Source organism: Mustela putorius, unplaced genomic scaffold (genome assembly GCF_011764305.1).
Source record: "Mustela putorius furo isolate JIRA1106 unplaced genomic scaffold, ASM1176430v1.1 tig00000421_pilon_pilon_pilon, whole genome shotgun sequence".
Taxonomy (NCBI): Eukaryota; Metazoa; Chordata; class Mammalia; order Carnivora; family Mustelidae; genus Mustela; species Mustela putorius.
The window spans coordinates 18,236,207-18,380,385 of NW_025421375.1; the positions used below are offsets into that span (position 1 = coordinate 18,236,207).

Consider the following 144,179-nt stretch of genomic DNA (forward strand, 5'->3'; position numbering starts at 1 on the left):
TTTCACCCCTTGATTTTTAGGTAACAAAAGTATTTTCAGGAAAGAGTAACTTTTTGAGCTACTGTCTTTTATAAACATTTTGACTTAAATTAATTTTTCACATCAACAAATAAGAAACCCAGAATGACCCTGAAGGATTAGGGTTCTAGCTGGATCAGGTTTGAAGAGGCAGATGATTGGGGATTAGTTAAAGAAGGTGCAAAGGGCTGGGTACAAAACACTACTTCCTCCCCACAGCTCTCAGGAGGGTCAGCCTTATAGCCAATAAGCTGAGCATCAGATCCTCAAATAAGAAACAAAATCCCACAGTAAATAACTGAGGGAAAACATTTGATTAGGGCTTTATCTTTAATAAATGAAATTATTATTATGTGAAATTATTATTATGTGAGAAAATAAGTTTACCTTACTTTTTAACTTAGATTCTATTTGGCACAACTATGTACTAAGTTTGAAGAACTCAAATATTTGAGTGAACAACTAAAATATTTACATTAGGAGACATAACTTTTTTAAAAAAAGATTTTATTTATTTATTTGACAGAGAGAGATCACAAATAGGTAGAGACGCAGGCAGAGAGAGGGGAAGCAGGCTCGCTGCCGAGCAGAGAACCCAATGCAGGGCTCGATTCCAGGACATTGAGATCATGACCTGAGCTGAAGGCAGAAGCTTAACCCACTGAGCCACCCAGACACCCCCAAAACATAACTTTTTTAACAAAAAGAGTATAATAGCATTATATAATATCCTTCACTTATGGTTAATTTGTGTTGTATGATCACACAGAGAGTAACTTCTCAAAATACTGAAGGACTTATTAATTTACCATTACCAATACCTACCTTTGCTATTCATATCATTTGCTTTGAAGATATATAATGTCATAACCCTTACTGGTTTTCTCTTCAGTTGTTAACCTACCTGACTATCCCCAACCCCATTTGTATGTGATCTGAGCAACATCATTTTCTTCATCCTCATGAAATCCTTAAATGTTTAAGAGTAGCAGTTGCACTTCACCATCTATTTATATTGAGTTTGCATTTTCACTGTCAACGTTTACAATATTCATCTGTAAAAATGACTGGAAAAATACGTTGTGGGATAAGAAAAGTCAGGCTGGTATTAAGCAGGATAGATACTTGACAATATTTAATATTTTCATGTGATAATAAATTATTGCTTCACCATGAAATCATGTAACTGTTATGACTGGAATCCTAAACACTCACCCATTCTAGATGCCTATAACTACATCACCTTCCTCCCTGGCCCATAGAGGATTGGATCAGAGATGGACATGTGACCCAATTAAACCAATCATCTCTTTCCTGGGAAACTGGGATTGAGACTCAGTTATATGTATAGAACTGTGATCACTCAACTTTTTTAAGGTATATCCCTAACAGTAAAAAGATTTAACTGTATATTTCCAACTTATTATACTTTAACTTACTTTCCATAGATATCTTATTTATAAATTATATTGGTAATTGTATTTATTTGTAAATTACAGGAATTTAACTTTTAAATCTTTCAAAAAAATTTTTATATGAATTTAAATATTTTACTAGTTTAAATTTATGACTAATTTTTAAAACTTTTTGTTCATTAAAAAATATTAATAAAATATTTAAATTTTTAATGATATTCACTTATTAATCATTGTTTTAAGAGACTTTTTCAATTCTATGACCTAAAAATTCATGTTAGATACTATGTTCACATATTATTATATAGTTATTATCACATATTATTATATTGGTTTCAATGGCTGCATAACTGAAAACCTAACTCAAATGAACAACAGGTCCAGATGGAAAAAAAGATACTTTCAACATTATGATTTTTTTAATCCCAACTACCAATTATGCAAAGGCCTTTGTTGAAATTAGGCTCAAAAATTCCCAGTATCTTGAGATTTGATCCTACAAACTAATCAAACCCAGTGACCTTCTCTTCTGGAAACTTTTATACCAGTTAGAAAATTCTGGTTTTTAAAGTACAGAACTACCAAGGTTTTGTGCTTGAGATACATTGTTTTCAACCACAAAATCATATAATGATAGAAACATTTCCAAATAAACATTTTGAAGATGTTTCTCCATAGCAAGAGTTCTTTTGAAAAGCAGATATTTTCTCTCATTGATAAAAATATCACCCTTGCCTTGAAGAAGCAGAATAAACCTTTTTTTTTTAAGTAGATATTACTGTCACAGAAAAGGTCAGTGAATTTGCAATAGTTATTGAAAAATAAAAATGTATAACACATCTTTAAAAAGGACCATTCTTTTGTCACAAGATGACCAGAAAACATCTTGTGATATAAAAGATTTTCATGGCCATACTCTTTTTTTTTTAACAAAGTTTGGGATGATTCCACTATGAAAGCCCTTGTTTTTATCAAGTTAACCACTTAAATGACCTCCTGTGGCACTTTGTACCCTCTGGCTTCAACTCTTTCCTACATGAAATTGAATATGAATAATGGTGAATGAATTTCACATGTGGAGCTAATTAGCTCATCTCACCCAGAACTATTTTTTATTCTAATCAAAGAAACTGCTCTGTTAGTGGTTACACATAGGTATAAAACACTATTTTATTAAAGAACTCATTTCCCATGTGACTATGGCTGACAGCTGCACATCCTGTGCAGCGTGTTCAAACACCAATACCTCATACCTTGGATGTCCAGTTTTGCTGGGTTATTTTGCCAACAGTAGACAGTGTGAATATTTGTCCATCATCAGGAATGCAAAGGCCACATATCCGACCTTTCGCCTTCACCAAAAGAAAGAAGCTGTTTTATTAACAATAGATACAGACAAGAAAGCATCAATTATAATGACAAGAAAGGGCCCAGCAAAAAGCAAGTGAGAAAAAGGATGATCAATGATGGGATTATTTAAACCCTTTCTCCTGATCAGAGATTCTCTGCAGCAAACGGGCAGAACAGAACGTAATCATTCTGAAGAGCCCTGAAAGTGGGTTATTTGAGCTCCCTAGTCAGGAACTAATGCACCTGAATGAAATGTACCTTTAAAAAAAAAATCCCTTTTCTGTGTCTTTTGTTCTCAAGGAATATCACAGTAATGAGCTGGTACCGAAAGTACAGTTATTATTTCTACATGCTCAAATGGCTTGGCCTACATATGCTCTCAAAATATTTGAGTCACTGGAGGAAATTAAGAAAACATACTAGCAGATTAGAAGGGATTTCCAAAGAAATCATATTTTTACCTCAAATCAAAACCTCTTAGCCTGCCATGACTACAAGCTTTCACTCTTATTCTCATCATATGCGCAATATTTTGGGTGCTTCTTACTGATATAAAGATCTGTAATTTAATTTCAAACAACTGAGTAGAAATGACATCTACCAAATTAAAAGTAAGCACAATCACCACGGCACTCTTTATACAAATACCTTTCAGTCTTAAAATTTAACAAGCTTCTCTAATTGCAAATGCCATTTAAATGAGAACCTAGCATGACATCTCTAGTAAGTTGGTCTTTCCTTGCCATCACTGAGTGAGCGGAGTCTTTGGTAAAGGTTATCAATCCTTTTTTATATACTTATTAGCAGTATTGCTTTCTGTTCCTTAGGATAGTGTGCATAGACATCTTTACCTCTCAAGCCTATTTGGAGGTGAGAGTATTCAATTCAGCAGACAAGTATTGGTTCCTGCTCTGTACAAAGACTCAGTCTCAGTTCTCAGAGGGCTTCAAAGATGAAGAGATCCCTAACTTCAAGAGCTTACTCAGAGAAGATGAGGTAAGTTCATTTTTAAAAAAAAAAATGCTGCGAAAATCAATGATTTAAGAGTCACTAAGTATTCGGGGCACCTGGGTGGCTCAGTCAGTTAAGCAGCTGCCTTTGGCTCAGCTCATGATCCCAAGATTCTGGGGATCAAGCTCCACAGCTCTGCAGCCCCGCACTGGGCTCCTTGCTCAGGGAGAACCTGCTTCTCTCTCTGCCTGCCACTGTTCCTGCTTGTTCTCTCTCTCTCGCTCTCTGACAAATAAAGAAGTAAAAAAATCTTTAGAAAAAAAAAAAGAAAAGAAAAAAAGAATTACTAAGTATTCAAAGGGCTCAGGTCCAAAATTCTAAATTATTAAATTATAACATTTAATTAGCTGAATAATCCAGGCTAATAGCTAATAGGTAAATCCTTACTTCTCCTTAGATCAAAACTAAAGTTTCTATATGTTTCAAGTACAGAAGTAAAAAGTATAAAGAGGCAGAAAAGACAAAAAGGGATAACTATACATATGTAACTGGGCTATTAACCCCTGAATAAATATTACCTAACTCTGCTTGGCATTGTGAAAAGGTTCAAAATGGAGAAAAGGGATTCAAAGGGGCTGGATTTTTTAATGACAGGACCTAAAAGATAGCACTGAGTTTGTGTCATCAGTATCCATGGCCCAGATACTGGACCAATTCCTAAACCCCAAAAGCTAATCCCTCAATCTTCATTTAAAACACAACTTATTCTAAAAAAAAATTTAAGGCCACTTAGAAATATGTAAACAGGTTACAAGAGAAAATGAATCCAAAATAAAAAGATAAAGCAAAGAGCAAATAAAAGTAGGAAAGCAAGATGGCATTGGGAATGATGTCAGCCCACAAAGTAAAGCAATATATTCTTCCTTGAGTAGCCTCCTCATTGCTGGAATAAAGAGGCAACCACAGTGAGTTGCACGATGCACTGCCACCATCCTGGTATTAAGAAAATGAAGAAGTCAAACAACAGTCAGAAGATTGTCCAGAACAAAGGAAATATAATGGGCAGGAAGAAGCATTCCCCCTAACTCTAGAAAAACTGGGTATCTTGTTCCCCAGGCAAGACCCACAGCCCAGTGGCAAAGTCCTTGAGTCTACACACTCAACGGTCTCCTCCATGGTTAGTGCAACGGAGCTGCTTCTCTATGTCTGCTTTCCTGAGCTCTCACTCTCCCTCACTGATACATGAAGTGCACTCAACATATAATGCAGACTTCCATCAATTCTTCATGTGAGTCTTAGATGTGCACTCTGAACCCATTTTTATCTTGAATTTCACCCTGCAAACTTATCAAGCAAAATACACTAACTACGAACTAGATAGACGATTCCCCAAAAGGCAGTGGCAGTACTCCCAAGCCATTGGAGATCTTGACATAAGTTAAAATGAGAAGCATGGCCTCTATACAAATTCTCTATGGCAGATCTTAACAACAATAGGACATTCTCAAAGCTGTTGCACAAAAATAAGTCTGCCCTTTCACATAGTAATTCAGACAATGGGAATGTATTCCAAGACAGACACACAAAACAGGGAAGAAAAAAAAAAGTTTGTTCAAACACATCCATTGTCAAAGACATCCATCTTATTTATTTTTAAAGAATTTGAAACAACCTAAATGTCCAAGAATTGAGAAACTGATAAGTAAACTATTATGTCAGCTCAATGCTATATTATATGTCACCAAAATTATGTTAATTCTGTTGTACCATTGACAAGACTCATGATACAATATTAAGTTGTGTGTTTTGTTTTGTTTTTTTAAGGAGTATAGAAGCTTGTGTATACATTAGAATTACAACTTTTGGAGAAAATATCTTACGCAATGTGTGAAAAGGCTGAAAGGAAAGCAATCAAATGTTAGCAATTGCCTTAGAATAGTGATATAGGTGATTTTTTTCCTCTCTTATCTCTTTTCCAAATTTTCTTTTATTGTGATTATATTAGTTTTACTATGAAATATATGTAAATAAACTTAAACATCCAAATTACCTTAAAACTTATGAAGCATATTAAATAGGTCTTTAAACTGTTAGCAAAAATAGACAATTAGACAGACAGTGATAGAGATCATGAGAGGCCTCTGTTTATGGAAGAATCTCTCCCTAAGAATCACTTGAAACAAAGAGGCAGGGTAAAGAGACCAACAGCGGGTAAGAAGTCTTACAGTAATGGGTGGGGGCAAAAACAGATACATACTGAGTGCTCTAGTATTATAACCTTATTTTTCCCTGACATTTAATAAGACTGAGGTACAGTTATAGACTGTTATTTAAAGTCACTGCTTTTAGACTAGACAATAGTGGATACTGATCATTTCCAAATCTCTCTCCAAAGTCATTTCTCAACATAATCTCTACTAAACCCTCCATGGTATTAAAGTGTTCTAGAGGTCCCTCCTCCCCGCCCCTTACTTCCCACCAAAGACACTTTTGAGGGAGTTGAGATATCTTCATATGTAAGATTAAAAAATAATAAATTTATGATCCTGTCTGACCATGCCTGATTCAATTCATGACCTTTAAATGTCATACCTGCCGCTAAAGAGGAAAAAAAAAAGTTCTGTCCATCTGTTGCATTTCTGCCTGCCCCTCCAAAGGCATATATTTTACATATAGTCTTGAGACCTGACACTATTCATAGAAATATAAATAGCTCAGCTCTTGCATTCATTTTCTAGGGCTGTTATAACAAATACCACAGACTGGGGGGCTTAAACAACAGAAATCTATTTCTTCACAGTTCTAGAAGCTAAAAGTTCAAGATCAACATGTCAGCTGGGTTAGTTTTATTCTGAGGCCTCTCTCCTTGGCTTGCAGATGGCCATCTTTTTCTGGTGTTTTCACATGATCTTCCTCCATGCATGTCCTAATCTCTTCTTATAAGAATACCAGTCATATTTGGATTAGAGCCCACCCATATGACTTCATTTTTCCTTAAGTACATCTTTAAAAGACCCTATATCCAAATACACTTGCATTCTGAGGTTCTAGGGGGTTAGGATTCCAACATGAATTTTGGGGTTCATAGTTCAGCCTGTAACATTTCATCCTGAACATAAACTAGCATCAATGAACAAAAACCAAATTAAGTAAGCACTGAGCTGTGCTGTTTGGGGTGGAATTAGTACCAGTATCACATATTTTACCTTATGCTATCTGAATCATCTAATGAACCATGTCACAAAGGAGTTCCTAGAGTCATGCTTTTCTGTTTCTAAATCTGACCTCATGACATGGTGCCATGAGCTCAGATCCTTCTTGCTGGGCCCTGAACTGATCTTGTTACAGATCTTTGATTCTCCCAGAGTGGATCTTACAAACTGATAAAGAAGGCATGATTTAATCATTCCATAAACACTTCTAGATACCTATTGTGTGCACAGGCCCCTTCTCTGCTAAGGGCTGGAGGAAATAATGATGAGACTACCCGAAGGATTTGGTCCCTACCTTCAAACAGCCTTTAGGCTGCTCAGAAATAATAGCAGAAGTAAAAAGGCTACCCTCACTACATAACACACTGTATTCATAGTTATCATAGATGAGACAAAATGATAAGGAAAATAGCCCAAATTTTCAAGTAGGAGGACTTGACAGCTTGGCCACAAGCATATCTCCAAAAGAAATTCCCATGAGCTTTTATGCTTTTCCCCTTGAGAGGACAAATTACAATACCTTCTCCCAAGTCTCATAGCCTAACCCTTTTATATGCTAATCCTTTGTTTTTGACTGCAAAAGCTTTTTACTAATAGATAGTTATCACATATGAAGCAAATATATAAAATATGGCCTTAAACAAAAGATATTTTTGCCTGTAAACCACTCATTTCCAACAGCATCATCAAAAAAATGTCTGAATTGATCACTGCTAAGAGGATCAACCTTAATAATGTCAAAGTTTTCTTCTCTGTCTGCCAATCCAGCATCATGTCTCCCTCCCCATCCTCAAAAAAAAAAATAATTTTCAGAAATAAATTTATGTGTGGAGTGCCAGGGTGGCTCAGTCAGTTAAGTGGCTGCCTTCCACTCAGTTCCAGGGTCCTGGGACTGAGCCCCTCATCAGGCTCCCTGCTTGGCAAGAAGCCTGCTTCTCTCTCTTCCACTCCCCCTGCTTGTGTTCCCTCTCTCACTGGGTCTCTCTGTCAAATAAATAAATAAAATATTTAAAAAAAAAAAAAAGGAAAGGAAGAAAGAGAGAGAGAAAGAAATTAATTTATGTGCAAATCAAAGTATGCCTGTAGCTTGTCATTTTAATTAACAAAGTGACAAATGTTTGTTAAATGCTTCCTCTATGCCTAGCCATGTTCTAAATAGTCAGAGACACAAAAGAACCACAAGGAATCTCTCTGGATCCATTTAAAATGTATTGTCACATTGAAAATGCCTCAAAGGTTCCAAAGAAAAAAGAGACAGAACCTCTTCAGGAACCCTTTTTTTTTCCCCCCCTTTGTGAGCCTTTGAAGTCCATGTTAAATACTAAAGAAGAGTTTTTGAAACTTAGATTCTTTAAGGGGAAAATAAAAGGTTGGTCTGAGGTTTGAAAGAGAGGATGTAATGGCCACTATGAGGCATTCTTCAGAGAAAATAGTGCTTCCAGTGTTTATGAGTTATTCATTAGAGAGGCAGGTCTAGCTGGCTGACACTATGGGTGCCAAGGCAAAACTTTCATCCTGGCTGGAAGGTAAGAGCTATAAAGCCAAGTAAGGGCTGCCATGTGTTTCTAGAGGGCAGTTCTAAATCACAAAATCATAGAGAAAGAGAGAACAGGAGACATCAGACATAGAGAAGCCTTTGCTGTTTTGTCCACAAAGGGAAATAATATGTATCAGAAGCAAAGCTGCTCAAGGCCTCATTAGTGGAGGTAGGAGACAAGGAGGAGACCACGTTTTGAGAAGATAATCACAGGGATCAGAGCAGCTACCATAAACTCAAAGGCTAGAATGGTAGCCTTAAGTCTGCCTCAAATAAAATATTCAGAGTTAGTTTAAGACCCAACTTTACTAGCAGATGAGGCTGAAAGATATACGATTAATTGAAATATATTAGGATCCTTCACTTTGCACTGTTTCAACACATACAAATTTCAGCTATCATGTTTTAGTTAAATTAACTCCATTCAACAAAATGGTTACCACCATTCAAATTTCAGTTACCACCATATATTAATTATGAGTCATCACATAAAGTACAAACTTTGCTGCTAACCTTCAACCACAAATCACTGTATAGCTGATGAACAGCATGATCAAGGGCCAATGACGTTACTTCTTCCAAAGTCTGTCGGTGATTGAGCACTGAGCATTTGTTAATTGATCTCTTGCACAGACAGAAAAGAGTACAGTTATGTTGCCTCCTTGTCCCCCGTGATAAATACATGTAATATTTTACAACAAGGATTAAAGTGCAACAAAGAGACAAAAAGTGATAATGCTGGAAGTAAAACCGGATGCAATTAGATTTGAAAAATGGCAACAGAAAAGCAAAGACAGGATGAGATCTAGGCTTTCATGAAACTATGCTATAAACTATGCTGATAAAATGTGATGAATATAAAAAACAAGGTAGGGGCATCTGGGTGGCTCAGTCGGTTAAGTAGCCAACTCTTGATTTCAGCTCAGGTCATGATTTCAGGGTTGTTAGGATCAAGCCCCACGTCAGCCTCCATGCTAGGCATAGCGCCTGCTTAAGATTCTCTCTCTCCTTTTCCCTCTAACCCTGCCCCTTCACTAAAAAAAAATTAACAAAAATTTAAAAAGTTAAAAAAAAAAAAAAAGGTAAAGCTGTGCTAATATATTATATATTTTAGTTCAAATTGTTGTAGAAACAGATGGTTGAAATGGAGCACATCTCCTTTGGACTGAAGGCAGCAATAAAAGATAATTCAAATCAGTTCAATTAGCATTCAAGCCAAAGTGTGAATATTAGCTGCCATATTGAAAGAAAATTGTAATTACAGGGAGACTGAAAAAGAACCTTTTACTGCCAGTAAAGACTGGTTCCATGGTTTCAGATGTTGGCATAAACTGATTAATGTTAAACTGTCTAATTAAGTGGCTAGCACAAACAAGGATACTGCTGTGAAATTTGAATCCAGATTGCAAGGATTAGTTAAGGCAGGTAGTTATGATGCTCTCCAATATGAAAGTGGCTATGACAAAAACATGAGGACATACCAGAAGATATGAGGATATACTGGCTAAAAAAACAAAACAAAACAAAACAAAAAAACAAGCAAACAAAAAAACAAGTTAAAGGAACTCTCAAAGATATTTCACAACATTGGAAACACAAAGAATAGAATATTGAAAGCTGATTCAAACTTAGAAAGGATTATGACCATTTGCCAAGGCATAATATACTGATACATGCGACAGCATTTGTATACCTTGAAATATTATACTAAGTATAAGAAGCCAGTCACAGAAGACTACATATTATATGATTCCACAGATATGGAATGTCAAGAAAAAACAAATCTATAGACACAGAAGTAATGACTGCCTACTGATTGGGAGGGTGAGGTATGGAATTGGAGGGCGATAGCTATAGAGTATGAAGTTATAGGTACGAAGTTTAAGACATTCGTTTAAATATATCAGAGACAGACTTGTCAAAATATCCAGGATCTGAAAGGCCAAGATTCTGAAGAAAAGGGACACTTACTGATGTGAGTCCAGTATTCTTTATTTCTTTTCCACTCAAGGAAATGATGATTCTTAGCATGGCAAGGGTTGTGGTGGGTCGGGGATGGGGGTAATGCTGAAAAGCCAGGCAGAGAACACATGCCAGAGGCAGAGAAGCCTATAATCTCATGGAGATGGGAGAGAAAACACAGAAGTCGGGACCTACAGAAGCAGCCTGGCCTTAAATAGCTGAGACCCTGAAGAGGGGAGGCCTAGGAAAGACAGACTGACTTCGAGAGATTTCCCTTCAAGAGTAATAAAATTGATGATCCTTTATTTAGCCAAGACTAATCAAGAAAAGTGAGAAAAGGCACAGATTACCAATAACAAAAATTAAAATGAAGACCGACTCACTATAAGGCCTGCAGACATCAAAGAGATACTAAAGGAATATGAGAACAATTCCAACAATAAATTGGAAAGTTTAGATGAAACAGGCAGGGGCACCTTGGTGATTCAGTCGGTTAAGCATCTGCTTTTGGCTCAGGTCATGGTCCCAGGGTCCTGGGATCTAGCAGAGCAGTGCCAGGCTCCCTCTCAGTGGGAAGTCTGCTTCTCCCTCTGCTTCTCTCCCAACCCCAACTCATGCTCTTTCTTTCTCTCTTGCTCACTCTCTCAAATAAATAAAATCTTAAAAAAATAAAATAAAATGGGCAAAGCCCCCCCAAAATAAGGCTTACCACAAATGATACAGGAAGAAACCAAATAAAATAAAATCCAAATAAAGCTATAGCTATTAAAGACACTCTATCATTTAAAAATCTTTCCACAGAAGAATCTCCAGATAGTTAGTTTCATTGATGAATTCTTCTATTTAAGGAAAAACAAACACCAGTACTAAGAGAACCTATCTCAGAAAACATAATCTATAAATAAGTGAATGTATCAAATTTACCAGTAAACAGGGTTAATATACAACAAAAATAAAACACCAAATATAAACTATTAGAAAATGAGACTTGAAAAATGACACAATAGTAACTCTCACCTCTCCCTCCCCCAGTGGAACACAGATTCTTTTTTTTTTTTTAACCTAATCATCCGATGCTGGATTTAACACTTTAAAAGAAGTCATAAGAGAAAGTCTATACTTAAAAGGCTGGACTCCAGGATGCCTGAGTGGCTTAGCCAGCAAAGTGTCTGCCTTTGGCTCAAGTCATGATCCCAGGGTCTGGGATCAAGTCCCACATCATGCTCTTTGCTCACTGAGGAGTCTGCTTCTCCCTTTGCCCCTCCCCCTGCTTCTTTGCGCGTGCTCTCTCTCTCTCTGGCAAATGCTCTTAATATATAAGGAACATACAATAATAAGTCCAAAAGACCTTTAAGACCTAAAATACAAATGGACAAAAATCCTTAAGAGAATTTACAGGAAAAAAATATTAATACAGATGTCCAATAATTAATACAAATGACAAATGTCCAAATCTCAATTTGGCTGAGGTAGAAATCAAAATTAAAATTGAGTCACCTGTCTTTGCCAAACTTACTGAAAGAGTTTTTTTTTAACGATCTTTTTTTTTTTTTTAAAGTAAGATGGGTACAGTCATATCTACTGAGGGTATACTAATATAGCTTCAAAATCTGTAGAAACTTAACAGATAGGAGAGAGGTAATTCTAAAACAAGGCTAATTATAACCAAATGCTATAAAGAAATAAATGATGTAGGGATAGGGATTAATATGTCTTAGCCCACCTCATGTTGAAATAAGTTAAAATAGCTTTTACTTGAAATAAGTACTGTCCCCAGTACTACAAACAGAAAGACTACTATTTTCTTTATGCTGTTGATCTGTCTGAGCCTTTCTATCATAATTCAAGAATGACCTTGTAAGAGAGAGCTAAATCTGGCAAACTACAGTTAATCCTTGTACAACACAGGTTTAAACTGAGGTCCACTTATAAGGGATTTTTTTTTTCAATAAATACCATACAGACTATAAATATATTTTGCCTTCCTTAGGACTTCCTTAATGACAAGTTCTTTTCTCTAGCTTATTTTACTGTAAGACATCAGAATACATATAACATACAAAATGTGTATTAGTAGACTATGTTATCAATAAGGCTTCTAATCAACAATAGGCAATTAGTAGTTAAGTTTTGGCGGGAGTCAAAATTTATAGGCAGATTTTCGACTCCACAGGTTTTTAGTGCCACGGCCCCTGCACTGTTCAAGGGTCAATTGTATCTTAGAGCAGATTTTTAGTAGAACATATTTCAGCATTCAGACTGACAACACAGTCCCAATATGTCCCTCCAACACACACACACACATACATACACACACACTCCCTCACATTCACATTTGCACACACACATTCACACACACACATTCATACATGCATACATAATTCCTACAACATTTCCCTTATTTTCAGAACTTTTCAAAACATACCTCCTGTGAATCCTGTAACTTCTTTTCAGCTACTTTCTCTGCCAACTAGTTTTCCTTTGTCCTTTAAACACACCAAAAGGGAGCACCTGTATGGCTCAGTTAGTTAAGTGTCACGTTCTGCTCAGGTAATGATCTCAGGGTTCCTGGATCAACCCCTCCACCACAGGTCCAGCTCCCTGTTGAGTGAGGAGTCTGCTTCTCTCTCTGCCCCAACCCCGACTTGTGTTCTCTCTCTCTCTCTCTCTCTCTGTCAGTAAAATTAAATTAACTCAAATCAAATTAAATTAAAAATAAAATAAACACACCAAAAGGTTTGCAGGGTTGGCTTTCTTCTCTTTAAGGTTTGTATCTTCTTGATAAGTAGTCTCAGATTCTACTATTGCTATATTGCTCTACTATTGCTATAACTATCTCTACGTTAACTTCCAAATCCATATCTCCAAACCTGCCTGAGTTTTCCTCACCAATACTAGATCAATATTTCTTGTATTTACTTCAAATATAACCTCAAAAATGGAATTTTCCTTTCTTACTCCATCTCACCTACTTTTTGTCCTATATTTATTCTCCCACACATTCAGCAAATAGTTACCAAGCACCATTAACCACTCATTCTTCCAAACTATACAGTTGAGAGCCAACCTTCATTCTTCTCAGCCCTTCTTCTGCTTGGGTCAACTGTGTATCCTAACTCAGGTCTCTGAGATTGAGCCCATGTCTTTATACCCACTAACACATTAGTCCCATTCATTATAATCTCTCACTGCAATGCCTGCTGCTGCAACTGCTTAGACATTTTCCCTGCTAGTGAAGTCAGCCCATTTTCCACACAGTTGGCAGAATTATCCTTCCTAAAAATAAATCAGGTCATGTCACTCCCTCTTCTGAGAAGCCTTCATAGCACATAGTGCTGGTGGGGTCTGTGAACCAACTGCACTGGAATTAGCTAGGGAACTCATTAAGCTGTCACTTCTTGAGCCCCAGACCTACTGTATCTATCTCCTTAGAGAGGAGGCCTAGGAATTCCCACCTTTAATAAGTTCCCCAGATGATTCTTATGCCCACTCAAGGTGGAGACACGCTAGCCTGCAAGAAAGAATCCAAACTCCTTAGGCAGAAATACAAGGTCCTTCACCCTCTGGGCCCGGCTGGTCTCAGTTCCCTCCACTCAGTACTGTGCACCCGACACATCAGTCACACTGAACTTCTCACTCCTGTCTAGATTATGCCCTCCCATACCTCCATGCCTTTCTCTATGCACAGTTCCTCTGCCTCCTTCTTCACCTAGCAAAATCTTGGTCTATCTTCTTCAGTGAATCCTTTCCTGACCACCACCCCTTTCTCCATCAGAATTGTCTCTTCCTTCTTTGCTTTTCTGAAGCCCTTTCCTCATACTTTCATCATGGCCAGGCACTAGCCCTGAAATACAATTTACCTGTTCATGTGGTGGTCTCCCAAAAAGACTTTGATCTAATGGTATTATCTGGCAAATTTTAAAAACTTCATAAATGTCTAATGCATTGGTGAATTACTTGATTCACTAGGTCAACTAATTTGTTTATCTAGTGTTCATTTTGGCAGACTCACTGGATTCAGCTCTTCTTAAAATCTAAAGTTTTATAGGAAGAAACTAAAATTCTCTCACAATCAGGAAAAACAACCATTGTCATTCAAGCCAGGCCTGCCTCTGGAATTTACAGGTACTAACATTAAAACAGGTTAGATTGCAAAAGAACTCCCTGTTTCAGCTGCACACATTCCTCACAGAACTATAATGTGATGTAATGCTCTGTTGTCACTGTAAGGACTAATTTTATGTGTCAATTTAACTGGGGCCTGGGGTGCCCAGACCTTTGGACAGACACTATTTTGGGTGTATCTTTGAGAGTATTTCTCGAAGAGATTAACATTTGAAGTAGAAGACCGAGTAAAGAGGCACCTCAGCCCTTCAAGCATCTACCTTCAGCTCAGGTCATGACCCCAGGGCCCTGGGATCCAGTCCCACATCAGGCTCCTTGCTCAGCGGGCTCCCTTCCCCTGCTCTTGCATTCTTGCTCACTCTCTCTCAATCTCTCTCTCTCTCTGAAATAAATAAAATCTTAAAGAAAAAAGAAGAAGAAGAAGAAAATGACGATGACTGAGTAAAGCAGATGGCGCTCCTCCATCTGGCTAGGTCACATTCAATCAACTAAAGAACTAAGTAGAACAAGAAGGCTGAATAAGAGGGAACTGCTGCTTCTTTGAGCTGGGACACTGGTCTTTTCCGGTCTTTGGACTCAGACCAAAACACTGGCTCCTTTTGGGTCTCAAGCCTGCCTGATTTCAGACTGGAATTTACACCATCAGCTTCCCTGGTTCTCTGGCTTTTGGACTCAGACTGGAACTACATATGTATCAGCTCTCCTGGGTCTCCAGTTTGCCAACTACAGATTTTGGGACCACATGACCCAATTCTATATAATAAACCTTATTTGTTTGTTTGTTTATTTATATACACATCCTATTAGTTCTGTTTCTCTGGAGAACCATGGCCAAAACAGTCACAAGGTGGCCATTTGAAAATCGTTTCTATGTTACTCTCTGTTGAAAACCTTGTCCATTGGGGCGCCTGGGGTGGCTCAGTGGGTTAAAGCCTCTGCCTTTGGCTCAGGTCATGATCACAAGGTCCTGGGGTCGAGCCCAGCACTGGGCTCTCTGCTCAGCAGGGAGCCTGCTTCCTCTCTTTCTCTCTCTCTCTCTGCCTGCCTCTCTGCCTATTTGTGATCTCTGTCAAATAAATAAATAAAACCTTAAAAAAAAAAAAAGAAAAGAAAACCTTGTCCATTAATTTAAGTCCTCCACTGAAACGGTGACAGACATAACTTGAGATTGCTGCTGATGCCCAAATGCTTATCACATCCCTGAGTTCCATACTCTGGGATCCAAATGTCGACTATCTCAAAAGTAACTCAAACTGAACATGTCCACAACAGAACTCCTGATTTTGGTCTCCAAAACAGCTTATGCTCAGTCTTCACTGTCTCAAAAAATGGATCATCATTCATCCATATGCTTAAGCTGAAAACCTAGAACAATCTAAATTTCTCTCTTTTTCTTATTTCCATCATTGCAGCTAATCAGCAAGTCATGGTGATTCTCCTTCAATCAGAACATTTAATAGCACCTCTACCAGCTTTATCCTGAACCAAGCCACCCTCTTCCCTCACTCAGACTTTTGCGGTGGTACTAAGAGGGACTCCAATAGGAGACCCAAATATTCTCCCTGCTTCTACTCTTGCCGCCTGCAGGCTTTTCTCCATATGGAAGTTGCCAGGGGAAATCAGAATTAGACATTAAAAAAGGTAACAAAATTTTGAAAGTTCAGTTTCCAAAAGTTCCCCAATCACAGTTGGGAAAAAAAATCCAAATCTCTACAAAGCTTTGTACAAGTTTCCTCCAGTATTACTGGTTGTTTCTCCAAGATATCAAGTTTTTTCCTACCTACTTTATTTACTGACTTGTTTGTTGACCCTCTCTTAACTAAAAACCTCATGAAGACAGAATTTGTTTTTCTTGTATACTTCATATCCACGGTGTCTGGAATACAGCATATGTACAATGAGTAAATGAATGGACAGATTCTTCTTAGTAGGTCATACTTTAAAAAATTCGGTGTTTGCAAAATTATACCTATCATTTTGATATGTCTCTAAAGAGACAAGATAAGGGAAAAGAGAGAGCTAAGTTCTGATAGAAACCTGGCAGGACTGTCCCCCCACATAAATGATACATATCAGTTATATCTTATCATATATATGATTAGACATATATATGAGAAATTATATAATTCATTGTGTTTCTCTTTTTCCTTAATTTCCAGGAATCCCAGTTCTAAATTTTGTACTCAATCCCAACAACTTAAATTGGGTTCACTTTCAATTACCTATTACATGCTTTTGATCACTTACCACTATTGCAACATCCCATAGAGCTAGCTATCTTTTATTATAAACCAGTTTAATTCCTTGGTATAGGCAGACTATAAAAATTAATGCATACATACTCATTTATTGATACACAGATATTAATAGTTTCTCAAAAAAAAATTGTTTCTCCAACATGACCAAGCTTCTTAAAAACAAGCCTATATATAATAGCCTTTCCTATGTCCTCAAGCACAATCAAAAGGCAGAGTTTATTATATTTGCTTGATAACATTCTTAATGTATATTGATTTCTTTATTGATTGACCAAGACCAAAATCACATTTTGGTTACAAGTGAGTAAACTAAGTTGCACAGGAAATTGTTATCTCCCTTTCAAAAAGTGGACAAAGATTTGTTAGAAGTGAGAGAGCAGGAGCTATCTGCACAAAAAAGAGAACTTGACTTGGTGAGCTAGATAGGGAGGGTCCACAGGCACAGCTAAGCCTGACACAAAGTTTAGTAGGAGACAATCTAGAAAGGTTGAAAGTTCTCCAAGAAAATTCCCCCGGAAAAAACTAGTGGAGAGAGTGAATTATGGGGGAGAAAAAAATTTGAGGATGTCTCAGGACTGCCTTAAAGAAAGGTGAAGGTATTGATCCAAATCTTGCTGGAGAGATAATGAAGAACCCTTGGCAGGGTGGATGGGGTTGAGGGGAGTTGGGATAAATTAGGATTAAAGGGATGGGTGCAGTAGATGACTGTCACTAACACTGATTGAAGACTACAGGTGGAGACACTAAAGACATCCCTTTCATCTACTTGTGGGCCCCAGACTAAGGTTAGAGAGACAAGATAAGGCAAAAGAAAGGGAGAGCTAAGTTCTGACAGAAACCTGGCAGGACTGCCCCTCACTGTTAATTCTTGACATTCAGCCCAAAGTCCAGCAGAAATGTTAAAGACCAGCACTAACCACAAAGTCCAGCAGCAGGAGTAGATGTTGGCATGATAGATAGAGCAGTTGTCCCCGCTGGCATCTTTCCAGCTGGCTAGGCCCTTCTCCACAAAACTCTTTGGCAGTGGCCACAGTACTAGACAAGAACAAGGTTTTGGATTTCTGTAGGTATTTCCCCACCACTCCCCATATGCCCCAATTCTACAATTTGCATTCCTCATACCAAGAGAGGGCCTTGAGATCCTCCTCAATAAATAAGACAGACAAGCACAATCAAACAAAAACGGTAGACACCCCGCATCCACAGCCTGTTTCAGCACCTAGAGCCCTCTAATGGACACTTTGCTCAGACATTAACATCTTCGTAGGAGCCCAGAAATAGCCAGGACAAAATGTAAAGTTTCCTCTGAAAATTGTGCTAAAATGACTGCATGTTAGTCAGAGGGACTTATATAATACATCAGGGTCTTTGGACAGTTTTTTTATGCTCTTGGAGTACAGTTCTCCATTGCTGAGACATTTACCTATTTCAGAACAGGGAACAGATGGGAGGGGCAGTTTCAACACAGAAGGGAGAGAACTCTTGCTCAAAGGACATTTGCCCTAACATTGGACCAGACCTAGAACCAATAACATCTTTAAAACCCCTTGTGATTATTACTCATTAAGAGAGGCACTATTAACGCCACAAAGAAATCAAGCTACACTGATGCGAGAACTGAGAGGTCATTCATAAATCTAATAGGTATAGGCAGACCAAATGGAATACATTCACAATAATCTTGGAAGAAGTCACCCACTATCAGCTTCCACTCCTCTCCATATGGCACAGCCATATCCATACAAGATCACCTCCATCGTCAACACACATCTTCATGCATACTTACCCATGTTCTATGCATGATGTTACAGCATCATCTCATATATGCCTCTCAACAGCCCTGAGAGGTAAATACAACTATTATCCCATTTCACAGATGAGGAAACTCATCAAGTAAGCCCTCACCTCATTGACAGAGCCAGTATTTAGACCCGAGTGTTCTGATTCAAGAGCTCCCATTCTCAGTCTCGACTACGCAGTCTCCCACAGGATGCCACAGGGCCATTGACAGAAATGTCAAAATGAAGCACATCATCCCATGCAATGGCCTCTGAAGACAAAGATGGTTGCAACTGACCAGGACAGATTTACATGTCAGAGGCAGAGGAGATGCGTCCTCCTGAAGCTATGAGGACAATAACTCTGAATACAATTGGTTTTGTTTGCTAAATTAAACCATATTGTCAGCTAAAATTATAACAATGCAGCAATCACTTTAACTTTCATCTAGTTTATATTTGAAGTTTCCTCCTAAAAAACAAACACTTTAAGCTTAAGAAAATACCTATAAATGATTTCTGAAGAGATGAAATAATTGTAAGGACTCTGCCAATTGGTCTCAATGCAGGAATACACTTACACTAAAATTTTTAAGCTCTGGGCCTCAAATCCCTGCAGAATACCACTACACACACACACATACACACACAAACACACACACACATTTATCACATAAACATCAAATACATACACAAACTATACAAACACACCACAAGCAAACATATACACACCACATATAGTACACACTACAGACACACACAAAATCCACACACCACACACATACCACACACTCCACTCACACACCATGGCACACACTTATTCAACACAAAAAAAACACCAATAAATAACACACATACACCACACACTCATATATAACACATATATGCGCAACACACAAACCACACGCTCATCACATATGTACACATATACCACAAGCTACCCATGCCATACAAACCACACACTCAACATATACACACAGAACACATACCAACCGTAAAGTTGCATGTGCTTGTGATACTTATTTGTGGTGTGATATTTATTTATGATGAAATTCATTTTCAATTTGAAGAGTACAGCTCTGTAGGGGCAACTGTTTTAAACTTGAGGATAACTTGATTAAATGACAAGTTTAGTTAATTGTTATAGACCAAAATGTAGTTTATATTAGCAAAAAAGAAGTATGGGGCTTCAAAAAAAACATACTCTTAAGCCTACTAAATCACTGCAATTTTAAAATCTTGAATCTGCCATTAGTGGGGGAAAGGAAATCTATTTTGCAATCTGGCACATTCTTATGATGAGTTTCTTACTGTGACTCATGCCATAGATGCCTTGTGCAAATGTATAAGAAAATAACCAGACTGATATGTGAGGAGAATTTCAATGATGGGAGAAAAGCTGTTTGAGCAAACCAAGCCCTTCCCAGTCTTCCCAGTCTTCCCAGCCGTGGGGCTATTCTGGCTATATACATCATGCTAAAAAAAGGAAAGTATTCTCAGAAGGTAGGAAAGAACTTCACAGGACACCAGTAGAGGGAGGAAAAAAAGAGAGAGAGAAGGAGAGAATTTCTAAGTTTGCCCTATGTCCACTGAAAAACACTCTTTTTTTTAAAGAATTTTATTTATTTATTTGACAGAGATCACAAGTAGGCAGAGAGGCAGGCAGAGAGGTGGGGGAGCAGGCTCCCCGCTGAGCAGAGAGCCCAATGCAGGGCTAGATCCCAGGACCCTGGGATCATGACCTGAGCCGAAAGCAGAGGCTCTAACCCACTGAGCCACCCAGGCGCCCCTGAAAAACACTCTTAAACCTAATAGCCTGCATTCTCTTTTCTTCCCCTAATTCAAAATCTTATAGCTAAAAGCGAGCAGCCTCAACTGCCTTCAAGCTTAAAGCTGGGGAGAGCGAATGAAGGTGAAGCAAAAGAAGGAAGTTGAGGAAATTAGTTAATGGGAGATTAGGCTGAATGGCTTCCTCCCTGAGTGGGTTTCTCAATGGGGGGGGGAGGGTGGCAGAGAAGAGGGGGAGAAGAACATATGGCTGAGGAAAGTACGAGATGCACATAACTAAGAAGTTCTTGCCTCATTTTTTTTAACTTTATTATATTTAAATTGAGTTGATTGGGGAGCCTGGGTGGCTCGGTGGGTTAAGCCCCTGCCTTTGGCTCAGGGCATGATCTCAGGGTCCTGGGATCAAGTCCCACATCTGGCTCTCTGCTCAGCGCTGAGCCTGCTTCCCCCTCTCTCTCTGCATTCCTCTCTGCCTGCTTGTCATCTCTGTCCGTCAAATAAATAAATAAAATCTTCTAAAAAACTGAGTTGATTAATGTATAGTATATATTTAGTTTCAGAGGTAGAGTTCAGTTATTCAGCCATTGCATATAGTTCTTGCCTAATTCTTGACATAATATGTGCCAAATAACTTTATTAAGTCCATTTTGCACATTGCTTGAGTGAGTTTGGTTTCCATTACAATTTGGGTTATCCAGGACCATGTAATTATCTCGCCCCATTACTTACCACATTGTGTTAAAGTTGACAGGGGGCAAAACTGTCAAGAACGTTTTTATCTTTTTTTATCTACTAACATAGAAGAAATCAGATTTATGTTTTTATATAAATGTTGATTAAGATCAGCCTTTAGGGACGCCTGGGTGGCTCAGTTGGTTAAGCAGCTGCCTTCGGCTCAGGTCATGATCCCAGCGTCCTGGGATCGAGTCCCGCATCGGGCTCCTTGCTCGGCAGGGAGCCTGCTTCTCCCTCTGCCTCTGCCTGCCACTCTGTCTGCCTGTGCTTGCTCTCGCTCTCTCTCTGATAAATAAATAAAATCTTAAAAAAAAAAAAAAGATCAGCCTTTAAGGAAGGTCTTAGAAGTTTACAACAAACAATGTTTGAGCCATTCATTAATCTTCTTAACAAAAACCATTATTAAAATAATATAAAATTTGTTTAAATAATATTTCATAAGTGTTAGAGACAGAAAATTAAATAAAGGGATTATTGTGTGCTACAAGAAAGGAAGAAATTTTTTATTACTAGAAAAATTCTTATCTTCTCCTTGGGTGTCTGAAGCTGCAGAACAGTTAGTTCATCAAAGCAAACGCATTTGTCTTAGAGACTTTTCCTGAATGTTCAAAATCTAGCTAACAATTACTTTACTGAAGTCAACTTATTTATTTATTTGACAGAGAGAGAGACAGTGAGAGCAGGAACACAAGCAGGGGGGAGTGGGAGAAGGAAAAGCAGGCTTCCCACCAGCCAGGAGCCCGATGTGGGGCCCAATCCCAGGACCCCGTGATCACGACCCGAGCTGAAGGCATACACCTAATGACTGAGCCACCCAGGTGCCCCTGACTTCTGTTCTTAAAGTAAAAATTTATATTTCTGTTATTATTAATTTGTTTTCTTTCTAAAGAAGGATTTATGTGATTTTCTTACATACCCCAGTTGACATAATTTGAAAATAACACATTTTCATGGTACAATTTCCATCCTCTAGTAATCCATTACAAAGCATTAAACTTAGGGAGCAATTTCCCTCATTTAACTAAATATACATATGCCTGGGGTACCTGGCTGGCTCAGTCAGTGGAGCATGTGAGTCTTGATCTTGGGGCTGTGAGTTCAAGCCCCATGTTGGTTGTAGAGATTACTTAAATATAAAATATTTAAAATAGGAGCACTTGGGTAGCTCAGTCTTTAAGCATCTGCCTTTGGCTCAGGTCATGATCCCAGAGTCCTGGGATCAAGCCCCACATCATGCTCCCTGCTCAGTGGGGAGCCTGCTTCCCTCTCTCCCTCTGCCTGCCACCCCCCTTCTTGTACCTTCTCTCTCTATCAAATAAATAAATCCAATCTTTAATACATGTGCACACATGCACATGCGCGGGCGCTCACACATACATACACACACATACACACACGCTTGAACAGAAAATAAGAAATCAAGCCCCCGGGGCACTTGGGTGGCTCAGTGGGTTAAAGCCTCTGCCTTTGGCTCAGGTCATGATCTCAGGGTCCTGGGATCGAGCCCCACATTGGGCTCTCTGCTCAGTGGGGAGCCTGCTTCCTCCTCTCTCTCTCTCTCTCTCTCTGCCTGCCTCTCTGCCTACTTGTGATCTCTGTCTGTTAAAGAAATAAATAAAATCTTTTAAAAAAATCAAGCCCCTTATAAATACAGATTAAAGTTGTAAGATCAAGACAGATCAAGATCAGACAATATTACAGCTATTACTTAACAGTTCCTTAAATATTCTGGCAAATGGGAAGAGTGAGAAGGCAATAAAAAGAAACAAGTATAACTATCAAAAACGAGAAAGAATTTTCACATGAGAATCTATCTAAAAACTTCAGGAAAGCAACAAATCAGAACTCATCAGAATATTCACTGAGGAGCTAGTTATGAAACAAATTACACAAATTACTAACTTTCCTATGTATTAACAAAAAGTCAAAAATGTGATGAAAAATTTAAATCCCACTCCAACAACAAAAGGATGTCTTTACATATAAAGAATCATGGGGTGCCTGGGTGGCTCAGTCATTAGGCGTCTGCCTTTGGCTCTGGTCATGATCCCAGTGTCCTGGGATCCAGCACCGCATCAGGCTCCCTTCTCAGCAGGAGGCCTGCTTCTCTCTCTCCCACTCCCCCTCCCTCTCTCGCTGTGTCTCTCTCTGTCAAGTAAATAAATAAAATCTTAAAAAAAAAAAAAAGAATCATCACAGGAAACCTAGGAGGCTCAGTCAGTTAAGTGTCTGCCTTCGGCGCAGGTCATGCTCCCAGGGTCCTGGGATTGAGTCCCACATTGGGCTCCCTGATCAGCCAGCAGGGGTCTGCTTCTCTTTCTCCCTCCACCTCATCCCCCCTGCTCAGGCTCTGCCTCTGTCTCTCACTCTCTTTGTAAAATAATAAATAAATCTTTAAAAATAAAAATAAAATAAAGAATAATCACTCTGAATAAACTTAAGAAATGTGGAAGATATACATTGAGAGAAAATTACAAAATTATGCTTAAGACACAAAGGAAGATTTCAATCAATTTCCAGGAAAGTTCAAGAGTTGTACAACTGAACTCCATCCAAGCCCACTGAGACCCCACCTAAGGCCAAAACCAGTGAATTTGGGATATGCAAGCCTAGAGAACTGGGCTTCTTTCAGGACCCTAGTTATCTGGACAATAAGGACTATCCCAAAAGGCATTACCTGGTCAATTTGTCCATGTTTTAGTGATAAAGAGACTTCACACACACATACACACAACCAGCGGAGGTGAACTTTTTCCATAGGCTGCCTTCCTGAACTAGGACTATGGTACTCTATATTAGTTGACAGCAGTGCTTGCCACTATAAAGATTAGCCACATTTTTTCAATAGCGGAAGAAATGAAAATAACTTTCTTGTTTATTAAAAAGTCTAATCAACCTGGGATAAGGAGAAAGGACAGGAACCAGGTTGGTGGGGACACTGCTATCATCAATACAAATAAGAGGACTCCTATTTAATATTAATATGAGTAAATCAAACAAGCACTGATTTTTTTTTATAGACAAAAAAAAAAAAAATCCAAAAAAACAGAAGTAGAGTTTTGACCTCAGAGTCAATCTGTTAGAGAGAGCAACTTCCAGGAAAGTGTTGATAACTTTCCCCTTGGTAAACTTCTGCCTAGAAATCTGCTGGATACCATATTTTTTAGATACCACATTAAAGAGTTTCAAGAGCCCATAAAAGCCCTAGCAAGCTTATAATAAGCTAGTCACTCTCTAATCTATACTAGAATTACAATGAAAATGTACTTAGTTGGGAAATAATTCTGGATAACTATACTGTTATAAAGGCTTTTCAGAATCTACTTCACTTTTCTTACAAAAACAATGATCATTAAGTGTGCAAAACCAATATACATTTAATAGGGTTTTGCCTCCTCTTATATTCTAAGGGGATCCCACAAGATACCTTCTGCCTAGCATTTTCTCCCTACCATGCATGAATCTCTATAGTCATGCACATGGATGAAGGCATGAACTCCAGAGGACTCTTGTTTAAATGAAAACACATTCACTGGATAAGTAATGTATCAGTTAACTCTACCACAAAAATGCTGCTGCTTTTCAGAGTCCATAGTCTCTCATGGTTCACCTCTCCTTCCAATTTCCCTCAATTCCCTTCTGTTCTCCATCCAGGTGGTGGGTATTGGAGAGGGCACAGATTGCATGGAGCACTGGGTGTGGTGCAAAATTAATGAATACTGTTAGCTGAAAAAATAAAAAATTAAAAAAAAAATGCTGCTGCTGATTTACCCAAAACCAAAAAGAATGCAACAGGAATTATTTATTCTTATGTTCATAAATCTGCATATCTGCTGGGACAGCTCAGCCTTATACTGTGGATGTGTGAATTGATTGGGGCAGCTCTGCTCCACATGTCATCATTCTTCTGGGACTACAGAAGAACCCAGGATATGTTTATGGCAATGCAGAAGCACAGGAGGGCAACCAAACATGTCAGCATATTTGAAGCCTTTGTTGTCATCATGTTCACTAACATCTCATTGGCCAAAGCAAATTACATGGCCTATCCCAACACCAGTAGGACAGAAAAATATATTCCATCTCTAGCAAGAGGAACCACCACAAAGCCATCTGACAAAAGGGCTGACACCCACGGAGGGTTGAAGAATTGGGAACAACAATGCAATCTTCCAAATGTAACATGAATTCACTCTTAACCAATAATACAGTAACATTTCAGGGCGCTTGGCTGGCTCAGCCAGTAGAGCATGAGACTCTTGACCTTGGAGTTGTGGGTTCAAGCCCCACACTGGGTACAGAGATTACTTTAAAATCTAATAAGAAATAATTACTCAGTAACATTTGTTTTCATACTTATCTAGTCATAAATGCAGGACACTAAAGAAATAGAAGGAAGGGAGGAAGTAGGATCTAAAAATGTGTCACAATTCTAGAAGGGAGGTAAAGGTAGGGGAGGTGCCACAGTGGAGGTCCTTGGTAGAGAAAATAATAAAGCAGAACACCCTCATGAATGAAATTCACTGATAAAAATTTAAAAATGAAGAAAAATAAGATATGACAGTAGAAAGACAGGTACATGGAGGGTAAAAAAAAAATTCTAAAGAATGACAAGTTTAAAAAAAAACTGCACAGAGAAATGAAAGTGTTCAAGCCTAATTTTTTCTCCTTTTGAACCTGGAATTCCTTTTATGGACATCCCTAATCTATTATCTATGGCTTGTGATTTATAATCTGAAAGAGTTTGCAATGTAAGAATCTCTCTGCAACAATCCTTTCTACAAGAAAATAAAAAATTCTGTTTGTGTGCGTACACAGAATTTTCTTTCAAACCAGGCAGATCAGAAACTTCCTAGAATTTAAACCTTGAACGTAGGGACACAAAACTGAAAATGATAAGAGTTCACTTATTCTTCCTGAAGACGCTGTCTTGTGATTACTGCTTCCCAGGTTCTCAGAGTTGCTCTATATTCCAGACTCCACCCCCAAAACTTCCTGTTCACATTTCCTTCAACTCTGTGAACCATGCTTTCATCCTACCAATAAATATATTTTTTGCTTCAATGAGTAAAAATTTATTTCTGTTGCTTTCAGTCAAAGAATTGTGCAGGTATAGGTCCCTTTCCCATTTTCTGTCCTCCAAGGAAATGAAAAAGAGAGAGAGAGAACACTAAAGATGCCTTAAAGCAAATAACAAGGCATGCCATCATTCAAGAATCCAGTATCTAAAATCATTTCATGAAAATGACTGTTACCATGGCAACCTTTCAGTGTGCATTCAGCGATTTTATGTGCATTCATTAACATTCTAATGTAAACCAAACCGTATTGGCTTATTTGGCCTTGATTCCTTTTTAAATATAGATTGCTTTGTCTCATAAAAGGTATCAAGAGTTTCTATTCAAGAGGGCTGGCTGTCCATCAGTAAGGATGAATACCCAACTTTTGTATCAAATGGATGGGACTGGAGGAGATTACGCTGAGTGAAAGAAGTCAAGCAGAGAGAGTCAGTTATCATATGGTTTCACTTACTTGAGGAGCATAAGGAATAACACAGAGGACACTGGGAGAAGGAGAGGAGAAGGGAGCTGGGGGGAATCAGAGTGGGGGGACAAACCATGAGAGACTTTGGTCTCTGAGAAATAAACTGAGGGTTTTGGAGGGGAGGGAGGCAGGGGGTTGGGTGAGCCTGGTGGTGGGTATTAAGGAGGGCACGTATTGCATGGAGCACTGGGTGTGATGCATGAACAATGAATCTTTGAACACAGAAAAAATAAAATAAAGTTAAAAAAAAAAAAGAAAAAAAGAAAAGATGGTTATCTGACTAAACAAGTAAATTTACTTAACCCCTAAAATTCTACTGAGATGACGCTGTAAAGAAAAGCCCTCCATGTTTACCTCCCACCACCACCACCCCACACACACACACACGTACACACACATACTCATAAAAACCAATACAGTCCCAACTCCTGTCATTGGAATCTGTTCTGCTTATCCAACATGGTCAAAAAGGTTAATATCCCTCCATTAGTTGATAAATTAAATACGATCAAAGTCAAAATCCTGAGCTGTTTTTTTTTATTAGACTCTGACAAGTTGAATAGAATGATCATCTAGAAAAGTGACTATAGACAAGCCAATAAAATGTTGAAGAACAATGATCAGAGAGGCCATAACAATACAAAAAGTCAAAGTAGCCCAAAGAGCCTGGAGAGATAGAGCCATAGGGAGAGGTGTGCCCATTTCTCAACCTGCAGAACCACACCCCAGCATTTCCTCATTATCTGCATGCAGGACAAGTTCAGCCAAAACTTGAGGCAGCAAATGGTTTCCACAGCCATATGAAACCAGTGAGCATCACAGAACACTCATGTGCTACCTGGTTTTGAGATTCGGCAGCTCACTGAGTCAGAGAACAGCTTCATCCTTCCTGAAGAAAACAGTCAGGCAATCAAAAAAAAATAAACAAAAGGAAATAAAGAGGTGACTCCGCATATACTGAGATTAACAATCGTTTTTACATCTTCAGAGAGCTTAGGGAAAATTTTAGAATATAGTGATAAAGAGAAACAGATTTTATACACACACGGTATCCAAAGGATTGAAAGGAGGAAGCACAAAGAACAAGTCAACTAAAAGCAGCAATCCTTCCAATGCCAGCCTCCCACACAATGCAAGACCTGGAAGGGGTGACACCGGGCAGCAAAGAAATGGGAGGCTGCTGAGTATGAAAAGGATGAAAATTCTACAGTGAAGGAAACAGAGATGGAAGCCTATGTCCATTTGTCTCGTCTTCATAGGAGCATCCAACAAGCCTGGCTAGGTGAAACAGAAGTAGAGAGGAGAAAGGAGGAGGAACGGGGAGAAAAAGAAAAAGAGTGAAGAATAAAGAAACTCTGCAAAACTATGGTAATGAAAACTGAGGTGTGAGTTTAGTAATAGCTCAATGGAAATGGAATAGGAAGCCCATAACAGACTTGTGTACATAGCAAAATTTAGTTCACCGTACATATGGTACTTCAAATGAATGAGAATGAAGACTAGTTTAAAATGAGTTGGGAGTTCATTAAATAAAAATTTAAAAAATAGATAGATCCCTATGTCACACTAGATCAAAATTTATAAATACCAGATATAATGAAGACCTAAAGTTTAAAAAAAAAAAAAGGCATAAATGTACCAAAAGAAAATATGTAAACTGATGTCTGGGTGGTTCAGTTGGTTAAGCAACTGTCTTTGACTCAGGTCATGATCCCAGAGTCCTGGGTTCGAGTCCCACATTGGGCTCCCAGCTCAGCAGGGAGTCTGCTTCTCCCTCTCATCCTCTCCCCTCTCATGCTCTCTCTCTCTTTCTCAAATAAATAAAATGTTTTTTTAAAAAGTAAAAGAAAATATGAGAGCATATGGATAAGGAAGGACTATTTAAGCAAAATATGAATTCCAGAAACAATGAATTTTTTTTAAAAAAAAGGAATGCATGTTTCAGTGACATAACAATTTTAAACCTCTGTATCATGAGATAGCATACACTAAATTAAAAGATTAAAAGATCTAAATTTGTAAAACATTTGCAATATAAGTAAAAAATAAGAAAGAGAAAGGCAACTCAATTTTTTTCATGTGCAAAAGAACACTGGCAGAGACTGCAGAGACTGTTCGCTATCTCCGATTTTCATTCTGTGCTGCTTCTGTACTAATAGAATTTTTAGTTGGATATAGATTTGCCCAAAATAAAGGTTATATTTCACAACCTCCCTTAAAGCTTGGTCACCTGTGGCTTGTGGCTGAATTCTGGCCATGGTAATACAAAAAGAAGAGTCATGAAGGAGATTCCAGGAAACTTCTTCAGAGCGTATTTGTGAGTCCTTAATCCCCTTCTTCCTCTTTTCCTCCATCCTCCTGCCCAGAACACAAATGCTTCCTTCTTGGACTTGAGGTAAAGGTGAGGAGTTGGATTTGAACAGGAAGGAATCCCCTTTATCCTGTGGAAGAAAGTCAAGAATGGTAGGTATGTAGGTAAGTCGCAGTAAGGGGATGGAAAGTTGAACAAGATAATGCTTCACAGCCTCGATTTGTTTGAAGAAGCAGGAGAAAACCTAGTTAAGAGTAAGAGAAGGAGAACTTAAGGAAAGTGGTATTGGCACGGCACTGTTGTTGAAGACAATGAAGAAAGGACCTGAAAACAGCAATGCCACAGAATGGAAGGAGAGCCTGGCAAGAGTTTAAAGCCATAAACGTGTAGTGGTAGCCATCTGTGAGGTTTATTATAAAGTCTACTGATTTTTTTCCCCTAACCTTGATTAGCTAATCTTTTTTTTTTAAAGATTTTATTTTTTATTTGAGAGAAGGCATGCACATGTGCAAGCAATGTGAGAAGTAGAGGCAGAGGGACAAGCAAACTCCCTGCTAAGCGTGGAGCCCAACACGGGGCTTGATCTCACGACTCTTAAGATCACGACCTGAGCAGAAATCAAGAGTTGAAGGTTTAACCGACAAAGCCTCCCAGGTGCCCCCGATCAGTTAATGTTAAGATAGGAGCAAAGAAAGCAAACTGAGGCATCAATTCAGTGTTAGGATATAGGACAGTGGGTTTAGCATAGAAGTAAAAGGGGTGGTTGTGGGAAAATTATTTTAGAGAATCAAATATGAGGTTCATGGAGAAGAAAGCAAACCTAAGATGGGGATACTAAATTGGGAGGAAGTGAAAGGACCAAGGAACTGAAAATCTAGACAATGGTGAAAAACTGATATAGTGGAAATGAAGCTATGAAAAAGCAGCAGGCTGGAGTCAGGGATCAGGATACCTGAATTTTACCTGAATATTCTATAATGGAGATGTTCTATAAGAAGGCAAGTTTCAGAATATGACCATGCAAAAGATGGGAAAAACATAACGCAGTGGTAAAAAGCATGGACTTTGAGCCAGGAAGAATTTCTGTTACTAGTTTTATTATTTACCTTCATTTAGCTTTGGTTTCTTCACCACACCTGTTCATTAGATTGTTGTGAGAATTAAAGGAAATTTTAATTTCTTTGAATTAAAGAGCTCTGTTCAGTGCCCAGCACATACTAAGCTCTCAATAACTGATAGTTTAAAAAAAAAAAAAAAAGGAGAAAAAAACACATACATCCCCTATTATTCTGTCTACCATTAATTAAGATGCACAACCCAGGGGCACCTGGGTGGCTCAGTCAGTTAAGCGTCCAACTCTTGGTTTTAGCTCAGGTCATGATCTCAGAGTCCTTAGGTCAAGTCCAGCATGTGCTCTGCACTCAGCATGGATTCTGCTTGACATTCTTTCCCCCTCGTTCTCCCTCCCTGCCACCTGCTTGTACACTCATATGCACACTTTCTCTCTCTAGAGCAAACAAACAAAACCTTTTCTTTAAAAAGATGCACAAGGGCGCCTGAGTGGCTCAGTGGGTTGAGGCCTCTGCCTTCGGCTCTGGTCGTGATCCTGGGATCAGGTCCGGCCTCAGGCTCTCTGCTCGGTGGAGAGCCTGCTTCCCCCCTCTCTCTCTGCCTGCTTCTCTGCCTACTTGTGATCTCTGTCTGTCAAATAAATAAATAAATAAAATCTTTAAAAAAAAAAAGATGCACATCATTTGGGTGGAAAAATGTAATACCTATAATACCGATGCTGATATTGCCTATGGGCAACAAACATTTCCAAATTTTATGCAAATGCCTAACAAGAAAGAAATGAAAAGCCTAATCCAGTTATAAGCTCTTCCTTTCCCTTGATTATAAATGTCTAAGAAAATGAGTACACACAATAGTGATTAGTATTCCAGCAATTAACAAGTCAGCTATTACAGCAAAAACTCAATCCCATCAACTAAGCCAACATTTTGAAGAGGAAAGAAATATTTTTAAATGAAATATATTTTAAATGAAAAAGAACCTATTTCCAGATAACAAGTAAAAAATAATGGTTAAGGGGCGCCTGGGTGGCTCAGTGGGTTAAGCCTCTGCCTTCATCTCAGGTCATGATCTCAGGGTCCTGGGATCGAGGCCCGCATCAAGCTCTCTGCTTAGTTGGGAGCCTGCTTCCCCCTCTCTCTCTGCCTGCCTCTCTGCCTACCTGTGACCAATCTCTCTCTCAAATAAACAAATAAAATCTTTCAAAAAAAAAAATGTTAAGGAAAACAAACCAAAGAGCCAGTGTGCTTAGGGATAGCAGAATTTTTCCTGGTAAAGCTGAAAAGGAATGTCAGATTTACCTAGTGCAATCAGCATGTTCAACGTCAGAAAGCTTTCCCTACTCCATATGTCCTTATCACTCCTCCCCCACTCTTTATCATATGAAGTGTGGGAAATGTATACCTATACATTAAAAATATTAAATAAGGGCACCTGGGTGGCTCAGTGGGTTAAAGCCTCTGCCTTCGGCTCAGGTCATGATCCCAGGGTCCTGGGATCGAGGCCCGCATCAGGCTCTCTGCTCAGCTGGGAGCCTGCTTCCTCCTCTCTCTCTGCCTGCTTCTCTGCCTACTTGTGATCTCTGTCTGTTAAATAAATAAATAAAAATCTTAAAAAAAAAAAATTAAATAAATCAATTCACCAGAAGCCCTTACAGTGCAGCTGGAGACCAAGTATAACTGGGTCATGGGCTAAAGGAATGACTGCAGACTTGTTGTCTGTTACTTATGTGTGAGGGCACATGGTTTGATCTGTGACATAACAAACTCCATTTAACTCAAATGGCTTTAAACCACACAGCTGGAAGGCACTACCTGCTGTTCTCTGCCTGGCACATAGTAGGTACTCAACAAATGTTAAAATCCATTGGTTCGTTTATGTAGCCAACATCTTTTGAGTTCCTAATATGTCTCAAACATTACTCTAGACATCAGAAATAAAGCAAACACATTTTTAAATTTTTTATTTATTTTGCTATTTGCATATGAAAATAATATATGATTACTGCAAAAAGTAAAACAATAAAAAGACATGTCAAATTTTCTTTGTGGTAAAATATGGAATCAACTATTTTAAATGTCCCATGAACATATGGGGAATAAAGTGTTTCTTCTCTATTCAAAGGAAGTATGGTCTTTCTCCTGTATTCAAGAGTGTATATGCACACTCAGGTGTATGCACACACACGCACAAAGTTAACTTGTTACATTGTTCAATTCCTATATGTCCTTATTTTTTTAACTACTGGAGATGTCCAATTTTCATATGCACATACTAAAATCTCTTACTAGAATTATTTTATCTCACTAGTCAATGAAAATTAAGATTAAAGAATCATAAAACAATGAATTGAGATGCAAGAGCTAAAGTAACCCCTTTATTAAGCACCACATGAATCAGAAAAACATCAAATGAATCTATCTATATTAGTAGAATGTCTGTAGCTAAATACATTGTGGATTAAATGATAAGATTTTTTTTCTTCAGAAAAATCCTTTTTCTGTTAACGTCAAATTAAATCCCTCAAGCACAAGAACTATGTATCAGATCATTTACCTCTTCTGTGACTCATAATTATTCCCACTGGCTCATTTTTAATGCTGGCTTTTGTATGGTTGAAAATGACTGTGCAATTAGGTTAATTCTATTTCTGTTAAAAGGACAAAAATTAGGTTTCTCTCAAGAAACAGAAGCCATATGAATACAGTGATGATAAAGTAAAAAACAGTTCAGAAACACTTTTAACTGTAATACAAAGTCCTATTAGGCTAGCCAACAAACGCGATTGTGAGAGAAGAGCCTGCCTACATTGTTCATCTTTAAAGGTCCCTCACTTTTCTTTTGGACAACTCCTCTTCAGATCTTAAATAAGGAGAAGATAATGTGCAAAATAAAATTATTTTATGTAGTCCCATCTAGAAAGCAATGAGCCAAAGAAGGAGAAGCCCAGCTGACCATCTATGCTATTAGTCACATTGGTTTAAAACCTCACAGGTTTTGTGAGGATAAAACAAAAAGAAAACCTTCCCATAAGAAAGAATCCAGAGGGTGGATACTATAATGAATGACAAGTGTGTATAATCATACAAAATGTTCACTTTTCATACAGGCACAACAAATTTCATCTGCACCAGGCCAAATGGCAGCAAGTTTAATCTTGAAGTTGACTATAGCTCCAAACGCCAGTGAAGTGAATTCACCTAAAATCTTCAGATTACTGTCCCATTTAAACACTTAATAGTTTAGGCAATGAATACTGTTAAGCTGAAAAGAAATTAAAAAAAGAAAAAAAACTTAATAGTTTAGAGGTACCTGGATGGCTCAGTCATTGAGTGGCTGCCTTCAGCTCAGGTCGCTGTCCTAGGGTTCCGGGATCGAGCCCTGTGTTGGGCTCCCTGCTCAGCAAGAAGCCTGCTTCTCCCTCTCCCACTCCCCCTGCTTGTGTTCCCTCTCTCGCTGTGTCTCTCTCTGTCAATAAATAAAGTCTTTAAAAAAAAAAAACCTTAATAGTTTATTAATTAATGTGGAAACTATTGCTGTAAGCTCTTATCTTTAGAAGAGGGACTAAGTTATTTTTCTTGAAATTCTTCTGCATTAAAAATAACTTGTTTTGTCAAGGATGCCTTATTTGGTCCTAGGGTATATATATATGTTTGGCATCTACTAAAATAAGTATTTTAAGACTGTTCACTGTTGTACATAGTTCCTTTTGTCAGCAAGCAAACAAGAATCTCTATAAAGAGACTGAACCAATTCCACCAAGTTTCCTTCAAAAACAACTCTTAGCCATAATCATCATAGTTATTTAGTGACCATCTACCAAGCGCTCTATCTGCATTACTTCATGTAACCCTGCAAGGTAGACGGTATCTCAGCTCTTTTATGAAGGGGACTAAGGCAAGAATAACATAACATGCCATAGGCATCTGAGTTACCGCCTTCTCCTCAACCAGGCTTGGTCATTCTCAACTTGCCTGCTAACATACCTTGACTGAAATTCAAGGCTCAAGAACCAGTTTAAGGGAGATGTTATATGTGGATACAGGAAGGGCACCTGGACATGAGGGAAGAGCTCTGTCTTCAGATTATCCAATCCCTCACCCCAACTTAATCTGTATCAGAACCATGCTAAGTTGTAGATTCCTCAGCAAAGTGAAACTAAAGCCACCTACCCAATGGCCTTATTGCCAAGGCTGGTGGCTGGCAAAAATGGAGCCTCGGTACCGTTTAGTTAGTGCCTCTATGTCCAGTGGACCATATTACTTAGGATCCAGCAGAAGTTGGGGGGGGGGGATCTCTTCTTGAAGGGACCAGTTTCTATTTCTCATGGCAAACCTAGCATGGGAACTCCTTTTGTCCCCAAAGACCTCCGTGTCCTCACTGCTTACCCACATGCCTGGGCAGCCTGAGGCTTCTCTGTGCCCACCTCCTTCTTATGAATGAGTTCCCATCTCTTTCTCAAAAAGTAGATGCCACTCCGGTGTTCCTGCCACCACCAGTAACTGAAAAACAAACTCTTCCATTAGAGAACACTGTGCTCAGCAGGTCAGCCAGGCTCCTGGAAATGCAAACTGGAGTTTCAAAAGATGAAAAGATTCCTGGAGGATTTTGTGGTGTTTTGGAGAGTGCCTCTGGGCAGATCGCCCAGTGACAAGTTCTTTCCAAATTGTGACAATTCAATCACACCTTCTACAAAGAACTGACTTTTCACACTTAACCATCGGTGGTAGCTGCCCTTGTTCATTTTCCCCCAAGTCTTGAAGAGAGTTTGGGATTATGATACCAAGACAAATGCATGGTTTTCTGGCCATTCCTCCCATTCCATGGTGCCTGTGAACTGACAAGCAGGCACAGACAGGAGGTAAGGGAACTCTACTGATGGTTACACTGGAGTTGGAAAGTTGGCACATAGAGCCCAGGGAATGCATCCCACCCCTCAAAGTCCCCACAGGTGTCAGGGGGGAAAAAAACCAAATAGTTAGACAGGAAGTAGTCTAAATTGCATGGCCTTCAGCTAGCAGTTGTATGCTTTTCCCTTTAAATTCTTTGCTTTAATCACAGATTCTCACTACAGGGAAGGAGACATTGGGAGGGAAGGAAGAAAGAAAAATGTCATATAAAAAAAAATTACCCCATCAGATAATGCTTAAAAATCCTTTAACTAGATAATCATATTCAAAAAATAAATAAGTAAATGAGGGGCACCTTGGTGGCTCAGTCGTTAAGCATCTGCCTTTGGCTCGAGTTGTAGTCCTGGGGTCTTGGGATCAAGCTCCTGAGCCCCCACACCAGGCTCCCTGCTCAGCGGGAGGCCTGCTTCTCCCTCTCCCACTCCCCCTGCTTGTGTTCCCTCTCTCACTGTCTCTCTCTGCCAAATAAATAAATAAAATATTTTAAAAATAAATGAATGAATGGATGAATGAATGAATCTATACACAGACTTTATACCTATCACAAAAAAATTAATTCAAAGCAGATCACAGACCTATATGGAAAACACAAAACTATAAAACTCCTAGAAGACAACATGAGATAAAATCTAGTGACCCTGGGTTTGGTGATGACTTTACAACACCAAAGGCATAATTCATGAAAAAAATAAGTTGTACTTCATTAAAACTAAAAACCCTTTAACTGGGGACAAATTTTTTTATTGTACAAATAAAGTTGAAATGTGAATTCCTATCTTGAAAAGATAATGTTGAAGTTTAAAATCATATAAAATAGGGAAGCCTGGGTGGCTCAGTTGGTTAAACATCTGACTCTTGGTCTCAGCTCAGGTCTTGATCTCAGGGTCATGAGTTCAAGCACACTGGGTCCCATACTAGGCATGGAGACCACTTTAAAAAATAAATAAATAAAATTATACCAAATATAAAAGACTAATGGGAGCACCCGGCTGGATCAGTTGATAACAGGATGTGACTCTTGATCTTAGCATCATGAGTCTGAGCCCTATGCTGGGTGTGCAGAGTACTTAAAGATAAAAAAGCTTTTAAAATTTTTTTAAATAAATAAATAAAATAAAAGACTAATGGCAGATCCTTGCCCAGGTCATATTGTTTCACAGCTGTGGTACAGGTAAGAAGAAAAGAGATGAGAACACCCTAACACAATTACTCATTTGTAAGAAAACAGGAAGGAAAAATATTTGTGAAACACACAAGGTACAAAACCTTATCCTAGGAATACCATGCCATTTCCACTTTACCCTCTTGAACACATGCTTTCTCTTAGAGACACAAGGAAACCTGATGGTTCAGGTGTTGAAACTAGATTAAATATTTCCTTGTTATCAACAGCCAAGGCCATCTCCGTAAGTCTCAGGTCCAACCCAGCATTCAATTCAACATCTTTCATATCTTTGCTATTTAAAAAATTCAATTAATAAGAAGAAAAGAGATGTTTTAATAATAATGTATATTAACTCAGTATTTGACTCAAAAAATTTAGAAAATATAAAGAGAAAATAAATAAGGCAAAAACAAATTATAGAGAATCATAAAAGTAACAAATTCAAGAATTACTTTTTTGAAAAATAACCCTTAATAATAAATATAAGGAAACATCTAGCAAATGTAATCAGTAAAAGAAATACATAAAGTAAAACATGAGAAACAGAATTAAGAACAGAAATCAAAACTTTAAAAAAAAAAAGTGAAGTATATAACCTTTGCTCACATTTATCAAAAACCATTAAAGAGATCAAGTTCCCATCCAGGGAGAAAAACCCTTCTTCAAACTCCCCTCCTCTCATCAGCAGTTTTCCAGACCACTCTAAAGCTCCTAGTTCCCAAATGCTTCAAAGTCTTCCCCAAATGTTTACCTCGCGTATCTTTTTTTCATATTTCTCCTCCCTCCCTCTTTACCATGCAGGGTTAACATGGAGAAGCCAGATCACCTTTCCCACTACTTGAATGTTCTACCACAAAGGATATCCTTTCCCACTACTTGATGTTCTACCCAGCTCCTAACCATTCTCCTGATACTTCATATCAGAAGTCTGGGTTCCAGGCCACAAAGCTTTCACACATGAATCAATCTACATAACTCACCCCAAACCCCATCCATCAAAAATGTTTCCTGGAGTCCAAGCAACATTCAAAGAGTAGCCCTCAGGGGTGCCTGGGTGGCTCAGGCCATGATCCCAGAGGCCCGGGATGGAGTCTCACGACAGGCCCTGGAGCCTGCTTCTCCCTCCTCCCACCGATTATGCTCTCCATCTCACTTTCTAATAAATAGATAAAATCTTTAAAAAAAAAAAAAAGTAGCCCTCAGGATCTAAGAGGTTCATTCCAAGAACTCAAGGATGGCTCAATATTGGAACTTAATAGAACATGCCACATCAACATAACACTCAAGAAAAATTATGGGACCTCAGTGGCTGCTAAAACACATTTGAAAATACAGTTAGGAAGTTCTAGAACAATTTTGAACAAAATGTAGCTGACATCTCCCTGAAAGAGACAGAGATTAAGGTTGGGAGCAAACAGAAAATCTAATTTTCTAGATCTAGTAACAGGGAAATCAGATCCAAAACTTGAATTACCTTCATTTGTGTCATCCTCAGGCCCAAGTGAACCTGTTACAGCTTGGAATTTGGCCTTGCAGGATGTCCTTCTGCCTCTAAAGAGCTGGAGAACTGATCTGACTTATTAAAATTATTAGCCACTTTTTATCAGCTATTAATAGAAGTAACTAATGTTGATTGCATTCCCTTGTGATCTATTACCTTAAAAAATAAAATCTGGGTTTTTTTTTTCCACATTCCCAAACATATATTCACTGAAGCTAATTAGAAATCTGCACAATATAACAAAATTTAAATTACCTACCCTCTCACCATCCAAAACCAACCATTAATTAACATTTTAGTGTATTTTCTCCAAGCATGAATTTGGGGATATAAACACTCTTCATGTTTAATAAGGACGTAAGTTTGTCATGGTATTATAATAATCATTTCTGTGTCCCAAACCCCTCAATGGGACACCAGAGGCTACTCGATTAAAGATAATTAACAGATTCTCAGGGCAAGAGATTAAACACTTATCTGCCCAAAGCACCAAGGGCATTAGATGCCTCCCCATGGTAGTAAAGTGACTTTCTGTGTGTGGTTTGGAAAAAAAAGCCCTACCAGATGGTTCAGAATCATCAGGGCCAATGGAATGCGCGCACACACACACACACACACACATACACACACACGTGCCAGTTGAGAACCTCTGCCCTAGGAAATTCATGGATAATTGATATGTTGAAAATGTTTGGAGAGAGGGTGCATTGCTTTCACCAAATTCTCTGAATCTGTGACTCCTTCAAAATGTCAGAAGTCCTGGCTTATAAAATTCTTTCCAACTCTAATATTCTGGCCCTATTTGAGGCTGGGGGATTTATTCTGCCTGCTTAGAAAACAAAAGTCTCAGAAGAGCTGGAGGACAGAAGTGAAGCTGGGTTCTTCTATCACAGGGAGGTTTTGAGGGAAGCTGACCCATGGAAAATGCACATATACCCCTTTACCGTATCTGTGTATCAGTTGTCTTGCTTTGACAGTGTTTCCTCTAATATCAAACCATCACAGACTTAACAACTATGTCAATGTAAAAATAACACCACTTTTCAAGGATATGTCCAGAAGTGTCTGCTCCCAGCGCTGCTCCCAGTTATGTGATGTGAACAAGAGTTACTAATCTTGGGGTCAAATTAAGAAATGGGAGGAAATGAGCTATCATATTTTCAAGGCCTACCATGCATTTGAAATTCCTCAAGACCCTCATTTGATAAATTTCAGACTCAGCTTTGAACCCTGGCTCTAGCTACTTTTAGAGTCTAACCTTGGGACCAAACAGCCTCCCCTTAATAATCATGTATGTTTTGTATTCTTACCTATACCCTGGTTTTCTCTCAAACGTCTCTCTTGATTACGACATCAGTTAAACACACATCAGTCTTATTTAAAAAAAAAAAAAAAAAACTTACCTATTTTATTTTGAAGCACTGATTCTGAAACAAAAGAATTAAGTGAAACTAAATTTTGGATTAGAAAACAGATTAAGAATTTAGTGTTCAAGTGCTGCCATCTGGTGGCCAAAGACAGTCACCAAAAAAATAAGCCTCTCCTTGAAAATCTAGGGAATTACCCCAAATAGTCCTAATTACCTGGTTTGCTAGCAAAGATTAAAATCTGGAATGTTATGTAGGAAAATATTATCTAGGACGTTATATGAGAAAATATTAACATTTTTATGTTCCCCTAATTCTGATCCATATGAGATACTGTGTCCATCAACAATGGCAACAAGGTTTATTAAATGTTTCTAAAAGCCAAAGATGCAGTCTCACCAGACACAGTTGACAATTAAATTCAGCTGCAACAGAGAGGGTTGTTTTCTTCATGCTTTCAATGAAACATGAGGTCTCATCCACTCCAAATTTTACTGGGATCCTATTATGATCCAGGTACAATGAATTTCATTGAGTACTTGATGGAGAACCAAAAAACAGCATCTGTTCTAAAGAACTTCATGGTCTGGTGAAAAAAAAAAAAAAATGGGTTCCCAGAAGCCTGTAAGGTTTGTCATCTATGTGGGCTAAAAACCTGCCTGCAAGGTGCGCCTTTTTCTCATTCACGTTATCAGGACTGTGGTCTATCAGCTTCTCAAATAGATAATTCAGATAGGTATGCCTAAGAGGGTCTCTTCCCTAATGCCTGACCATCCAGAGGGATCATAATTTAGTATTTGACCTATTTCCTATCCCCATTCTGTCATGAACATTTTCTCTTTTCTGGGTTCTGGAAAGCAAAAATGTTTCTTTTCCCTAGTCACTGGACAATTCTCTAGGTATTTAGTAACCCAGAGAATATTTGTGATAGTGAAATTCCTGTCCATAGTGGATAAGAATTCAGCTGCTCAACTGGCTTTTCAGGCAGCCTTCAAAGTCCTCTCCTCTGCCTTGGCCCTGGCCTCCTATCTCCAGAATCCAGCCAAGGAAAGGGCAGCAAAGGTGGTGGTCTACTGGTGACACACCAAGCAGGTGCCCTAGGACGGCAACTCCAACCAGCATTTTAAGAAAACATCCTATATAGTTTCTGGGGAAATTTCTGTATAGCAGCAATGGCCACGGTCGCCAAACTGTGGAAAGAACCAAGATGCCCTTCAATGGACGAATGGATAAGGAAGATGTGGTCCATACACACTATGGAGTATTATGCCTCCATCAGAAAGGATGAATACCCAACTTTTGTAGCAACATGGACAGGACTGGAAGAGATTATGCTGAGTGAAAGAAGTCAAGCAGAGAGAGTCAAGTATCATATGGTTTCAGTTATTTGTGGAGCATAACAAATAGCATGGAGGACAAGGGAGTTAGAAAGGAGAGGGAGTTGAGGGAAATTGGAAGGGGAGGTGAACCCTGAGAGACTATGGACTCTGAAAAACAATCTGAGGGGTTTGAAGGGGCGGGGGGTGGGAGGTTGGGGGAACCAGGTGGTAGGTATTAGAGAGGGCATGGATTGCATGGAGCACTGGGTGTGGTGCAAAAATAATGAATACTGTTATGCTGAAAATTTAAAAAAAAAAAAAAAAGGTCCTTGGCCAGTAACTAATCATTAAATTTGAAAATATGATCCAGTTTTTCTTCCAATCAAGGCAAATACAGGTCAGCAGTGGGGGCAGTGGATTGTGTCAACTTTTCAACTTGTAGCTGCCACAAGTCCAAGACCGTTTGCCTCCTTTTTAGTCTTAGATCCAACGGCAACAGTGTGGGGCCAAAGAAGTTCCCAGCTATGGGAATTACACGTGCAGCCCACGAGTGGTAAACAACTAGTGTTTTGCAAACTGCTCCTCCTCCTTCCATGAAATTCTAGTGTGGCCCTCCACCCCTCACCTCAAGATGGTCCTATTTCTTGAGATGGCCAGAGTATGCCATCCACCAAAGAGACACAGTGATTATTCTAGAGATGATTATGTGACTTAATCAAAGAAGTCAGGATGCTTCCTGTGCTTTGGCAGAAATGTGGAGGGGGGATGGATGGGAAGGATCCAGCTCTCTCAGCCTGCAGCCAGAAGCTATTTGTGCTGCTCCCTGGACAGAGGCAACAAAGGAAAGCAGAACTGAGATGAAAAGGGAGTTTAATGGTATCATTTAAACCCCTAGATTCAGTTATGCCCTTTGCCTTTCCCATAGGTTCAGAATCAACATAAAGTGGGGGAAATTAAGACTTCTTTAAAAACTTACTTTACAGGTTAATGCATAAGTGCAAAGAATTTCTTGCACTTTAGAAAGCTCATCTGCCTGAATGGATAAAGAAGATGTGGTATATATACACAATGGAATATTATGCAGCCATCAAAAGAAATGAAATCTTGCCATTTGCAACGACGTGGATGGAACTAGAGGGCATCATGCTTAGCGAAATAAGTCAATCGGAGAAAGACAACTATCACATGATCTCCCTGATATGAGGAAGTGGAGATGCAACATGGGGGGTTAAGGGGGTAGGAGAAGAATGAATGAAACAAGATGGGATTGGGAGGGAGACAAACCTAAGGTGACTCTTAATCTCACATAACAAACTGAGGGTTGCTGGGGGGCGGGGGTTTGGGAAAAGGGGGGTGGGGTTATGGACATTGGGGAGGGTATGTGCTATGGTGAATGCTGTGAAATGTGTAAACCTGGCGATTCACAGACCTGTACTCCTGGGGATAAAAATACATTATATGTTTATAAAAAATTTAAAAAAAGGAAGAAAGAAAGAAAGCTCATCTGCCAATTTCAGTCTTAGTGGGGGGAAAAGACCTTGAAGACAGAGCAATGGGAACTAATCACCTGAAGGCTGAGGACTCAAATCTTACACAGAGGACCTTAAATATAATCTAATCCAAGGCTCTGGTTTTAAATATATAAAACCGAAGCTAGAAGGGGAAAAGGGCTTGCTTGAAAGAATATTCACCAAGGCTTTACAGATCAGATGGGGTTCGAGTGTGGCAGAGGAGATAGGATTGAGAGCTGGACCACCCCAGTGCCTGGCCCTTTCATGTTTATGCTTGTTTAATCCTCAGTCAACCTGGGAGGTACATATTTTATTTCCATTTGATAGACGATGAAATTGAGGCCACAGGGGTTAAATGACTTCCCTAGTGCCACATAGCTAACATGGAACACAGCTGAGCCTCAAATATAAGCCTATGGTGATTTTTTTTCATACTCTACATTTACATGAAAAAAATATTATGAAGCAGGACGGAAGCAAGTGGGATTTAGGAGAGCAGCTAACCCTTATTCTCAAGATGTCACTGTCTACGGCACTTGGCTGGCTCAATCAGTAAAGCATGGGACTCTTTATCTTGGGATTGTGAGCTCAAGTCCCACGTTGGGGGCAGAATTTACTTAATAAATAAAAAAACAAACAAACAAATAAAAGCGCCAGTGTCTAAGAGGATCTGGGAAGAGTCGAGAGGAGTACTGCAATAAAGGCCAAGATCTGGTTTAAATTGCTAAATGAGCCCCTTAAATCTCCAAGTCCCAGCTGCCTTCTAAAAATTGAAGAAGTTGAAATAGCTGGTCTCAAAATAAATTTTTTAAATGGAAAAGGGAAATGAGTTGAGTAGTGAATGGCCCAGAATCTTAGAGGTCTAAACTCCTAATCTCCTTTCCACTGCTCCACAGGCTCACATTCCCTTCCCTGAGGTTTGGGTAGATAGCAGCTGCTGACAAGGGAACACTCTGGCCCTTGAGTGTGGCTCTCATTTGATGAGTCATTCAACAATGGCCTAAACAATGCTAATAATGCATCAGACCACTAATTAGTATACTCTAAAACCCAAAACTCATTCCTTGATGGTAGAGTTTATTTGCTAATAATAATAATAATAATAAATGAAAAGATATAAAGAATAGATTACTCTAGTTCAGAGAGTCTAATGCAATTTGAGGGCCCTTTCCTCCAGCTCTGACTTAAGATCTGTTATAAACTATTTAAGGTCTACTCTTCATGGTCTCATATAAAGTATTCACTTGCTCAGTTTCGAGTTGCAGTTCATCTCAGTCATCATACTACCTACTCTTTAAGTAACAAAAGAACTCAATTATAAACTGGCTTCTTGGCTAGGGTTAAAGTAACCGAATAATATTTGACCATTTTATTTTAATAAAACTGCTGCCTTGCCTGGCTATGATGGGGCTAAGGTAGAAGAGGATAACCCCTAATGGATGAAAATACAACTTGGGAGTCCCAAGTATGAGTTATATGCATTTGCTCCGCTTTTTCATCCCAGTATGCCCTGTACCTTGAGAAGACTCCATTCAATTGTAACATAATAATACATCTGGGATAAAAGGCAAAGAAAGATCACTTTTTCTAGTGAGAATATAACAAAAGCCCACTTGAGAGAGGGGGTGGTAAAGGATCTATATACCTCAATATTTCATGCCCTTTTCCTGGCCCCTCAAAGTCATTCTTCACATCTCCTGTCCCAAAAATTCAATGACTCAAGGTCAGAGTAGCCTGGCTGAACAAAAAATGTAGAGGTGGTCACCTCATTCTTCCAAAATTTCCCTTCATTATATCTCACTGTGATATAGTTTCTACTTGATTGCAGTTTCTTATCAAATATTTTCATTTTTATTTTAATATCAATATGCTAAGCTACATAGCATTGTTGATAAGGTAGAAAATTAAATTGAATGTTCTTGCAATACCTATGTTTAAAAAGTTCACTGGGCACCTTCTCTGAAGTTTAGCTAAATGTTCTACAATTCACAAGTACACTGGCTGAGGCCTCAATGAACTCTTTGCTGTAGTCAGGGATTACTTACAGAGTCCAGCATAGTTTGGACTGTTAACCTACTGTACCCAGGAGATATTGCAACTCCCACTATCCTGGGATACAATCACGATGTAGCTGATCTATTAATGCAGATTACTGCTTTTAGGAGTGTAGATTCACTGCCTTTTAGATAGCTCACGGTAAGTCTGTCAGCCACAGTTCCTGAACCCCTCAGACCGCTGAGAATTTCTCTATTTCCCAAGAGTCCTGTCTCCATGTGGTGGCTGAACTAGAGCCAGAAGTCATAAGCCCTCAGGATGTACATGTGCCAAACGCTGATGGAGGAGCATTGAGATCAAAGGAGAGCATCCCAGGGACATCCTAGAGATGAGGTCTCTCCCCTAGTCCTCCATAGTGATTCCAGACACCTCTTAAAATCCCAGATGCTTAGTGATGACTTTTTTCTCCAGAGCAGAGGTTCTTAAGTTGGGGTCCACAGACCCCTGGGGAATCTATGGAAGCAACTTCAAGGGTACATAAGATATGTATACCTACATTATTCTGGGGAGTGAACTTCATAGCCTTCATCATATTTTTTATTCTTATCTACAGAATAATCTTCAGAGCACTGTGGAAATCTTAAAGTTATAGTTACTGAGATAGAGGCAGTTAGGCCAATTCTGACACAGATCAGCCCTGAATCTCTGATATCCAGCCATATCCAGCATATGTGACTGACTACCATTCCAGGCTCCAGAAAACATCCCTGAAACTGCAAGGACTTAGTGACCATCTCAACTATGGTCTGGTCCCTGAAAGGAGCACTTGTACCTGGATGTCTCAGAGACATACCCAGAAGAAGAAAAATATATATGCTCTGAGCCTAAGGTTAGATGAGTTCATCACAGATCCCAGGTCACGCCTTTGAGACTGCCCTCTGAGCAGGAGGAAGAAATGGGAGTCACTCAAGAGGAAGAGTCATCAGCTCTAGGCCGCAGCCCTGAAAGCATGGGGCCCGAGGGCCTCTTCCCAATCCCTAAAGAAACAAAGCACTGGTCCCAATAATAACTCATTCTCCCTTATCTAATGCCCAGGGTTTCCCTGGATCCTGAAATAAAACTGACCCTGCAAAGGGAAGGAAAGCCTACAACTAGCCCAGCAAGGCAACCAGAAAATAATGTGTGTATCTTCACAGGGCAGAGTCAAATCCAGGAGTTTCAGAAGTGCAAGGTGCTTTGAAGCCAGAAATTCATTTATACTGAGGTTCTCAAACTTTAGTATGAATAAAAGTCATCCTGAATGTTTTTGTTCTTTTTGTTTGTTTGTTTTGACAGAGAGAGAGAGAACTTGAGGAGGAGGAGGAGTAGAGGGAGAGGGAGAACAAGACTCCCAAGCAGGCTCCATGCTGAGCACGGAGCCCAATGTGGGGCTCAATATCATAACCCTGAGATCATGACCCAAGAGAAAAATCAGGAGTCAGACACTTAACCAACTGAGCCACTCAGGTACCCACTGAATGTCTGTTTTATAATACAGGTTCCTAGGCCCAAGGGATTGTGATTCAGGTTATAAAATGAAACTAGCAATTCTGATCTCAGGCATCTATGGAGTATACCTTTAGGAAGTATTCAAGGTTTCTAGGGGCTTTTAGGCATCAGATGTGAAAAGGGGGCTTTAAAGGAACTGACAATCCTCAGAGAAATCATTAAAATGCCATGGAGAGCTTTTGGTCAGCAAAGGCCCCTGGGGGTCTATGGCTCCTAATGGTTAGTATTACGTTTATATTCTTCAACTAATAGGGAAAATGAGTTTGGCACACCAGAACTAAGACCAACTTTGAAGCCCAGCAACCTTTATAGATGATTAAATTTTTATCCTTTAAAGGGTCATCACGAAGGTACCTACCCCACAGAATTACATACAGGGAGATGTAAATTAAATAATTTGAACAAAGTGTTTAGCATAATGCCCAGACACACAGAAGCTGAGCAAATGTTACACAGTAATCAAGTGTAATCATTAATTACTACTAATTATGACTATACCCATGCTCACCAAGAAACCACTGTAACACCTTGTTTGTTTGTGAAAGACTGAGGTTAAATGTGGTCTCTACAGATTGAGGTTTTTCTCCAGAGAGATGTTATTATTAAGGGTATTTTTTTTTAAAGATTTTATTTATTTATCAGAGAGAGAGAGCGAGCACAGGCAGAAAGAGGCAGAGGGAGAAGCAGGCTCCCCGCCAAGCAAGGAGCCCGTTGCGGGACTCGATCCCAGGACGCCGGGATCATGACCTGAGCCGAAGGCAGCTGCTCAACCAACTGAGTCACCCAGGCATCCCACGGGGTATTTTTTTTTTTAACTCAAGAGCAAAAAGAATCACATCCTCAAATACATCACCAATGTAATTAGAAACATTTTAGAATTCCCTTCACCTTCAGTTCTGACATTAACCAAAAATCAAAATGCTCCAACAGTGCCATCTAAATTTTCTCTGAGTGAAAAATGAAGCTATGGGGTTCTGTGCAACTTTTCAGTCTACAGTGACCTCTGCATGCTTCAAACTAAATCTGGGACTGTTACCTGAACTCCCAACAGTTTCAACTACCTAAGAAAGCTGCCCCAAACAAATAAACTTAACTTCCAGATGAAAGATCCAAGCAGGGGCACCTGGGTGGCTCAGTGGGTTAAAGCCTCTGCCTTCAGCTCAGTTCATGATCCCAGGGTCCTGGGATTGAGCCCCACATCGGGCTCTCACTCAGCAGGGAGCCTGCTTCCCCCACCCTCTCTCTCTGCCTGCCTCTCTGCCTACTTGTGATCTCTGTCTGTCAAATAAATAAAATCTTTAAAAAAAAAAAAAAAAGAAAAGAAAGATCCAAGCAGATCAGCAAGAAGGCTTGACAGCCGAACCTGATGAACATTTGGCCAAGTATTTCCTCACCAGCCAGTAACCCCTGATATTAGAAAACCCCATCTCTCCACCCCCTCATGTAGCCTGTTTGCTTAAAGTGCGTAAGAACTGGTGAGACACACTTCCTGAGAAGGGAGCATTGGTGGTTTTGGATAGAAAGGGCAGAAAAGACAGATGAAGATAGAAAAGACAGAAGCAACTAAGTTTCTCCATGAAGAAAGTAAAGGGAAAGAATATTACAGAATAGATTAATATCAGAGAATAAGACCAACTTGAGCTTTCAGGATAAATATGAGACCTCTTTAGCTGCTCTGATGAAGGTACCACATGCCTCTGGGGAGAAAGGATTAAACGCACGGACAGAAATATATAGCCCACCCTCTCCCATATCTTCCATTAGGTCAGTCTGAACATGGCTTTGCCCCTCATTAGTCATACTTGACATGGATCCTGGAGACTGGGGGTCAGGCCTGGCCCAGCCACCATCACCAGAGAACACATCCATGATAAACCCAAATTCCTAATTCCTAAACTACTTCAAGCCACCCCATATTGTAACCACTCAGGAACAGAAGCTTTGTTTTAAAAAAAGGCTGCATGTTTTAATTTAAGAAATAAAAGTTCACAGGCAATCCAGAACAGGTGCAAGGTGCAAGGAATTTGTTCTAAACAATCAGCCACACCTGCTGCAAAAGTCCAGGCTCCATGGAATCACTTTGGCCAGTGCCTCCTGAGATGCTCTTTCAGCTGAGGAATGGAAGGCAGCAGCTGCTGACACTCATGACAACGGAGAGGCAGCTTCAAGAGCTCAGGCGTCCCATCTCGGACACTCACTCTGCCAGTGTCCTGTACCATCTCTATCACAGCTGCAAACAAAGAAAAACGTTCAAAGCCCACCTACTCTGAAAAGCCAATGTAAGATAACCCCCAGAAAAGCAAATGTGACTCCAAATAAAAACATGCCAGGTATCCTAAAGCTAGTAAACTTGAGATTAAAATCACTGTGGGGAAAATGCGTTTGATCAGATTCTAGTATATGTGCTGCCGAAGCGAGCACAGCGTTTGATCAGATTCTAAATCTGAGCAACCTGTTTCTGAAATAATTACATTCCTTTGGGACACACTGTAAGCAACCCATGTTATTATGTCAAGCGCTTACCACAGTGCTTTACCGCTGGTAAGCGTTTGGTAGCTGCCATCATTAATGCCCAGCATACTGCAGGTGCACAGTATACACACTGGGAAATGCCCTCTTCCATATACACAGCCCTCCCCTGTTAATTAATCACTCATGACATGAGGCAGCCCCCAAGCTCCTATCCAGCTGATGGCAGAAAAGACAATTGTTGAGAGCTTTCACATCCCTGAACTCTGATAATTCTCAGGACAACCTTTAAGTCCCCTGTTGTTACAATAAAACACCTTTCTGGCTCTGACATAACAGCTTTCTAGGTCCACCCCCGCCCCTTCAAGAAGGCTGCTCAAAGCAAAGTGGCAACACTACTCAATTCAAATAATCCAGTTTCTTTTAATGGGTCTCTATAGGGACACAAAGTTGTATGTGGGCTTTTGCGGTCAGGTAATTATCTAGGGAAACAACTAAATCAAATATAAGAAGAGCTGAGAAAATGAAACAAATGTGAAAACTAAAGAACTCTGTTTACCTTGTGATTCTAGGAAGTATTCTGTATTGAAAGAATTCCAATGTTTTTTGTTTTTAAGGCAAGGAGAATCAAAATCCTGGCTGATCACATGAAGGTGTACATGGCTAGTTGAGAGAGAAGGAAGATGATCATTAAATCCATTAAAAGCTATGGCTTAGTCAAAATGACAAACAATAAAAATATGGGTATACAAAATATTGCTAGTGTTTCCATTTAATCCAATTCATTCAATCATTCACTTAAGAACATTTAATGCTCACTAAGTACCTACTAGAGCCAAGCATTATTCTAGCACTGGGAATTTAGCAGTGAACAAAATGAGAAAGGCCTCTGCCCTTATAATTATAGTCTAATAAAAAAAGACAATTTTTGAAAATAAAAATATATGGGGAAAATTCAAATCATTAACATTGGTTTTTTTGGTTTCTTTGTGTGTGGGGGGGTGGTTTTAAGATTTTATTTATTTATTTGACACACAGAGAGAGAGATCACAAGTAGGCAGAGAGGTGGGTGGGTGGGGGGCGGGGGAAGCAGGCTCCCCGCTGAGCAGAGAGCCCGATGTGGGGCTCGATCCCAGGACCCTGAGATCATGACCCGAGCCGAAGGCAGAGGCTTTAACCCACTTAGCCACCCAGGCATCCCAATCATCAACATTTTTAAGGAAAAACATAAACCAGGGAAATGGGACACAGAGTGCTCAGGGGTTAGAAGTTATCTCTTTAGCTATAGTGTTTGGGGAAGGTCACTCCAGGCAGTGATTCAAGCTGAGTAAGCAGTCAGGCAAGCAAAGATCTGGAGAAAGAATATTTTGGGGATCCAAGTGCAAAGACCCTAAGATAAAAAAGAACTTGCTGCAACTAAGGAACAGAAAGGTGATAGGTAAGGCCGGAATGGTTCCAGCCGAGAAACAGAGACTAGGTAGGAGTCAGAACATAAAGAATCTTACAGGCTGGGGAAACCTAAGTAGCCCAGTGGATTAAGCCTCTGCCTTTTGCTCAGGTCATGATCTCAGGGTCCTAGGATCGAGCCCCACATCGGGCTCTCTGCTCGGCAAGAAGCCTGCTTCCCCCTCTCTCTCTGCCTGTTTCTCTGTCTACTTGTGATCTCTGTCTGTCAAATAAATACATAAATAAATAAATCCTTAAAAAAAAAAAAGAATCTTACAGGCTGACAGGAAGTCTACAGTGTATTCCGCTTATATTGTCCCTAATTTTCACTTTTAAAAGATCACTCTGGGCTGCCCTGCAGGGAAAGAACTCTAAAGAGGGTAAGAATGGATACAGAGACAAGTTAGGAAACTACTACAGAAATAATCACGCCTTAGATTAGAGCTGTAGTGTCTGGAATATAGTTTGCAGTGGAACCAACAGGACTTACTAATGGACTGGATGTGGTTTGGGGGAGGTGCCACTTACAGAGATGCAGCAGCTGAAAGGAAAGCAGGTTTGGGGCAGAAAACCAAGAGTTCTCTTTTGGACTTGTTAAACCCGTAGGATGCCTTTTTGCATAAATTTGACTCTTAGAATCATTCTGTTCTATTCTCCCAATAAATAATCAAAACCAACCAATATATCCAGGAATCCAAAATGGAATAAAGGCAGTAACAAACAATAAACCTAACAGTATTACAAACGAAAAGGGAACCACACTGAAGGGGGTCAGGAAGAAAATAACTAGGGAAATGAACTTTGGAAAACTAGGATACCATAAAGATGGAAAGAACTATATAGAAATACTGTGAGTGAATGTCTTTCTCACAGGGGTTAACAGCAATTCTGTAACTACTTTATGTATATACTAAGACCAAACAGGAAAGTGAATTTATTAGAGCTAATGAGAGCCAGATTTTTCACCCTTGGAGAAAGAAACTAAAATAAAGGAAAGGGGGAGACAAGAATAAAACTTGCAGAATTAAACTGGAGTCAGAGATATCAGTATAAATATGTCGTTTTCCATATACATACACAAGTAGATAAAGAAACAGGGAGGTGTGTGTATCTGTGTGGATTAAGATTCATTCATGTACTTCCTGGCCCTATCTGTGAAAGGACCTAGGAGCAAAAATACTCTGGGATCAACCAACTTCTCTCAATATAGAAATCTAGTATCCAAGTCTTGGTTTATAAATATCTCCAATAAAAGGAACTAAATAAAATAAAAGTTTCATTCCAGGGCTAGAACAGGAAAAATACACAATGAGCCTGGAACGTCTTGTTCCAGAAAATAAAGAAGTGTTCAAAAAATGTTGGGGCCCTGTCAAATGATTCAGGACCCAACTTAAAGGAGCTTCCAAGGACTAAAGCTAGAACAATTTGAGCAACAAAATGAATAATGATAGGCTAAATTAAAACCTATAGAATATGGGCGCCTGGGTGGCTCAGTGGGTTAAGCCGCTGCCTTCAGCTCAGGTCATGATCTCAAGGTCCTGGGATCGAGCCCCACACTGGGCTCTCTGCTGAGCAGAGAGCCTGCTTCCCCCCTTCTCTCTGCCTGCCTCTCTGCCTACTTGTGATCTCTGTCTGTCAAATAAATAAATAAAATCTTAAAAAAAAAAAACCTATAGAATAAAATAAATATCCGTAAGTCCACACTGACAAATAGCTGAATAAATACATACTGGGGGAAAGGGACAACTCTTTCATACAGAAGAATTCTAATTAATAAATTAAAGAAAATGATGGAAACATAAAATCACCAGTAGGTAAACACCACAGTAATAGCTCTCGCAGGCAAGACTTTCCAATAAATGCTGAAATCACTGGGCAAAAGTTTGGGGGAGAAACAAGATCCTAGCATAGTCCCTAACTATCCAAGACATTCATCAATAACAAAGGGAAAGGGCGCCTGGGTGGCTCAGTGGGTTAAGCCGCTGCCTTCGGCTCAGGTCATGATCTCAGGGTCCTGGGATCGAGTCCCTGCTGAGCAGAGAGCCCGCTTCCCTCTCTCTCTCTCTGCCTGTCTCTCCATCTACTTGTGATTTCTCTCTGTCAAATAAATAAATAAAATCTTTAAAAAAAAAAAATAATAAAAAAAAAATAACAAAGGGAAAAATAGTAATTTTGAGGAGAGAAATGTGGCAGACATCACCATAACAAAGTGATCAAGGTTAATATCAATAATAAGCCAGGGACACCTGTGTGGCTTAGTTGGTTAAGCAGCTGCCTTTGGCTCAGGTCACGATCCCAGGGCCCTGGGTTCAAGTCCTACATTGGGCTCCTTGCTCACAGGGAGCCTGCTTCTCTCTCTGCCTCTGCCTGCCACTCTGCCTGCTTGTGCTCTCTCTCTCTCTGAGAAATAAATAAAATCTTTAAAAAATAATAATAATAATAAGCCATCTTAACATCACCTACTCCTTGATATGAAGTACTGAGAAGGAAGCAACATCATCTCTGTGGTATTTGGGGAATTAAAAAAAAAAAAAGGCGTAACCTCAATCTAATCAGAAAAAATATCAGATAAACCCAAAATGAGAGATATCCTATAAAACAAACCAGTAATCATCGAAAGTGTCAAGATCATAAAAACTAGGAATGGATGAAGAAGTGTCATAAGTTAGGGGAAACTAAGGAGAGACAACAAATAAATCCAATGCAGTATCCTGGATTAGATCCTGGAGCAGAAAAACATAAATATTAAAAAATAAAAAAGGTGAAATTCAAATGAGATCTAGAGTTTAATTAGTGGTGATATTATGGAAGATCTTTGTTCTGCTTCACACTTTTTTTACATTTTCTAAATGGAAAATACATTACTTTTACAAGAAAAAAACATGTTACCTTTTCCTTTCTATGGTGTTTATTCAAAATTATAAATAGTGATCGTAAAAGAATATGTAAAATGGCAACTTACTGCTCATTTTGCTTCCCACCCACAGTTGCCACAGCTCTTTTTAAAATTCTTGGAATAACTATTTATTACATAAAAAAAGTATGGACACTGAGATTACCATGTGAAAAGCACTCTACAATCAAAGATTCTTTTAGCCATGGGCTGTGCAGCACTGGAGAAATAGGATTACGATTATGGGTGACTTCTGCCCTAAATTTCTGAATAAGGCTTTAACAATAAAAAATTACATACAGCTGATCCTTAACTGACCCCCCACACGATCAAAAATCCAAAAATATAATTTTTGACTCCCCCAAAACTACTAATATCCTACTGTTGACCAGAAGCCCCACCAATAACAGCAACAGTCCATTAACACATATTTTGCATGCTACGTATATTATATACTGAAATCTTACGAAAAGTAAGGCAATGAAAAGAAAACGTTAGGGGCGCCTGGGTGGCTCAGTGGGTTAAGCCGCTGCCTTCGGCTCGGGTCATGATCACAGGGTCCTGGGATCGAGTCCCGCATCGGGCTCTCTGCTCAGCGGGGAGCCTGCTTCCTCCTCTCTCTCTCTGCCTGCCTCTCTGCCTACTTGTGATCTCTCTCTGTCAAATAAATAAATAAAATCTTTTAAAAAAATAAATAAATAAATAAATAAATAAAGATTAAAAAAAAGAAAACGTTAAAGTCACAATGAAAAGAAAATACATTTACAGTATTTTACTGTATCAAAAAACATGTGCATATAGGTGGACTGGCACAATTCAATGCTATATTGCTCAAGGATCAACTGCCTTTTTTAAAATGAGGCCCAACATACATCAACCCTGTGACCTAGCAACTTCATTTCTAGGAATTTACTGAAGACCGAAAAAATGAAGGATGTGCATGACATACACAACAACATACATGAATCTCAAAATAATAATGCTCAAAAAGGTCCGATAGAAGAAAAGTATACATTGTATGATTCCACTTATGTAAAGTTCTAGAATAGGCAAAACTAACCTATGCAGAAAGAAATCAGAACAACGCTTTAGGGTTGAGGGGTGGATTAACTGAAAAGAAGTGCAAGGGAACTTGGGATATGACAGAAATGTTCTGTATTTTTATCAGAGTGATGTTACATGGTATATATGTTTGTCAAAACTGACCAAACCATAAATCTGTGAATTTGTTGCATATAAGTTATGCCTCATTTTTAAAAAAAGAGTACTGATGGGGAAAAAAATGTGGCACAAAAAATTCATTTGGTTAAAGTGGTCCATCACATAAGTCATAATTACCTGAATAAAATGTGAAGAATGTTGGGCACTTTAAAAAAAAATAACCAAAAGAAAATTTGACACATGCTACAACAGAGATGAACCTTGAAGACATTATCGTAAATAAAATAAACTAGTCATGAAAAGACAAACACTGTATGATTCCACTTACATGAAGCACATAAAGTAGTCAAATTTATAGAAACAGAAAGTAGAATGGTAAGTGCCAGAGACTGTAGGGGAATGGGATGCAGTTTGGGAAGATGAAAAAGGTTCGAGAAGCAAATGATGGTGATGGTTGCACAACAATGTAAATGGACTTAATGCCAAAGAACTGTATACTTAAAAACAGTTAAAATGGTAAATTTTGTTAGGTTTATTTTATCACCAAAAAAACAAATGAACAAATACAAGATAAAAACTCCAAAATCCAATTAGTCTGCTTATCTTGTTGCTTAGCTCTAAAGAGCTATGGAGATCTGCCTTGCTTGCATTCTTTAAAAAGACTCAGTTATTCCTTTCTGAGTCCTTCTGGGTATGAGCCAAAGGCAAACAGGCTCTATATTTTTCTCTCATTTTATTTTAAACCCTAGGTCTACTGAGCTGTCAAGACAAAAGTCAGTGATGTTTGTCTCCTTCAAAGCAATGGTCCTTAATCGTTTAGGGGTTTATAGATGTTTCTGAAAAATCTAATAAAAGTCACAGGCACAAAAAATTACAGGCAAGTCAGGCAAGTCAGCCCACCTTCCTTGGAAACATCCCACCCGAGTTCCCTGGGCCTCAGGACTATCAGCACAGGCTGATATACCAGCACAGGACTATCAGGCTGAATCCATCTGTCTGCCCAGACAGAACAAGAATGCGCTAGCACTACCCACAACACTTACCTCATGCTGGGAATGGCATGGTAACCCAATCGGAAGCGGAGTTTGCTGGACCCAGCAAAATCTGTGATCATCTTTTCCCCCACAGTGTGCATGTGTTTGAGGAGCTCAAGGTGTTCCCTGGTCACAACCTTCAGACTGGAAATGGAAGCCCATGGTAAGACCAGCCAATGGTGACGAGCCTTGGGATATTTATCCTTAATCACCACCACCTGCTCATCTTTGTAAATCTAGAAGAGGGGCATAAGAGAAGGAAACAGACATCTACCACACATCTTCTGCACGCCAAGTGCTGTCATATTCACTAACTCACTTAATTCCCAACACAGTCTTAAGTGAAAGGTTTCCATATGCAGTTTTGTCAGATGAGAGCTGACACTTGGGTGAGTGTCTTGCAAAGTTACATAGCTAACAAAGTGGGACGTCTACGATTGTAAACCAGGTCTAGTTGACTCCAGAGTGTGTGTTTTCAATCACCACACTACAAAGAATACACAGAAAACGCACAGTACAAAATAGTTCCTAAGGATCTGATGGAACATCCTTTCAACATTAATTCAAATGCACCCTTCTCCACTCTAACCCAGTAAACCATTTATCACAGCATGTGTTCCAAGAAGCCCTATCAGATCTGGCTCCTTGTCACCCAGGATGTAATTTAAGAACTCAAAGACCCCTCCCAGGATGATGCCTGACTATTAATTCCAGGGCAGCCCAGCAACTACAGTCACAATATATTACCTGACACTCCCTTGAAAGAAACCCTACTAAGGTTAACACAACTTCCCTTAATAACACCCAGAAGTTTAGAAGGAACAAAGAAGAGGGGATATTCATTTGAAGAACTTAGCTTCTCGTCAAAGAATCCAGTTGCTAACTTACTAATAATGGGAAAAACCACTTGTTCTCAGAAATTAGCCCAATAAAATGAACCTCATTCAGAAGGACTGATCTCCTTTGCTTTCATTTGTAGTTATGACATCTGTGGATTAGCCACTTAAAACATGAAGTGTATTTCAATGCCAAAATGTTATTCTGACCTGCATTTTGGGATCCTGCATAGAAATTTTCAAGCCTTGACTCCAGTGGCCCAATGATTCCTGAAACAAAAAGGGGCAATATAAATTGCAAATGTCAATAGTTATATTCAGCATTAGTTAATACTGCACATCAGCAAAGCCCAACTGAACTTAGTAATGAGATTAGTTTTTAAGAATTAAGCTAGGGGCGCCTGGGTGGCTCAGTGGGTTAAGCCTCTGCCTTCGGCTCAGGTCATGATCTCTGGGGGTCCTGAGTTCGAGCCTCACATCAGGCTCTCTGCTCAGCAGGGAACTTGCTTCCCCCTCTCTCTCTGCCTCTCTGCCTACTTGTGGTCTCTGTCAAATAAATAAATAAAATCTTTAAAAAAAAAAAATTAAGCTATATCCCCTTTACTCAATCATTTGCCTTTATAATCGAAACCAGCTCCATTTTCTTCCTACACAGGATTCACAGTTGTGTGTCTAGACAAAGGCTGGAGATGCAAGTGTCAACTGCATCTTCTTCGCCCTCTCCCACTCCACCTACAGCTAACTACACTTCCACTTTGACATCAGGATGCGAATCACATGATCTATGAACAGTGCTCCAAGGCTAACCTTCTAGAGATAAACATATGACTGACCCATTTCAGCAGTTCAGTGGTAAGTACACAGCCATTATCTCCCTACCTTCAAGTGGCTTACCTCAGGAATTCAACAGTAAAGTACACAAAGGGACCTTCACTCAAGCGAATGGTGACACAAACAAGTGACTCTTTCATCATGGTTAATAAGCCTTGTCATAGTTAATAACCTCTTATGCATACCTGGGCTTTACAGTGTACAAAACAATCAGGCAGTCATCACATCTCATTTAATCTCCACATCATCCATCAAGCACACAGCCCTCACCTTTTTGGTAGATACATCTTTCCCCTTTTTTGAGGGCAGAGCAGATTGGCTAGGATCACTCCCAGGTTCCAGTCCTATACAGGACTCAGCTTCCTGGGCAGCATCTCTTTCTATAGAATCACTGCTGCCTGACCTCTTTCTTTTCCTGTGTGTTTCCAGACCAGGGCTCTCTGCTTCTTCCTCAAATTCTACGATATATGGATAAAGTTCATTCACCATGTGGAGAACCTGGCCAGGCTGCAGCTTCACCTCTTGGTCCTTCCCAATTATGACTGAGTCAATGCTGGTGGGATTGACCCCTACCTATAGAATAATCAGAAAATAATCACAATGATAGCAATAATACCACTAGCAGCATAGCCACTGCTATGTTAACCACTTACAGCACACCAGGCACCATGCTTAATGCTCACTTCCACTCATGACAGAGAAGCTTTAATTGGCTGGCACAAACACTCTAAAATCAACAGCATAAGAAATCATCAAGTATAAAATGGAAACCCAAATTACAAATACACATACCTGCTTTACCTTGACATATCCTTTGTTACACTCTGCTTTCAACTGTACTGAAAGAGATATAAAAAAAGTTAAACCTAAATGCCACAAAGAACCAAGCACTTGCTCCTATTCTCCCTGCAGGATAATGAAGCCTCACTCCAGGAGGCAACTTGACTGGGGTTTCCTCAAAGGCCTATGAGCAAAATTGCCTGTTATACAGGTGGCTGGGCTCCAAATCCTTCCACAAAATGTCACCAGCACACATACTCCCTTAACTCTTGCTAATATCCCTATGAAGCAGCTTCACAGAATCCTCACAAGTCTTGCTATTCCAGCACCCTTAACCCACTCAGGATAACAAACTCTACAGTCAGGAAAGGGACCCAGTTCTCTCACAGACTCTTGGTTCATGATTACATCAGGCTTCCACTATTTAATACAATTATAAAATGCCTTCAGTAGAGAAAGCCAAAGGATACATTCCTGGAAAAGAGAAGTTAGTAGGCACAGTGATTATTCTAGAAAGAGGACTGCAGGAACAGAACAGTCTGAGCATATATGGGGAAAAAATAACATTAAACACTTGTGTTCAGAGAAGTGAACAAAATTCCTAGGGGGAGACAGGGTGCAGAGATACCACAGCTGCTATCCGGGAAGGACAGGCAGAAGACAGGCTGACACACAAGTCCTTACAGTTGCTGTTGTGAAAAGGGGACAGAAAGTGAAAAGCAGTGTCTGCTTCTGTATCTTGGACCTAGACAGCTCAATATGGCTTTTTTCCCCCATTTAGATTAACTCATGTAGGAAAAGCCAACACTACAGACTCTAAGCACTAAGAAACCCTGTTATGGGGAACACACATGTGGGGGCCTGGTAGCAGTGAGCATGTCCAGAGTTTACATGTGAAAAATGAGGTATGTGGGGGTGGGATTATGGACATTGGGGAGGGTATGTGCTTTGGTGAGTGCTGTGAAGTGTGTAAACCTGGTGATTCACAGACCTGTACCCCTGGGGATAAAAATATATGTTTATAAAAAATAAAAAATTAATTTAAAAAAAAATGAGGTATGTGGTAAGGCTTTTTCCTAAGGACCTTCATTTCATCAAATCCCAGAAAAGGCAAATTCAAGAGCTAGATGCCAAAGTCTTAAAAAGATAACCCCCTCTGTGTGAGCCATCATGTAAAGGAGGGAACTACCTCATCACTTCTCAGACATGGTTTCAGGCTGGAGGTCCCAGAATTCAACTGCCTCACTGCCCAGTGAGAGGAATCTTCCTGGGCAAAGCAGGGTACAGGATTCAGGTCCACAACCGCATAGTAACAGGAAGGAACCTGCCTATTCCCAACACTGAATATTAACCACTTCCAGGGGGGAGAATCAGGGGTGAATGGGTCCCTGGTGTTAGCTAATAGAGCACGGTTTCTGAGTTTTGTTTATGGCAGATAAAAAGCTCCTACCAATAGCATCCAAGAAATGTGCATCTTTGGTTATCATTATCCTAAGGAACAAAACACAGTAATCTGCGCATTGCTATGACCAATTACCTTGTTGTCGAGAACATTTCTTGTCAACGATCTTGGTCTCTGGACCACGCCCAACCATGACTGCTTCCAAATGTGGAAGTTTGATTCGCTGGTGCCGGTTATCCTGTCTCACCAACCAGCACACCCGCATCATTACTCTGAGAGAAAAAAAGCACACACACACAACAGAATCACTGGTAAAATTAGCACACAAGTCCTCCAGAGCCATACTCCAGCACTACCACACACGCCATCAACCAGTGACTTCACCTAGGTCTCAATTTTCTCACCTGTAGAACATGACAATGACAGGACTCATGAAGCTCTTATGAGAATTAAATAAGATAATGTATATATTTATCTCTGTGCCTAAATCAGGCTAAGCAATCAAAAAAATTTTTTAAGATTTTATTTGTCAGTGAGAGAGAGAAAGCACACAGGCAGAGGGAGAAGCAGGCTCCCCACTGAGCAAGGAGCCTGATGTGGAACTCAATCCCAGGACCCTGGGATCATGACTTGAGCCGAAGGCAGACACCCAACCAACTGAGCCACCCAGGCGTCCCAGTAATCAAGTATTTATGTTTATTGACACACTCTATGTGCTGACCATTAGCCTACACCCTGAGGATAAAAGAATAATTAAACAATGTTCCAATCTGAGGGACCTGGAGTTTAGTGGGACAGATAGACTCATATATCAATTATTATAACATAATGTGATAAGCACCATAATAAGGGATTAATTAAATATGGCACTAGCTCAGGGAAAGGAATAACTGACTTTTGTAAGGAATATCAAAAACAGCTTAATAAGAAAGGATATTTATGCTGAGTTTTAGAGCGTGAGAAAGAGTTCGCCTGGCAGAAAATTAAAGTCATAGGAATAGAGGATGTTCTTCAGTCCATGGGCATCTTTATGTGTATCAGGTTTTCATCCTTAATCATTGTAACACACCAGTATTAGAATAATAATTTTACTGCCATCTACCAGAAGACTGTCATAAAAAATATATAAACCTACAATGTCTAAAGTGTGAATGTGGCCCCCCCTGTGCAATACAAACCTGTACGATAGTGAAGGAACTGGTTTTCTTTTGAAAACCACCTTTAGGGACACCTGGGTGGCTCAGTTGGTTAAGCATCGACTCTGGATTTCAGCTCAAGTCACGATCTCAGGGCCCAAAATGGAGCACTGTGTCTGGCTCTGTGCTCAGTGAGGCATCTACTTAAGATTCCACCCCTTAAGGCCTGGATGGCTCAGTGGGTTAAGCCTCTGTCTTTGGCTCAGGTCATGATCTCAGGATCCTGGGATGGAGTCCCGCATCAGGCTCTCTGTTCAGCAGGGAGCCCACTTCCCCCCTCTCTCTGCCTCCCTCTCTGTCTGCTTGTGATCTCTCTCTGTCAAATAAATAAATAAAATCTTAAAAAAAAAAAAAAAAAAAGATTCCACCCCTTAAAGATTCCACCCATCCTGCTCACCACCCCCTCTGCATGTGCGTGTGAGCATTCTGTATCTAAAATAAATAAATAAGTCCTGAAAGAAAGGAAGAAAACAACCTTCATGGCCACGTAGGGTATCAGTAAAAGGGAAAGAGACAAGAAATTTGGGAGAGAGATGAGACCTAACAAAGGCAGGACAAAAGGAATGGAGAGGAAGAAGAAGAAACCATGATGGTAGACTTAATTTTCCGACTATATTTGGAGAATGACAAAGGAGTAAAGGCAGAAATAAGACTTCTAATTCGGAAATAGCCATTAACCACAATGAGAAATACAAAGAAAACATAATATGAAGTTAAATGGCCAATGAAGAAGGGATGATTTCTGATTGAAACACAACTAGGTTAAGATACACAGGTCAAGGTAGGAAATATGGGCAGAAGGCTCAGGGAGAGGAATAGGCTGCATATATATACTTGAGAGGCATCAACACGTCAGAGAAGGTGAGGCAAAGAGAGAGCATGAGATCACCCAGAGAGGGAGAGCAGGGAATTATGGGCAGGGACAGGACTAGGATCTTGGGGATGCCTCCAGAAACATATTGCTCAAGCCTCTAATACCCTCGCTTTGAGAAATGTGCTCTGTAGGCAAGGCAGCACTTATCAGGCCTCTGGACAAGCTCTGTGTCCAAAGGGAAGAAAAACGGAACAAGATTTTTAAAAATCAGAAATTCATTACCATCTGCAAAGAAAGGATAATGTAAAGGGGAGTGAGCAAATGAGTGCCGAGGAGGTGCAAAGTTACAGAAAATTCCACCAGTCAGCAAAGGGTTTGGAAACCACCCAACTGAAAAGGCGGAGAGGACTGATAAGAAAATAAGTGGGAGGGGACATTCCATTTTTAAAAGCAGGAGCGCCAGGGACACCCGGCTGAGCGCCAGGGACACCCGGCTGGCTCAGTTGGAAGAGCATGTGACTCCTGATCTCTGGGTCATGAGTTCATGCCCCAAGTTGGGTGTGGAGATTACTTAAACGAATAAAACTTAAAAAAAAAAAAAAGAAAAGAAAAGAAAAGGCACAAGTGAAAACACAGATTTCAGCAATAAGCCATGGATGAGGGGTAGAAAGCAGACCTTGTTGGTTGACCCAGAGGAGCTGCCCCAGAGAATCACCAAAAAATGGCAGAGGTATTGAAACACCAGGCTGAAAAGTTTCAACTTAATCTTATCAACAAGGAGACAACAGCCAAATTATTGAGCTGCCTACTGAAGTGAAACAACAGCTGTACGTAGGCAGATTGGAGTGGAGAAGTCTAGAGTCAGCGTCACAAGGCTGTCAACATAATGACCACAGTGAGGTCCAAAAGTTCAGCAGGTCTTTGTGAAGGAGTGGATACAAGAAGCAAGAAAAGTCAGGTGTAAACCTAAAATCTTAAACCTGGAGCCTCAAATGATGATGATACTACAGGCAAGTCCCACTTTTAAATGCTATGTGTTCAGAGGAGCATCTGTCTGCACTTGCTGGAAACTGATGAATCAGCAATTAATGGGCTAAGAAGTGAAGTATGTCTTCATCAGGCTTTGGGAAATAAATCATGGTGACTGACTACTCACAGTAATAACAAAAGAAATGTGGAGAGAGCACAGTTTGAGAGCAGGGACAGGAATCAATCTGATGGGTAGCTGAGAGCATGGCTGGCTGTTGCAGGATAATAGGAACTACCCTTCCTGCCCTATACACACACTCATTCCCACCAAAGTTCTCAAGTTATGATGATGTTCCCATTTACTACTTCTTGAGAAGCTAAAGCAGTGACTGCACAATGCTTACACAACTAACCTTAAGCAACATTTTGGCCCATTTTATTAGCCTCCAGTTCCAATTTCTGGGAATGAAGCATTTTAGAATAGGGGGAGTACATAATGATAGGTGCTCCTGAACCTTTAAAATAGTCCATCCAATAAAACTCCCAAAACTGCAAGTACTATGATAGAAGTCAAGCCCATTTTTTTTGCTTACCAATGTATCTCCAGAACTTAGTATTTGGCATGCAAGAATAATATATATTTGCAAGTAGGTCACCAAATGATAATCCTATTCAGGTTCTTGTCCCTTCCTTCTCTTTCCCCTGCTTTGGCTCCTCTTCCATGTGGTCCTTTGCTCCTCTCTTTGGGCAATCCTATCCTCACATCTATGAGGATAAATTCTAACTCTCTGTTTTCCAACTCCCTACTTTTCATTCCAGAGTTCCAGGGATTGGTCAGGAAAAAATTCTGGTTATATCTTAAGGAACCAAAGTGATCTGATAAGCCACACAAGCCCAGCAATTTGGTAACATGGAATTGTGCTGTCCAGTAGAACTTTTTGCAATAATGGAAGTGTTGTAAACCTGCATTGTCTAATAACGTAGCTAACAAGTGACTATCAAGCACCCAAAATGTAGCCAGGTCAATAGAGGAACTAAAGCTCTTGGATTTTTTTTTAAACTTACATTTAAATAGCTACGTGTGGCTGATGGCTTCCATGATATCCAACCCAGCCCCAGAAATTTGCCCAGCCTGGTAAATCCCAAATTCCTCAGGCTTGAGGTGAAGACCCACATACTCTAACCCCACAAAGGTTACTTATGTCACCGCCTACTTCCTTTCCTAGAACCCACCCTCCCCTTCCTCCAGACTCACATAAATTTATTTTTATGCGCAAATACATCCCTCAAGCTATGAGGTACTGAGTCATGTCTCCCAAGTCATTCTTAATATGAGGGCATTGGATTATACCCTTTCCCCCTTCCTAGAATCCCAAATCCTTCTCAATTTCCAAGGCCTCCAGGGAGGCCTTCACTGAACTATCTTGTCTTCTCTATATCTTGCCATAGGGTGTGGTCCATTTATCTTCACAGTTCCCTGAGAACTCAATGTGGATGTAATTCTACTCTCCAAATGAAATTATAATCTCCTTGTAAACAGCTGGCATCACTACCCATCCACACAGAAAAGTCAGGTCTCTCTCTGATCTTTTTTCTGCCTGCGTTGTGACCAAGGCTGGGGCTGAGGGTGGGGGCAGGAGGAGTGGGGGGCACGTGAACCAACGTGAGGTGGGACGGCGACCAACGAGAGGGCCTCCGAAAAACGGCCCACGGGAGCTTGAGCAAAGTGAGACGCCTGGAGCCCAAGCACTGTAAAGCCAGGCCGGAAAAAAAGCCAAAAAAGCGTCATTCAAGGAACATCATTCAAGGGCAGTAACGGCCCCGCACCAGAGCCCACAACTACGGTTTTCCACCCGGCAAGCAGAGGAGGTAGGCCGAGAGCTGCCTTACCTCGAGACCGCGGACACAGACAAACCCAGGACACTCTTGGAAGCTTCACCACTTCCGGCGCTGCGTGATGACGCCACGAGCAAGCCAGCGATCGACCAAAGATTGGCTGAAAGGGTCTCTCCCAATGCCCGGATCGGGAAGCGTCGGCCCTGATTGGTCCCTCCGGCGCCGAGGTCCTACTGCGGTTTCCCGCAACGATCCCATTGGGGACGAGCACGACTTCTGTGCATACGAGAGCCTCTTCCCTACCACCTCTGTGTCTGAATCCGGAGAGGCTTCAGGCAACTATCCTCTCTGTGGCCGTTTCTAGGCAACTGTGCAGTGCCTTAGCACTCCCTTTGTTGGTAGACGCTCCCTACCTTTAAAGCCATCCTTTCCGCTGTAGAAAATAACCTGCTGTGGCACTGTTTTCCTGCCCTCTTTCAAAACTGTAAACGACTTTCTCTTTTCTCTAGGGAGAAATGTCTGGAAACCTGATAAGGTTGTTTTAATGCTGTCTTTACTAAACGAACTGGCTGGCAAGCAGGGAGGAGAGAAGCAGCAGGCTGCTGGGATGAGATGGGTTTACCGATTTTTATAGCCATTCCGGGATGTTCCGTAAGAGTCATGTATTGCAGTTATTCGAAGGCATTTTGGCAGATAGAAGAATTCCTATCTCTGAGTGAAGGCATAGTTTATCATTTTTCTCTAAATAAAGACCGAACCTTAAGGAGTCAACATTTCTTGATCAAGACGGAATATTATTTCCTTTTATAGAAAAGCAGTTAAGGGTATGATAGAGATACCAGAGCTATCAAAACAGGGTGAGAGAATCTTTCAGGAAACACAGAAAAGAGACAGGTGCAGGTTTATAATAGGGTCACACCAGGAAGTAGGGGGGCACAGGAAGCATGTTAGCGACCCCACAGCCCTCATGGCGGTGGAATGTGATTCACACTACTGAAGGTAAAATGAGATGGCTCTGGTCACCTGACCAGTTCCCTCAGAATTAAGCTTCTCTTAGCGTTTGCTAAGACCTGACCTGCCTTAGTGTGTCTCGCATTCAAAATTGGATTGGATTATTCTCTTTGGCTTATTTACTATATATTGTGCAAAATTGGACAGAATTTCCATGCCCAGCCTACTAGGTCTAGCCCTTTGTCTATAGCATATTACTGGCCAGAGAAACAGGGTTATATAGCATGAAGGCATGAAAAACACTTAAGAGTTTTCACAGACCCCAGAACCAAAATGTATCACAAACAGATGCATAGAAATTAATAGAGTTGTTTGTGCCATTATCTAATGTGGCCCTCAAAATATAATTCTTGGATCAGTAGCAGTAGCCTCACAACACCTAGGAACTCATTAGGAATGCAATTTCTAACTTTGCTGGGTGTGGCCCAGCAATCTGGTTTTTTTTTTTTTTCTTTTTTAAGATTTTATTTATTTATTTGAGCGAGAAAGAGAGACCGTGAAAGGGAAGAGATCAGAGGGAGAAGCAGACTGCCCCCCCCCCCCAGCAGGGAGCTGATGTGGGACTCCATCCTGAGACTCCAGGATCATGACCTGAGCTGAAGGCATTTGTTTAACCAACTGAGCCACCCAGGTGCCTCAGCAATCTGTTTTAATAAGCCCACCAGGTTATTGTGATGCATGATCAAGTTAGAGATTCAAGTTAGGAAGGAAAAGAGTTCAAACTGTACATCATGATAAATGTGTTTTGTTGGCCTGCTCAGGGCTTTTGGGGTTTTTTACTTTTTCAAATTCAAAACAAATTATGTTTATTTGTGACAAAATACACATAAAACTTATAAACCATTTTTAAGTATACAGCTCCATAGTGTTAAGTAAATCCACATTGTACTGTCTCTATCTCCAGAACGTTTAGTCTTGCAAAACTGAAACTATGTGTTAATTTTCTATTTCCTCTTCCTCCAGCCCCTGACAACCACCAATTTACTTTCAGTTTCCATGAGTTTGACCACTCTAGATACTGCACATAAGTGAAATCATGTAATAGTTGTCTTTCTGTGACTGGCTTATTTCATTTAGCATAATGTCCTCCAATTTCATTACCTGTAATGTGTCAAAAACTTTCATTTTAAGGTTAAATAACACTCTATTGCATGTAAATACCACACTTTGTTTAAAATTGATTTGTCTGTCAATGGATCTTTGGATTGCTCCCATCTTACTGCTATTATGAATAATGCTGCTATGAACCTTATTATGCAAATACCCCTTCAAGATCCTGTCTTTAATTCTTTTGGATATATACCCAAAAGTGGGACTGGTGGATCATATGATAATTCTATTTTTATATTTGAGGAACCACCTACTGTTTTCCATAGCAGCTGCATCATTTTACATTGGACACAAGGGTTCCAATTTCTCTACATCCTTGATAATACTTGTTATTTTCTGGTTTGGGGCTTGTTGTTGTTTTTAACAGCAGTCATCCTAATGGGTGTGAGGTGGTATCTCATTGAGGTCTTGATTTGCATTTCTTTAATGATTAGTAATGTTGAGCACTTTTTCATATGTTTGTTGGCATTTTGTATATTTTCTTTGGAGAAGTGTCTGTTCAAATCATTTACCCATTTTTTTTTTGTCTTTTTGGACCCCCATTTTTAAATCAAGTTATTTTGTTGTTGCATTGTAGAAGTTTTTATATTCTAGATATTAATCCATTGTCAGATATATAATTTGCAAGTATTTCTTCCCATTTCATAGATTGCCTTTTATTCCATTAATTGTGCCCTTTGATGCACAGAGATTTTTAATTTTGGTGTTGTCCAATGATCTATTTTTACTTTAGCTGCCTGTGCTTTTGCTATCATTTCCAAGAAATCATTAGAAGCTTTTCCCCAGTTTTATAGTTTTAGGTCTTATATTTGGATCTTTAATCCATGTGATCATTTTTTTATATGGTGTAAGGTAAGAGTCCAGCGTCATCATTTTGCATGTGGATATCCAGTTTTCCTAACACCATCTGTTGAAAACATTGTATTTTCCCTATTGCATGGTCTTGAAATCTTTGTTGAAAATCATTTGACCATATATGCAAGGGTTTATTTCTGGCTTCTCTATTCAATTCCATCACTCTGTATATCTGCCCTTATACCATTACCACCTGTTTTGATTACTGTGGCTTCATAATAATTTCTGAAATCAGGAGTTATGAGACTTCAAACTTTGCCCTTCTACAAGAATGTTTTGGCTATTCTGCTCAGGAGGTTTTAATTGTTTTTTAATTCCAATGGAAATTAGAAGATCTTATATGAAAATCAGGATTCTTGATCTTTTTTTAAAAAATCAATAAATCCAGCAAATTTTGGCAACAAATAGCCATTGTCAGTGACTTTCCTGTGCTCTCCAGGCTACTGTGTCCACCCACTAATTTATATAACCTGTCTGGTCCCTGAGGGCTCTTCTTTCTTTGAGACTTTGAGAATCCCAGTCTAAGGGAACAGTAGTTGGAGCCAGAGGACCAACCTGGGGAGACTTCAGTAATTAGGTCCAGAGATTATCTCAGAAGGAAAAATACAGAATCCTAGGAGAGGGTAGAGCTAGGAAACTTCATTTTGTTTTTAGGGGTTTTTTGGGAGTGCAGAGGGTGAATAGGGTGACAGGAAGGTTGGGAGGACTGTGAGAAAAGACCTTTGTAAGAAAGGAAAATATACAAAGCCCAGAAAGTTCAAAAGGAAACAGATAGGTGAAGGCTTGGGAGAATAATATTCCAAATCTATGATCTACACTGAAAAAGGAGCAATACACAAAAGCCCTACAGTGGACCTCAAGCACATTCTTTCAGGTATGATAGAAGTCCTGTGGAGCTGAAAAGTCGACAGTGAAAGGAAATGGTGAGATCTGAGCAAGGGTCAGATAGTAAACCATTTAGGAACCGTATGTGGGTTCATCTTATAGCCAATGAAAAAGCCCTGAGGATTTAACCCGGGGAATAATACTATTTGATTTTTGTTTCATTGGAGGCTGTGGCTGCTGTGAGGAAGAATGGATGGGTGGGGAAGGGCAAGAACAGAAAGGGTGAGAGCAGTTAGGTGTCTACTGATACAGTGCAAAGGATGTTGGCAGCCTGGACAAGAGACAAAAGGTAGATATTTTGGAGGCAGCATCAACTGGACAAGACATATTCTTCTCTGTAGGGAGACCGAGGTGGAATGCCAAATAATAAAAATCCCTTAATGGAGAAAGGAACAAAACCTAGTGAGCTATAAATTTAGTTGCATGTTTCATATGTTCCAAAATCTTCTCAGGTGGCTCAGTTGGTTCAGCAGTTGCCTTTAGCTCAGTTCATGATCCCAGGGTCCTGCTTCTCCCTCTGCCTGCTGTTCCCCCTGCTTATGCTTTCGTGCTCTCTTTCTCTCTCCCTGACAAATAAACAAATAATCTTTAAAAAGAAAAAAAAAAACAAATCTTCTCACTGTAGACACCCACAACTCTACCTGCAGTTTTCCTCTAGACCCAAAAGCCTTTCCCCAGTGCAAACACACCACAAATGAGGGGAATCTGCAAGCCTGGGAGCATTTGAGAAATGATGTAAAGAAGTGGATGGGTAAATTTGTTTCCTCACCTCGGGGTGAAACAAGTTTGAAGTCTGTATCACACGGTCTCCCAGAGGTTCTCTGGTAATGCTAAGCTTCAGTTGCCCTGAGTGGTAGCCCACACGTTGGTTTCCTTCCTACCCCAGCCTTGCTTCTCCACACCCTACAGGAGCTTCTTTGGATCATCTCCTAAATGACATACTGAAATCCTTGCCTTAGTGTCTGTTTCTGGGGGAATGCAACCCAATAAACTCCTCCTAACTATTTTCTAAAGGTACTAATTTATTTCTCTTTTTAGATAAATTAATAATTCCTCCTGCTTCCCAACTTTTTAATGTCAAAGCACAGAGATGAAATCATATTCACAGAACACTGGGGTAAACTTACGAGGAACTAGATTTTAAAAATTTATTCCATTTTCTTTATAATTAACTATGGTAAGAAAAATTAAAAACCATATTTGGAAAAATAGTACTGATTTTGGCTAAATATTCAAATAAAATATTTTAAAATTTTTCATTAGAAACTTGAGCATGTCTCTATGAATAATAATTTTTACTGTTTTTTTTAAAGATTTATTTATTTGAGAGAGAGTATGTGTGTGCAAGTAGGGGGAAGGGCAGAGGGAGAGAGAGAATCTCACACAGACTCCACACTGAGCACAGAGATGGATGCGGGGCTCAATCCCACGACTCTGAAGTCATGACCTGAGCCAAAATCAAGAGTCACACACTTAACCAACTGAACCACTCAGGCAGCCCTGTAAATATTACCTTTTTGACATTGGATTTCATAATGAAATAAAATACATATTTTCTGATTAAAATTTCTTAAGCATAATCTTTTCAAGTTCTTGGTCGTCACACCTATAACTGGCAGACCAGTAGAGAAGTTCTGTCATATACATCACAGTGTAAACATGCTAATGCATCCATAAACTATACCCTATAATTTACTTTAAGTTGTTCCACCTATAATTTAAACCTTATTGTTTCCAACCCCTGCTTTTGGGACTGGTTAACTTCCTACTATGGGCTAATTTCAGGGCTTAACTCCCTCAAGTTTCTGAAATTTCCAAGAGTTCAGGAAATAGTCACCAAAATCCCAAATAGTGACATTCATCCCATTGATGGTTTATGTTAAAATTTTATTTCAATTCAGCAATTCTAATTTGCGTAAATCATAGATGTGCTGGTCTCTCCTTAAATTTCTTATAAACAGGGGTGCCTGAGTGGCTCAGTGGGTTGAGCCTCTGCCTTCGGCTCAGGTCATGATCTCGGGGTCCTGGAATCGAGCCCCGCATCACGCTCTCTGCTCAGCAGGGAGCCTGCTTCCTCCTTCTCTCTGCCTGCCTCTTTGCTTGCTTGTGATCTCTCTCTCTGTGTCAAATAAATAAATAAAATCTTTAAAAAAAAAAAAGATTAAAAAAAATTTCTTATAAACAGATTAAGAAAGTCACAGGAAGTTTTCACTTGCTCTGCCTTGCCGCCCACCATCTCTTCATTCCCAGCCTTGGACTAGCAATACTGAACTGCTTACCCTTAAATCCCTCTTCCCCAGTATTGAGATAGATGACTGTCTCTCCTTTTCTCCACTTACTTAATATTTTTGAGTACCTGCTATATGGTAGGTACAGTTTCAGTTATGAGGAATACAGAAATGAACAAAATAAATACCCCTTTTCAGTCTAGTGGAAGGAAAGCTGACAATAACACACAAAGGTACGTTACATGGTGATTTAAGTGTTATTAAAAAAAATACCACTTACACCATGCTGATTAAAAGAATCCTACTCAAAAGCATTCATTCTGGGGTACCTGGGTGGCTCAGTGGGTTAAAGCCTCTGCCTTTGGCTCAGGTCATGATCCCAGGGTCCTGGGATGGAGCCCGGCATGGGCATTGGGCTCTCTGCTCAGCAGGGAGCCTGCTTCCTCCTCTCTCTCTGCCTGCCTCTCTGCCTACTTGTGATCTCTATCTGTCAAATAAATAAATAAATTCTTTAAAAAAAAAAAAGCATTCATTCTGATACCATTTATGTTACTTTCTAGAACAAGAAAAACTAAAATCTACAGTGGAAAAAAAAAATCATAACAGTACTTACCTCTCTAAAAGCAGGACCAGGGATTGACTGAAAAATGCACTTGAAAGAACTTTCTTGGTGATGGTGATATTATGTATCTTGATAAGGGTTTGAGTGATATATGATATATGTGTTTGTCAAAACACATCAAAATGGTACAGTTAAAACTTGTGCATTCATTTTTTTCTATCTAAACTTTACCTTAAAAACTTTAAACAAATATTGAACTGCAGTTAATTAGATGCAAGCTGAAGTGGTGAAACGCAAAATGTACTGATATCTGCACTTTATTGAATTGCATCTAAAAAATAGATGAATAGAGAGATGAAGAAAAATGAAATAGAGCAAGCAGAGTAAAACACCAGTTCTAGAATCTAGTAGTGGTTATATGGGATGAGCTAAGCCCTGGCCCAACGGCAGTACTCAAATGCATTCCTGACATTCATGCTATTTTCTGGAATGTTCTTTACTCCCAAATTCACTCTTGCCCTTCCAATACATTCACAATGCATCTATAGAATATATTTCAAAACACAAATCTGACCATGTCACTCCCCTGATTAAATCCTTTCAAGGGCCTCCACTGCTCATCCAATTAAGACCAAACTCACTGTTCTGTCTTATTTTTACAGAAGACCTAATCTCATCTACCACTCTCCCCTTGCCTATCAACATACCCAAATATAGGAGCTCTCTTTCAATTTCTTGAACCCCTTCAGTCAAGGTTCTTGAAAACTAGTAGAGTAAAAACTACTCCAGATAACTTAAAGATGTTGGGGCTGCCCTTGCTACCATTCCCAAACCATATGAATCCTGTACTATCCAGGCCCTCCACCTCATAATGACAGATGGTTAACTGTAACTCCCAGAACAGAAGGACCTGAGCTCTTCGCATTGTCAAAATCAGCTCTTCCCACTAGTAAGAGGGACAGTGGCTGTAGGAACCCACACAGACACATGCATCCCACATTTTCCAGTGTCTTGGCCTCCAGCCAGATGAAAGCAGAGAAGTTCTAGCTCTCCATTGGCTGATACATTTATTCATTCAGTCAACAAGTATTTCTGAGCACCTTCAACTTGTCTGATATTGTTTTAGGTACTATGGCTACCACAGCGAACAAAAAGCTCCTGCTTGTAAAGAGCTTACAATCTAGTAAGGGGAGGGGAAGATCATAAAGAAGTATACAGGTCATGTGAGGATAAAGGCCATAAAGAGAAAGCAGTATAGAAAGTGATGAGGGTATTTTATGTATTATGAAAGGCCTTTTTTGAGCACAGACCTAAAAGAAGAAGTCACGTGGCTATCTAGGTGAAATGGGAACTCATTGAAGGATTTTAATCAGAGTAGTGACCCTTTTTTTGGAGCTCTGCCACCACCAACATATATTTAAGTGACATAGCTACTACATTCTACTACTACTACTACATATATTTAAGTGATTTAGCTACTACATTCTCTCTCCCAGATTCCTGTCCTAAGTCTGGCAGCGCCATTGCTGTTGAAACAAGAATAAGGTAAGGTGACATATCAGAAAATGGAGAGAAAAATTGTGATAAAGACATTGCTGTGACCCTGTAGATAGAAAGTTGCACACAGAGACTAAGTTCTTGCTCTGAAGCACATTTACAAGGTCAGTGACATCAGGAATGAGAGGTGGTGACATCCTCCAGGAAGACCCTTATGCTAGGCTCTACCCCCAAACCTCCAACTCTGCTAGCTAAAATGACTAAACACCAACCTGTGAGTTCAGCTCAACCCCATTCGCCCTAGGGGCTATAAAGAGCCCTGAGACACTGCCTGCTAGGTCAGCACTGCGTCTCTTTTAACGCCCATGCTTCTGAACCTATAACTGGGTCTTCCTGATGCTCAACACAGAAACCAATGGCAAGGCGCACCCTGGCATCATCACAAGCCCTACCTATCCTTAAAGGAAAGTCTGGATGTTGGAGTCTAGATTTAAGCCAGTAGCACTCTCAAGGTCACCTGCAAACTGACCTCCCAGTTTGAGGAGTATAGTACTTTCCTAACCCAACACTACCACTACCGCCACCAGCAAGTGTGTATACACACACATAAAATGCCTCTGGCTTCACTCCCATACTTGGAGAATACATAGGAAATGTAATGTTAAAATACTGAAATGGCAGGGCATCTGGGTGGTATAATCTGTTAAGTGTCTGACTGTTGGTTTTAGTGCAGATCATGACCTCAGAGTTCTGGGATGGAGCTCCGGGTCAGGCTCTGCATGCAGCGTGGAGTGTGCTTGAGATTCTCTCTCTCCCTTTTGCCTTTCCGGCTTGTGCTGTCTCTCTCTAAAATAAATAAATAAAATCTTCTTAAAAAATACTAAAATGGGGGGCGCCTGGGTGGCTCAGCAGGTTAAGCCTCTGCCTTCAGCTCGGGTCATGGTCTCAGGGTCCTGGGATCAAGCCCCGCATCAGGCTTTCTGCTCGGCGGGGAGCCTGCATCCCCCCCCACCCCCCGCCGTGCCTCTCTGCCTACTTATGATCTCTCTCCCTCTTTGTCAAATAAATAAATAAATAATCTTAAAAAAAATACTAAAATGGCAGTTTAACCCAAGAGTAGAAGAATTACTTCATAACTCTATTGCTAGATAGATACAAAAGGGGTACAGAGCTGGGGAGCTTGATTTTAAGTCTTGGAAATTAGAGGGACCTTTCTAGAGAGTCTGCAGACGGTCTTCTCCATTTGACATTCACTCAACAAATACTTTTGGCCCCCTGCTATATGCCAGTAACTGTGCTAGGTGCATGAAAGAAAACATTGTGAAGCCATGATCACTGAGACAGCACCCACCCCAGCTCCGTAACACTGCATCTGTTTTGGGGTGCTGCCATCCAGCTGTAAGAGGCTTCCTTGTGAACTGGCCACCCTGACAATGATGCTGTCAAGGACACTGCTCCTGATGTAACATACTGTTCTCTTAAGAGCAGCCCCTGGAAACAGTCCAATCTGATCTCTGTTCAGGGAACAGTTTTACTTTTGCAGAGTAATGGGTTTGTTTTTTCACAAAGGACACCATGAATTGTGGGACCAATGAGACTGTCAGTTTAGAGATAAATTCATGGCCCAGCTGTAGCAAATGTGAAAGTCATTCCTACATGCATTTTGGCTTTGTCCCTCGTTCTGTTTTGTCTTTATCCATGTATTTATTTCTTCATTCTCTGCACTTTTAATTTATGGCATCTTGTGTGTGTGTGTGTGTGTGTGTGTGTGTGTGTGTGAGTGTGATTTTTGTTGTTTTGGGGTTCTTCTTGTATCCTTAAAAATGGCTATGAACCCTTCCAGAAGAAGACATCACCATCCATGTTTATAATACACTATGCACATATACATATATGCTATGTTAGAGATGGGTCCACAGCATGATGTGGGAACATGAGAGGGCTTATAATTCTCTTAAGAACATGAGAGAAGGGGTGCCTGGGTGGCTCAGTGGGTTAAAGCCTCTGCCTTGGGCTCAGGTCATGATCCCAGGGTCCTGGGATCAAGCCCCGCATCAGGCTCTCTGCTCTGCAGGGAGCCTGCTTCCTCCTCTCTCTCTGCCTGCCTCTCTGCCTACTTGTGATCTCTGTCAAATAAAATAAATAAAATCTTTTAAAAAAACTTTTAAAAAAAAGAACATGAGAGAAGACAAAAGGATCATGCTTGTTTGAGTTGAGTCTTTTCTTTGTTCTTTGTTTTGTCAAGGATGTTACAGTTTATTGACAATGTGACAACCATTAAACAAAATTAAATTGCTACCAAGTACAAGACTTAAAGTATCTCACAGAGTAGATTTTTATGTCATTTCATGGTTTTATGGGATACCATAGAAACTGTTCACAACAAACTGAGGCTACTTCCACAAGTTTTATTAGTTTTCTTTTTTCCTGACAAAAAGATTAAGGGGACAAACAATTCACATCTACATCAGAATTTATGTGCAGAAAAGGAAATTCAGATGGAATATCAAAATAAGATTGAAAATTATTTTATTACAAAGGCAGGTGATAGATTCAAATGTTTACCATACACACACACACAATGTCATCAACTGGCAAATAAAGGAGGACAAACAAGATTTAGGAGTTAAAATGATCAAGATCAAGAGTCTCAGTTTGGAAGGGATATTAAGAATCATTTAGTTCAGTTGTATACCTGTGCAGCAGTATTCTTCCTTAATTCTTCATTCCATCTTGCATGTAGACCCCTGGCTTTGTACTTTCCCTGGATTGTGCGGCTGCCTGTGTGAGAATAGGGTGAGAAAAAGAATAGTTGCTGACACGTTGTTTTAAGTGTGCTGGATCAGCAGATTATTGTTAAATATACTCAGTTTGAGCTCTCTTTTTTCTTTTCTTAAAAAAAAATAAGAGGTCTGTCAATATAAAAACTCATATTGACCACTGCATACAGAAGACCTCAAAAAAGAAATAAGTCAGGATCATATGGATGAAGTATTCCACAATTTTAAAAAAAGCTATAAACATGCTTATATCCTTTCATTCTTCAGCAGTGTGAAAAATTACAACCTTCTTCCTTCATTTTAGAAAAAGAGACCAAAAATAAAAGGTAAACCAGGGGGCCTGGGTGGCTCAGAGGGTTAAGCCACTGCCTTCAGCTCGGGTCATGATCTCAGGGTCCTGGGATCGAGTCCCGCATCGGGCTCTCTGCTCAGCAGGAAGCCTGCTTCCCTCTCTCTCTTTCTCTCGCCCCACCTGCCTCTCTGTCTACTGTGATCTCTCTCTGTCAAATAAATAAACAAAATCTTAAAAAAAAAAAAAAAAGAAAAGAAAAGAAAAGGTAAACCAGACAGACTCATGATCTCTTTCAATTACCTACAAGGACTGGCTCTTTAAAGGGGATACTATTCTGTCTTTGCATTGGGGAAAATCACTGACTTTTAACTTAGAGGGACTAAAGAGAATGAATTACTCTTTTTGCCCATCTTCTTTTCTATTACAGTTTTTTAAAAACCTCAAAAATAAAATTACCAGAAAATTTCTCACTGCTAAGACCATAGGCTACTCTGAACTCAGCAATTAGTCACGCTGACACTTCCTGGAGGAGGGCAGACACAGAAATGCCACCATAGCGCTAAGTTAGACGCTCCACAAGGGAAGGCACACCTCTGCTTTTTCACAATGTTAGATATTCAGCACCTGGCTTAACGTCTGACACAATGCATATTTATTCATTGATTCAGTAAATATTTATTGAGTAAGTACTCTGTGCCAGGCAGTGTTCCAGATGCCCGGGATATATCATAAAACAAAGATTCCTGCCCAAGTGAAATTTTAGTTCAACTGGGAAAGGGGTACAGAGAGAAGAGACAATAGGTAAATACTGTGTTTTACCAGGAGTGCAATGGAAACAAGAAAAAGTAGAGCCAGTAAAGGGGGGTTGGGAGTGCGGAGAAGGAAGGGCAGATTGCAATTTTTTGAATAGGATAGACACTGTAGGTCTCACTGAGTAGATGACATTAAAATGAAGCCTTGAGGGAAGTAAAATGCTCAATAAACATCTGTTGATTAAATAAAGGAATTAGAGGGATGCCTGGGTGGCTCAGTAGGCTAAGCTTTTAAGCATGTGCCTTCAGTTCCGGTCCTGATCCCAGTATCCTGGAATGTAGTCCCAGATCAGGCTCCTTGCTCAGCGGGGAGCCTGCTTCTTCCTCTCCCTCTGCCTGCCACTCCCCTGCTTGTGCTCACTCTCTTTCTCTGACAAATAAATAAATAATATCTTTAACAAATAAAGGAATAAAGGAATTAGAGCAAAATTAAGAAAGCAGAAAAGCATAAGGCATGTTCAGGGTATGATGAGAAAACAACTTTGAGAAAGTACACTATTGGATATGAAGCTGGGAAGGAGGTGGGAGGCTCACCAAGAAGAGCCCTGGGTTTAAAGCTAAAGGATATGGATTCACAAAATTTAGAACTTACAATGAATTTTTAAATTTAATTATCTTATTTAATTATCATATCTCCAGTAAAGTTAATTTTATCTCCATTTTACCAACATGGAAACTATGCTCAGAGAAGTTTAGTAATTCTCCTGACATCACATGGTCAGTAAGATCCAGAGCCAGAACCTAAACCTGACTTCCAACTTTAGGCTGTCCCTACAGCCCTGTCACCTTCCCCAAGAAAAAGTACACAGGGAATAGAAAGAAAGTATAAAATATATACTAAAATATAAAAATGATAACATGCCAGGGCACCTGGGTGGCTCAGTGGGTTACTGCCTCTGCCTTCAGCTAGGGTCATGATCCCAGGGTTCTGGGATTGAGCCCCGCATCAGGCTCTCTGCTCCATGAGGAACCTGGTTCCCCCTCTTTCTCTCGGCCTGCCTCTCTGCCTACTTGTGATCCTGTCTCTCTCAAGTAAGTAAATAAAATCTTTAAAAAAATGATCACATGCCAGTTATCAAAAAACATAGGATATAAAAATAAAATCTAATGTAAGCTTTTTTTTAAATTTTTTAAAATAGAAGTTTGTAAAATTATACACTCTGTAGAACAACCAATAAATTGTGGGTACACAAAAAAATTAAGACAGTAAACTAAGATCCTATTTTGAATCACGTACTGTGGTATTGGCAACAGAAAATATATGACTACAAGTGCTTTTCTTTTTACTACAAACTTTTGTAAACTTTTACTTTCAGATTGATTTTCTCTTATAAACACAATAATACTTCATAATTTGCTTTTCATCATAAAAATATTATTTCTCAATTATGTAAGAAATACATCAATACTCTCCATAAAAAGTTAAAGTCCCTAACCTCAGAAATAAGTAAGCAGTACTATCAGATTAGGGCGTATCCTCCAACTCTCTTTCTGTGGATACTTGTATATCCAAGTGCCTCCTGACTACATTGAGGGTTAATATGTTTAAAACTGAACTTCCCATTTTCCCCTCAGAGCTAACCAGGTCCCCGGATTTCCTGTGTCAGTAGATGGCATCACTAATCAGAAACTTTACCTTCCATATTTTATCTGCCCACTCACCTATCATATCTGATCATCAATCTATTCTTATAAGTTCACCTCTATAAGGTCTGGTGTTACCACCCTCTCTTCTCCAGTCTCACTTCCACTGCTTTAATATTGGCTCTCCTTATCTACTACTTCTACTACAGCCCAGCCAGGTTCATGGGTGTGGGACGTGTGCAGTCACTCAGGGTCTCACACTTAGAAAGGCTCCATGCTTGGTTTAATGCTCTGCTGTCGCTATCTTAAAACTATTAATAATTTTTTTAATAAGTGGCTCTATGTTTTCATTTTGTACTGAGCCTCACAAGTTATGTAGCCAGTCTCATACTATTGGATTAGCATCTTAATGGTACCCATTGTCCCAGGAAGGCCCTGCCCTGCTGCAACCCACCCTCCACCACTCTGTAGGAAATTAAAAAGAAGAAATTCTATTGGAATTAGGTTGAGCAATACATGGCACAGAGGTCTGCCAAATTTGAGGCTGAGACTTCTGAAGTAGGGCTTTAAATTGAAAAGATGAATTAAATTTCAATATAAACAAAGAACTAACCCCATTATTTGTGGATACTCTTTGCATTACAAGTACTTAGAGGAAATAGCCAAAGTAAACACAACCCTCTGTGAAGCCAGAGTGGTGTGGGGAAAGACAACAGCCTTTGCATTCAAAGAGACTGAGTTCAAATTCCAAACTTGACCAGTTTGGTGATGGACTTTGGGCAAGTTACTCAAATTCTCAAATTTTTATTTTCCTATTGATAAAACAGAGAAAAATATCTGGCAGGACCTTTGTGAGACTCACAAAGTAATAGAGACCCAGTTCAGTTCAACAAACACTTACTGAATGTCTACCCTGTGCCGACCATGCCTTTATGCCAATGATATCAAGATGAATAAGACTCCTTCTCAAGGATACATTATGGAGAAGAGGAGTGAACTGAGGTGAGGAATAACTTTATGGAAAACCGAACAAATGCTACCTCACTAGGTGTGATCAGGTAAACATCAATAGGGATAAGTCATGTTCATACTATGTACTTTGGATACAATATGATGAAGCTAAACACTTTAACCCTATGGTCTTACTCCCCCAAACCCACTGTAAGACCAAACTAAAATGGAGTCACTTATATCAGGGACAAAATGAAGATGGTCAGTTCAGACATACAAGAGAAACTTAACTTAATTTTACAGGAATTTATAGCTTTTCTCAGAAATCAGCAAGTACATCAGCCCATCCCCAACTGCCAGTCTGTTCATGCCATCTCTAGACTTTCTTATTCCCGACTCAGCTACCCTAATTGAGACAAGAAAGAAGACGACTAGGCAACCAATCACCTGAAAAAACCTAGCACTTCCACATTTACCCCATGAAAAATTTCTTCCAGTTGCCCTGAATTCCCCAGCTGGCAGGTAGAAAACTTACAATAAACTCATCTTTCTGCTTCATCTTATTCAGTGTGCAGTTTAGATTCTGACACTATAAATCCAGTCTCACCAGGAGAAAAACACAAGACAAACCCAAACTGAAAGATAGTCTATAAAATACCTGGTCAGTGCTCCTTAAAACTGTCAAGGTTATAAAAAAATATGAAAAACAAATTTTAAAAATCTGAGAAACTGTAACAGTTAAGAGAGTCCAAGGAGACATGATCACTAAAAGTAATATGGTATCCTGGATGGGGTCCTGGAACAGAAAAGGGACATTAAGCACAAACTAAGGAAATGCAAATAAATAATGGGCCTTTGTTACTAATAATGTATCAGTATTGGTTCATTAGTTGTAACTACTGTTATCATTTTAACATGACAACAATAAGGAAAACTGGATGCCAGCTACAAAGAAATTCACTGTACTATCCTTTTAACTTTTCTAATCTTAAACCATTCTAAAATTAAAAGTATATTTAAAAAATAAACACTGGAGGCACCTGGATGGCTCAGTTAAGCATCTGCCTTTGGCTTAGGTCACAATTTTAGGGTTCTAGGATCAAGCCCTACGTAGGGCTCCCTGCTCAGCTGGGACCTCCCTGTCCCTCCCTCCTGCTTGTGCTCTCACTCACACACACTCTCTTTTTCTGAAATGAAAAAATTAAAAATTTTTTTTAAAAATAGAAAAATAGGGCATCTGGGTGGCTCAGTCGATCGAGCGTCTGCCTTCAGCTCAGGGTCCTGGAATCAAGCCCTACATCAGGCTCTCCATTCAGCAGGGAGTCTTCTTCTCCCCCTCTCTCTGTACTCTCTCTCTCTAATAAATAAGGAATCTCTTTTTAAATAAATAAATAAATAAATAACAACTGGAATGGTGAGAGGTTGCAAGGGAGAGGAGATCATAAAGAAGATAAACCATGTATAATTATAAAGAGGAGAACAAGAACAAATTGTTGATATGCAAAAAGAAATATTTCCAGCCCCACTAGGCCCCACAGTCAAATAAAAACTAAATGTTTCAAGGAATTTAATTTATGCAAGCATAAGAAACAGCATTTTAGCTGTAATTTGCTTTCCATTTTGTTCTTTCCGATAAAAATGTTCTCTTTTTAATCTAAAGAAAAATGTATACAGTAATCCTACATATCCAAAACCGGACTCATCTTTGCCCTCCCTAATTCTGCCCCACCAGAGACCTTGCATCCTCTGGGCTCCCTTATCTCAGGAAGGGCATCCCCAATCATTGTGTTGCTAAGGCCAGAATGCCGGAAGTCAGGCATGATGCCTTCTCCCTCACCTCTGCAGCTGGTCACCATGAGCTGCAGATTCCACTTCTATGTTTCTATTTCTATTTCTATTATTAAGCCTCACCACTTGTAATCTTCGCTCTCACAATAAAAGCTTCTCTATGACTCCAACTTTCACATCAGTACCAAATGATTGTTCTAAAATGCAAATATGATCAAATTACCTGCTAAAAAAAGGGTAGCTGTGAGCATTAATATATGACAACAATTGCAGAAAGTTTAGCACAGTGCCTGACAGGCACTCGGGAAGAAAAAAGAGTAGAGTTATATCACTATCGTCCTCAGAATCCTCCAGTATTTTTTCAAGATAAAATTCAAACTACTAGCATAGTGCTCAAGCCCTAATGACTTGGCTTCTACCATGTGTCTCTCTATCTCTAGCTACTTCCTTGAATACCTGTAATCTGGCCACATGCTTAGGGAAAGTTATAATAAAATCAATGTTAAGACAAGAGACCATTCATGATAACAATAAAAAGACAATCTTTAGTAACAATTTCAAGAAGAAATGATCAGGACCTAGTTTTTAAAAAGCACTAACTATAAAACACAGTAAAGGGCATACACAGCTGTATGCATAATATACATTGTTCACAGGTAGGAAGAGTCAACCTTATAAACATGACTGATGTATAAAAGCACTGTGGCTATAATCACAAACAAAGTCACATTGGATTTAGGGGGAACTGGCCAGAAATATTCTTAAATTCATCTGGAAGGATAAACATACTAGAAAGTGCCAGGAAAAACTGTAAAAAGGAGGACCAGTGAGGGAAACTAGCCCTCCCAGACATTAAAATGCATTTTAAGGGGCATCTGTGTGGCTCAGTCAGTTAAACGGCTGCCTCAGGTCATAGTCCTAGGGTCCTTGGATCGAGTCCCACACTGCGCTCTCTGCTCAACTGGAAGTCTGTTCCTCCCTCTCCCTCTGATCCTCCCCTGCTCATGCTCACACAATCTTTCTCAGATAAATAAAATATTCAAAAAATAAAAAATGCATTTTAATGTAAATTTACTATATGAGAAAAATGGCAGTTTCACATTAGGCAGGAAAAATAGGGTATTAAAACAGAAAACCTAGCCTTCCATTTGTAGAAAAATAAAACTCAGTTTCTTATAAATAATCCTCAGTATTTTTAAAAAATATTTTTTTTTTTTTGTTTTTTTTTGTTTGTTTTGTTTTGTTTTAAAGATTTTATTTTATTTATTTATTTGTCAGAGACAGGGGGAGAGAGAGCGAGTGAGCACAGGCAGACAGAAAGGCAGGCAGAGGCAGAGGGAGAAGCAGGCTCCCTGCCGAGCAAGGAGCCTGATTCGGGACTCGATCCCAGGACCCTGGGATCATGACCTGAGCCGAAGGCAGCTGCTTAACCAACTGAGCCACCCAGGCGTCCCAATCCTCAGTATTTAAACTAAAATCAATTATAGGTGGAATAAAGACTTAAATGTAAAAATTAGAACCATGAAAATACCAGAAGAAAACCTGGGAGAATATGTTTATAATGTTGGATTGGTGAAAGCTTCCTAAGCATAACAAATGAACAAAAGGGGAGAGAGGAAAAGAAGGAAGAAGAAAAAGAAACACAAAAGCCAAAAAAGGAAAAGCCTAGTTAGTTATTAAATTTTAAACCTGCACTTACGTTGACCAAGGAGTTTCAATTCTAGATGTCCATCTTACAGAAATACTGGCATGAGTGTCTACAGCTGTATTTGAGAATTCTCTGCAGCACTGTATGTAAAACACTGGAAATTGTCAAATGTTCACCAATAGAGAATGGTTAAATAAATTAAAATACCTACATACTATATACTATGAAGTAGTTAAAAATAACAAAGTAGAGGGATGCCTGGGTGGCTCAGTCATTAATGTATCTGCCTTTGGCTCAGGTCATGATCCCAGGGGTCTGGGATCCAGCCCTGCATCAGTCTCCCCACTCAGCGGGAAGCCAGCTTCTCCATCTGCCACTCCCCCATTGTGTTCCCTCTCTCACTGTGTCTCTCTTTGTCAAATAAATAAAATCTTAAGAAAAAAAAGTAGATTTATTTATTCTAACATGGTAAGATGACAATAAATTAAGTGAAAGGGGCAAATTACAAACAGCATGTATGATGAGATACCATTTCTTAACAAAAAAAAATCACATACTAAATTATTGCCCATCTTTTTGTATTTTATATAAATAAGAATCCTTAAAAGCACTAAGTTCTACTGAAAAGCTAGAATATTCATCAAGATATATTTTTAGGGGTGCCTGGGTGGCTCAGTGGGTTAAGCCGCTGCCTTCAGCTCAGGTCATGATCTCAGGGTCCTTGGATCGAGCCCCATATCAGGCTCTCTGCTCAGCAGGGAGTCTGCTTCCCTCTCACTCTCTCTGCCTGCCTCTCTGCTTACTTGTGATCTCTCTCTGTCAAATAAATAAATAAAATATTTTTTTAAAAAAGACATATTTTTAGCATCATTAAGTTTCTATGAAGGAAAAACATTAGAAAACATGTACTGATGGTTTTTAAGGCCACCAAGAATTACCTAACTTTGTTGTTGGGGTGACAAATTACTAGTTCAAAGCCTGAATTGGGAGGAGAGGATTCTATACTTTTTTAAGTTTAATTTTTTAAATAAGTGGTACATTGAAATAGGCTAGATCTTCTAAAGTTACAGAATGCTATATTCTGAAATGTTTCCTTCCCATTTTCCTCTACAAGCACATATATCTCCCAAAGGCAACCATATTACAACTTTTTTGGTATCCTTGAGAGATATTCTATAAACATACAAGCAAATAAGCAAAGGTTTTCATTTTTTTAAAACCAACTTTTATGCCCCTTGTTTTAGTCTTAATAAAGAATTAAGCTCACTTAGCTTGAAGGATTTTCGATAACAAAAAAAGCTATTTCATAGCTTTATGTTGACTTCCATCTTTCTCAAAGTTGTAGGAATTTCAATTGGATTCCTGAGGCAAAAAGAAACACTAAATAGAGTAATATTTAAGAAATAGTAGATATAGTAACATTCATTGCGGAAACTCTTGAAGTGATTTGATACATATATTCTACTTATTATTTCATATGCTTAACCGCTGTTAGCTTAACAAACACGTGGCTTATAACATGGTAAAATTGGAATGCCTAGCCCACTGCCTTTAGCTGTGACAACATCCAATTACTTGCAATTCCCTAGAAGTATCACATTATTTCACCCCTTACCCTTCTCTTGTGCTTCTATGTTGGGAATGTTTTTCTCCTTTTAAAAAATCAGCTCAGTGGAGGTTCCTCAAAAAGGTAAAAAGACCCAGGAATTGCACTACTAGGTACATACCCCAAAGATACAAATGTAGTGATCTGAAAGGTATGCACAGTGTTCATAGCAGCAATGTCCACAATAGCCAAACTGTGGAAAAAGCCCAGACATTCATCATCAAATGAATGGATAAAGATGATGTGGTGTGTTTGTGTGTATACACACACACACACACACACACGTGTGCACGTGCATACATATGCATATATATGCATGCACGCACACATACACACGACTACCCAACCATCAAAAGAAAATGAAATCTTGCCATTTGTAACAACGTGGATGGAACTAGAGAATATTATGGTAAGCAAAATAAGTCAATCAGAGGGGCACCTGGGTGGCTAAGTGGGTTAAAGCCCCTGCCTTCAGCTCAGATCATGATCCCAGGGTCCTCAAATAGAGCCCTGCATCAGGCTCTCTGCTCAGCAAGGAGCCTGCTTCCTCCTCTTTCCCTCTCTGCCTCTCTGCCTATTTGTGATCTCTCTGTGTCAAATAAATAAAATCTTTAAAGAAAAAAAAAAAAAAAGTCAGGGGCGCCTGGGTGGTTCAGTGGGTTAAAGCCTCTGCCTTCGGCTCTGGTCATGATCCCAGGGGCCTGGGATGGAGCCCCACATCCAGCTCTCTGCTCAGTAGGGAGCCTGCTTCCTCCTCTCTCTCTGCCTGCCTTTCTGCCTACTTGTGATCTCTATCAAATAAATAAATAAAACCTTTTAAAAAAAAAAGGGAAAGACAATTACATGATTTCACTCAAGTGGAATTTAAGAAACAAAACAGAGAAGCATAGAAGGGGGTAAAAAATAAAACAAGGTATAATCAGGGAGGGAGACAAACCATGAGACTTAACCATAGGAAACAATCTCAGGGTTGCAGGAGAGGAAGGGGGTGAGGGATGGGGTAACTGGGTGATGGACATCAAGGAGGGCACATGATATAATAAGCAACTGGGTGTTCTGATCAATCACTGCTCTGAAACTAATAATACACTATATATCGACTGAATTTAAATTTAAAAAAAAAAACTTTAGAAAAAATGGTCAGCTCAACTACTTTCCCAAGGATTCTTTTTCTATTCCATCAGATTTGATATAGCAGTCTATTCCTTGCTGACCTCTATTTTGTGGTTCTCTTGAGTTAGTTGGCATGTCTGGTTCCCTACTAAAATCTAAGCCATATGAACCGGGCTTCTTCTACTTTGCATCTCCAGCTTCCTTGGTGGTAAATACTCCTATGTTTAGTAATATTGAATATAACACTCCATTTTCCATTACGGCCCCCATCGGGGCACTTAAAAGTGCAAGGACTCACTGTGCAGACTGTAAATCCAAGTTTACAAACTGGTGGGGGTTAAAACTTAGGTAATTTAAACGATTTGTTAACCACTCTTGGTGCCTCTCACTGGTCAACAAAGTGAATGCCAGGCCAGTAGCCCAAGGCCCTCAGTTGGGACCAAGGTACTCCAAACATTTTCCTGTGCCCAACGTGTCACACACGGTCAGGACCAAGGTAAATAACATACGTGCATGGCCCTGGACTCGCACAAAGAGTTCTTCCCACTTGCAATTTGGTGGATTACAAGGCCACGGACTACGCGTCAAAAGGAGCAAGTTCAGAGACCTGGGAGATTGTCCAGAACAAGGCAATTCTTCCTCCGCGGCTTCCCAGAATCTCAGGACTGGGGAGCTAGGCCAATTACAGATGCCCAAAGCGGGAAAAAAAAAAGGAGCCGGCAGGCAGGAGGTAGGGCAGGGTTTGTTCTGAGAGGTTCCGGTCCCGAACTCAGCTCCTGCATGCGGCTCTGTTCCCAAGCCCTTCTCGGGTCGCAGGCCGTGGCGGCCCCGCGGGCTCTGGAATCCGGAGTTGGGGCTGGTATTGCCCCGCTTATAACTACCCCCGCTCCCGCCCGAGACTTCCGCACTCTGTGGCCCACCGGGTGGAGAAAGGAACTCCAGAAAGTTCCACGAGCTACAGGAACCCAAGCTTGCACCCAGCCCCATAAGGCCCTTCGGCACAGCTCCTCCCAGGCCGATTGCCCCCGCGCTGTTGCCTAGGTAACCGCGGGGCGGTGGCAGCGGCGAAAGGGGCGGGACTTCCGTCGAGTGACGCGTCGGGACTCGGCTACAAAAGACGACGGCTGCGGCGCGCCGGGCGGAACTTTCCAGAACGCTCGGTGAGACGCGGAGGAGCGGCGGCTACCCGAGCTGCGCCCAGCAACGCGCTCCTTCCCGCTCCCCCACATCGGCCTCGGCCCTCTCACCGGTGAGTTTCAGCCCTCGCGCTTCCCCTCGTCCGAAGGCCGGCGCCATTGTTGGCACGGGAAGCCGGATGGGACCGCGGTCGGAGGCGGTTGGCTCCGCGTGGGCGGGAGGGTTGTCGGTTCCTGTATTCACGATTTTCATTTTGGGAGGGCTGGTGTGGTGCCGCGGCAACCCATCTCCGGCACGCGGTGAGTGGGCCCGAGACGTTACTGAAGCATTCTCCACTCTGTTTAGCCTGAGGTCCCCAAGGACTTGCCGCCTTCGGTTTTCCACCCGCCGCCCCCCCCCCAAGTGCGCGCCCCCGCGTCCCCTCCGCCCCAGCTTGCTGGGGGGTGGGCGACCATGCGCGCACGCGCGAGAGGGGCGAGGGGCTGCGGGGGGGAGCGGGGCGGAGGCTGCGGCCGCTCCTCTGGTCTCTCCTCCTTCTCTTTGTTGAAGGCTGGCTGGGGTTCTCCCACCCCTTCGGTCAAGGTGGAAAGAAGAAAACCTTTAAGATCTGCCTTTAGTGCAGGGGAAACCTAACGGCATATAAACTACGCTGGTTTGTGGGGGCGAGGGGGGTTCGGTGGTCAAAGTGGAGATGCTCTAAATTCTGTGATTGAGAAACATCCTTAGGAGGGGGGAGGGGAGGTTGCTTTCTTGTGCTTTTAATCAGTTTCGTAAACCACTCCCTTTACTCCTCCCCTGTGCCCACATTTTTTTTTTTTAATCTAGGGAGTGTGTGCTTATCAGATTTACCAAAGACAATGATAATGTAATAACCAATAAACTAACATATTGGTGCCCTTTTTGATTACTGCTGTCAGTACTGGAAAGAGAAACAGGAAGAATCCAGATAATAGTGGCGTTAGTATGGAGCTTTCCTGTGGGAGAGGGGGAACCCGTTGCCGTAGAAGGCCTTTGAATTATCCCGATAATTATTAGCTAATATTTAGTTGGTTAGAATTTATGGCTGAATTACCAAAGAATGGTTACCTTCTCTGAAGTTTAGGGAAGGCAGCCTTTTTAAATCAAATTTGGGGAATAAGCAGATTTCTCTGCCTTAACTCTGATTTTTACTAATTAAGATTTCCAGTTGAAAGTCAGTTAAAACTGCGTTTTATTTCAGGCTGTAGAAAATGGTGAAAGAAACCACTTATTATGATGTTTTGGGGGTCAAACCCAATGCCACCCAAGAAGAACTGAAAAAGGCCTACAGGAAACTGGCTTTGAAGTACCACCCTGATAAGAATCCAAATGAAGGAGAGAAGGCAAGTGATGTACTCAGACTCTTAAATGTAGCTGTGTGATTCTTTGCCAGGTGTATAGTACTTATTACAACCCGACAATGAGTACGTGTAATACAGTAACTGCTTTGCAACACTTTTAAGTGAAAAATTTTTTTTTCCTCAAACAGTTTAAACAGATTTCTCAAGCTTATGAAGTACTCTCTGATGCAAAGAAAAGGGAATTATATGACAAAGGAGGTGAACAGGCAATTAAAGAAGGTGGAGCTGGTGGTGGTTTTGGCTCCCCCATGGACATCTTTGATATGTTTTTTGGAGGAGGAGGAAGAATGCAGAGAGAAAGGAGAGGTAAGAATAACCTAGTCTAGGGTGCCTGGGTAGCTCAGTGGGTTAAGCCTCTGCCTTCAGCTCAGGTCATGATCTTGGGGTCCTGGCTTTGAATCCCATATCAGGCTCTCTGCTCAGCAGGGAGCCTGCTTTCCCCCTCCCTCTCTGCCTGCTGCTCTGCCTACATGTGATCTTTGAATAAATAAAATCCTAAAAAAAAAAATAATAATAGTCTACATGGAGCAAATTAAAGTAGCCATTAGTGAAAGCAGATTCTTCAGAAAGTATCTATTTGAAATGCTTGTTTACATGTTGGTATAATGTTGCAAACTGACATATACTGCCACTTTGATTTATGGTGCTTTTTAAACTGGGATTGATGTAGCCAAAAATAGGCCAATCAAGTTCTAACAAGTAAATGCTTTTAGGCCACCTGAGTGGCTCGAACAGCAGAGCATACAGCTCTTGATCTTGGGGTCGTGAGTTCCAGCCCCTGTTGGGTATAGAGATTACTTAAAATGCTTGCAAAGCCCTCTGATACCTTTATCAAGCATTAATTAAAAGAATAAAGGACAAAACACTTTCTAGAAAGCTTTTTTGACCCTCCCCCATCCAGTTGGAGGTACATGGCCTTGTTCAGTTAAAGTGAGTTAAAGTTAGAAATTAACATTTTTTCAAGGTCATATATTGGAAGGTAGAGTCAGGAATCGAACACAGGTTTCTTAACTCCAAATAGGTTATGGCCTGTTTAATCTTGTTTTAGCTTCTTACTAAAATATGGGCGCTTAACCTTTAACAAATGTGGGTGCAGAATTTACTTCAGAAAAATTTGCAGTCGTAGTTAATTGTTGAGGATGATTTGTCCCACAGAAAAAAAGAGTGGTTTTTACTTAGAAAAAAAAGAATTTTAAGGAATTGGCTGGCAGTCTTTGACTTAGATTAATGAAAGTTGTTTTTTGGTGTGATACTGAAGGATATGTAACCACACTAAAGGAGTTTTTGTTTTCCTTCCTTGTGTTCTCAGATGTATAAAGCTAAAGTAAGAGGGGCAGTTTTTAGCATGCCAGAACCAACTGCATGGACTATATGTGATAAAGAACCAAAGGTGGAACTAGGAACAAAAGGAGATATAGTTAATGGTGCTTCACACTCTTTGGGGAACTAAAAGTATTCATTAGACATGCAGATAGGAGAAAATAGGCTTAAGGCAGTACTGTTCTGTGGTGGGTATAAGTCACTGGAAGAATCACGAACTAGGAATTTACTAATGGTTGGCAGGTGATTTCGTTTGTGTAGCCTTTGTGTCCTTATGCAATCTCCACCTTCCACTTTGCATTTTAAGATGAGATAGGTCACTCCTTTATATCCCCTGGCTGCATTTACATTTCGATTAATTTGAAACAAAAATTCCCTTATCTTTGGTCTTACTAAGGTGCTAAATGGCCACATGTGATTAGCAGCTTCTGTATTAGGTATCGGGGATACAAAATATTTGTGACTGCAGGAAGGTGTATTAGCACTGTATGAGAAATACAGTTTTTAAGTACTGTTGTCCCAAAATAAGTGTGCTACTCCTGTGTCAGAAAGAAGTGAGAACTAATGGTCTTCTGCAGAGACTGGATAAGTATATCTGCTTCCCTGACCAATCTTGCTTAGTTGGACTTACTGTGTTAAATTTTTGAATGAAATAATTGGTCATATCATTGCTATACTGAGTGAGATTCAAAGAATATATTATGACAGAGATGCAGTTTGAATTAATTTATTGGGAAACCTGCTATTTAATAACTGGTTTCCCAAGTGATTTTGTAGTTGACATTTTTGATTGCTGTAGTTTGTAAGATGGCAGCGAATATGTCTGTAGGCAATACTTTCACTTAATTTTCCTCATCTGAAACTATATCTCATTTTGAGATCACAAGTGATAATGTGACCTTTTATGTATGTAGTAGGTGCTCAACAGATGTATCTTGTGAACGTCATCTTTCAGATCTTTCTTTGAAGTGCAGTGAACACAAAGAGGAGTAGCATCTTGGACTTTCAATGAGTACTGTTTTTGTTTTAGGTAAAAATGTTGTGCATCAGCTCTCAGTAACCTTAGAAGATTTATATAACGGTGCAACAAGAAAACTAGCTCTGCAAAAGAATGTGATTTGCGATAAATGTGAAGGTATGGTCTTTTAACACCTCTAAATATAACTGAAAATGAAACTGAAACTCTTCTGGATATATAAAACTGACAATACACTACCTAAATCTTGCAGGGTGCAAGTATGAAGAAAACATGAACCTACCACCCTGAGAAATACTGGCAAAATACCACCGTGTGTGTGTGCGCGCGTGCGCGCAGATAGTTGGGATCAATCAAATTTGGTGTGTTTTCCTCAGCATTGTTTAGAGCTGAACAGTTGCTGTTCTCTCTAAAACTTAGACTCAAATTCATATGGTTTCAGCGTCTGTAATAGGATTTTGATAGTGTCCTCTTTTGGGGACACTAAGCTGTTCAGACAAATTCTTTGCTAAGAACCTTGGATCTTTTTTTAAGTTATTTGTTGGAAATGTTTTTTCCTAAAGAGTGAATGTTTTAAAATGGTCCCATCTCACAGATAAAGTAGTCCTCTAAGAATGGTGCTTTGAGAGCACATGCTTAAAACAAGATTCTGAGTTGGCACTTTAAGACAGCAGTCAAAATGTCAGTAGATAATTGAACCTGATGGTGGCTGTATTTTATCGAATGTGAAAACCTGAATTGTAGACTTTCAGGGCAGAATTCTATCAGATACATGTAAAAACTCATTTAAAAACTTGTATCTAATACTAATTCAAACATTTCTTTTTAAACTATTTAGGCCGAGGTGGTAAGAAAGGAGCAGTTGAGTGTTGTCCCAATTGCCGAGGTACTGGAATGCAAATAAGAATTCATCAGATAGGACCTGGAATGGTTCAGCAAATTCAGTCTGTGTGCATGGAGTGCCAGGGCCATGGGGAACGGATCAGTCCTAAAGATAGATGTAAAAGCTGCAATGGAAGGAAGATAGTTCGAGAGAAGAAGATTCTAGAAGTTCATATTGACAAAGGTGAGTTCTGAGCCACTTATTGTGAGTTCTTGAGTGCTGTAGCAAGTTTATTAATACTACATTTTGTAATTGTTAAAAACTATCTTGAATAGGTCTTATGTATGGTATCACCCAGGGATAAGTCTTAGCTACATAATAAATGCTTTTTTATGCCGAACTTTTGTATAATTGTAGTGAATAATGTAACACTGACATCAGCAAATGATCGAATAGTGTTCCATACTTAACTCTCTTCTATTAAATCATTAGTTCTTCCACTTTTTTCTTGCAATTAACTTCACACAGTGGTAATTTTCTTGGGAACTGCTAAATTTAAGGGCTATGCCTACCTTTTCTTAAGATTTTTTAAATAATCTCCACCCAGGGGGCACCAGGGTGGCTCAGTCAGTTAAGTGTCTGCCTTCAGATCAGGTCATGATCGAGGGTCCTGGGATGGAGCCCCTGCTCATCAGGAAGCCTGCTTCTCCCTTTCCCACTTCTTGTATTCCCTCTCTCGCTGTGTGTCTCTGTCAAATAAAATCTGTAAGTCAGTCAGTCAATCAGTAATCAGTCAGTCTCCTCCCCCCCCCCCCAACATTAGGCTTGCAGTTAGAACGCTGAAATGGGAGTCATGTGCTCCACTGACTGAGCCAGTAAGGCATCCTGGAATATCCTTGCTTTGAAGGATGGAGGGTGGGGTTAGGTGAAGAATTCTGGAGGTCTCATAAAGATTTCCTTAATTTTTCTAAACTAATGAGCATGTTTCATTAGTTGATATGTAAGAATTTAGATTATGAATATGTAGTAATGCCCTTCAGACTTGATTAATTTAAAATGAAACTAGTATTACATATTGCATATTGGTAGAACTATTGATAATATGAACATTATACATTATTACATACATTTAACATTAACTTAAGCTCCTGCAGTAGTATTCTTCCATATGTATCAGGATACCAACTCTCCCATCATTTTTTCCTCTTTAATTGGTCCATGTTTAGTAGGATTTTTTTTTTTTCTCTTGCTCTGGTAAGACCTCCCCTTTTGCTATAAGCAGTATGTATTTTGAGGGCATTAATGGTGAGTGAAGCCATTTTTGCTGTATTTACCCACGTCTTCAAAGTAATGGAACAGCTAGCAAAAGCTGGTTGTTTAATTGCTTCATCACCATAAAAAGACAGTTATTTGGCTTCATGAATGATTAAAGACTGTTTAGTTTTGTCAATGTTGAATACTGGTATTGTGGTTTAAGTTCTTAGTTTTTTAGAGGTATATTCTGAAGTATTATGTCGGGATTTTGCTTGAAAATATGTTGGGGGGACTGTGGGTGGAGTTATAAATACGTGAAAATGGTAGTCATGCGTTGATAGCTGCTGGATCTCGTTTGGTGATTGTATAGGGATTCATTTTAGTATTGGCTACATGTATGTTTAATGTTTTCTATAATGAGTGAAACAGTTCTTGTGTGGGTCACCTTGGTGATCATTATAATTAACATTTATAGTTAATAATGTTTGCTAGTCTGCTGATTTGGTGGCAATATGGGCCTTTTATTTAAGGCCTTAGTGTGAGGTGGGTCTCTGAGAAAGTTAGTATTTATTTTGGAAGGTTATGCAACTTGCTTCCCCCAGGGTAATCCAGCTAGTAGTAAGTAGTAGCTCTAAAATTTGGAAACTTACCTGCCTGTAGAGTTTGTGTTTTCTACTGCATTCACTTTGTAACAAAATGGAACTGATTTAATCATGTGGGCATTCTCAGTCATTTCAGTAAACCTACGTCTACCACGACCTCCTCCCCCCTCCCAGATTCACAAACGTGCATCACTGTTTTTTTTTAACAGATTGAGATTCTGGCATTAGTTGGATGTTAAACAAGAGTATAATGAAATCTTTTGTTTTTAGGCATGAAAGATGGCCAGAAGATAACATTCCATGGTGAGGGAGACCAAGAACCAGGACTGGAACCAGGAGATATTATCATTGTTTTAGATCAGAAGGATCATGCTGTTTTTACTCGGTAAGAACTTTTATGAACTACTCAAATTGACATCTTGCATATTTTTTTAAATGGGCTTTTCATTACGTTAAAGACATTTCTTGGAAATACTGTGAAATAATACTGTTTATGATGAACTTGGAGTGAAGCACAAGAATGATTAGCAACGTGTTAACTATCCATCTGTTGCTAATATAAAGCATTGGATTAGAGTAGGGTTCCAATAAATGTGTTGGGAATGACACCCAAAGGAACTGGTTTTAATTTGATGAAAAAAGAGCATTACAACAAATGTCTCAATGGAAAATGCTGTCATTTGAGGTGACTCTATATGAGTTTTTTGGTAGAGTACTCTGAGTAAGATAATTTACTAATACAGAATGGAAAAAAAAGTCTAAGCACAAGGAGGGAGTGGGATGTGTAACAAACAGTTCAGGGATGGTAAGTAGTAGAGCCTCCTTAGAATAAAAGATTCTAAAGTCTTGTCCAGGAAACAGCTGGCAGGATCCATATATATTTGCTGTTCCTAGATCTCAGCTGTTGAGAATGGGGAAAGAAAGAACATCTTTGTAAAAGATACCCGTACACCCTTCCTGTTAAGAGAAAATAACTGCCTGCTATGGTATGTCTAATATTTGGTGATTTGAAAGATTGATTAAGTATATGTCATTGACATTGATACAGGCGAGGAGAAGACCTTTTCATGTGTATGGACATACAGCTGGTTGAAGCACTGTGCGGTTTTCAAAAGCCAATATCTACTCTTGACAACCGAACCATTGTCATCACCTCTCATCCAGGTATAATTCTTTAGATGAGCTTGTCTTTCTTCTAGTATTGTCATGATCTGCTCCTAGCTGGTATGGGCACTGAGAAAACTGGTGTTTTACTTGATCAGTTATATAATTTATAAGCTGAGCTGAAATTATATAGGGTATTGGGTCTTTTTGCAAGCTCCTAAAAAGGTAATGGGATTGATGGCTTCATGTAAATTTATTCCTATCAGTGAGCTAGCACATTCCTCTGTTCTTTTTTCCCCCATTCATAAAAATGTGACTATTTAAGGAAAAACTTGGCTACTGTGTTTTTAGGTCAAATTGTCAAGCATGGAGATATCAAGTGTGTGCTAAATGAAGGCATGCCAATTTATCGTAGGCCATATGAAAAGGGTCGCCTCATCATCGAATTTAAGGTAAGTATTGTAGGAATACCGAAGAATGATTAGCTTATTTAAAAAATAAGTTATATTTCCAAATAGTAAGGTACATCAAATTGATACTCTTTCTTGTCCAGGAAGAAATAAATTAAGGCAATAACTGGGATTTTAAAGTTCAGCAGAAGCACTCAAAATAACTACTGTGGATTTTTGGCAAAATACTACAAGGCTGGGTTTGCTAACAGGATGGTTTATAAAACAACCCTCATTTTTTTTCAGTCTTAAATTGTCTGGCCCTTGATCCATAAATACAACTTTTATTAAAAACATTTTCCAGCGATGCCAAGCGGGCAGTTTCGATAATTGAAATTCTGGTGACCATAGAGTTAAAAATACTGTTGTTTAAATCACATTTTATAGAAATGGAGAATTGGAGGGAAAAAAAAAAAAACTTTTGGGCAAAGAAAGAACTGCCTTCTTGAGAAAAAATAGCTTTTAAAAACCTGTTAAAAGGAATTAGTATTTATTTCAGGATGGGTTCTTCTATGTGCTGAGTAGAACAGTGATCATCACAATGCAATTTTACTAGGATAATATATTTCTTTTTTATTACCTTAAGTTCTAGTTCAGCATACTAGCTAGATAGATGCAGTGCCTTTTAGAACACATGTTCTAACTTGGGACTGGCAGATTGGCCGAAAGATCATCATGTGTGTCATCACATTTTTCTGGGGAAAAAAAAAATGGGTCAGTGGTAATACATATAAGGAACAAATGAAATATAGTAAACTGAACTTAAAATAGAGATTTCTTCTTATAGGTAAATTTTCCTGAGAATGGCTTTCTGTCTCCTGATAAACTCTCTTTGCTGGAAAAACTCCTACCTGAGAGGAAGGAAGTCGAAGAGACTGATGAAATGGACCAGGTAGAACTGGTGGACTTTGATCCAAATCAGGAAAGACGGCGCCATTACAATGGGGAAGCATATGAGGATGATGAACATCATCCCAGGGGTGGTGTTCAGTGTCAGACCTCTTAATGGGGCCAGTGAATAACACTGCTGGCATCTTATGTGCAGTAGTGAATGAGTGAAGGACTATAATCATAGCTCACTACTTGCTATTGTTTTTGTTTTAATATTCAACTATAGTAGTGTTTTAAAAGTTAAATGAAGAATAAACTCAAATATAAAAGCTCTGACTTTGCCCCGTATGTATGATGACTTCAGTGTGGAAGATAAGTTTAATATTTGTAAAAACTGCTTTCAAAAAAAATCTCCCCTAGCATTTGTTAGGCCATACCTTGTAATTAATTTCAGTTCTATGTATATGAAACAGCTCAGACTGAAATGCTGGGTGTATGTATTGACTTCAGTGTATGACCCTTAATTGTTAAGCTATGAAGTGTATTTAATTGGCAATCAGACAGAGAATTTGTAGAGAATTTGTAGAGAAGTGTTGGTCTATAGTTATGTTAAGTGGGATTCATTGTGATGCCTCTGCATTTATTGCCTCAACTGTTACTTGAAGATGGCATGCTATGTAATTTGGCCTGTGGTATCAGTGATAGAAAGGATACCTCTTTAAAGAAGGGGTTTGTCATATGCTGCTGCTTGAGGGCTTGCACTTGTAGAATTGCATTCCCTTCTGTGCCATCTTTTTCTTCCCCTTTTTTAAAAATATATATATACATATATATATATCAGTCCTGGTTATACTTTTTTGCCTTCTTTTTGGACCATGATAAGCTTCAGAGTAGTGGCTTCGGGAGCAGGGTAACTTACAGTGAAGAGACATTTACGTGGAGAAGTTTGCATGTATGCGATAGGAAGGTTTTTTTTTTTATTTAAGGTATGTTACAGGCTTACTTTAAATAACGCTCCGAAGTAACTGTAATTTAATGTTGGTAGTATAGCAAATTATGATGAATAGCTTTAATTGTATGTTTAAAAAGTCATGTTCACAAGCTTAAATCTGGTTATCAGAATTAAGCAATTGGAATGTATGAATGTCTCCTTAATATACTGATTACAAAGCATTTCCAGTGTGTCACTACAGGCTTTTTTTTCCCCTAGATTGAAAGCATTGTCTTTTCATTAAGTAAGATAGGAGATTATTTAATTAGTTAAATGGGTAATACAAAATGTTACTTAAACCATAGTTAAATGTTAAACAAGAGTGTATGTGGGTGAGGGGTGAGTAATGAGCCAAAAGGGATTTTAAAAACTTAAGCAAACACTAGAGTGAGAATGTCCAGAGTGTTTGCCTGTTTGTTCTGGTTCTGCTGCATCTCCCATAATCAGGAAGCTTAAACATTTCTAACCAAGAAGTGGCCCAGGTCTTAAGTTTCCTTGTAGGAAACTAAAACTTAGCGTATAAGAGTAGTTCCTTAAAAAAAGTATTCGAAATAATGGCTGTGACAAATCTTGAATTTCTAAAGAGAATGTATGTTGACAATACATTTAATATTTTTTAAAAATAGCACAAGCTCATGTTTCCCATCTCAGTCATGAGGAGAGTAAATCAAACCCACAGTGAGATACTATTTCACACCTACTAATCCAAAATGAAAACAGGTAAAAATAGGGAGAAATTGGAACTCTACTGTACTGGGGAGAGTGTAAAATGGTGTGTCTGTTAATGGGAAAGTTGGGGCACTTAATCAAAAAGCCAAACAAGGACTATAGGACTGGTGTGGTTCCCTCCTTGGCTAAGGAAGATTCTTCCTGCCAGTGTTCATTGCAGCATTCACAGTAGCCAAAGGGGAAACGAAACAAAGCCATAGCCAGAGGCATAGCCATACTTAGAGCCATCGCAAGGGACAAACCAAATGCGATGGTGCATGTATAGGTGACAGACACAGAAGGACAAATTATCATGTGCGTACAAATGTATGTATACTTAAATTAGGCACATTCATAGAGACCAATTATAGGGGCTAGGGAGATGAGGAATGGAGAGTTAGGGCTTGTTTGTGGTGATGGGAAGGTTTCAGATACACAGTGATAGTTATACAAGGTTATGAATATTACTTAATGCTACTGGGTTATATAGTTAAAAATGATTAAAAATTACATTTTAAGGGGCGCCTGGGTGGCTCAGGGGGTTGGGCCTCTGCCTTAGGCTCAGGTCATGGTCTCAGGGTCCTGGGATCAAGCCCCACATGAGGTGCTTTGCTCAGCAGGGAGCCTGCTTCCCCCTCTCTGCCTGCCTCTCTGCCTACTTGGGTTATCTGCCTGTCAAATAAATAAAATCTTTAAAAAAAAAAAGTACATTTCAAAATAAAAATCTGGAAGAAAAATTGCTAGAAGGAAATAGTTAACAATCTGGAGAGGCAGAAAAGATAAGTTTGTAATGTAAAAACTGCCTCTGAGAACTTTGACCAAGGTTATCTCTTAGAACTCTGACCACGTCTGCCACAGGAACACCTGTGCTTCAACACGAGTGCATTTCCCGCCCCCAGCACTAATGCTTTCTGATACTTCCCCCATCCATTCATACTTAGAGGGAATAAGAATGTCCCATGAGGATGCTTTTGGAACATGGTGGAAGATCTTCCTGTGTGTGAGGTTAGCATCCTATCTTTCCTACATATGGTACTGTTTCTCAACCTTGGCTCCACTTAGAGTTGCCTGGGAAGCTCTAAAATGTCTGTGTCCTCCCCCCATCCCACCTCCAGGGATTTTGATGTAATGGAGCTGGGTATAGTGTAAGCATCAGGGTGGTCTTGAACAGCCAGGGTTCAACACTGCCAACAAGGGGTGCATAGTGATGTTAACTACCTAGGGTAGTAATCGCACTGCTCAAGAGAATTGCTAGGGAAGGGCAAATAATGGCAGCCCTTATTACTGCTATTAAAAATTTGAGACTCCGACCAAGAGAGCTCCCCAGCTTAGATGGACTCTTATCACAATTTCCTTTTTGAAGTAAGTTGGGGAAATGAGATGTATAGAATCTAAATATCCAGTGGATAAAACTGCTGGCAAGCTGCAGCACTATAAAGATGTTCTTTTAAGGGATTTTGAAGTCCTGGACATTTATCATTTAATTAGGTCAGCGAGAATCCGAAATAATCTACTTTGTACGTGGAGAAACTCCCCACTAGTCTTCTGGTTCTCAGGTTTGAGCAGTTGCTAAGCCCTGCTACCACATCTGATTCCATAGGTCAGGGACAGAACCCGAGAATTAGTTTTTCATGGCACTTAGAACCTCTGCTCTGGCAGAAGTGAAACGGAACAGCAAAAACTAGAATCCCAGTTACTGTAATTCATGCTCTTTTATTCCTCTCACTGCTTGTGGTCAGTTAAGGTAAATAAGTTCTAGTGGAATGTGGCCTAATAATCCAAGCATTCTTTTCTTTTTCCCAAACCTGAAGAGAAGCTGATAGCAGTTGGATTCAAAAGATAAAGAAATTGAGCTTTGGAATTATACCTAGTTTTCAGTGGGTCCTCCATGTGCAAGGTATGGGAATCTCTGGAATAACTTCAGTGTGCAAGTGTGTTTCCTTGTATTATGGGAACCGTAATAGGCTGTATCTCATAGAGTAGTTATGAGAATTAAATGAGGCTGCTTACATTGGAAGGAAGGGCTCAATAAATGCTCTTAGTTTTAGTCAAGCTGAAAAATAACTGGTGAAGAAACTGAATAGGACCTGAGCTTTATTTTTTTTTTAAAGATTTTATTTATTTATTTGACAGAGAGAAATTACAAGTACACTGAGAGGCAGGCAGAGAGAGAGAGAGAAGGAAGCAGGCTCCCTGCTGAGCAGAGAGCCCGACGCGGGACTCGATCCCAGGACCCTGAGATCATGACCTGAGCCGAAGGCAGTGGCTTAACCCACTGAGCCACCCAGGCGCCCCAGGACCTGAGCTTTAAAAAGAAAAAAAGGTTTCCTTGAAATATCCTCAGATCTTCAGTGTTTCCAGTCACTTATTCAGCAGTTGAATGGGGGATAGGACAAATGTCCTTCCCTTACAGAGGTCAATTTACTGCCATGTACTTAAGTTTTTAAGTGCCGGAAGGCAGGAGCAGATCCTGTAGTGGCAGCAGAGGTCCGTCCTCCCTAGGGACCTGACACAACTTGGCTCTTTCAGAAGAGCTCAGTTGTCCATCTCTCCTCCCCGACTATTTGCAGGGAATACATTCCAAGTCACCCCCAGCCTCCTGTGGATGCCTGAAAGCAAAGATAGTTCTGAGCCCTATGTATGTTTATACCTATACATACCTACCTACCTGTGTTCCTATTTAGTTCATAAATTTGGCACAGTAAGAGATAGACAGCAATAATAAAGCATTTAGAACAACATGCTATAATGAAAGTTCTGTGAATGTGGACTGCACTGTACTCACCCTTCTAATGGTGGGAGATAAAATGCCCATGAAAGGAGATGCAGGAAGGTGAATGATGAAAAGCACTGTAACATGATGTTAGGCTACTGTGGACTTAGATGCTATGTCAAGGGAAGATCATCTGCTTCCAGGCCACCGTTGACTACCTGTAACTGAAACCACAGATAAGGAGGGACTACTGTATGCCACTGCTTGGGGGTATCAAACTCCCTCGCTCTCCTGCTCATACTGGTAAGAGGCCAATAAAAATATGATCTCTTCATAAGGTGAAAAGCCTAGTTGGTGCCATCAGAGACCTCCAGCCGCTGAATGTTGGCTCCAGGAGGTGCACAGCGCCCGCCCACAGCTTTTTAGGAGCACCCTAGCCCAGGATGCAGGCCAGCTCCAGCACTGCTCAGCTTCTTCCAGACCTGGAACAAGGACAGAGACACCACTGTGTGCCTGGAGGGTCTGAGGCCCTCAAGCAGCTGGACACTGGTACAGGCTGGTGCAGTCAAGAAGCCTGGGTGGCCCTTCTCTCCCCTTGGCCTCAGTCCCTGGGATTCCCCCTTACATAAGAATAGTTAGGTGTAGAGTAAATGCACACTTTTTAAGGTTTGTACAAAAGGAAATTGGAGACACAGCAATTACCTGGGAAAGGCAGAAGATCACGGTTTTCAACTTTTTACTTGTTAGACCAACTCATTATTAAGAAAAAATACCTACTTAAGCGGCTCCAAATAGGGCACCTGGGTGGTTCAGTGGGTTAAGCCTCTGCCTTTGACCCAGGTCATGATCCCAGGGTCCTGGGATGGAGGCCCACATCGGGCTCTACTCAGAGCCTGCTTCCCCCTCTGTCTCCCTGCCTCTCTGCCTACTTGTGATCTCTGTCAAATAAGTAAAATCTTAAAAAAGAGGCTCCAAATCCAGGCTTCTTTCTCCACTTGGTCTCCCAAGATGATACCATTTGTCCAGTATATATGCCTTGGAGCTAGAGCACACTGGTGCGTGGAAAGGCTCCTGCTAACTTGGACTGGCCAAATCCTTTTACCCATGGGCTCCAGCTGGTCTTTTTATGGTCAACTCTTCCATGAAGCCTTTTCTAACTCAGAAGGGTTGATAAGGTGCCCATTATCCAAAAAACAGCAAGATTTCCTCATACCCCATTTTAAGTACTCCTTTAACTTGCATTTCTTCCCATAGAGCAAGTGCAAGTAGGGGGAGCAGCAGGCAGAGGGAGAAGCTCCCCACTGACCCAGGGATCATGATATGAGCCTAAGGCAGACAACCTACTGGAGCCACCCAGGCGCCCCCATTTCCTGCCTATTCTATGACAGGAACTGGTCTTAAGCCATCCTCAGTACTAGGTACAGGAAGAGACGTTTAATAAAAATTTCTAGGAGTAAACATGTGCGGACTAGATTGTTCTTCATAAGCATAAAGGAAATACTGTTAAAAAAAATTCAACTGCAAAACTGACTTTATTCAATGATCAGTGAATCCAGCAACATCCTAATAAAAAGGAGGTCTAAAGAGCTGCACAAAATGAAAGGCGTTTACAAACTTGAAGTGGGTGGGGAAAATAAATCTCCCAACAGAATGGATTGTTTCATGCAAGATCACCTTCCTGTAGAAGGGGCCTATGGTCAGATTACCATATAAATGCTGAATCAGCTTATTCCAGACTGGTTAAAAATTAGTCCTAGGACAGGCTGAAACCGCAATTTGGGTAGGTATTAAGTCTGCATTTGCTGGTGTGTGGCTTAGCGAAAGTGACTCCATTTTAGGCCTGTTTTTTTTTGTTTCTTTTGTTTTTGTGAGAGCATGAACAGGGGGAGGGGCAAAGGGAAATGGAGAAAGCACACTCCTCACTGAGCAAGAAGCCCTATATGGGAATCTATCCTGGGACTCCAGATCATGAACTGAGCTAAAGGCAGAAGCTTAACCAACTGAGCCACCCAGAAGCCCTTGGCCTGCTTTATTTTTTAACAGTACTGCTCAACTGCTTGCTTATTCATGAGGTCATGGGCTAAATAGAAAATCCCAATCTCTTTAAGACTTTTCTAAGGAATTTTAACATAACCTGTAAACCTTTTATTTATGTGAAAACTTATTTTCACTGGGATGGGACACCAGAATTCATGCGAAGTTGACGGATTCGTGACTATGTTCAACTCTCAAAATGGCAGCAAATGACATTTCTGTCAAAAAGCATCTTTAAAACTTTGGGAGTGAGTGGAGAGCAGGAGTGTGTACATGAGCGAGGGAAAGGGAATCCCAAGCACACCACATTCAGCATGGAGCAGAGCCAGACATGGGGTTCAAACACAAGGACCCTGAGATCATGGCCTAAGCCAAAATCGAGAGTCGGACACTCAAATGACTGAACCACCCAGGCTTCCCAAAAAGCTGCAGATTTAACAGCCAAAGGAAAAAAAAACTTTCAGAAATATGATCGGGGAAGAGTCATTTCTTAGTGCTGCCAAGGAATAATTCAGCCAATACTGAACATTATTGCACCAGGCAAAGGATCAGGCTATATTTCAATCAAAGGTAAATTATAACACTCTAAAGCTTTTTTAAAACTTCCCCCATTAATTTGTACCTAATAAAGGCTAAAATTAAAAGGCATAAGAGCTGGCCTACATGAAAGTCTCAATTTCTTGAAATGATTCATGCACAGCACCTTCAACATCAACATCCGTGCACTGAATATATCTTTGGTTGAAACATAAAGACACCAATGTGCAAAGTATTTTCAAGAGTTTTGTTGGCTTTTTTTTTTTTTCCTCAACTGGTAAGGACACACATAGCAAAAAAGACTTATAAATCTCGGGTCCTTTTCCAGTTTCCTTCAGAACAATAGCACATTTTAAATGCCAAAACTTCAGAAACCAAAACTGAATTCTAGTGGATCCTGCAACTGGTTCTACTGAGAAGATGGAGATGATAGTCTCTAGAGTTGGCCAGAACATATGAGAAGGCACAGCTAGTAAGAGTGAGTGGACAGTGAAGGCAATGAGATAGCCTATGCAACACCTGACCCTTTTATAGTCAGTCTATCTTTCTAACTAGGAATGGACTTCTGCTATACTGGGATTAATGATGTTATGTCCCACTCTCCTCACCTGATTCCAAGTAAATATGTTAACTAGATAAGCACTTAATTACATTTAAAAACAAAGCCTCCAAAAGGGTAAAGTTTATTAACATCTAAAAAAACCAGACCAGCAAAGAGCTACTGAGTATGGGATGGTTACTTATTCACAAATTTTACTGCAGGAGGTATGTTTTAATCACCATTTCAAAAATCAAAGTAGTTTTCTTCTAGAAAGAGCAGTATTTCATTCTTCAGGTAGAAGACTACTGAAAACATTACATGACTGCCCCAATTAGAAATAGATAAATGAATACCTTAAAAATATATATAAAAGAGTAACTGCTACTTGAACATGAATTTTCACAAAATTACTCTTATTCCTAATTCAGACAATTGCTTAGAAAAGGTTGCCTTAAAAAAAAAAAAAAGAAAAAAAAAAGCAATACATGAATATGTCTTCACTTAAGTACATGCTCTCAAGCAACTTTTAAAAGAAAAGTGGAAATTAGGGTTTCCAGAGCTTTAGGAGTCCATCTTCACTGTAGGTAGCAATCAGGTTCTGATGAGGGTGATGTGCGATACCAATCACATCCTTCTCATGAACCTGGGAAAAGTAAAGCATTGGGTTAGAGGATATAAGTCTATAAAAATCACCCTCAAGAGGCATCCGGAGTTGAGTGGGAGGGAGGAAGAGTGAAGCTTCCATTTCCCACCAAAGAGATTCAACCTAAGGCAGCCTCAAGGGCTAAACAAAACGAAAACAAATGAGGCTATCACAATGCTAGTTGATATTTCTGTACTGTTTTTCATAATGTGTGAATAATATTTTGTCTCAAATCCATTTTGCATTACAGCTGATCCTACTCCCCATCGCTATTTTGTAAATTCTAGGCCAAGACAGTGTCTAAGACCAAATGATGATCAACTCAGTGACCTTGTATTTTCCAGACCCCTCAGCTAGGCATCCCTGAGACCTGCATGGAGGCCTGACAGAGCAGGTGCATCAAAAGCTCACTCAAGAGTCATATGAAACCAAGAGATGATTTCCTCATAAGGATTTGTATGTAATTTTTTATATGTTCAACATATCACTTCTTCTGGACCACAGAAAATTACATTTTCCCTGTCCCCCTTGCATTTAGTCAGCCATGTGACTGAATTCGAACCAAAAAAGAATGAGGAACAAAGTATCATAAGCCACTTCCAGATATGAGTCTTAAAAACATCCAGTATAGCCCTAAGCTAGTTTTTCTCCTCCTGAGATCTTAGAGGACACTATTCCAAATGACACAAAAGATGGAGGAAGACTAATTCCTATCACATTGTGATATAACAAGAAATAAGCTATATCTGTCACTCTCTGGTCCCACCGGGGATGATATGCCTAATCTAGCTGGCTAGTTAGGCATGTTCCCTTTCTTTCTGCTTTATGTACACCCATCCTATTCACTTGAAGCTGAAGGTTCACTGAAGGAGACCTTTCCTGAGAGAGGAGGTAATTCTTTATCATTACTAATGGGCCCTTTTATTTTATTTAGTCATAAAATTTTATTTTTTATACCAAGGTTCACAGAGCAGTGTGGAAGAGGCTTACTTCAGAGTTCAGAAAGACACAAGTATTAATGCAATTTCTTGAGATGGCCTTAAGTTAGTAATACTCACTGTCAAAGTTCTCTCCAGTTTGCCAGTGACTGTACTAAAACAGTAGAGCACAAAGTCCTCCCCGACACAGTAGATCCATTCACCACGAGGGGACAGGGCACAGCAAACAAAATCCCCACCTTCTCTCTTACCAGAGCTGAAGCTCCTGACAATCTAAATCATACCATACCGCAAGGCAAAAACAAAACATCTGGATTAGCAGCAGCAGTTCAAAAGCAGCAGTTTTAACACCTTCAGATGGTTAATTTTGCATTTTGGTTTACTGACACTTATAATTAGATCACCAGTTACACTCACCGTGTACTAAATCCTCTTGCCTGTGAAATATTCCATGGATAAGGTATCTAAACTTAATCATACATCCCAAGTTACCAACCCTGCTCTTTAGTCTACTGAGTCATTTTACCCTGAAGTAAATTCATTACCACCTAAACAATTTCTAAATCAGTATACTACAAGTTGTCAATGCTCTGTGGACTTACACTCCATTGTTTCCTCTTTCTAACAGAATGGGATGCTTTCCTTAAGCAAGAGGACCTCTGTCTCCAAGACCTTGCTTGCTATATTTTATATACCATATCATCATAAATCAAGCTGAGCAAAAACCAATCTCAAAAGGTTAAAAGGTTAGATAACATGATTCTTTTTACACCATTCTCAAAATGACAAAATAATAACGGAAAGCAGATCAGTAGTTGCCAGGGGCTAGGGATGGAGGAAAGTTGGACTATAAAGGTGTAGCATGAGGGAGTTCCTCTGGGGATGATGGAACAGTTCTGTATCCTGACTGTTGTGGTAGTTACAAAAATCTATACATCTGATAAAACTTCATAGAACTTGTTGCCTCAACATGAACACATATAAAGACTAGTGAAATCCAAATAAGGTCTGATTTAATAGTATTCTATCAGTGTCAATTTCTCGGTTTTGATCATTGTACTATGGTTATATATGATGCTATCACCAGGGAGAGGGTGAATACACAGACACTCTTCGTCCTGTACCAGCAGAAAACTAGGAAGTGGGCAACAATAGGTGTTATACAGGGGACCAGTATATAATGCAAACCAGCTAACTCAACCAGGGGCTCTTTTTTTAGTTAGTTCAGTCAGTGAGTCAGTCTGTCTGCCTACTTAATCTGTACACTCAATGTGGAGTTTGAATTCATAGCCCCAAGATCAAGAGTTGCAAACTCTTCCAGCCGAGCCAGCCAGATGCCCCTCAACCATGGATTCTAAACTACAAATTTATCAGTTACAAGGACTAATGGAAGGGAGAGATGGTTCCAGACACCAGCCCCTGGCCCTTCTCCATGCTCAGCAGGACCCCCAAGGGCCCAAGCCAACAGTCTAGTAGCACCACAACACATTCCCAGGGCTTGAGACTTTAATCCTGACACTCCAAATGTCCCTGGTGCTATAAAAGTGAGGTTCCTTGGGACCATACAGGTGCCCTGATTACAAATACATATCATGAAGCACTGTTGCCCTTCTCCTATGAGAGTTCTACCTTAGATAGTGTGGTAACTGGGAGATGTACTGAGTTAGTAATCTACATACTGTAGCTCCCTTACTCAGAGACTGTTAACACACAGGTTTGAACTGCGCATGTCCACTCATATACAGGTTTTTCTATTTATTGTTTATTTATTTATTTTACTAATCTCTACACCCAGCATGGGGCTCAAAGTCATGACCCTGAAATCAAGAGTCACATGCTCTTCTGACCAGCCCATGCATTTTTAAAAAATATATATACAGTATGGTACTGTAAATGTATTTTTTCTTCCTTATGATTTTCTTAATAACATCTTTTCTCTAAAAGATTTCTTTCCTACCCTCTTACTTTATGATAAGAATACAGTATATAATACATATAACATACAAAATATGTGTTAATCAATTATTTATGTTATCGGTGAGGCTTCCATCCAGTTAACAGTAGGTTATTAATAGTTAAGCTTTGGGAGGAGTCTAAAATAATATGCAGATTGCTATCCAGGGGGTTGGTGCCCCTAACCCCTATGTTGTTCAGGAGTCAACTATATATGGTTTTTGGAGTGATGAACCCATATTTTGTTACTAGAAGGGCCAGAACCAAGGGATGACTTAGAAATGGCCCACAAGTTCCATGCAAAGTTCCGAGCACTCACCTGCCCCTGCATGTTCATGATAACCACGGTATTTGATCTGTTACACACCACAAAGTGCTCTGGATTTTTAGGAAGCAGGATCACACTGTTGACAGTGATATCTGTCCCCGCAGTGCTGCCCAGGGATTTAAAGGTATTTGAACATTCTGTGGTCTTCATATTCCAGATCTATGACACAAAAGTTTAAGGCATTAACATTTCTGGGGTATAAGAGTTTCTAAAAGTTTGGGGATTAAAAAAAAGTGAAATGTGATTTAAAAAAAAAAAAACGAATAAAACTGATTCAGAAAAAAAGCTTCTTGATTTTTAGTCCTATCAGATACCTAGCTTTGCCATATACATGGTAAGCACTTATCATATTTGCTAATTAAGTGGTATCAACAAGCCACAAAGCTATATAATAAAACCTTTTAAAATCTGATCTTCCCTGGGGCACCTAGGTGGCTCAGAGGTTAAAGCCTCTGCCTTCGGCTCAGGTCATGATCCCAGGGTCCTGGGATCGAGCCCCACGTCGGGCTCTCTTCTCAGCAGGGAGCCTGCTTCCTCCTCTCTCTCTACCTGCCTCTCTGCCTACTGTGATCTCTGTCTGTCAAATAAATAAATAAAATCTTTAAAAAAAAAAAAATAAATAAATAAAATCTGATCTTCCCTTAGAAAATTTTCCTAATGAGCTATATATCTTTAAAATTTACTATGTATCAACACTGCTACTGTCAAATAACCAGAAAGCTACTTTTATCTGGACATCAAAATAACTTTTTAGAATTATATGCTCAGGACTCTATCCTGAGCTCTAGGCTGGGGCATAGGCATGTCCATTTTTAAAAAAGCTCCAGAAATGATTCCAGCGTACAGCTCGAACCAATGAACAGAAGCCATAGTGCTGACGCACACATGAGGATCCACGAAGTAGAAGTCCCTCTTGGCCACGTGTATTACCTCTCCTAGCTCAACATCTCTTCTGCTAATAGGCCCCACCCTAATGCTCACCTGGCCATTCTGGGCTGTTACAAACTGATGGGGCTAAATCGGACATCACAGTTCCTGAAATCTGAGATGAGCTGAGAAGGAATGGACCGAATCTTCCATAGCATTGTCTGGACACTATTCACTTAACGAAATGTGTGTGTGTGTGTGTGTGTGTGTGTGTGTACACACAAAAGCCTCAAAGGCACAGACTGTGTTGTTTCCTTTGTGCTTTCAACAGAGCTTAGCACTAAACGAATGTTGACGACCTATAAAGAGGAGGAAATAACTGCCCCACTAATTGCCCCCATGTTTATTTTCCTAATTTATACGTTATCATCTGGCCCAATCTCCCGAAAGTCCAACTGTCTTCAGGAGGGAAATGAACTTTTCAGTGAAGAGTTACAAGGATCCCAGTGTTTTCTGTCCAACAAATCAGTGAGATGCTTTATCTGACTCATTAAGGAACTAGAGGAAAAGACCACAAGCATTTCACAGATTGTTTAAGGCCCATATACAAAGGACAATGAGGGCAAATCCCATGACTAAAGTACTAAGACTTTGTATATGGCCCCAACCACCCTGAAGACGACTTTCCTACCCTCAGGTTCCTGGTTCAATTCCCAAGCCAGAACAAGCAATTTCTGAGGGTGGTCTTTTAGGCATTTGTGTTAAAATGTTTCAGTCTTCTGCTACAAACTACACAGATACCTAAGGCGATTTAAAAAGTAGGTCCAGGATACCTGGGCAGATCAGTCTGTTAGGTGGCTGCTTTCAACTGGGGTCATGATCCTGGGGTCCTAGAATCAAGTCCTACACCCAGCTCCCTGCTCTGAGTGGAGCCAGCTTCTCCCTCTGCCTCCCTCTCTCTGTCTCTCATGAATAAATGAAAAAGTAAGCAAAAGGAGGTTCAGAATTTACATGGATTGTCTCAAATATCTCCAGCAATTTTCTATTTGGACTTATCTCTGCTAGGAAATGAAGCCTGCATTAAAATAACTAAGCCTTGGGACGCCTGGGTGGCTCAGTGGGTTGGGCCTCTGCCTTCAGCACAGGTCATGATCTCAGGGTCCTGGGATCAAGTCCTGTATCGGGCTCTCTGCTCTCTACCTGCCTCTCTCCCTACTTGTGATCTCTCTCTATCAAATAAATAATCAATCTTTAATAAATAAATAAATAAGCCTCTGACGTTGCTGAATCTCAGCTTTCAGCTGAGAGCTGAGACAGTAAATGAGTATTTGAGAGGGGCTTAGTTCTACTCTACACCTCCCCTGCCTCTCTATAAATGTTGTTAAGAAAGCCCCTAAATGTTGGGGGGTCAGGGGTAGAGTGAGACTGTGCAAGAAAAAAAGAGATCTATTTATCTGGCCACTAAGCCCTTTGTAAACATGACTATAGTGGGTGAACCATACCTCTATCTAGACAGACTTTAACTGCTATAAATGTGGTGTGACTTAATGTAGGCCTCCACACCTTCCTCTCTTCCTACACATGATAAAGTCTGTTTTGAATATGTAAATTTGAACCGAGGTACTTAAATAGGGATTCACCCAAAAATGTTACTATGTCTCAGACTCACCTCATTTACAGCTAAAAGAGCTAGTAAAGTTTACTCCACCACAATCATCACCATTATCACCACTGAAAACTCTTCAAAGGACAAAAACAGATACCCCAAAATAGACTAGTAGCAAATACTTAACCTTTACAGTGCCATCAGAGGATGCACTAATAATATAATGTCCATCTTGTGTAAAAGTTGCCTCATTAACAAAGGAGGAATGGCCACGAAATTCCTTCAAAGTTTTCCCAGATTTTAAACCATGAATTCTATCACAAACAAAAAGAAATGAACAATTAAAATTTTACAGACTGCAGGGTGCCTGGGTGGCCCAGTTGGTTAACTGTCTTTGGCTCAGGTCACGATCCCAAGATCCTGGGATGGAACCCCACTCAGCAGGGAGTCTGCTTCTCCCTCTCCCTCTCCCCTTCCTGTCCACTTGTGTGTTCTCTCTCTCACTCTCACAAATAAATAAAACCTTAAAAAAAAAAAGTATTTATTAAAACAAATATTCTAGGGATGCCTGGGTGGATCAGTCCGTCAACATCTGCCTTCAGCTCAGGACATGACCCCAGGGTCCTGGGATCAAATCCCGTATCAGGCTCCTTGCTCAGCAGGGAGCCTACTTCTCCCTCTGTCTGCCTCTCTCATTCTCTCGGACAAATAAATAAAATCTTAAAAAAAAAAAAAAGTGTTCTACAGACTGCAGTTGGGACCGGATGTTGAATATTCATTCTTTCAATGAATTAGAGAAGCTCAAGTTCTAAAATCAGGTGAAGAAAGAGGACTATGCAGTATAATTTTCATTTTGTCAAATCAAAAACAAAAGCTTGGCACAGACTGGAAGAAAATATGCCCTCTATGGTACTTCTGATGCACATGGGTCAAAAAATCACATTTCGAGAAACATGAAACACTGGTATAATCCCTTTCTAATCTCTCTTCTGGGTAGACTAAAATGAACAAAATAATAATGAGGTCTTACATACACACATTCTTCATATAACACCATCTAGATGAAAGCATAAGGAATCACAAGACCTCCCTCCAGTGCTTCACCATAGCAAACCCAAGTGAGGGAGTTTGGAGACTCTTACTTACCTAATTGTCTGGTCAAAAGAGGCACTAAGGATCTGACTGCTATCCTTAGAAAAGCTTAGACAGGTGACACCTTTACTGTGGGCCCTTTCAAATCTCCTTAAACACTGCCCACTCTGAATCTTCCATACCTTTATAAAAAAAAATAGTAGAAACTTGTAAACAGAGTCCCACTCTTGCCTGCAGAGCTGAGCAAGATGCAATACTCAACAGTGTACTAAAACAGCATTAAAAATGCATGCTAATAGCTGAAGATGGCTGCTTCACATAGTGCAATAACCGAATCCTCTGAAACTTAAATCTCTTTACTCATAAATTATTAAAACAAAAGTTCAGACTGAAAGTTCACTTAGCAGAGACCATTTCTGTATTTAATCTAGCCCATGGTGTTTTACCAGCAATTAAATACAAACCACAGCTAATCAACTGCAGACCAATCCCATTCTCTAAAAAAAATCCAAAGTACGACACATCTTTATAAGGTGAGCCAGGGTGGTACAGCAGAAAGGGCATGAGGAGTAGATCTGAGTTGAAGTCCCTATTTATCGCTTATCAACGGTGTGACCTTAAACTGATTATTGGCAGTTATTAGGATTAAGCAAGAAAAAGTAAATTAGCATAAAGTTGATGCTCAAAAACAGTAGGTGTTATTAAGCTATCACATGTGGAACACTTCCTCATTGCAAGTCTCAAAATGTCTACATATAAAAGTGTGCCCCTAATAAATACCTTAATTTTTCCATCTTGGGCCCCAGTTGCTAACATTTCTGTATCTCTGCTGAAGCACATGCAGAGGACAGCATCATCCATCATCATAAAGTTATCCTGGGCCTGGTATTTAAGATCCTAAAGGAAACAAAGATAAGCAGTTACCAAAACAAGACAAAGTCCCCAGTTACGCTAGATTTCTATAAACTCACTGAAAGCAGAGTAAGAGACTATGCCTACTCTAAATTTCCCAAGCAAATACTAGTGCCATGCACATGTGCTCCTAATGAACAACTGATAGTGGTGGGAATAAGTAATTTTACACACTTCAAATTAATACTCTAAAAAATTCCAATATAACACCCTACACCTTTTGCTTACTAATCCTTCTTCTATGCAAAATTACCCTACAAGTCCACAACTGTACATTTTTAATGTATCTGAATTTCAGAGGTATGATGTGAAAAGATAATGTCTTTTTCAAATTGTCAGCTACTTTTTCTAAAACCATATACTGACTAATATACTGAATCATGATGTTTCTTTTACCATCCATTACTGTTCTGAACAAAGTATCCATCTTTTCCTAATTACAAAGTAAGACTGCATCATGGTTTTTTTTTTTTTTTAAAACAAACTATAAGGAAATATATGAAGCAGAAAATGAAAATCACTTATGAATTCACTACCCATGGAGCATAAGTTAGTATTCTATGATAAAGGTTCTATTTTAAATCAGTGGATAGTCAGTAAATACCTTTTAGGGAAAAAATTAATTTGGATCTACACCAACTTCATCTACCTGAACAAATTCCAATGGATCAAAAATTAAACTTAAAATGAAACATGAAAGCACTAGAAGTTGTAGGGAAAAAAGATGGATAAATATGATACAAAAAAACTAAGTCTGTAAAACAAAATGATGAGCAAAGTCAAAAGACAACACCCAAAACTGAAAAATATTTGCAATACATAATACAAAAACTGTTCCTAAAAATCAGTAAGAATCCAAAAGAAAAATAGGCAAAGGATACGAAGACTTCACAGAACAGGAAACACTGGTAGTTTTCACATATAAAAAGATAATCAACTTCATTCATAATAAGAGAAACAATTAGTAAGTACTACAATTAAATTAGAAAAATTAAGTAATTTCTTCCACATACTTAGAAAGTGCAGGAAGGTTACATAAGAATAACCCTGGGTGGACCAAGGAAGAGAACTGACCATCTGAGGGACAATAGGAGCAAGACTCTCTCTCTCTTTTTTTAAATTGTATTTATTTATTTGACAGAGAGATCACAAGTAGGCAGAGAGGCAGGCAGAGGGGGAGGGGGAGCAGGCTGAGCAGAGAGCCCAATTCGGGGCTTGATCCCAGGACCTTGAGATCATTACCACCTGAAGGCAGAGGCTTAACCCACTGAGCCACCCAGGTGCCCCGGAGCAAGACTCTCTTACTGAGCAACATTTCTATTTATAAAATGTCTTATCAAATAGGGGCCTGGGTGGATCAGTTGGTTAAGTGAGGTCAGGTCAGGTCAAGATCTCAGTGTCCTCAGATGGAGCCCGTAGCTGGCTCTGCACTCAGTGGGGAGTCTGCTTCTCCCTTTCCCTCTCCCTCTGCCCCTTCCCCAACTCATGCTTGGGCTAGCACTCAGGTATGCTCTCCCTCTCTCTCAAACAAAGACTATTTTAAAAAAATGTTGTATCAGATGTACATATTATTGATTTAAAAAATAAATTTAGGGCGCCTGGGTGGCTCAGTGGGTTAAGCCTCTGCCTTCAGCTCAGGTCATGGTCTCAGGGTCCTGGGATCGAGGCCCGCGTCGGGCTCTCTGCTCAGCAGGGAGCTTGCTGCCTCCTCTCTCTCTGCCTGCCTCTCCGCCTACTTGTGATCTCTCTCTCTCTCTGTCAAATAAATAAGTAAAATCTTAAAAAAAATAAAATAAAATAAAAATAAAAAATAAATTTATATTATAAAAATAAGATAATTTAAAAACAAAAAATAGATAATTCTGCCACTAGAAAAGTTAACATATTTTAAATACTTTACCTTTCTGATTTTTCCAGTTGTAAAGTTCCAGACTTCAATGAATCCATCAACAGACCCAGTGACCAAATACTGACCATCTGGAGAAAATCGAGCACACTCCACATGTGATTTCTGACCAAACTGTTTCAAATGAAACAATGAAACAGATGCATTTTTATCTACTGACCTTAAGACAATTTCCATTTTAACCTTTTGAGAAATCCTGCCCTAGAACAAAGTGATAGCTAGCCTCTATTATAGAGTATTGGAGAGTTATTTCTGTATCTGGACAGAGGCAATGGATGTATTTTCTCTGACCAGTTTTAGGTCTGGGCTCTCAGTTTAAACTAGCTTTTTTAATATGAAATTGGTATTTCCAAAGCAGTTATGAAGGAACTATTTTAGCACAGGACTTGGAACAAATAATCCTATTAAAATACTCAGTAAATTTTTACCTGACACAGCCATAGTATGACTTTCATATTCAATGTGAGACAGTATGTTGTGCATCTAGGGGACAACAATTTTTTTCCCCCAAAATAAATGCCCGTTTTCCTATATTGTTTTGTAAACAAATTTTCCATCCTGTTCCTTCTCATGACCTTCATTTAATCAAGTGACAATAACATGTGGCTGACCGACTCAAGAACTAATTAGAGCTGACAGACTATTTGCCTAGGAGATGTATCCTGAATATTACTAGCAATGATGTTCCCAGTAACAGATGAAAACTACAGAACATTAGACGAAGGAAAACAGAGAAAAGCTCTATTATGAATTTCATTTTATATACCAGAAAAGGAAGTGTTCATAAAAGAAAATCTTAGCCCAGCAGCGTAATTATAATGGATTTCTATCTGTCTCAAGGCTTCACCCAGGTTAACAGTGCTACTTAGAAATATCTTTACATGGGAATCAGAACATACAATCCAGAAAAGGTAAAAGTTAAAGCTCTAAGCCAAAGCCCAAGATCTGAGGAATATGAAATATTTCAAAAGCCATAAATACCACAAACCCAGGGAGAAACTAATATAAAGGAGATGCTGAAGTAGCAAATACACTTTTAATTTTGGGAGCTGCAGCAATTATGTGAGTATGCTTTATCCTAGAAAAGTCTCAGATTAAAAAAAGAACTACAGGGGCGCCTGGGTGGCTCAGTGGGTTAAGCCGCTGCCTTTGGCTCAGGTCATGATCTCAGGGTCCTGGGATCGAGTCCCACATCGGGCTCTCTGCTCAGCAGGGGGCCTGCTTCCCTTCCTCTCTCTCTGTGATCTCTTCCCTTCCCCTCTCCTACTGTGATCTCTCTGTTAAATAAATAAATAAAATCTTAAAAAAAAAAAAAAAAAAAAAAAAAAAAAGAACTACAACAACAAAAAACAAGAAATAGCCATGAGATGATAAAATTATTTTACTCCAACACCACACAAGCCTGCTTTACAATCTATGCCTGGTAATTTGCCAGACATGGAGCAGGCAAAAACTGCAACACTGAACTGGATGAATACACAGAAAGTTCACAGTGAGTTCCAGGCTCACCCAAAGAGCTAACCATTCTTTCAAATGAAGCCCTTCTGGGAAGAAGTGCAAGGGCAGAGGATGGGCCAGCTGCCAAATTTATGGATATACACCTGAGGTGTGCCACTGCCAGAGCCCAGAAAGATGTCAGTGATCACCAGCGGCAACCCTGAATGTTGTCAGAGCTGGAGAATGAGCTCTGCTCCCCCACCCAAGCCCCGGCACATGCCCTGGCTGGGCAGGCATGAAGTCCTTGACAAATGATTAGCAAGTGGCTGAGTATCTAAGGATCCTACCTTAATATGCCTGCTCAGCTGTGTAGGAAACTTTTCTTCTTCCACATCTTTGACAGCTGCTTTGCCTCGGAACAAATCTATGGTCATGCCAGGAGGAAGCAACCCCTGGTGCTGCTGCCACTTCAGGGCCTGTGAGCAAAGAAACATACACTCATCTGCTTGGGTGCCTCTAAGAACCAGTCCTGACTGCTCAAAGCCAGCCCGAAAGGATCAGGTTAACACGAGTCTTTGGCCATCTGAAGACAATATAACCAATGCAGCTGTGTGTGTTTTAGGAACACACGCTGATGCCTGAATGCAGGGAACTCTGAGAGCCAACAGGTCCGTATTTCCATATTGTTTTTCTTAGAGGTTTAACCTTTATCAGAAACAAAATTTGAAAAACAAAAATCTCCCAAAGTCCCAACATCCAACAGTTAGTTAGCATTTTGTGTATACCTTCTAGTTTTTCCCCCCACCCCATGTGTTTATTAAGTAATATACCTGTATTGATATTCTATATAAAATTTTATACTGTTTTCACCACCTATCATCAGGTCATGCAATGACATAACTATCATTTCAATGGCTATAAAAAGATACCCTACATGGTGAAGGGCTTAATAGTTTAATTAATATATTAATGGACAGTCACACTGCTACCAATTTTTTACAAGACTAAATTATGCCACAACAAACACTTCTGAACATAAGGCATTTTCTATTTGAGGGGTAACACTCACTCAGAATAGATCCCTAGAAGAATTACTGAACCCAAAAAAGAATATGAATGGTTAAGCTCTTGATACACACTGCCAAACCAGTTTCCCAAAAAGCTGTAACCTCAGTAATGTTTAAGACTGCATTATAGGAGTGGAAAAATCATGCATTTTGGAGACTGATGATCCTAGGGTAGATCTTTTGCCAACTCTTTTAATGGTTCCCAATTTATTTCCTCTTCTGTTTATTTATGTTCGTTGCCCACTTGTTTACTGTACTTTTACTATTTTTCCTATCCATTTGTGAGGTTTTAATATGATCAGGCTCAGGAGTTCGAGGCCCACAATGGGTGTAGAAATTAGTTTAAAAAAAAAAAAGTCCACAAAAGTTAGGTAATGTGTTAAAGATCACATTAGTTGGTAAGTGAGAGATCTTGGATTCTAACTAAACATTTATTCCAATTTGCCTTTGACAGTGTCCTGGCACAATGATCAACAGTACTATCTGTTGATAGTACCAGCTATCCCAGATGGAATGATAAATTCTACAATCATCCTAATTCTAACTAACTCTAGAGCCTGTACTATTAACCATTAATCTATACTGCTTTTCCCAGGAAAGATGAAGGTGGCATAACACACGTGCTGGTATAAGGAGCACTATAGGCTGTCCCCAATTCTAAGGATATCTGATTTCTCCCGCCTATAGAGTTTATATATAGGAAACAGTACCAGGAGTTCAACTCCACAGCCTTTTTTTTGGTTGTTGTTCCACAGACTTTAATTACCTGCCCCAGCAATGCCATGAGACGAGATGGAGGGACCACACTGACTTCACCAGCTAAGGCCTGGGCAATTGCTGCTCTTCTCTTCTCTTTGCTACTTCCATCTGGGTATGCCTGAAAAAGGAGATGGGGTAGCATCATTCTAAGAAGTGGTTACAGGATATGAGTGTGCTTATTTAAAACCAAACCAAACCAAACCAAACAAAAAAACCAATAATAATCATCAAGCAGAAACTTTTTTTTTTTTAAAGATTTTTTATTTATTTATTTGACAGAGAGAGATCACAAGTAGGCAGAGAGGCAGGCAGAGAGAGGAGAGGAGGAAGCAGGCTCCCTGCTGAGCAGAGAGCCCAATGCGGGACTCGATCCCAGGACCCTGAGATCATGACCTGAGCGGAAGGCAGCGGCTTAACCCACTGAGCCACCCAGGTGCCCAGAAACTTTTTTTTTTAAGGTTTTATTTATTTGGGGTACCTGGAAGGCTCTGTCGTTAAGTTTCTGCCTTCGACTCAGGTCATGATCCCAGGATCCTGGGATTAGGGTCCTCCAACCTGGGCTCCCTGCTCAGTGGGAAACCTGCTTCTCCCTCTCCAATTCCCTCTGTATATATTCGTATTCTTGCTGTCTCTTTCTGTGTGTTAAATAAATAAAATCTTTAAAAAAAAAAAAAAAGATTTTATTTTTTTGACAGAGAGAGAGAGCGAGCGAGCGAGCACACACAAGCAGGGGGAGCAGCAGGCAGAAGCAGACTCCCTGCTGAGCAAGGAGCCTGACATAGGACTCCATCCCAGGACCCTAGGATCATGACCTGAGCCAAAAGCAGAGGCTTAACTAACCGAGCCATCCAGGCGCACTAAGCAGAAACATTAAAAAAAAAAAAAAAAAAAAAAAAAAAAACCCACACACACACACACAAAAAGAAACTACCTGGTTAAAGAAGGGATTGATTATATTAATTAGTTAAGACAACTTCCCAACTCCCCCCACTTGCATTTCAAAAGTATAAGCTGGGAGAGAGTTGAAGTCAGCCAGTCCACATTGTTATTTCTGAAAGGGTCCAAGTAACTTTTGTCAAAGCCAGAGTTGTTTTTCCAGTTTTTTGAAAAATCTGCAGAGTTGAGGATTCTTTTAATAATTTTTTTGTAATTTATTTCAGTCCAATGACTCCCAACCCAGAAGTTCTTGACCACTTCTAACCTGAATCCTGTCATGGTAATCTAAATTTCTTTCCTCATGGTTTCTGTGAGTTTACCCTAACTTTGTACTCTCTAGGACCTATTAAACTCTTCTTCCTCCTATTTAGACTAGTAAAAGGCTGGGTGAGCAAAATGAGGTTTGGGAAGAAGAAAAGAGTATCAGTCACCACACTCTACCAGTAAGCATAACCGGCTGAGACAAAAGCACAAGCTTTCCAAGAACTAAAAAAGAAAACTGCACTTGTTGGGCCAAGGGACACAAATGCACAGTAATTTACTAGCAGTCAGGCAGCACTTCAGTGTCAAGTAAGTACTTGGGCTAATGTAGAAAATGTATCAGAGTAAATTTTTTGACTAATCAACATACAACCCTCTAAAATGGGGTGTATAGGGAAGACCTTCAAATACTCAGAAAACTGAACAAGATTATTCTTTTTAGCATATGTAAATTTCAATCAACATACATAAACAGTTATTCCTCATTCTCAAAAATTAAATCAAAATCAGTATCCAATAAAATGGGTTAAAAAACAGAGTACATTATTATATTATATATTTTTTTAAGTTAACAAGAGCTTCTAAGAGTCATACCTCACGAGGATCAAAATAAGACCTGGCCAAGAGGTTCTCCAAATGAATATAACGCTCTGGCTGGGTTTGTTTTAACATGATCATGGGGTCTGTCTGTCTCAAGAGTGACCTGGCAGCTCCCAATTCACGCAGCTCTATCAATTCCAGAACAACCTAGAAAATGGAAAGAAAATGTCTGTTTCAATGCATTCTTTCAGTACTCTTTCAGTACAATTTCTGCTTCAAAAATGGCCTCCCAACATGATTTCCAAAATTAGGAAATATTCCTTCCTCTTTTCCCTCGTATTTTCAGGTGGGTGAATGAAGCAATTATAAATGATAACTTCAATCCTTTTTTTTTTTTCCAATCTTTTCTTAAGCTCTTATTTATTTATGAGAGAGAGAGCACAAGGTGGGGAGGGGCAGAGGGAGAAGAGGAAGCAGACTGCCCACTGAGAGGCAGAGCCGGTTATAGGACTCAGATCTCAGGATCCTCAGAGCATGATGAAGTCGGATGCTTAACTGACTGAGCTACCCCCGTCTTTCAACTTCTGTCCTTCATTTTTATCTACTGATCTCCTCTCCTCTCAGGCTTCCTGCTCAGAATACAGAAACTGAAGAAAACTAAAGATGAGAATATGAGCTCCAGAGAAACCATTCTCCAGTTAACAAAATTTTCTTTGGGTAATTACTAAACTCATATGGACTGTAAATAAACAAACTATCCTATTTTTATTTTAAACAACAACTACAGTTATTTCCAGAAAGCCCATTCTGTTATTATACAAGTGTATAATAACTAATTTGTACGATCTTTGTCCTCGTTTCCTGTCACAGAGCTTCTAAAAACCTTGGAAATTTCCTAATAAGAGGAATATCTTCATTATTAATGAGCCCTGTGCATTACATCTGAGTTTGCGCTATGAAAACAGTTCATGGAAAGGGCTGGTTGCCAGAAAAACCAAACACATTAGAAGGCTGAGGTTTTGAGTGAGCCCAATCTCCAAGGAGTGCTGGGGAGCTGAAGACTGAATGAAACCCCAATAAAAATCCCAATGGAGCTTTTGGTTGGTAAACACATTAATACGCCAAGTGAGATGCTCTGATTCCATAGGGAGAGAGCATTAGAAGCTCTACACTCAGGACCCTCTGAGACCTCTCCTTTATGTGTCTCTTCATTTGGCTGGTCCTGATCTGTATTCTTGATAATAAAATTGTAATCATAAATATGGCACTTTACTAGTTTTGTGATTCATTCTAGTGAATCATCAATTCTGAAGGGGTCATGGGGACCCCAGATATGCAGCCACTTTTTTTTGGGTCTCAGGCCCCAAAGAAGTGTGGGGGGCCTGAGACCCAAAAAAAGTGCAGCCTGTGTCTGAAGGGGCATCTTGGGGAGGACTGAGCCTTTAGCTTGCAGGGTCTGCACTAACTGCGTGGTTAGTGCCAGCAACAAACTGTAATATACTACTTGGTATCAGAACAGTTTATTTAATGATTACTTAAAAAATAATCTTAGTTAAGGAAAATCTTGGCTTTTCAAAAAAAAAAAAAAAAAAAAGGAAAAAAACATACAAAGTAGTACTCAAGCCTTGACATTGTAAGTTTTAAGGGCTGTTACACTCCCACAGTGCTTCAAGAAATGCTCACCGATGCTTCCCGGTGAGGGGGCCCACAATAAACCAATTCAAGGGGATCAGCATCACCTCCACCCTTACCTGTTCATAGAGGTCAATGAGGGTTTTGTCTGGCAATTTCAGAGACTGTATAGCCTGTAAAACAGTATCCCAATGGCCACTATTAATGTCAGCTACAAAACTCTCAATGCTGTCCACGGTATTCAGAGACACAGTAGTCTCTTCCTGTAAGGTTGCTAGTGCCCGATGTAAACTGTTCTCCTTCAGGTACTGCATGATAAGACGGATCACACTGGGGGGGGGGGGTGGAAAAAAGCAAGTCACTTAGCTCAGTAATCCTCACACACCAATGAGTCCACAAATAAAACCCTCTCCCCCCAGCTTATTTCTTCTATTAGGCCATCCTCCTTTCACTGTTTGCTTTGTAGTTCTTTATTATAGCATATATCTTATCATATATTATCCTATCATATAAGTAAAACTTTCCAAAAATCACAGAAGGAAAGGCAACTGAAGAAAACCTTAAGTATGCTCCACAGCCAGAATGCAGCATAGAGCCTGATCTCACAACCCCAAGATCATGATCTGAGCCAAAATCAAAATCAATCAAGTTGAACACTTAACCCACTGAGCCACCCAGGCACCCCTCACACTGTATTTCTATAGGCAGCAGGAGTATAGAGGGTTAGACTGTTCTGGCTAGAAGGAATTTCAGATAGGAATTTAATTTCTTCTATCAGGGAGAAATAACAAACATAAAACAATGAACAAAGTTTCTTGTTTATTATGTATTTACTATATACCAGATACCCTTTTAAGTATCTTGGACATATTGATTCATTTATTCTTCAAAACAATCCTATGAGGTAGGTATTACTATTATGTCCACTTTTCAGATAAGGATTTGACCAAGTAACAGAGATAAATGGAAAAATGAAGGTTCAAACTGACAATGTGGCTCTTGAGTATACATCCCTGGACAGGAAAGCAAACACCCTCTTAAAAATTTCTGCAGAAGGAAAGTGATTACTGCTACTTCTGTTAAGTTGTCTTTTCTCTCATGGCCCCTTTAAGAGTTACTCAGGTTTAGATTCCTGCTGTTCTAGTATCTACTATCTTTCTTAACATACTTCCATTTGCACTCCCAAAAAAGGTACCCTCCCTATAAAAATCTTGTATTTGACACACCTCAAATCAAATTTACTTTCTTCAAACACAATGTACAGCTGACTCTTGAACAACGTAGGTTAGGGGCACAGATCCCCTGCACAGTCAAAAATCTGTGTTTAACTTTTGATTCCCCAAAAATGTTAATGTGAGTAGCCTGCTGTTGACCAGAAGCCATGCTGAGAACATAAACAGTCAATTAACATATATGCTGTATGTCCTATGTATTATATAGTGTATTCTAACAATAAAGCAAGCCAGAAAAAAGAAAATCGTTAAGGAAGAGAACATACATTTATAGTACTGTACTATAAAAATATCCTCAGATTAAGTGGACCCCACAGTTCAAACCTGTTATTTAGGAGTCAGTTGTAATACATAAAGACCTAAAAGCTTTGGAGATAGGTTGGGATTTGAATCAGAGTTTGGTCACTTACTGTGACCCTGGGCAAGTCAGTTAACATCTCTGTGCCTGTTTCCTCATCTGTATCCTGTCAACCCCTATCCTGCAGGGCTGACTATACTGTTCATAGCATGACTAGCATAGAAAATACTAAAGAGTAGCTATTACTGAAAATAAAAACATGCAGCGACGTCTGACTGGTTCAGTCAGTAGACTGTGAGGCTCTTGATCTCAGGGCTGTGGGTTCAAGGCCCACAATGGGTGCAGAGATTACTTAAAAATAAAATCTTAAAAGCAAACAAGGATGCAGCAGCCCAAGGATGGGAGGCGGAGTGGCGTCCGCTATTACTGAGACCCCAAAGCATGGAATGCTTTGCAACTACTGCCCTTAGTTGTCTTAGTTGCCAGCACCATCACTCTTCTTTGCTTTATTTTTCTCCACAACACTTACTACCACCTGTTAAGTCTCTTGTTTATTGTTTGTCATCATGTACATTCTATAAAGGCAAGAATTTTTGTGTTTTGTTCGCTACTGTATCCCCAGGGTCTAGAACACCACAGAATAAACTTCAGTATTTGTTGAATGAATAAGTCTCCCTTTCTCCTGTGGCAGGTCTTCAGGACAAGTCTTCTCCCTTACACTCAGGACACAAATGTTATGTCTGCTGGTGTAATTATTAAGTATAGGCAAGGGCAAGGTAGAGGGTGGAGTCCTAAAAAAGTTCACTGAAGACCTTCAGTCATTAGTCTGCCTCCCTCACAAGTCGATCGTTCATTCTTCTGACCTCGTCTTCACATTCTGTCTCTCCTTTATAGCTACAGAGAACTCTCTGACCAATCAAAATTCAGCGCCAGATACCGCTTGATAAAACAGCTAATTATTCATTCGTTCCGAAGGCAGTAATTGAGCATCTAGGATGTGCTAAGAACTTGGACTAGAAGGACTCCTCGGCGCCTACACAGGCCTGTAGGGTGGGGAGAGAAACAACTACAACGCTGGGTAAGCGCGGGGCAGAGAATCGCCAAGGGGCCATGTAAGCACAGAGGAAAACAAATCACACCGTTTAAGGGGGAACGAGAAGAGAAGAAAGCTTAGAATCCAAGCTCCCTTGTGCAGGTAATCAGACTGGAGTTCAGAATGTATGGGCAATTTGACCAGTCACAGAGCGCGCCAGGAGTCCGCGATGGCCAGAACTCAGATCTTCAAGGCCTATGCTTCCTCCCAGCCCCCAGCACTCTCCCATGGGGCTTTGGGCTTCTCATTCGCTGCTTGCTAGTGGGCCCGCCTCCGAGATAGCCAGATCCAAGAAGCTTCTTTGTGGGCAAGGAAAAGCCCTCCACTCTCAGACGCCTCCCCCTGAGCATCTTCCACTCCGCACCCTTTACCTCCCCGCCCCCACCACCTCGCGAACTTCCGCCACCGCACGACTCACTCCGAGGACTCGATTTCGATCGACATAGTGCTATCTTCACAGGGACACACACCAGTCCACCCCCAGGCCCAGTCGCGCAACACACCAAATACACCTCCGGCGGCCGCCTTACACCACTTCCGCTCGACGTCCGACGCCCTCTCCGGAGAAGACGTACACGACGGAGGGGCGGGGTGTGCGTCGGGGGCGGGGCTTCGAGCGGCTGTTAGAGGTCTGAGTCTGCGCGCCTGCTCCGCCTACTTCGGTAAAGAATTCTCCCATCTCCCTGAGGGGGAGCTGCTTGGAAGCATTGGTTCGGAAATTTTGTTTTCCTTTGATGCAATTAGTTGAGTAGGCTTAAAGATAGGACTGAATTCACAATACCGGACTAGGAGATTAATGCATTCGAAACCAGTGGAACGCTAGCCAACATTTGTAGGAAGAGTTAAGTGTTAAGAAATAAACAGAAAGTTTTAAAAGCACAAGACTTTAGGGGCGCCTGGGTGGCTCAGTGGGTTGGGCCCCTGCCTTCAGCTCAGGTCATGATCTCGGGGTCCTGGGATCGAGCCCCGCATCGGGCTCCTTGCTCAGGGAGCCTGCTTCCCCCTCTCTCTCTGCCTGCTTGTGATCTCTCTCTGTCACATAAATAAAGTCTTAAAAAAAAAAAAAGCATAAGACTTTAAAGCCAAAACAGTTTAGTCAGTCTAATTATGAAAAGTTGGGGACACATCGGGCTCTCTGCTCGGCAGGGAGCCTGCTTCCCTCTCTCTCTCTCTCTCTCTGCCTGCCTCTCCATCTACTTGTGATCTCTCTCTGTCAAATAAATAAATAAAATCTTAAAAAAAAAAAAAAGAAAAGTTGGGGACATAGTTGGGATTTGCATACCCACTTCTTGGAAAGAGCAGAATGATTTATAGCATTTCCAACTAAGTAGTTTAAAAGAGTTTCACTGCAGTGGTAGGTTACTAGAAAAACAATGAAACTAAATGCAGATGTTCAAAGGGAGACTTGAGACTCCTTGTTATAGACTTCAAACCATACATTATTAAATTAATTGAGACAAATGAAATGTAGAGATGTTAATGAATTTCATAAAGTCTAGTTTTTAAAATATTGTATTGCCATTCTGTATAAGTTTAAAAAAATATTTGCAGCAAAATGGTAAGAAATCTATGTTGTGAAAATTACAAACTGAAATGATTTATTTGGAGATTTCCTGTTGGCTTTCAGTCTTATTTGATACTGTGTGTATCTCCAAAGATGTGCACACAGCTTCTCTCTAACCTCTTAAATACTGGTTTGTGTTTTGTTTTTTTGTTTGTTTGTTTTCAAATCTTTCTCAATTTCCCATCAACTCTTCAAGGACCTGGTCTTCGATATCACAAAGAAAATCCAAATATTTGCTCCAGCATGTGGTGAGATAGCTAGATAGTTGTGTGATTTCTGAGATTCTTCCACTATCCCATCCCATGACACAACATGGAAGATTATTACACATCCTCCTTGAGAAGAGCCAACTCATTTTCAACAATAGGATATTCATTATCTTCACCTAGTACTTGTCTTGTTGTTTTTACTTCAATCAAGGCTGCTTCCCTATTGCACTTATACGAATAAGTCTTCTCTATAATTACTCAACCACACGTTTTATTCTAGTGTCTGCTACACCTCTGCTTTCATTTTAAATGGAATGGCTTCTCTTCTTGTAACTCCTATTAAATCTTTGGGCCCAAAGATTTAAATATTGAAACACACATTACTATATTTTATACCAATTTTTTCATATGTACTAGACATTATATTTATTCTTTCATTATGTGTATGAGTAGATTATATTACCCAAGAATTTCAAGATACCAAAGGGAATGTTACCAAATATTTGGAGGACCTTGACCCCAATAGTACTTGAGAACATGTAGGGAAGATCTCCATCACAAATAATTCCAACATAATGACTCCAATGTCTTATTCTTTTTCCTTTTTTTAAAGATATTTATTTGTTTGTTTGTTTATTTGATAGAGAGAGAGAGAGAGAGAGCACAAGCAGGGAGAGCAGCAGGCAGAGGGAGAAGCAGGCTCCTCGCTGAGCAAGGAGCCCTATGCAGGACTCAGTCCCAGGACTCTGGGATCATGACCTGAGCTGAAGGCAGCTGCTTAACTAACTGAGCCTCCCAGATGCCCTCTTATTCTTCTTACTCTCTCTCTTTTTTTTTTTTTAAGATTTTATTTATTTATTTGACAGACAGAGGTCACAAGTAGGCAGAGAGGCAGACAGAGAGAGAGGAGGAAGCAGGCTCCCCACCAAGCAGCCCGATGTGGGGCTCAATCCCAGGACCCTGGGATCATGACCTGAGCCGAAGGCAGAGGCTTAACCCACTGAACCACCCAGGTGACCCCTCTTTTTTTAACCTTGGAAAAATAATTTAGAAAATACTTATTTTGGAAATGAAACATTTATGTAAAGTGAGACAACTCCTTTGGTTTCACTTTAGTTTCTTTTTATTCAGTCAGTTACAGGTAAAATTAAATAGGTTGCTTTTTCTCTAAAAAATAGCATGTGCTATGGGGCGCCTGGGTGGCTCAGTGGGTTGAGCCACTGCCTTCGGCTTGGGTCATGATCTCAGGGTCCTGGGATCGAGTCCCGCATTGGGCTCTCTGCTCGGCAGGGAGCCTGCTTCCTCCTCTCTCTGCCTGCCTCTCTGCCTACTTGTGATCTCTCTCTGTCAAGTAAATAAATAAAATCTTTAAAAAAAAAATAGCATGTGCTATATTACCCTATTTTATGAAAACACAGGTCCACAACTCCTTACCTCAAATTCTGAAATCTAAAAAGCTGTGAAAATTAAAGATATTTTATAAGTTATTTGGCAGCACAATCTGTCCTGAATTTAAGTTAGGCTGTTTGCAGTTTTTTAAAGATCTTTTAGAGTGAATATTCATGTGCAGAAATGTTAGCATATTTAATTATGGAATACTCCCTAGAGACTGCTCAGAGATATTATAAACATATAGCATATAAAACATACTATCTTTCCAAAATATAAAAAATTCTAAAATCCAAAATGTGTAGCCTCACCATTTTCAGAAAGTATTGTGAGCTTCATCTTCATCTATCTAATCTAATCTTCATCTATCTATCTAATCTTCTATTGTATGTGTGTGTGTGTGTGTATATATATATATATATACACATATATTCTTCGAAATGATATTCACCTAACATCATCTGGTTGATAAGATTTGGACTAATATTTTATCCTTCTCATTTTTCTGCATCATTAAAATTATTTTTCATAAGCATGTAAAATATTTTTCTGAATTTTAGGAAGAACAGTTATAGTACTTAAAGGTGCAGTTATCAGTTATCTCAAAATTTAACTTATATGGAAAAATTCACTCTGATAATTCTAACTTCAGAAAAATAAAAATTGCTTCTGCACTAACAACAAAAGAAAAAAAGTGTGAGGGGTGGGAGGGTGCACATAATCTGTGTTCTATCTGCACTGCTTACTGCTTAAAAATAATCCCTGTTGTCAGGCAGCCTGTTTCAAGTCAGAACTTATTTGTGGCTGTGTCTGTAGTTCATGCATCCTTGACAAACAGACACCATTCCTGAGAAATGAAATTTTATTACAGTTGGCAGCCTCATCCTTTATTTCTTAGATGGGTTGGATTTTTAATCTCTGATTAACAGCCAATAGCTCTGACATCACACACTGTCCTCTTCCATGTTTCCTCTGTAATAGCAGATTTAAATATGACGTTTTTGTTACTGTGTTCTAAAGCTGCAGTCTTTACCCAGTTTAGTTGGGAAGAGTTTTTTTTTACCCCTAAACTAGCTGCTTACTAAGTCTTCTGTATCCCAACCATATAACCCATCAATTTCCATGTCCTCTTCATACCCAAAGCATAGACTTTTGTCATCTTGCTGATCCCTTATTAGCAAGATAATAAACTATAGCAGTTACTAGGAGACCAATTTGTCTAGGAAATTTTGTTTTTAATACTAGACAAATGAGGCCTCTCACATCTCTTTTTTATCTGTAAAGAAATTCCACAACACAACTTCTAACCTCTAAACCAGGAAGTTATATTCATCAGGAAGCTTCCCACCTTGCACTCAGGAACTAGGTTACAGCCTCCTAGATCTGATTTCTGGTGAACAAATTGCCTAGAGTGACCCCAAGAGAAAACTAATTTACTGATCATGTCCCCTTTCCCTAAAGCGGGCTCTTCGCAGAAGTCTGCATCTCTGCAGTCTATCTCCTTAATCCAGCAGAGGGCAGGCTGACCACAGAAAAGCTTGCACTGTAAAGTGGATCTCCTGATGTCTAACTCGGTAGGAGAGGTATAGGGGAGAGAGATCCTCTAATGAGCAAATGAAGTATAAGGCAGGTCGATATTGGAGTGCCAAAATGGGGCGAAGGATTGACCCTTCCTATTAAATGAGATCAATTTTATCTAACATAATAATAAAGCAAAGTCTAGAGGAAAAATTATCACACAGTTCTAGCTATTCGAGGCAGGACATGACTTACAGGTCTTCTAACTCAACCTTCTCCTTTTTAATTTCCACCTCCTTCTCCAGAGCAGGAATCTCTGCATCATCTCTGATGAAGGACCTTCATTTTTTTTTTAATATACCTACTTGATTGAAAGCCACCTGTTCAACTTGGAACAAAATGGGCTTTTCTGTAACTCCCAAAGAGCAAGTCTGTTCCCTTCAGAGATTACAGTGTGACTCTGGCCCTATAGTCAAACGGGCAGTTTCTCCACATGGATTGATTTTTATCAGGAACAAAAATCTTTTTCAGAAACCCCTCCCCCTTCAGCTGCTACATTGACCAAGATGGCAGTATGTGTCCATGGTGAAGCTGAAGCCATCAGTGGCAAGGGGCTTGGAATTACCAGGTTGACCTGACATGCACATTTGCCACTTGGGGCTATGAAGAGATTGCTTTCCTGGGCATCAGAATACAATCACAGATCATCCAGCAAGGAGGAAGAGATTGAGCTCGTTGAGTGGACAGCCAACCAACCCTGTCTGCATGGTCTGGTCTCTGAGGCTGGTAGGAGGCGTTGAAGTGTCCCATTATATGGACAAGAGAGTGGAGAAGAGGAATGAAGGGCTCTGCCCAGATTTCCCAGTGAGTGAGTCCCAAGCTTGTAAGAACTCATTTATGCTGATTTCTGTCCCTTCCTTCCCTTCTTTAACCAATGCCCAAATTAATGGCTGCAGATGCTATCAGTGGACCAGCCAAGTCCAGGCTTACAGGACTAGAGAGAAGCAAAGGGGGGAAGGTGCCTTCCTATGAGGGCAAGGAAATGGGACTGACTTGGGGTACAGAGAATAGTTCTAGCCTGATGACATGATGCTCAGACAGACTTGAGTTCCACATGCCTATCATAGAGGCACCTTTGAAGGAAACAGCCTCACCCATAGTACCACCTAAAAGGCCAACCGTAGGCAACCACATTTTATAGCATGTGACACCAGTCTCCATCTCAGTCTGAAGAAATTATACTAGAGGGAGATACCATATACAAGAGCAGACAAACTGTAGACTGACTGGCTTCCTGTGATTTGAACTGACTCAAAAAAATGAGTCTCGGTCTCAGAATTATGACCTTGAAAATGTAGAGAGATCAGCTGAAAGGTTTTAAGGGAGGGGGAGCCATGAGATGAGTAAAAGAAAAGTGTGAGGCAGCTTTAGCTGAGAGAGCCGGAAGATATTTAGCTGAGGGAAGGAAGGCCAGTGAGTATATAAGGTGAACATGGAGCATGAACCTGAGTATGTTGCATGGTGTTAATGAAGGGACTCTGGAGTGGTGAGCCCTGAGCTCCACCTTGCTGCTGAGAATGCTGGAGTGACTTCTGAGCCCTAGAGAACCCTCCATTTCCAGACTCCTAAAGGCCTGTACCATAGTGTCTATATTTAGACTTCCAAGCTCTTTCATCTCTTTCTTTTAGCCAATTTCTATCCTTGAATAACTCCTCCTTTCCTTGAACTAGCTTGTGGGAAGCATCTCACTTCCAAAGAATCTGAGCTCCTTGCTTCCAAAGAACCTAGGCAACACACACCATTAGAGTGAGAGCAGCAGTTCTGAGCGTGGTTAACAGCCCAGCTCGCCCAGGTTGGAATCCCAGCTCTGCTCCTTACCAGCTGTGTGACTTTAGGCAAGTTGCTTCTCTCTGCCATGTCTCTTCATCTGTAAAATAGGGATAATGAGAGAACCTACCTCGAAGGCTATGAAAATTAAATGAGTTAATATATATTAAACAGCATTGTCTGGCATATAGTGAACACTGAATAAGGGTTTGCTATTATTATGATGATACATTATGAAGTAAAAGCCCTTCTCTTAGTTATGTTTCTTTTTTTTTTTAAAGATTTTATTTATTTATTTGACAGAGAGAAATCACAAGTAGATGGAGAGGCAGGCAGAGAGAGAGAGAGGGAAGTGGGCTCCCTGCTGAGCAGAGAGCCCGATGTGGAACTCAATCCCAGGACCCTGAGATCATGACCTGAGCCGAAGGCAGCGGCTTAACCCACTGAGCCACCCAGGCGCCCTCTTAGTTATGTTTCTTAAAGCAAGAAGAAAATTAATACTGAGGGCACCTGGGTGGCTCACTTGCTTAAGCATCCAGCTTTTGATTTCAGCTCAGGTCATGAGATCAAGTCCTGCATCAGACTCCATGCTTAGCATGGAGTCTGCGTGAGATTCTCTCCTCCTCCCTCTGTCCCTCCCCCTACTCATGCTTGTGCTCTCTCTAGGAAGAAAGGAAGGAAGGAAGGAAGGAAGGAGGAAGGGAGGGAGAGAGGGAGGGAGGGAAGGAAGAATGAAAATTAATTGCCAAAAGTCAAAATAAAGTCAAATTGGTTAGTTTTAGAGGAAGGGACTCCTCCCCTCTTTGATGCAATGCTGCTCTCACAGATGGGTTTGTACCTTTTCATGTGCCACCAGCTGGTGGATGGGTGCTTCCCCATAATCCTCCGTTTTATCTAGACCCTTGGAATCCCTGTGTGCGTCACTACTGGCCAAGTCAGCATCTGTGACCCAATCCCATAATGGGGGGTGTGGCCAGCATCTCCTTTATTTACACAGAAAGGGTTCTTCCCACAAGCCTGGGGGCTTGGATGGGAGGCCAGGGTTGGAGAGCCCAGTTCCCTACACCTTGACTTGTTAGCACTTGTGGTTTCCAGCGGTTTCTCTTAGCACTCTTTGATGTATTATCTTTACAAATAGAACCAACAGGGCCAGGCCAGGACGAGCCCCAGCAGCTTCATGTACTTCCCCCACAGGGATTTCCCACTGTTGTCCTTTTTTGTAACTAGCATTTCTGATCTCCTTACCTAGACTACTTTCCTTCAACCTCCAGGGACTCCAGGGAATAGAATAAGGACTACACTTATACACCTGGAATGCTTGGCCTTTCTTTACATTGATGGGAAGCTTTTAGCTTCATTCCCCATATGATTCTTACTCATCAAGCAGACCAAGGTGCCCCATTCTTCAAATGCAGTGGACACCTTTTGGGATGGCCAACCCATAATTCTCCTTTCTTTCTGAGGTGTTCCAGCCACCCCCTTAGGGGTGGGCCTGCAGCAGTTACATTTTACAAGGCATTGCTCTCCTCACCATATTGGAATGGCCCAGTGGTGGACACTTAACGCAAACTAAGCTGATAGGATTTTCTCTCCCAGGTATTAAGATTTGAGATCTATTCTAGTTCCAACTGGTGTGATATGCTGAGGAGTTGTGGGTGGTCACTTTCTTCTGCATGATTGCCGAGCAAAGAAAGTCAGGCTGCAGAAGAAAAAAATGAAACCACTGCATAGAGAAAGACATGATAGATACCAGTAGTGCTCTCTGGGTTTCTGATGTCTTTCTTCCTCACAAAGCTCTATGTGGTAAGAACTATTAAGATCCTATTTTAGAGATGAGGAAGCAAAGGCACAGAATCATGACATTTTCAGGTGGTAAGATGTGAGTTCCTGGACATAGCTGTTCCTAAAAAGAATACATCTTGGGGCGCCTGGGTGGCTCAGTGGGTTAAAGCTTCTGCCTTCAGCTCGGGTCATGGTCCCAGGGTCCTGCGGTCAAGCCCTGCATTGGGCTCTCTGCTCAGTAGGGAGCCTACTTCCTCCTTTCTCTCTGTCTGCCTCTCTACTTACTTGTGATCTCTGTCAAATAAATAAATAATCTTAAAAAAAATGAAAAGAATACATCTTGAGCCATCCTAGTCATGTGAGCTGGTAGAGGATCCCTCTTTGTCTCCTTAAAGCTGGTTGGTTGGGATCTGTCATTTTTTTTTTGAAAAAGACTTTATTTGACAGGAACACAGCAAGAGAGGGAACACAAGTAAGATGGGTAGGAAAGGGAGAAGCAGGCTTCCTGCTAAGTGGGGAGCCAGACGTGGAGCTTGATCCAAGGACCTGAACCAAAGGGAGACGCTTAACAACTGAGCCACCCAGGCGCCCCGGGATTCTGTCATTTTTGATTGGAAGAGTACTGATGGGGCACCTGGGTGGCTCAGTTGGTTAAGCATCCAATTCTTGATCTCAGCTCAGGCCTCAATCTCAGAGTTGTGAGTTCAAACCCTATGTTTGGCTCCATGCTGGGTGTGGAATCTACATAAGAAAGAAGTAAATTGGGGGAGGGGATGGGTTAACAGGGTGATGGGTAGGTACTAAGGAGGGTGCACATGATGTGATGAGCACTGGGTGTTATACACAACTAATGAAGCACTGAACACCACATCAAAAACTAATGATGTGTGGGTGCCTGGGTGGCTCAGTGAATTATGCCGCTGCCTTCAGCTCAGGTCATGATCTCAGCGTCCCTGGATGGAGCCCAGCATCGGGCTCTCTGCTCAGCAGGGAGCCTGCTTCCCCCTCTCCTCTGCCTGCCTCTCTACCTACTTGTGATTTCTCTGTCTGTCAAATAAATAAATAAAATCTTTAAAAGAAAAAAACAACTAATGATTGTGCTATACAGTGGCTAACTGAACATAATTAAAAAAAAAAAAAGAAATAAGTAAATAAAAGGGTACTGACAAAAGAGAACTGAGATAGATTCTTGGGTAGATCTAGCCTTATGTGAGAAAAGACACCAAGATACAGAAAAAGGAGATGAGAATGGGTACAGCTGCAGACAAGTTTGGAGATGGGGGGGGCCAGGAAGTGGCGGAAGTTTACACCCATTAACCTCGGGGTTTATTTTGTTTTTTTCTTGTGAGGTGGTAGGAGGCAAAGCCTTTGTGTTCAGATCACCTGAAGCACTTGCAGTGGGGTCAAGGTTGAACTCGAGAAAGGAATAGCTTTAAGTAGGAGAAGAAAGACCATTTGTATCAGGTAGAGGAATTCCCCAGATGTGTTTATAGGTGATAAACTTTATTTAGGTAGACTCATCCCACCCAACTGTGTATGATATTTCTCCAGTAAGGCTCAACTACATCGCTGGGGATTAGCTGGGTGAGATAAAAGTGGGAGGTTAGGACCTTGAGGATCTGAGGAGAGAACTGAAGATGTGATACACCTGGAGGCCAAGGCTGAAGGGGGAGGGGAGCCATGAAAGCCTGGAGGCCCCAATTGTGTAAAAGACCTGTGGGGTGAGGGTCAGAGCAGGAGAGAACTGAAGAGAGGGCGTGTCAGAATCTGAAACATTGGATCTTGAAACTTCTGAGATAGAGCCCTTCTCTTCTCAGTGAAGACCAGATTCAGGACGTGACCACAAGAGGGAGTGACTGAAGTGAGTCAAGGAGAAATGTTTGAAGGGAAGAAGTCATGGAATTTGGGGGCTGAATACACATAAACATAGAGGCTTAGAACACATACAAACATATATCAGATACACCCAGAAATATGATAACAGACATACATGCAGATAGACACAGGCACACAGAACAGGCAGCCATCACTAATTCATGGATGCAGGGCACAATCCAGACTTCCCTTTTCTCCCTCTCAGCATACAACACAGGCACACAGCCAGGAACATAGGGACACACACACACACACACACACACACACACACCCCATACAGTGATATGAAATATATATACAGAGACACATAAAGTCCTATGACAGACACGGAAAGTTTGACACATACACACACCACAGCGCTCTGACTTAAGGGATAGGTTTTTCCCCCGGGTATCATTTTTCCTGTTGATTTTGGCCGCTGTGGTACCCACGTGGCATATCCCCCATTCTTAGAAAAAGCACAGAAACCCGAAGCCTCTCCTAAGTTAGAAACAAAGGCCCTGACACAACTCAGGCATGACTCACCAGTCCAGGGTGTCTGCTCTTACTTTTGTCTCCCCAGAACTGGAGTTCAGGCTCAAATGCTGCCCCAGAGACTCCCAGCCCTGGGACAGTTAGCTCAGGCTGGGCAGAAAAGCTGGCACACACAGAGCCTCTGCCTTTCCCAGCCCAAGTACCTCCTTCCCAGCCAGGCCTGCTTTACACCACATAGTGGCCTGCTGAAGAAAGGAAACAAGGGTGAAGAGGGGCGAGGCTAGAGAGACAGGTAGAACTTAAGGCTTCAGCCAGAGGAAATGGAGAGTAAAGAGGTATTACTAAGTGGGAGACTGACATGTTTACATTTGCATTTTAGAGCTCCCAACACCTAGAATAGTACCTGGCACATAATATATATGAATCGCTCTGGTGACTTCTTGTGGGAGGGGCTGGGAACTATGACCCTAATGGTAGGAACCTTAGGAGAATCAGATCAAGTAAAAGGGAATAGGGGCTTAATAGAGGATCAAGCATGGTATTGGAGTGAGTAAAAGAAGAAATGAAAGTGACTAGGGATATGATAAGAAAAGCTAGCTGGAGCTGGACCATGGGGCTGGCAGGGCCCATGGGTTTTGACTCATGCTAATTAAAACACCACTATGTGGTAGATATGGAAAACCAGCTTGTTAATTTAACTGTCATATGGGTATGAAATATACCTATCATGAGGATGACAAATATATATACCATCTTAAGCATTTCCAACAGCATACAAGCATGCTCTAGTACTCTGTGTCTTAAAATTATCCTTTGACCAACATCATTCCTCATCATCTCCTACCTCATTTTTCTTCTTTCCTTCATAGCCAAATTTCTATAAAGAATTGCCCCCAAATGTTTCTACCTCCTCACCCCACTCACTCCTAATATTCCAATATGACTTTCCCCTCTACCATTCCACAAAAAATGCTGATGTCAAGGTCACTGGTGACTTCATGTTGCCAAACCCAACAAACACATCTAGGTCTTTGTCTTCAGAAAATTAAGATTCAGGGACGCCTGGGTGGCTCAGTTGGTTGGACGACTGCCTTCGGCTCAGGTCATGATCCTGGAGTCCCGGGATCGAGTCCCGCATCAGACTCCCAGCTCCATGGGGAGTCTGCTTCTCTCTCTGACCTTCTCCTCGTTCATGCTCTCTCTCACTGTCTCTCTCTCAGGTAAATAAATAAAATCTTAAAAAAAAAAAAAAAGATAAAATCTTAAAAAAAAAAAAAAAAAGAAAGAAAGAAAATTAAGGTTCAGAAAGTTAAGGAGAGTTTCACTTCTTGTACTTTGACCCATCCCCCTACTGAAGACAACTGGAAAGTATAAGGCAAATCTGCCAGAAGGCATAGAAGAGATAATAAATTAGTGTTTGGGTCTATTATTTTTATCCCTGAGGGCTATTTGTCAATGACAGAATGAATGATCAAGAGACAGATGGCTTTTTGGAACAGAGGACAGGGATTGGAGTTTAGGAGTGGTCAAAGTGAGGAGCCCTGATGAACTACCCTTGGGTTATTGTACTGAAAGGCTGAACTTTAAAAATAAGGCTGAATTCAAAGTAGATAGGCCCTCCTCATGGGGATCAGTTTCAGATAATCTCAATCCTTAAAATTGGAATAAAGTGATTCTCGAATGCCACTAATTCCCCAGAGCCTGGAAGAAGCAAGGTAATCCTCTCTGGAGGAAGACCAGTTAGGCCTCAATTAATTACCATAGACAATTTTTTGCATTGTGTTTTACAAATACAAATACAATGACCCTCGGGTTACCTGGGTGGCTCAACTGTTAAGCATCTGCCTCAGGTCATGATCCCAGGGTCCTGGGATTGAGCACCATATCGGGCTCCCTGTTCAATAGGAAGCCTGCTTCTCCCTCTCCCACTCCCCCTGCTTGTGTTCCCTCTCTCTCTGTGTCTCTCTCTGTCAAATAAATAAATAAAATCTTAAATACAATGGTCCATGCACAGACAATAGGGCATAAATGAAAATCAGCAAAGCAACAGACAATAGAAACCACTCACTGGGTCTCCAAATATTGGAATTATAAGATACAGACTTTAACTGTGTTTACCATGTGGTAAATATACCAAAGGCAAGATTGAGATTTTTAACAGAAGACTGGGAAAATTAAAAAAAAATAAAAATAAAAAAGGAAATCTCAGAGATAAAGATACAGTAATAAGAAGAAATAATGGATAGGTTTATCAATTCATTTGACAAGCCAAAGAGAGAATTCATGAATTAGAAAATAGTCATAAAATAATAACCAGAAATAAATGCAAAAAAACAAAAGTTTTGAAAATACAAGAGGAAAATAATTCATAGAGTGTGCTGAAAGGATCTAACAATGGGTAATTCAAATTCAAGAAAGACAAAAGACTGACAGCGAAACTTGAAGGGCTAATGGCTGAAAACTTTCCAAAAAGGAAGAAAGTATCAGGCCAGAGATTCAAGAAGTCCTGGAAACCCAAATAGATTAAATAAAAAGAAACCCATGCCTAGCCACATCATAGAAAAGCTGATCAAACCAGTGACAAAAAGAAAATCTTAAAAACATCTGGGCAGGGGCGGGGGGGGGTGCTTATAACCTTAAAAAAAGAAAAAAAGGCAAAAAGTAAACTAATATGTATCTTCCCATAAGGATCAATGAAACCAGTAGACATTGGGATTGATTGTATCTTAAAGACACTGAAAGAAAATAACTGACAGGGGTGCCTGGGTGGCTCAGTGGGTTAAAGCCTCTGCCTTTGGCTCAGGTCATGATCCCAGGGTCCTGGGATTGAGCCCTGAATCCTGCTCTCTGCTCAGCAGGGAGCCTGCTTCCTTCTCTCTCTCTCTGCCTGCCTCTCTGCCTACTTGTGATCTCTGTCTGTCAAATAAATAAATAAAATCTTAAAAAAAAAAAGAAAATAACTGACCAATTCAATTCTATATACAGTGAAAATATCCTTCAAGAAGAAAGGTGGGATTCTGATTCAAAAAAAATTATAAATTAAAACATATGAAACAATTGGAGGAATTTGAACACTGAATATTTGATATTAAAGAATTACTATTTTTAATTATTTGGGTTTTTAAAAAGAGTATTTCTCTTTTTTGTGAGAGACAGTAAATATTTACAGATGAAACATTACAATGTCGGATATTTGGTTTGAAATAATCTGAGCCTGGGAAGGGATGGGTGGAATGAAACAAATTGAATAGGTACAGATCATTGTTGAAGTTTAATTATGAGCACAGAGGTTCATGATACCAGCATCTCTGTTTTTGTACTTGTTTGAAATTTTGCATTCTAAAAATGTGATCCAGAAATAATGAAGGTGAAATAGACATTTTCAGACAAAAAAGAGCGAGAGAGAGAAAATTAACAAATTTTCTTCCAGTTGAGCCACACTGAAAATATTGTTCAGGCAAAAGGAAAATTACTTCAGAGGGAATCATTAAAAATGCAGAAAATAATGAAAAGCAACGAAAACAGTAAATATGTGGATAATCTCAAATTGATATTGACTATAAAACAATAACAATAATAATCTCTTGTGAGGTTTCAAATATAGTGAAATTAAAATGCATGACAACAATAACATAGAAGTCAAGAAGGCATAAAAGGAGCAAAAGTGTTCCAAAGTTCTTGCATTGTTCTGGAAGAAGGCAAATTCCTAGTAGAATTGATCAAATCAACAATTGATCTGGTAATCCCTGGAAAATAACTACTAAAAAAATAGTAAAAGAATGTAAAATTTCGGGGCGCCTGGGTGGTTCAGTGGGTTAAAGCCTCTGCCTTCAGCTCAGGTCATGATCCCAGGGTCCTGGGATTGAGCCCCACATCGGGCTGCTTGGTGGGGAGCCTGCTTCCTCCTCTCTCTCTGTCTGCCTCTCTGCCTACTTGTGATCTCTGCCTGTCAAATAAATAAATAAAATCTTTAAAAAAAAAAAAAAAGAATTTCCAAAAAAAAAAAAAATGTAAAATTTCTAAGCCAATAGAAGGGAAACAGAAAAGTTAAAAATACATAGTCAATTCAAAAATAGGTCAAGGAAGGAAAGAAAAAGGAATATAGTGCATGTGAGACAAACAGAAACACTTAATGAAGTGATAGATTTAGACTGAAATATATCAGTAATTACTTCGACTATAAGTGGAAAAAATTCTCAATTAAAATACAGACATTGTTGGGGCACCTGGGTGGCTCAGTGGGTTGAGCCTCTGCCTTTGGCTCGGGTCATGATCCCAGGGTCCTGGGATCGAGCCCCGCATCAGGCTCTCTGCTCTGCAGGGAGCCTGCTTCCTCCTCTCTCTCTGCCTGCCTCTCTGCCTGCTTGTGATCTCTGTCAGATAAAGAAAGAAAGAATCTTTAAAAAAAAAAAATACAGACATTGTTGGACTGGATTTTAAAAACAACTAATGCTGTTTATAAGAGACACAGGTAAAACATAAGGATACAGAAAAATTTAAAGGATGAAAAAATATATAATGCAAAGACTCTAACCAAAAGAAAGCTGATATAGCTATATTAGTATCAGAAGAGATAGATTTTCTCATACCTTTTCAAGTGTACAACTTAACAATTTATTTTTATTATAGTCACAAGATTATGCAACCATCACCACTCTCTGATGCCTAGATAAAGTTGAGTTCAAGGCAAAGGCTGTAAATCAAGAAGATATAATCATTCTAAGGTTGTAGGCCTCTAACAATATACCCTCAAAACATGAAAGGTAGAAATCGATAGAACTACAAGAATAATCAGAAAAATGTACAATAATAGTGGAAGTTTTTAAACAAAGGGTCTAGAAGATCTGAGTTAAAAATTCATTAAGGCTATGAAAGATTTGAACTATGCAGTTAGCAAATTTAACCTAATGGCATATGCAGAATGCTGTCCTTCAAAATTCTGACTACATTGTCCATTTTTTTTAAAGATTTTATTTATTTATTTGACACAGAGAGAAAGAGAGAGATCACAAGGAGACAGAGAGGCAGGCAGAGAGAGAGGAGGAAGCAGGCTCCCTGCTGAGCAGAAAGCCTGATGTGGGGGTCGATCCCAGGACCCTGAGATCATGACCTGAGCTGAAGGCAGAGGCTTAACCCACTGAGCCACCCAGACAGCCCTACATTGTGCATTTTATGCACACAAGAACATTTGCAAAAGTTGACCATGTGCTGGACCACAAAGCAAGTCTCAACAAATTTCAAAGAATTGATATATTGAGGATGCTTCCGGCTTACAATGAAATTGAGCTAGAAAGCCATAAGAAACAGAAGCAATAATTTGAAAACCCAAATATTGATTCAAAAATTTAGGAGCTTTCTGGGTGTAATCTTAAATTGGCTACTGTGTGCAGAGGGCAAGGAAAGGCAGAAGCAGACCACTCCTGATTGGTAAGTGGCAGTTTTAATAAGCAAGGAGACTTATTTATGAGACTTGCCTTAGGCTACTGCAAAAGGAGTAGATTTCTACACCCACCCACCCAATATTAAGAGTTTATATAGAGGCCTTAACAGGTTTCAGTAACATATACTGACCAGATTGTCTCAATAACACTTTCGTCTCTCAAGGCTATGTCCTTGCAATAGTTCCTACTGTGGAATAGTTAAGCTTAGTGTACATTCTAAGGCCCAGGGAAGTGGTAAGGAGCCCCTGATTGCCCAAGGTCCAGCTCCTGGGTCAACTGGCAGTCACATTCGCTCCATGAACATATCTCTACACATGAAAAGACATTTAAAAAGCATATTTGTATGTTATCATAAGAAAAAGAAATCTATTGGAATTAGAAAAAATTTCAAAGTAGAAATTAGATAGTAAGAAACGTGACACATAGGGGCACCTGGGTGACTCAGTTGTTAAGGGTCTGCCTTTAGCTAAAGTCATGGTCCAGGGTCCTTGGATTGTGCTCCACATCGGGCTCCCTGCTCAGCGGGAAGCCTGCTTCTCCCTCTCCCACTCACCCCACTTGTGTTCCTTCTCTTGATGTGTGTCTCTCTGTCAAATAAATAAATAAAATATTTTTAAAATTTACAGAAGGAAAATTTATTTTTTTTAAAAAAGGAACATGACACATAGAATACAGTTAAATATGTGCTTATAGGGAAATTTTAAATGAATATATTTAAATATATATCAAGAGCTAAGCCCTAATCTCAAAGTATGAGAAGAAAAGCAAATTATATCCAAATAGAGTAGAAGAAAATCTTAAGAAATAGATCAGAAATTAATGAAATGGAAATAAAATACAATAGAATCCAAACTATAATGTTTTTCTTTGAACAGAAACGTAATATTGAAATAAAAAGGAAAAATAATTTCTTCAGAAATTATGAAAACCTGATGAGGATATTATGAGAAGGAAAATTACCTGCCAATCTCGTTTATAAATATAAATGCAAAAATCCTTAACAGATTAATTAATCAAATCTGGCACTATGTAAAACGGGTAATAGATTATGACTAAATTGATTCTGTTGTAGGAATGCAAGTTTGGTTTAATATTTAAAAATCAATCTGGGGGCACCTGGGTGGCTCATTGGGGTAAGCCGCTGCCTTCAGCTCAGGTCAGGATCTCAGGATCTCAGGGTCCTGGGATCGAGTCCCGCATCGGGCTCTCTGCTCAGCAGGGAGCCTGCTTCCCTACCTCTCTCTCTGCCTGCCTCTCTGCTTACTTGTGATCTCTCTCTCTGTCAAATAAATAAATAAATCTTTAAAAACAAAAAATAAAATAAAAATCAATCTGGGGCACAAGGTGGCTCAATCAGTTAAGCGTCCAGCTCTTGATTTCAGCTCAGGTCATGATCTCAAGGTGGTGGGATGGAGCCCCATGTCAGGCTCCATCCACACTCAGCAGGGAGTCTGCTTGAAGATTCGCTCTCTTTGCCTCTCCCCTGACTTGTGCATATATGCGTGCATGCTCTCTCTCTCTCTCTCAAATAAATAAATAAACCTTTAAAAAAAAATAGTATGGTCTGGTGCAGGATAGACAAATAGAGCCACACACCAGAATAGAATCCAGAAATAGACTGTCACAGTTATGGTGGGACTTCAACTTCATGACAAAGGTGGCACTGCAGAGCAGTGGGGAAAGGACAGCCTTTCCAAAAAACGGTGCTGTGATAATTGGATATCTGTATGGAAAAAAAATAATTTGCCCAATGCCCTAAAGTGGCTATGCAGTGAAATCATGTCTTTTTTTTTCTTTTGCTTACTTATTTATTTATACCCACTGTGGGGCTCGAACTCATAACCCCAAGATCAAGAGTCACATCCTCTTCCAACTGAGCGAGTCAGGCACCCTGCAGTCAAGTGTTTGAACCCAAATATATCTGGCCCTAATATAAGTCCATACCCTTTGCATTCTGCCAATGGCCCAGTCACCTACCTCCCAAAGCTATCATGAGCAGCAAGACCAGAAGTTATGGAAGTGCTCTGTGAACTGGCAAGTGCTGGGAGCACCTGTGGGAAAGGCCATGTCCATTGAGATGACTACTGCCTTCCAGAAGAGTGCAGTGGCCTTGTTCCATAGCGCTAAAGCCTCTGGTGGGCCCCTCTCCTCTCCTGTAGATTGCAGCTGGGCCCAAACACCAAGTCCCCTGTAAGAGAGTGGCCCTCTCTATCTGCAGGGGGAATTGAGCAGGAGGCTGACATTCCAGCACAGATGCTCAGGGCTGGGGCCCTCCCAGGGAATGGTGTGAGGCTGATGCTCTGATGTACCCCCCTCCCCACCCCGGGGTCTGTCTCTAGCAGCATTTGGGAGAAAACAGAAACTAGGCCCCCAGAGACCCTTGGGACAAGTCTGTGTTTCACCTTGTAAGCTGAACTGCATGGTTTTGCAACCTCAGTCCAGGTGGTAATGCAGACTAAAGAAGGAAGAGCAACAGGGCCTTCCTGGAAGGCTTGCAGCAAAGGCCTAGTTCCCTTTGGACTGTGCACCATGCCCCTGGGAATGCCTCAGAACTGCCAGGAATTGTCTTTCCTTCCGCCCTCCCCCTCCCTGACTTCCTGGATTGACAAAGGGGACCTTTGTTTCTGGCCTTGAGTCCCATCTGAAGCACCCCAGCAGCAACCTCAAACAGGCAGAAGGAGATGGAGAAATAAAACAGCCTGGAGAGTTTTCCTAGAACCATGGTTGGCCGCCCTAAAGGGCCCTCAGAGCCACCTCCCCCAAACCCCCCACCCAGTTTCTGGCCTTGGTTACCCACTGGATCAACACCGGGCTCCCCATCCAGGGCTTCCTTAGCTTCCTCTACTGCCTGCATCTCCCCAAAGCAAAGCACTCCCAGCCATGTCCTCACCTCAGAGTTGGTGGTGGGCCAGCGAAAGGTCTGGCAGGCAGGCCTTGTTTCTCATGAAGAAAAGCCCTGGAACACACCTTCTGGAAGGTGTGGGCAGTGAACCTGCAACAAGATAGGGCAGGCCCAAGATGAGGAGAGTGCCCACAGGCCCTGGGCAGCCAACAGGGCCAAGCTCATCAGCCCAACCCACCAATCACCAAGCCCCCAGCCTGTGAGAGACAAAGTTGAGACCTAGCACCTGAGTCAGAGGCAGAGCCCAGGCTGGCTTCTGAACTGACAAAGCAGTCATGGGGGAGGTCTCTCCTATCCTCAGCAGCTGGTCTTCCCTCCTCATTCCACAGTCTCACTGCGGCTATCTCAGCTCTCATCCCCGGGGAAACCACATGAAACGTGAATCACTGAGGTCTGAAGTCTGATAAAGTCAAACTCAAAGACCAGCTTTTGAATGCTCTTGGCTCAGCCTGTCTAAAAATCAGGAACCATCAGCCCAATCAAAACACTCCCCATTTAGGAAGGTGCCTTTGGCCCCTTAGGAATGTTCGGGGGGCTTGGGAATGGTGTGGCAGCTGCCCTCCTTTGGGCAGAGGCTGGATGGTAAGGGGGGATAGGGGCCCAGAAGGGCCCAAAGGAGTGCTGAACCCAAGTCCAGTCTCTCTCTACCCCGTGCCACTGGTCTCCACAGCCTCAGGGCAAAACTGTGGTGAATCCTCCTGGAGGCCAGGTGTCAGCCCCAGGCAGGGACGGTGGTGTGCAGCTGCGTGAAGGAGCTGCGCCGGCAGTGAACCAGGTTGTTGTTTCCCAGAGCAATGCTTCCAGAGGTGGAGAGCAGCCCTGCTTCTTCAGGGCCATGTGGGGCCTCAGCCCTCAGGGGTCTCCCTTCCTCCTCATACCCCATGACCCAGGTCTCCTGCATCCTTGTGGAGAATTTCAGTGTTCACCGCCCCATGTGTCTCCCAGACTGTGGTAATGCAGACATCCCTGCTCCGGGAGCTGCTGCCAGGAAGTATGCCTCATTCCCAAGTCCTCTAAACTGTAAAGGGAAAACCAAACAAACCAGAAAACACACAAATGAAAAACCATGCTCTTGGGCCCAGTCCCTGACCTGCATTGCACTTCCCTGGGCACTGCTGCGTATGCCAGGCTTGCGGAGAGGGCCACATCTTCCTGCCGGGGTGAGGCACCACTCAGCCTGAAGCCTCTAGCTGCTGCCTGTTTTGGGGAGGAAGGGCTGCTGAGCCTGCATGAGTGGTTGGCTCATGGTCCAGCGGCTAGTGGAACTCAGGACATCTGGGTCAGACACGCACTCTATGTGACCTTGTACAAGTCACATGACCCCCCCTGAGCCTCTGTTCCCTGTGATGGGGAATACGTCTGAGCAGCGCAGAGCAGGTAGGAAAGTGCCAGGTGCACTCCTAAGGGCCCACGCACAGCCATCCACCCGTTCACATTCACCCCGTTTGCCTGCAGCCTCCCTTGCTCGCTCCCTCACATGCCTTTGGTGAAGTTGCCAACTACAGAGCTGGGACCTTGGAACTGGGCAGTCTCCTGGGCTGTTGTTATCAGAGCAGGCCAGTTACTGAGAGAACAACAGGACTCGTTCACACCAAGGCCCAAGGCCATGGCTGGATGACCTCCCCTAGCTCACCATGTCCAGATTTCTTAATACAGAGAACTCCACCTGGTGGGGCCCCATGGAGCTGGCTGAGCAGGGTGGGGCAAGGCTGGGCACACCACTCTTGGCACTCTACCAGATAGGGATTCAAAGTTCGAGACATACCAAGGCCTGCTATCCCACCCCCTCCTCTGGCCCATACTCCCCAGGAAGGGACCAGGTCCAGGAGCACAGGCCTGTTGTCTAGCACTCACATCTGGACCGGACATGAGTCTGCAATAGCTCCATGCTCAAATCTGTGTCAGAATCCAGATGTCAGGGCCTCCCTCAGCAACAGAGCTCCTAGATTCTGGGGTCAAAGATCCATGGGCAGTGGGCGTCCCTCTCACTTCTTCCTACACTCACCTTCTTCACAGAGTCCTGATTAGGTGCCTCAGGCCAGTCTTGCTCCTTGAGAGCCAGGGAACAGTGTCCCCTCCCTTTCTTTTTGATCTCAAATACTTCCATTACCCCATTGTGCTCAGGGAGGAGTCGCAAGCAATGTCCTAACTTTATTTTTCTAAATCTGAGAGAATAGCTAGAAGCTCATCAGCCCCAGCCATCTGGCCTCCGTGAACATCCCCACAGCATGCCGCCTTCCCACAGAATGCCACATCCTACCATGGGTGAACAGGCCGCAGGCCTCCATCATTCCCTGTGGGAGGAAGCCCCAGCTTCCTTCCAAGTCAGGGCACTAGCAGGGAATGCAACCCCCACCCCAGGGGAGTATCCAGCTCATTCTTTCAATGGCCTCAGCCCTCAGGCAACCCCCCAAACCCTAAAGATTGTTACCCCCAAATGGGAGAATGGAAGCCTGGCTGTCCAGTCTGTGCAGAGAAGGGAAGATCATCTCTTCATTCTACTGCTCATGCATCTGCTCCCAAAAACAATTACAGAGTAATTTCTGCCCTAAATTATTCATACACTTCCCTGCTGTATATGGAAATACCATTGTGTAGCTTGCTTTTTTTCCCTTATACCTCTTCCCAGTCGATAAATATAGATCCGCTTCATCATTCTCAATGGTCACACTGTACATAATTGCTCGGATGCCCCTCATTTTCCCTAGTCCCCCATTGACGGTAGCTTCGAAGTGTTCAGCTTACAAGCACTGGCTGATTAAAACATACATCTTGGTGTGCAGTTTTGTTTTCTTCAGATAAATTCCTAGAAGCTGAAGTGCAAGGTCGAGGGATAGGTCCGCTTTTAAGATTTACTTCTCTGCTGGGGCGCCTGGGGAGCTCAGTCAGTTAAGCATCTTGATTCTCGATTTCAGCACAGGTCATGATCTCAGGGTCATGGGATTAAGCCCCGCATTGGGCTGCATGCTCAGTGGGTTGGTGGGGGGTCTGCTGGAGGTTCTTTCTCTCCTCCCTCTGTCCATCCCCTGGCTCAAGTACACGCATGTGCACTCTCTCTCTCTCTCTCTCTAAGATTTTATTAATTATTTATTTGACATACAGAGATCACAAGCAGGCAGAGAGGCAGGCAGAAAGAAAGGAAGGGAAGCAGGCTCCCTGTTGAGCAGAGAGCCTGATGTGGGGCTCAATCCCAGGACCCCGGGGTCATGACTTGAGCTGGAGGCAGAGGCTTTAACCTACTGAGCCACCTAGGCGCCCCCCACCTCTCTTTCTAAAGATTTTATTTATTTGTTTGACAGAGAGAAACACGACGAGAGAGGGAACAGAAGCAGGGGGAGTGGGAAAGGGAGAAGCAGACTTCCCATTGAGTGGGGATCTTGAGATAGGGCTCTGAGTATCTCAGGACCCTGGGATCATGACTTGGGCTAAAGGCAGATGCTTAATGACTGAACCACCCAGGCGCCCCCCTCCCTTTCTAAATAAATCTTAGAAAGAAAAAAAAAGGAGTAACTGCTCTACAGTCCACTCATAGAAAGGTTGTACCAGTCTAGCAGCATGGGGGTGGAGGTTCCCCTGGCCTCACCCACACCACGTCATAGGACCATCTCTCCAAAGAGTCCCTCCTGTCCTCCAGAACTCATCTGTGCTCTCCCTGCTGACCCTTGGGGGACTTCCCCTTCATCGGGACAGAACCCGTCTAGGTGACTGTTTCCATGCCTAGGTGTAATCTGGCCCAGCTTGTCATTTCTTCCTTTAAAAAGCCTCCACTTCAACCCCTACTTTCTGCCAACAGTGAATGGGAACCAAGGGGGCACTCTGGGAATAAGCGCCTCCTTGCCCCTTAGTCCTGATATCTTAACTGCCAGAGTCCAAGCTTCACCTTCTCCACTCAGACCCCCTTGGCGAAGGGATATGTCTTAGTTGTGCCTATGTCATAGCTTTGCTGCATCTGGCTTCCTTAGGAAAGGGTGTTTGTCTTGGCCAAGGTGGTGACTGAAAAGCCGGTCATGGCGGGCAGAGCACCAAGCTGGAGTCAACAGTCAAGCTGAGCACCCACGGTTTGCACATCCCCAGATGGCATGCCCCAATTGGCCAGCACTTCTGACACTCAGGAGAGCTCCAGGGGGCTGCTGGACTCACACCGCCACACTCAGCCACCCCCAGAGCGGGAGGAGTTCAAGTTGGGCCACAGAGAGCTGCCTCCTTTTAAAAAAAAATTGTGGTAAAATATACTATCCTAGTCTTATCAGGCTGCTATCGCAAAAATAACAGACTGGATGGTTTATCAACAACGGGAATGTTATTTCTCACAGTTCTGGAGGCTGGGAAGTCTAAGATTAAGGTGCTGGCAGATTTGATGTCTGGTGAGGGGCTGCTTCCCGGTTCAGACTGCTCGCTTTCTTGCAATAACCTCAGGTGGAGGAAGGGATGAGGGAGTTCTCTGGGTCTCTTTCATGAGGACACTAATCCTATGCATGAGGGCTCTGTCTTCATGACGTAACCACCTCCCAGAGGCTCCAGCTCCAAATACCATCATAT

At 40.6% G+C, this 144,179-nt stretch overlaps 3 protein-coding genes and 1 long non-coding RNA gene across 11 annotated transcripts; 2 read left to right on the forward strand and 2 right to left on the reverse strand.

Moving 5' to 3' along the window:
- Nucleotides 1–664: 664 nt before the first annotated feature.
- Nucleotides 665–63,359, reverse strand: APTX (aprataxin). 7 transcript variants are annotated; one of them, XR_006606671.1, is made up of 11 exons: nt 63,093–63,359; nt 58,359–58,495; nt 56,834–56,880; nt 56,312–56,614; nt 55,421–55,480; nt 54,384–54,610; nt 48,400–48,503; nt 47,419–47,601; nt 28,904–29,114; nt 2,687–2,785; nt 665–1,085 (listed from the first exon to the last, which is right to left on the reverse strand). XR_006606671.1 is itself a non-coding variant. In XM_004765348.3 (9 exons), exons 2-8 carry the CDS (start codon nt 58,489–58,491, stop codon nt 47,447–47,449), a joined length of 1,029 nt encoding a protein of 342 aa, XP_004765405.2. In that variant the 5' UTR covers nt 58,492–58,495; nt 63,093–63,359; the 3' UTR covers nt 28,470–29,114; nt 47,419–47,446. The 7 variants fall into 7 exon arrangements, 4 of the variants coding, with proteins under 4 accessions (XP_004765405.2, XP_044935623.1, XP_004765407.2 ...); XR_001181672.2 differs by lacking the exons at nt 665–1,085; nt 2,687–2,785 and adding an exon at nt 27,194–27,562; XR_006606672.1 differs by lacking the exons at nt 665–1,085; nt 2,687–2,785; nt 28,904–29,114 and adding exons at nt 39,035–39,058; nt 39,398–39,584.
- A 21,502-nt stretch (nt 63,360–84,861) lies between these two features.
- On the forward strand, nt 84,862–94,808 carry DNAJA1 (DnaJ heat shock protein family (Hsp40) member A1). Its single transcript, XM_045079689.1, has 9 exons — nt 84,862–85,009; nt 86,117–86,258; nt 86,405–86,582; nt 88,627–88,731; nt 89,411–89,638; nt 91,522–91,636; nt 92,300–92,415; nt 92,707–92,807; nt 93,592–94,808. Exons 2-9 carry the CDS (start codon nt 86,127–86,129, stop codon nt 93,808–93,810), a joined length of 1,194 nt encoding a protein of 397 aa, XP_044935624.1. The 5' UTR covers nt 84,862–85,009; nt 86,117–86,126; the 3' UTR covers nt 93,811–94,808.
- A 4,752-nt stretch (nt 94,809–99,560) lies between these two features.
- SMU1 (SMU1 DNA replication regulator and spliceosomal factor) lies at nt 99,561–121,227 on the reverse strand. Of its 2 annotated transcripts, none has more exons than XM_004765346.3 (12): nt 121,078–121,227; nt 118,156–118,366; nt 116,459–116,611; nt 114,675–114,785; nt 113,189–113,317; nt 111,399–111,518; nt 109,367–109,483; nt 108,641–108,768; nt 107,682–107,808; nt 105,013–105,180; nt 102,861–103,013; nt 99,561–101,802 (listed from the first exon to the last, which is right to left on the reverse strand). In XM_004765346.3, the coding sequence occupies exons 1-12, from the start codon at nt 121,101–121,103 to the stop codon at nt 101,704–101,706; spliced, it is 1,542 nt and encodes a 513-aa protein (XP_004765403.1). In that variant the 5' UTR covers nt 121,104–121,227; the 3' UTR covers nt 99,561–101,703. The 2 variants fall into 2 exon arrangements, with proteins under 2 accessions (XP_004765403.1, XP_004765404.1); XM_004765347.2 differs by having other exon boundaries at nt 121,163–121,180.
- Nucleotides 103,012–111,935, forward strand: LOC123391986. The gene is made up of 2 exons (XR_006606673.1): nt 103,012–103,486; nt 111,416–111,935. It is a non-coding gene; the product is annotated as an uncharacterized LOC123391986 (long non-coding RNA).
- Nucleotides 121,228–144,179: the final 22,952 nt, after the last annotated feature.

What these genes read in the sequence shown, in the direction of transcription:
- DNAJA1 (XM_045079689.1), top strand. Translation starts at nt 86,127, where the DNA reads ATGGTGAAAGAAACCACTTATTATGATGTTTTGGGGGTCAAACCCAAT. An exon ending in ATCCAAATGAAGGAGAGAAG is followed by an intron (nt 86,259 to 86,404) that starts GCAAGTGATGTA and finishes TTCCTCAAACAG; the next exon opens with TTTAAACAGATTTCTCAAGC. An exon ending in GATCATGCTGTTTTTACTCG is followed by an intron (nt 91,637 to 92,299) that starts GTAAGAACTTTT and finishes ACATTGATACAG; the next exon opens with GCGAGGAGAAGACCTTTTCA.
- SMU1 (XM_004765346.3), bottom strand. Translation starts at nt 121,103, where the DNA reads ATGTCGATCGAAATCGAGTCCTCGGA. An exon ending in TCATGGCATTGCTGGGGCAG is followed by an intron (nt 113,318 to 114,674) that starts GTAATTAAAGTC and finishes CTTTGCTCACAG; the next exon opens with GCCCTGAAGTGGCAGCAGCA. An exon ending in AACTGGAGAGAACTTTGACA is followed by an intron (nt 101,803 to 102,860) that starts GTGAGTATTACT and finishes TACTTTTCCCAG; the next exon opens with GTTCATGAGAAGGATGTGAT.
- APTX (XM_004765348.3), bottom strand. Translation starts at nt 58,491, where the DNA reads ATGATGCGGGTGTGCTGGTTGGTGAGACAGGATAACCGGCACCAGCGA. An exon ending in GATATGTCAAGGTAAAGCAG is followed by an intron (nt 56,615 to 56,833) that starts GTATGTGTATTT and finishes ATTATTCTATAG; the next exon opens with GTAGGGGTCAATCCCACCAG. An exon ending in CATGCCATTCCCAGCATGAG is followed by an intron (nt 48,504 to 54,383) that starts GTAAGTGTTGTG and finishes TCTCTCAACTAG; the next exon opens with CCATGTACACCTTCATGTGA.